General features: G+C 41.1%; 5 protein-coding genes across 8 annotated transcripts; 4 read left to right on the top strand and 1 right to left on the bottom strand.

The window, feature by feature from the left end:
- The first annotated feature begins 843 nt into the window (after positions 1 to 843).
- LOC114434416 (ubiquitin-conjugating enzyme E2 R2-like) lies at positions 844 to 13,182 on the top strand. 2 transcript variants are annotated; one of them, XM_028403658.1, is made up of 5 exons: positions 844 to 1,295; positions 9,709 to 9,795; positions 9,982 to 10,079; positions 10,833 to 10,967; positions 11,060 to 13,182. In XM_028403658.1, the coding sequence occupies exons 1-5, from the start codon at positions 1,113 to 1,115 to the stop codon at positions 11,286 to 11,288; spliced, it is 732 nt and encodes a 243-aa protein (XP_028259459.1). In that variant the 5' UTR covers positions 844 to 1,112; the 3' UTR covers positions 11,289 to 13,182. The 2 variants fall into 2 exon arrangements, with proteins under 2 accessions (XP_028259459.1, XP_028259460.1); XM_028403659.1 differs by lacking the exon at positions 844 to 1,295 and adding an exon at positions 9,135 to 9,208.
- Positions 13,183 to 18,921: 5,739 nt separating this feature from the next.
- LOC114435103 (C2 calcium-dependent domain-containing protein 4C-like) lies at positions 18,922 to 24,857 on the top strand. Its single transcript, XM_028404661.1, has 2 exons — positions 18,922 to 19,039; positions 19,737 to 24,857. The coding sequence occupies exon 2, from the start codon at positions 19,786 to 19,788 to the stop codon at positions 21,043 to 21,045; it is 1,260 nt and encodes a 419-aa protein (XP_028260462.1). The 5' UTR covers positions 18,922 to 19,039; positions 19,737 to 19,785; the 3' UTR covers positions 21,046 to 24,857.
- A 34,242-nt stretch (positions 24,858 to 59,099) lies between these two features.
- On the bottom strand, positions 59,100 to 71,266 carry LOC114434055 (guanine nucleotide-binding protein subunit alpha-11-like). Its single transcript, XM_028402916.1, has 8 exons — positions 71,026 to 71,266; positions 70,564 to 70,740; positions 67,029 to 67,213; positions 66,578 to 66,732; positions 65,441 to 65,569; positions 64,612 to 64,741; positions 63,549 to 63,702; positions 59,100 to 61,407 (listed from the first exon to the last, which is right to left on the bottom strand). Exons 2-8 carry the CDS (start codon positions 70,712 to 70,714, stop codon positions 61,202 to 61,204), a joined length of 1,110 nt encoding a protein of 369 aa, XP_028258717.1. The 5' UTR covers positions 70,715 to 70,740; positions 71,026 to 71,266; the 3' UTR covers positions 59,100 to 61,201.
- Positions 71,267 to 77,365: 6,099 nt separating this feature from the next.
- On the top strand, positions 77,366 to 98,792 carry LOC114435061 (guanine nucleotide-binding protein subunit alpha-11). Of its 2 annotated transcripts, none has more exons than XM_028404581.1 (7): positions 77,366 to 77,501; positions 89,474 to 89,658; positions 90,134 to 90,288; positions 91,341 to 91,469; positions 93,989 to 94,118; positions 95,474 to 95,627; positions 95,982 to 98,792. In XM_028404581.1, exons 1-7 carry the CDS (start codon positions 77,366 to 77,368, stop codon positions 96,170 to 96,172), a joined length of 1,080 nt encoding a protein of 359 aa, XP_028260382.1. In that variant the 3' UTR covers positions 96,173 to 98,792. The 2 variants fall into 2 exon arrangements, with proteins under 2 accessions (XP_028260382.1, XP_028260383.1); XM_028404582.1 differs by lacking the exon at positions 91,341 to 91,469 and adding an exon at positions 90,671 to 90,799 and having other exon boundaries at positions 95,982 to 96,172.
- Positions 98,793 to 101,822: 3,030 nt separating this feature from the next.
- LOC114435004 (amino-terminal enhancer of split-like) lies at positions 101,823 to 131,998 on the top strand. Of its 2 annotated transcripts, none has more exons than XM_028404499.1 (7): positions 101,823 to 102,736; positions 117,157 to 117,245; positions 120,791 to 120,854; positions 124,231 to 124,275; positions 129,756 to 129,818; positions 130,538 to 130,612; positions 131,510 to 131,998. In XM_028404499.1, exons 1-7 carry the CDS (start codon positions 102,710 to 102,712, stop codon positions 131,732 to 131,734), a joined length of 588 nt encoding a protein of 195 aa, XP_028260300.1. In that variant the 5' UTR covers positions 101,823 to 102,709; the 3' UTR covers positions 131,735 to 131,998. The 2 variants fall into 2 exon arrangements, with proteins under 2 accessions (XP_028260300.1, XP_028260299.1); XM_028404498.1 differs by having other exon boundaries at positions 101,826 to 102,736; positions 131,507 to 131,998.
- Positions 131,999 to 135,410: the final 3,412 nt, after the last annotated feature.

Raw genomic sequence — 135,410 nt, 5'->3', positions numbered from 1 at the left:
ATGACAGCACAGACTGTGTGGCACGCATGGATGCACGACAGCTGGTTGACAGGAGGCTGACAGGCTGCTGTCGCTTTCTTGTAGGTTTCTGGTCATATATAGTGCTGAATGTGTCTTTTTAAGACTTTCTCGTAATGTTAGCACTTTACTATCGTAAAATTATTACCTCATTCCAACAATTTAACATGTTTTTATTGTTATGCCTCAAATCCTTCTCGCTCATACTCACTGATGCAAAATCAGCATTTGAAGAAAATGAAAAGAATGAGTTAATATGTGTTGATGTCAAACTTTCAAACTCTAATAGCGCACACTCTTCCTAACAGTAATTCAATATGTGACCATCATGCAGCGTGTGGATGTAATCGAGAAGCAATCGAGACCACTATTGACTGACAGCGAGCAGCTGTTTTCAGAGACTGTTTAGCGAACTAAGCTGCAGTTTTGGTTTAATTGTTTTATGTGTAACTTGTTTGTCTGAACGCACATTCGCCCCCTCGTCCTCCTTTTATGTTTGACAGAACCCAAACCAGAGACGAGGCTGGCTAGCTTTCCTTAGCATCACATCCAAGCTACCTGGGAGGAAAAGGAGTTTCCTGTGTAGCCTTTCAAAATAAGACTTCCACCACGGGCGTTAGCTTTTTATTTTATGTAAATTATGTAACTTATTCAAAACAAAACAGACAAAAATAAACACACAGCTCAATAATAATGTAAGGGATGAATTTGAAAGTTTAATGTTTATGAATACAGTGTTAGGTTGCGTGTTTTAAACACATGAAGCGAGGTAAATATTTGATTTTAAAAGGTTTGACCGGAATTCCTAGAGAGAAAAGTGTCTGACTTGACAGCAGTAGGTTTAGATGGTCGTTAGTAGCTGGGGCTCCCCGGGATTGTTCACAATAACAGAGGAAGGCGCACCAGCTCTGACCAAATAAGACCCAGTCGTGGTTTAAGATCCTGTTTCGGAACCGTACAAACGGAAACCACCGTTAACGCGTTCCTGTGCGAAGGGCTTCTACTCAGCTATTGTTTGTACCAAGCTAGCTTTGTCCTTCGCAGTCACAGCCGTGGTGGGTTGCTGATATATTTATACAAATCGGTTGTGGAATATGGCTCAGCATGGACATCATGTAGCCAGTTCCCAAAAAGCACTAATGCTGGAGATGAAAAGTCTTCAAGATGAGCCAGTGGAAGGTTTCAAGATAACTTTAGTGGACGAGTCGGACATGTACAACTGGGAAGTAGCAATATTCGGACCCCCAAATACACACTACGAGGGTGGTTATTTTAAGGTGAGTAGCTAATGTTAGCTAGCAGACGATCTATTGTTCTTTAGCTGGTGAGTTTAGCCTACATTCAAGTAATGTAGTCATAAAGAACAGCCCAGTGATAATAACATCTGTCTTTTTGTAGCCGTTTTAACAACAGCAGGTAGTAGTTAATCACGTTAACTTGGCTAATGGGCAGTTTTCTGTCTGTGAATATGACAGCTCTTTGTTCAACTTTAAATCAACTCTACTCAATCACAGTTTAATTCAGTGGTACATGCTAGTGGACACGAAACTTTTAATGGCTTGTTTTTCCTCAAAATCTAAATTGACTGAGGCACCTTCCATGTGTCACTTTGCTTTCGACCACGTTTGAACACGATTACTTTTATGTTAACATTAAACAAAAGGTTGTTAGCAAATCCGCCTCCAGCTTTAACTCTGTGTGTGGGCAAACTCATCAATTAGCTAATTCAACCATTTTTCCTTTGCGCTTATCATCACAAATTTAGCATCCACATGTTCGAGCAAGTTTTCTGTTTGTTCAAATGTACCAATCAATAATGTGCTGTAGGCAGCCTCGCTTCTGAAATGTAATCAGTGGTTGAATTTGTTCAAGCGAGTTACTTCCTCTCCTGAGAGTAAAGATGTGTTGTTCCTGTTTATGCGGATTGGTTCTTCAAAAAAAAAAAAAAAAAAAAAAGTCTGCCATTTGACACAGACTCCACCAGCTTATCTTACTTACACAGTGTCCTGTGGCTCGGACCCTCGACGTGTAATGGCTTATTTCTTTTAATCCAAAAAGTTCACAACAGTGACCAACACAGTAGCTTTGTATTTGTTGCATAGCATGCATCCTTCTGTTGTTTTCTCACAAACCAGTATGAGAAAATCTGCTTCAGATGTTGCCTAACAGTGTGAGTATTGTTCCAAGTGCTGTACTAATGTGGTTATTCAGCCTGTAGAGCACTATGATTAATTTACTTTGTCCAGCAAAGTCTAATAAACTCCTAGTGGCTCTGCCTCAGACTTGGCCTAGATGCTTATTTTATTGTGCATCAAATAACAGATAATGGGCCTTTTATTGAAGGGGACACAATAGTCCTGTTTTACTGTGGAAAAACAGAAATGGTATAGGTTAGGAGGAAGGAACTTTAATTCATAGCAATCACAGCAAATCAAATTCTAGCCTTTCACAGCGGCTCAGCTGAAACATATCTGTACCTGTGATTGGATTGTTCCACATGTTGTGGCCGCTCCATGTTTCTAACCCCTCTCTTCAGTTGTTGCTTTGTAAATTCCAGTTCTTGAGGGGCATGTTTTTTTCCCCTAGCCTGTGAACACAAGCACAGGGCACCGGCCCCAGCCACCGTACTGTGTGTCTGTGTGGGTGCTGTGCACAGGATTCCTTTGTCGGGCCAGGAATGCACAGCCTGACTGTGAAATCCACCACATGGTCGTGACTCATTGTTCTTGTACCGTGTTTCCATCCAACCGGTTTGCCAAAATCTAGCAAAAAGGGAAAAAAAGTAAACACCTGTTTTGAACATGCTACCTAAAACAAACTGGTGGTTATGACGTGCTGCGGACGCCCATTCAACTGAAACTGACGTCACGAGAAACCTAGCTGAGTCAGGTGTTTGTTTCACGCGGGTGTAGCTCTCATGACAAATACATTATCCCTGCAGGCACAAAGGGGACGGAGACATGTTGAAATGTTATTCAGGCAGGAATAGATAACTGTCCTGGTTCCACAGTGTAGAAGTAAACAAACATATACAGTATCCTGATAAATTAACCTTTGACCCACAGGTTTCACATGTTGACATTTCATTCACTGGCCAGGGAGAGATTTTCAGGCTGCCTGTCTACTGCTTTGTCATGTGAAGTACCCCCCAGGCTAAGAGCAGCTGATGATTATTATTTGTCAGATTGTCCAATAGGGGGACTTCTGTTAGACTTTATGGGATGCTTGCACAGTGTTTTGGCATTTTCAATTTCTGCATAACATCTACTTTATATAGTCATGTATGTTAATAAAAATATATGTTAATATTCAAGATGTTAGTATCTCATCACAAAGTTTTATTCTAATCAGTTTTACTTGTTGAGCAAAGGCTGAAAAAAAGACTGCTCCTAACAACTTCAACATGCTGTGATAACCCATTTCTAGATTAAGTGACTCAAAAGTAATTGCTGTACTTTCTGACAAGGACTGGTAGCTTCCACCTCTATGCAGACGCAACCAATAGGCTTTACCTTACATGGTGTTAAGTACAGACATGTATTTCCATTAGTGTGTTTGAAGCTGATGGTTAGTTTATTGCTTACTGGGTCAGAATTCAACTTCATGTCTGTTGCTGAAACTAAATGAATGACTTTCCACTTTGTTAGAGGTACCGTTTTTATGTATGGTGTAAGTAGGAGTATGAGTATCAAACACCCACTATGTTTGTTGTGGTTTTTATTCCTACATCCTGTACTTGTGCAGCTCCAAACTCAGCTTTTCAGAACTGTGTCTTTGCTTTGTCTGGGACTGAGACTGTCGGTTCACGTTTGACAACATCTGACCTCTTCCTGCTCTGCTTTGTGTCGAGCACAACCACAGATAATGACCTACTGTGCACTATACATCCATGGTTATGAGGTAATCTTGCTGTGTTCAGAGAGGATTCTCATGGTGACGTACAGATTGTGCTGTGTGTGTAACCGGGCTGCACTGCTGTGTAAAAACCTGGATCTTTAATGGATGGCTGTGTCATCTGTGTCCCATGCAGTTATTATGTATATCTATTGTGTAAACTGGATCTTTGCAGCTTATATTGCGAAAGAAAATACCTTTCATATCTCAGTCAAGTGGTTTTCTCGACTGAGCCGATATGAACAAAGGGTGTTGCCCTTTGGTTTTGGCCCGGGCCTGCCTGTCTTTTTTAGCTTTTGACAATCAGTTGACAGACACCAGTTCTGTAAAGCAGCTGACTCTGTATTTGTGCCTGCCTGTCTTCCTTCTATCTCGGGTGCATGCTACGTAATCTGCACAGGCTCCACGCTAGTGTTGCAGCAATGGAGGGGAGGGTACAGGCAGAAGGACCCAACCCAGCTGCGGAGAGCTTGGCTGGGCAGGGCCTGTGTGAGCTGCCGGAGTCATGTTTCCCCCTCTGGCTGTGACACAGAGAAACAGGAGCGGAGCAGAGAGGGGAAAAGAAGAAGGAGCACGGGATCACAAGCAGGCACAGCTCTTCATAGAGTGGTCCCCCCCTTTGAAAGGGGAACCTGCTGTGAGCAGAAGTGAGTGTAGGGCCCCTTTAGATGGTTATAACCGACCGTGCCCTGAAGCCACAGCAGTGTGTTCCTTTCCTCCTCCTGTTTGTGTTAGGAAGACAAACAGGAAGTTGTTTTCCAGTGTATTAATCATACCTCCCAGACATGGTTCTGTTTGGAATGAGGTCAAATCACTTAATCAAGAATCGGTTTAAAACTCCAGTTTTTGGTTCTTTTCCCTCTGCTCTGTGCCCTTCTGCTGGTTGGAGAACCAAGCTAATGAGGCCTGTTGGGTATGAACAAGATAATCTCTGGGACCTGTGTGTGTGTGTAAGTGTTGTAGGTTAAGGAATTTGTTCCACACAAGGACCTTTTCCCCGTAATTCAGGCTGATTGTAGTGTGTGTGTGTGTGTGGGGCGGGGGGGTGTTAAGGTCTGTAGAGACGGTAAAGAGGTGCACAGGGAGAACGGAATGATTTGTTCTGTTCAGGGTCTTTGCATTGACCTGGTTTACTTTGCCTTGCTGTCATTTTCCACAGGGTGGGGTGCTGTTCTCTGTTCAAGGCAAGTTTTTTTAGGTCACAATTCAGGAAAGATTTTTTAATAGAAAGAGGAAACGAATCTTGCATTCTGCATTCTCGGTAACGAGAGAAATCTTTCAGACGTCTTTTTGTGCATGCTTTGGCAGGAAATTGGCTGCACTTTCATGTCTCCTGCTCAAATGAGTTCTTCAAAGTGGACCACCTTTTGACTGTGGATGCTGTTAATTCTGCGCTCAATCCAATTATGAGGCATGATCTGCAAAGCGGTAGTATGTTGCAACAAATGCACTGAGGTTAGCACTTTGTCATTGATCTTGTGTGTTAGCAGCTTTATGTGAGCAGACAAAGCGGAGAAGACATGGTTGCTGTTCTGACTAAATCTACATCACCACAGTTTTTCTTTACACAGGATTTTAAAATGAAACATTTTTGCACCATTTAAGCAATGAAGGGCCCTTCATAACATTTTGACTTTGACTTCAAAAGAGCTGCATGCAATGCAATTTCCCCATTGTGGGACTAATAAAGGTTTCTTAATGGATTAGGTCGCCTGTAATTGATTGTCCATATTCAATTAACCCTTGACGCTATAGTTGTGTGTGTCTTTAGGCCTTTATATGCAGCTTGTTCAAGGTAGGACTGGATCTTGCTTTGCACCTCTACCACTGCAGAACACACCGAACTAGATACTAACATAACAGCACCCCTCTGTTAACGGAACTCCACGAATTTGGTTTGTAGAGGCAGTAAAGCTGGGGCCATTTTTGTGGCTTTCTTTGCTGTTTGTTAGGAAAGGGAATACAGGTAATTTGAGGTTTATCTCCTTGTTTTCCACCTCACCTTTCTGTGTAAAAGGTATTTTGAGGGGTCACAGGACACAAAGGCGTAACTGTCTGAGCGGCAGCCATGCTACATCACTCCTCTGATTATGCAATGTCGAGAAAGATTCTGAAGGCTAATGTTGGTGTTGCATTACATCGACTGTGTTGGTTTGGTGTGAACGAGCAAAGGTGGCACTAAGACTTTAACATGTATGTCTTCTTTGCAAGGCATGATCTGTGTGTGTGTGCTTTGTTTTTCATCTAGTAACGGACTATGTGATAGGAGTGTTATGAATCATAGAAGGAAATGTGGTGACTGGTAAGACCTGTTAAGGAGGGGGTTGGGGTGTCTGCATCGCCATGTCCAAACACTCGGTTTCTTGTTAAGTCTAGAGACCTAAACATATTTCATAGTAAAAAGAGGCACATCGTTTCAAAAATCTGCCCTAATATTACAAGTAGTGTGAACACTAGGAGTAAATACAGAAAAAGTCATACATGTTAAAGTAAAAGCCTAAATATGTGGATAATTGACAGAGACTCACATAACAGTCTATTCAAATGAACACCTTACAACACGATCTCTGGAAACTCAAAGGAGAAAGGTGATATTTGCCTTTTGAGACCCTGCAGCATCGTCCTTGCTCTTCCTCCATGTGTTTCTTCTCCCCTGTCTGTTTAGTGTTGATGAGATGGGCTGCTCACTGGTGCAGAGCAAACAAGCTAACAATGCAGCCTGACAGTGTTTAGGCCAACTCCATCACACTTCTTTACTCCATGTATCTTCTTCTCCTTTTCCCCGGGTCGCTCCATCCATGGTTTGCTGATGCTGAGTGTGCAGGTCAAGGGCCTCAGTCCTGGTTTGAAATCTATAGTTGTAGGTGCTAAAGTGTAGAACTGTGTTACTACAGTTTAAAGCTTCATTGTGAAATCGTGGTCGTACCTTCTTACAAGGATCAATGCTCATGCGTAGCATATCCCCGCCGTCCTGCTTTGCTGTCTACTATCTTACAGACCCACAGGATGTGCTAAATAAGCAATTTTATGGACAGTGTTGAAGCTTAAACCTCCCAGCAACAGACAAAGTGTGATATATGTGGTTTTGTCTGTTTAATGAGACTGTGCCATTTTCCTGTCAGGGTTTTCTTCCATATCTGCTCATCTTGTTATGGATAGGTTTGGGTAAAGCTGGCTTAACGGCTCTTTGCCAAAACTGAAATTAAATTTAATGGGGCTTTGGGATTTTTGCCATTACTCTTTTCAGACATCCACAGCTTTGAAAAGCTCATTAAAAAGGTTTTTGATCCACACACTGTTTCATGGAAAAGACCTGGAAGAAAAACAAACTTAAAACCTGTTCACTCTCTGTTTTTGAGTTTAGTTAAGTTTTGGCATAACGGTACATTCTGTTGAGTGCCATCTTGCACTGAAATGTTTCCATCTTCCTGAATTGGACCAAATGTTTTTTTTGAATGCTAGTGAGAACTAGCGTGGCGGTCGTCGCTGGTCGTTGCCAGCTCAGTGATTAGGTTCCAAATTAAAACAGACATTTGAGTGTCTGTGGGCATGCTGTGGAATCAGAGGCAAATGAAGGGCCGTTTTACTCAAAAATGCACTCTAAGGTTTCATTTGCCCACTGCTCTGTCAGTGGGTTGATATCATCTTAATGCTTATATTGTTTTGTGAGAAAAACCAAGCACTGAGTACTGCTGCATGGCTTCCTCCACTCCCCCGCCCCCGGCTGGCTGCTATGAGCTGAGCTCCTGCCAGCCTGTAATGTGTACAATGTTGGCTTGAACCCTGCACTCTGATGGGCCACCAGCTTTCTGGCAGTGTCACTGTTCCCTCTCTGTTTCAGAGCAAGTTTGTTCTGTTTGTTGGAAATCAGGTTGAGTTTTCACAGTTTGACAAAGGCTGAATTTATCTGCAGGTCAGGATGTACTGACACACAGCACAGTGAATCATGAACAGATCACACTTTCAGTGTTCTTTTGCTGTATGCGCTCACCATGTTATACAGTCAACGAGGGCTGAAAGCTTATACTACATATTCAACCTCCTTTATTCTAAATTAAATTCCTCATTCCTCCTCCCACTCCTCCACCACCACCCCGCTCCCATGCAGCAGATACCCCCCCCCCCCCCACCTCGTTTTTTCACCGTGGCAAGGACCAGCTGACCATGCCGAATCAGCAACTGTGTGTGTGTGTGTGTATATATGACAAGAGGATCAGCAGAAGGTTTCCTGCTGTGAGCGGTGTGTGCGTGTGTGTAATCAGTTCAGTCGGTGTGCACTCCCCCTGTCCGTGGCTCTCTCATGGCACGCCTCATGGAAAAGGGAGGAGGGGTCCTCCACACACAGAATGTACACTGTGTGAGTGTTGAGGTGTGGTTTCAATGTGAGTGCATAGAATAGGAGAACTCGGGTGTGAGTAGTGGATTGTCTTGGGTTGCAGTGACAGCTGGAGAGGACAAACACAATGTCTTTATACAACCCCCCCCCCTTCAGTCACCGATGTTTCTCTGAGCTCCACACACTGTGCAGCTGAACGCACTCCCTTCCTCCAACACCATATTACATTACACTGTCATTAGCTTGTCTGAGCTCAGCCACCTCAGTACAGTTTGCAGTGACTCCACAGCTACTATTTATAGGTACCTCTCAATCATTGTAGAAGCTGATCAGCATGCTTGTATAGATCTTCATTCAGCAGCTGCTTGTTGACATCGGTGCAGGAAATATAGGTCTTTGTTAAGAAAAGCTTTGGCAGCTGTGTGTGTATGTGTGCGTTTGTACAGGTAAGACTAGCATTGTGAGGGCAAGTTTGAGGAGTGAGAACAGTTTTTGATTTATTCAGTTTTAGGGAGAAATCAAGGAAAATGTTCACACATTTATGCGTTGGATTCAGGTTAGGGTGTGTGACTAGTGAAAGGATTACAGTGAATGCCCTGTCAAAAATGGACAGACAGATGTTTGTTTGTTTTCTCTGCACCATTGTACGGACTTGCATTCTGGAATCTGAAGTGATTTTTAAAGTCAGGTAGCATCATGTATTTTTCCCAGCTGTTCCTCTCTCTAATCCCAATACTACAAGATTTTAAAATAACAGCACAACCCATGCGACAGGGTATTAAGATTATCCTGCCAGAGGAACCTTCAGGAAGAAATGCACAACATCACATGATCTAGTGTGTGAGTAGATGTAAACAACTTGAAACTTGGAGAGCAACAGCTTGTTGTTATGTTAGTTTGCAGAACACCACATGAGTCTGCATGATCAAATCACTGTTGTATCTTCAACAAGAGCTTGAGGTGAGATTTTAACTGTCACTTTCAATATGAATCAACTGTAGTTTCCTAGCCAGTATTAGCATCAAGTGCTAGAATATTTAATGTTGTTTGAACATTGCTCAAACCCCTCTTATAAAGGCAGTTTTGAAAGTGTTGACAAAGACAAAGACAGACTTCTGATTTTTAGCTCCTAAATAATTTAATGTTAACAGGACAGATGAGTCAGAGAGCACTTGAGGGGGTTTAAGACCCTTCACATTAACAGATTATCTGAACATGGGTATGGACAGATTTCTTTTCTGATTGTCAGGCAAGGTTATTCAAGGATAATCGGCCCAAGACACTGTGTGTGCTCTGTTTAAGCTGAAGGATTCATCCTCTCTGTGTTGGACTAATCGGTGGAAATGGTTCCCAAACAGTAACCATTTGGAATGAAGGAGTCATCGCTTGTCTGTTGGCATAGCAGAAGAGTAAATATGCTGCCTGCCATGTTGCTAACACGTGTCTTCTCTCACCGACAGGCTCGGATCAAATTTCCCGTGGACTACCCGTACTCCCCTCCTTCTTTCCGCTTCCTCACCAAGATGTGGCACCCCAACATCTATGAAGTAAGATTAGCCAAGTTTAAAAGCATGAACAAAACTGGGTGAAGAAAATGTCCCCAAGGGAAATGTTTGTGCCAGATATTAAAGAATGACTTATAATGTGCCTAGATAATGAAATCACAATAAGATAAATTAAAAGTTTTTTGTATCTGAATTGTTTTGTCTGAACATATTCTCTCATGTTCCTAGAATGGGGATGTGTGTATTTCAATCCTGCACCCACCAGTGGACGATCCACAGAGCGGAGAGCTGCCTTCAGAGAGGTGGAATCCCACACAGAATGTCAGGTACAACCTTTGCTTGTCTGAAACATTCATCCAACCCCCTGCAGCTTTACATTTTTTAAGATTTCCCTTTGATGCACGATGCTACCTGAATAAAAGAAATATACAATTATGAGCTGCCTGTAGCTGCCCAGAGCCCTGGCCTTGCATTGGGATAGAGAGGAACTGTTGAGAGAGCTGATGGGAGATCACTTATTATAAAAACAAGACAATTGTTTGGGGCTTTTTTCCTTTAACTGCCTACCAACATGCTGCAGTTTAGATTCCAAAAACAACCAAACATCATGTATAATTCATGCTCCCTTTATTTCAGATATTTATTTGACCCAGATTAAATTATTCAGCCCCTCCAGCTTTCCCTGTTTTCTCTCTCCTTGTTTGGACAGACTCTACCCTAACTGTCTTCAGTAATGGGGTCTCTGTAGCCCTCAAGCTGATAATGGCAACACCAACAAATATCAAAACAGCCTCGTATCATCAACTGTGGTTGAAAGCGCTTGTATAATGTAGTGAACAACCCAACCCCTTTTCTGCCAGGTTTAAAACAAGCCGGCTGCTTCACTTTCCCTCCTTCTCAGTCTCTTCCTGTCCACGTGTCTTTCCATCTCTGTACATCTCTTTGTCCTACACTCTCAATGTCTCTTGTCTCATCTTACCTCCATCTTTGCTTCACTACCCCTCCCATCTCTGTTTTCCTTCCTTCTCCTCATCTTGTATTGCTCCTCTCTATTTTAATCTTTCTCCACTCTCCCTCAGGACCATCCTGCTCAGCGTGATCTCTCTGCTGAACGAACCCAACACATTCTCTCCAGCCAATGTGGACGCATCCGTCATGTACCGCAAGTGGAGGGACAGCAAGGGCAAGGACAGAGAGTACATTGAGATCATCAGGTACCAAGAACCACACAACCCACACTCTTGACATTTCAAATGGAAGATCCAGCCCTGTGCCCTCACCTCCTTTGTCTCTCTTTTTTTAACAGGAAGCAGGTGCTGGCTACCAAAGCTGAAGCGGAACGGGATGGTGTGAAGGTTCCCGTCACGTTGGACGAGTACTGTGTCCGCACACAGGTCCCACCCACAGACGACGGCTCCAACCTCCTATATGACGACTACTACGATGACGAAGAGCTGGAGGATGAAGACGACGACGAGGACAACAACGAGGACTGTTTCTATGACGAGGACGACTCGGGCACAGAGGACTCCTGACCTTCCCTCCCTGTGACGTTGCCCACCACCCCCCACACCTTGTTCTCACCCATACACAGACGTACACAGGCCTCCCCTTGTCTGTCATGGACTGAACTTTAAATCCACCTCCCTTCCTTTACTTAGCACAGCCCCCCCCCCCCCCCCCGTTTACCCTGAGTCACATGTGCAGTCACAGTATGCACACTAAAACCTGATGCATTGAAGAAAGCTACAGAGTTGCTTTTGTTTGCGTCGTACAAGTTCTCTTTTATTTCTTCAGTGGTTGTCTAAGGTGAGGTTACACACATGATACACACACATAGCAGGACAACTTAAAGGTGTAATTTGTGCTGCCTTTGTTTGGAAACTGGGCTCCCTCTTCTTCGCCCCCTTTCCCTTCCCCCACCACACACACACACAGCAAGCAGAGAGCATGTAGAAATGTATGTGTACAATTTATACCTTTAAAGTTCTGCCGTTTTCACTGCATTTGCTGATAGTTGGTTTAAATTTTCTCAAAAGCCTTTGGCAACCACACAGTCATTGTTACACTTAATCTTTTAAAACTTGCCCAAAGGTTGGGCATGCCTTTTCTTTCTGTCGTCAGTAGGCAGAAAAGTAATGCCATAGGTTAGATCAGAACATAGTAAAAAAAAAAAGAGGAGAGAGTGTTTGCAAAGGAAGCTAATATTAGGGACATACTGGCATACTGTGTGTGTTTCAGAAAGTCATTTCTGCCTCTGAGCCATGCGTTTGACCTCTGGTTAGCAGGCCGCCATGTTTCACCTCTGACCTTTTAAGCCCCAGGGCTTGTGCTGCTCCACACAGGGAAGTTATCCATTTAAAAAAAAAATAAAATCGACACTCCCTTGTGCCTTCCCTCACTCTGATATTTCAGATTAGATGACTCATCCTAAGATGGTAGAAGGGAAATATTTCAGGCTCACCTTCACGCCTCAGGTGGGGCTACTGTGCAGATAGCAGCCTCCTGATGGAACAAGTTTCAGCTTATTTTACAGCACCACCTCTTTTCAGATGTGTCTGGGGTGTATAGATGACAAAAGCGAGATCCAGCAGCTGAACTAAAGAATGGAATGTAGATCAGAACCCCACAGACATCCTCTCCTGACTGCCACGCAGCCTTCATCGTACAGGCACATGCTACTAGTGGCCTGGATGCATTAAGAAACAGCTAGCTGAGCCTCCTGCTGCTCGTGAAACTAAATGCAATGTACTGTAGTTAACAAAAACCTATGCAGTCAGTGCTTGAACTTAATATGCAGTGCTTTAAAACGTGGCAGTGAAACTGGGCTTTGCAAAGGTCTGACCTAAACTCCACACCAGCTGTTTATCTGCGAGGGCTCCTCGGTTAGAGATGGACATGTGTAGTCTTATCAGTCTTTGTGTTTCTCTCAGAGTAGCACAAGTTTCCTGGGCAGAAGAGAGATCGCCCCCTGCTGGCGTGTTGTCAGCATAGCCTGCAGCCATCTTGACTCGCCTGAATCATCGAACCCTGTTACCTCAGAGCAGATCCTGTAGCAGTGTGAGTGATTCAGAAGATTGAAAATGGCCTGATGAATTTGTAGACTGACTGGGCGTCTGCTGTCAGGGCCCCTCTCCTAACTGCCAGGAGTGCTCTGCTGCACACTCACAGGACACATTGCCACCATCCAGCAGTATTTCCGGTTAAATCCTTCATATCGCTGTAACCATGTTTCTGTTTGTGAATATCCGTTTATGAGATGTGCTGAAAAGTGTGGAGAAACGCAACACGGGGAAGGTACTGGGTTTGTCTTTGAGCATGAACAGGAGAATGTGGTTCTTCATTAGCATGCTGTTATGACGTGTTTGTGGTTTTAGATCTGCTATAAGGGTCTGGATTAAAGAGGAAGGTCCTCAATTTTATCTAAAACTGTTGCATTGTGACCTGGCTGAGGGTTGTTTTTTTCATTTTGGTGTAATGTTTTTATTTCCAAATTGTGGTGTGAGCTGCAATATTTTCTGTCCTATATGTATTGAGATTATTAAGAATGTTGATTGTTTAAAAAAAAAACCCAGGGGTCTTCATGGATTACACGTACCAACAGAAAAAGAAAATTGACACCACACAGAAACATTTACATAGCTGTGAATGCTCTGCACCTGACTGATGTTCAACTACATCACATGTGAAACGGTCCTCCGCTTTCCTTTTGATGTTTGGAAGAATGGAATTCCCTTCTTTCTTTCTTTTTTCCCCCGATCTACTGTTTTATCATCTCTCCTCCCCGTTCGATTGGTGGGCTCTCTGAGGAGAAAATAATCCAGCCGTTAAGAAAACAACAAGAACCTCAGGAAAACACCAACCACCACCAACAAACAAACAATTAAACACATCCTGTTCCACACTGAATGAAGGTGACCTGGGGGAGTCTCACTTTTTGGCTTCGAAGGACTGGTTACAATCTCGAGCTTGATATGCACATGTGCGATCACTTGATTTTTTTTTTTTCTTGTTTATATTTTCTTTTTTTCTTATGGTTTGTAAATCTATTTAAAATCTGAAATAAAGCTCTTTATTAGATACTGGTGGATTCATTATAATTTTATTTTAGTGCTGTAGAGTTGATGCACTGCTGTGGGTCTCACTAGTTTTCTGTGTTTCTTACAGACACCGACCCCAGTGAGTGAGTGAGTGAAACTCAGAGTTAGATCTGAGAGGTAAGGTGTGTGCCTTATTGCATGAGGAAAGCACCTGATGAGATGTGTACACAGTAGTCACTCCACTGAGGGTGGTGGAGACTTTTTTGGATTTTCTGATGGGGGGGGGGGGGGGGCTTACAAAAGCTAGGAGCTGCCAAACAAATATCAATAACCTGAAAGAGAAATGCCAGGAAAGTAACTGATGTTCAATTCAATTCAATTCAGTTTTATTTATATAGCGCATATTACAATCAGACATTGTCTCAAAGCGCTTCACAGGAACCCCCCTAAGAGCACTGTGGCAAGGAAAAACTCCCTTTAAGAGGAAGAAACCTTGAACAGGACCCGTCAGCTTAAGGGGGAACCAGTCCTGCTGCTAGTCAGAGAGGATGAGGGAGAGAGAGAGAGAGAGAGAGAGAGAGGATGAAGGAGAAAGAGAGAGAGAGAGAGAGAGAGAGAGGATGAAGGAGAAAGAGAGAGAGAGAGAGAGAGAGAGAGGAGCAAACATGATACAAACATGATACAGTACAGAGCAAACATGACAGCAAGATGAAACAGTGATTATATTGTAATGATATCTATATATATCGTCGGTCCATAAGTAGGAATAGTAATTTGATAGTAAAGATGAGCAGCAGGGGCTAGTGAAGTCGATGAGCACAGGAGAGACTGCAGGTCAGTATGCAGGTCTTGAGACCTGCAAAGAGAGAGAGCGAGAGCGAGGCACAGAACTACAAGGAAGACAGTTAACACAGATTATGAGACGATATTACCCAGTATGATCCAGACTAAGGAGAGTGGAGGAGAGGTCAGAGGGTGTTCAGAGGATCGTGTTTGTGCCCCCCGACAACGTAGAGCAAGAGAGACTTCACGGGCCGGACTGCAGGTCATCATCCAGGTCTTGAGACCAGTGTGAGCCAGACTAAGGAGAGAAAAGGAGAGGTTAGAGGGTGAGAGGGAAACTGCTCAGTGGATCATGTTTGTGCCCCCCGACAACGTAGGCCTAGAGCAGCATAGCTGTGCTACACACTAGGTCTAAGGCTAACTGTACGCCTTACTAAACAGAAAAGTTTTAAGTCTAGTCTTAAAGGTGGAGGCAGTGTCTGCCTCTCGGACCCAGATTGGTAACTGGTTCCATAATAGCGGTGCCTGATAGCTGAAAGCTCGTCCTCCCATTCTACTTCTATGAATCCTAGGAACTACTAGTAAACCTGCACTCAGAGATCTGAGTGTCCTATTAGGAACATATGGTACAATCAGGTCCTGCAGATACAATGGAGCAAGTCCATGAAGAGCCTTGTAGGTTAGAAGAAGGATCTTGAAGTGTATTCTTGAGTCCACTGGGAGCCAGTGAAGAGACGCTAGGACAGGAGAGATATGATCCCTTTGGCTGCTTCCTGTCAGAACTGTTCCGTATAATTACCCAGACTGAAACTGTGTGAGTCACTTCCTTCTACATCAACACCTACATTAAAAAGGATTTTCAGTGTCCTATCTCTCGCTCTCTCTCTGAGTGTTAAAAACATAGTTTGATATTTTGAAAATAAGTGTTCTATACATAATTTACCAATGATTAAAGTGTGTTAAATCAGAGTGGGGGTGTGTGATGAGATCAGAAAAGGATTTCCTGATGCTCTCCTCCAGTTCAATTACTGCTTAGTTCCTCTAGAGGGCAGCAGCAGTTTGTTCTATTTTGGCTCTTTGTCAGCAGCCTGAGTATTCACAGATTTATGTGTCATTAATATATATTATAATTAGATATATTTTATACTTTGAATTTCCAACACCAAAAAGTGTCTTTGTGCTTCCTCAGCTCACACCCCGTGTGATTCTTCAGTTTATATGAAGTTTTGTTGGTGGTGCTCTCAACCCTTGAAACAGAATATAGGTATAGACAACCTTGTTCCTGTAAGAGTTATATGTTAATATTCTATATGGCTGCCTGGCTAATGAAAATGATCAATCGCATACATGCCATGAAAAAAATTTCACCTTTCATACATTCAGATCCATATACAGCTTGCCTTTAGAGCACCTGTGAGGGCACTGTTATCCTTTTACAAGCCCCCTCCTTACTTCATACACATAAATATATACCATCTCTACTGCAGGGTCCATCAAATTTGTTTCCTGTGGCGACAGGTCTGACCTTTTGCCAATCCAAATGCCAGTTCAGTGGACCAGAAAAAGCAAGATGCTCAAACGGCCCTGGCATTTGCAGAATTGCCTCTCCCTCCAGGTTTCATTCCTACTTAGCACAGAAAGGATCTGTGCATGAAACTGGCTGCAGGATCGAAGCCAGATGTTACACACCCCCCATCCTCCCTCTCTCCCTCCTTCCCTCTCTCCCTCTCTCTCTCTTTTTGCTTTCACACTGTGACCGTGAAACAAGATGGCAACTGAGTCAGAGCTCTCTGTGACCTGCGGAAAGCTGGACAGCTGGAGGGGGAACAAGCAAGCTGGGCGAACTGTAACAGACCAGAGAGGTGAAAAAATGTGAGATGAGTGAGAGGAGAATACAGAGTTTGTTATTCGGGGGAGGGTGCGAGAAGGGGAATCCATATGTCAGTGTATGAGATGTCTCCAAGGCAACACAACTTGTGTGGAGGAAGGAAGAAAGATGGATGACGACAATAAAAGGGAGAGGGTTAAAAATGGACCTTATGACGTTTTCTCTTTGTGTCTCCATAACCAATGACCGTACACGCTAAGTGAAAATACACACACATGCAAACACAGACAGGTGGACCCGGAGGTGCCTCTTGCTGAGCTTTTGTGCAGCCTTGTTTCTCTGTATCAAGCCCAAGTTCTCTTCTCTTTCCAGGAAGCCACTCAGCAGGGAGGACGCACAGTCTGCATGTTAGTGCGTCCGTCTGTCCTCAGACAGAACAAGCGTGCATTGACTAGGGGTCTGTATCGGTCAATGAGGAAGTGTGTGTGTGTGTGTTTTTTTGTATAGTCAGCTTCAGCGTTCTTCACATTTTCACACGCACACACACAGAGAGTTGTAGTGTCCGGCCTTTTAATGAGAGCAGAACAGACACATTAACCTTTCCTCAGAAGATTCTCAGAAGGCACTCGTGTATTGATCTCATTGCTTTGTGAGGAAGCTGTTAACAGTGTCAACATGGAGTGATGTGACATTCAGATTTTCACCAGCAGACAGTTTCCTTTTGGATAAACTTTTCACGATTAATGTTTGTGCCTTTTTATTCTCTGATAAACTACAGGGATCACAGTCATTCATACCTCTGATATCACACACTTTATGTTCTTTGCTGCATTTTTGTTTAGTGTAAGCTCTATAAAAAAATATGTATTTTTTTCACATCTTCTGAGCATTTATCATTAATTTCTGTCAATTTGTGGAAAGAATCGTCTGTCTCAGTAAAGTGACCATCTGGACAGTCGTGCTCTTTAAAAACCTGTTTTTCTTAAAGAGCGTCACAGTTTGCAATCCTGCTTGAGAGCTCTGCTGGCTCCAGATGACGGGCAGCAGTGGGTAAGGGTTCAAATGTGCCTCTGCAATCTATATGGTAAGTGGCTCGTTTCACAGGTTGATTACATCAGACAGTGACCTCTGGAAAGAACTCTGAAGGCAAGACGTGTAATTATCTCTGTTCGGCTCAGATGGGCGACATGGTTGATGTGCCATGCCGTCCTGATGTGTGTCCATGTCCAGCCATATAGGCTGAACAATAACATCCGGGGTCACGTGGCAGCTCCATCCTCCTCATGCGCATCATGTGACGAGGATGTGTTTGCATGTGGATGGGTAAATATTAGTTGTAGTGCCTCAGGCAGTAGAATGTGATGAATTATACTTCATGGTTTCACAAAATTACCAAAACGAAGAAGCAAATAAAGGAGCAGTCTGTAAGATCTACAGGTATAGATTGTGTAAGATACCAGATTGTCATTTCTGAGCTACTGAAGAAAAAAAACATGTGAGAAGACCAACGTCAATAGAAAGATGAAAAAAAAATGGAACCAGCTTATTTACTGTAAAAGCTCTGCCTGACGTAATCTGCAAGCTCCCAATTAGCCGTGACAAGGGGGGCAACACGATCCAGAGTGAGCCAGAGACAGGCAGCCCTGACACATCCAGGTCTGTTAATATCTCAGCTAACCACTTGTGGTAAAGCCGTCACCAGACACTGTCAGCAGCTAAAATCTGCACCTTCCCTGCAGGTCATGTCAGTGCTGTTACATCTCTGTGAACCTAATATCTGATAAAGCAGTGGTCCTACAGCCATCACCCTGCTGGTTACACAGCACTTGACTTAAAACCAGGCAATCTGGATAAATAAAGTGCTTTTTGTCCTGCAGATCAATGAAGTCAGTGGGGCCTGTCCTATTTTGGACAAATATATTTGTTGCCATAGCAAAGTTTCCAGGGAAACAGATTAGTTGGTTTAAACCTGAAAACAGACAGACACAAAAAAGAAGAGGGATAAATTAAAAAAAAAAAACCTGTAAATTGAATTTGACCACACAACATGCAGGTGCTTATGCTCCACATGTCATTGTCTGCTCTGCAGTGTGTGTTTTTCCTGGTCAAATACGCTCAGCCTAATATATAATGATTTACTGGCACACAAACGCTCAGAGCTGTGCTGCAAAACTTGGCCCTTTAAAAGAGGTTTGAGCTGAGGAACAAAGTGTCATGTCTCTCCTGGATTTTAATGATGCTCTGTTCTACCAGAACAATTTCTTGCACTGAAGAACGAAAGCAAAACTTTGACTGACTCTTTGTTATGTTTTTCCTTCACAGCACTGTTTGTCTGTGTCAGTGTCTGCTCGGGAGCCAACCTGTAAGATTCCTGTGCCTCCTCCCAGATGTAACCAGTGCGCTTCTTCTAGCTGGTTCTTCTGGTAAACACGGAAACGCACAGTTTGATCTTATTGGTCAGCCGCAGCTCTGTGCCGTCTATAAAACGCACTGCAGGAGCCCCCGAAGCGGAGAGACCGTCTGAGGGCGCACAGCGACAGCGCGGAGCGCAACAGGCTTATCCGAGAGGAGAGCACCTGTTACTGACGGAACAAATGCAAAGGAGTGAAACAAGACGAGCTCTTTCCATAGTGCTGTGAGTATATGATTTGCGGGTTTGTGTGCATATTGCGTTAAAATTGAAAAGGTTTTGGAGACGGTGGATCGTGCGCAAAGGAGGGAACGTTTGCGCACCTGTTGAGCTGGATTTTCATTTGTAACTTTGTATAAAATCCAGTTTTTCAAGAAGCAGAAAGATAAGTAGTTGTTTAATAATTCATATGACAAATTAATTATATTTACATATTTATCTAAGCTGAGAGGCAGAATTAAGTCAGAGTTGTGTTAGTTTAAACACTAAAGGAGCTTGGCACATTATGTGTTTATTTATAAATAATATTACTGGAAATGTAAATGTAAAGGAGGAGAAAAGACAAGCAGAGTCTTTGCCTTGTGAGTCTGTCTTTTACTCTGTAAAGGATGTAATTCTTTATTTCACATCATGTCAATGTAATATAGATGAATTCTAAGTGATTTAGTGTCATCTTTCAGTTTTCAGATGAACTGAAGCACATCTGTCCCAGTGATTTTCCTCTTTTACATCTTTAATAAAATACTAACAGTAAAGCAAAGATTCACTTTTCTGTAAATTCTGTAAGCACTTGTGGATTAATCAGATTGCATTTGAGTGCTCGCAAGACTCAGGTGATATTTTTATCCCTCTTGTCTCTGTGGAGTGTCTCTTCTCTGATCACTTACCCTCCTCCCCCACCCGTGTGTGTTATTAATTGCAGACGCACCTGACTGCACCTACTCTGCGCATCCCGCTGTCTGCTGGCTGCCATGTGGGTTCTGGATAAGATCCGTGGGTCGGTGGAAACCAGCATGCTGCGTCAGGGTGAGAATGGAGACAAGAAAGTTGTCGCCCCAGCATACAGCAATGTCCTCACCCCTGACAAGATCCCAGACTTCTTTATTCCTCCGAAGCTGGTCAGCTGTCCCCCAGAACCTGAGGTTCCCAATGTGAAGCCCAAAGAGGGGCTGCAGCCATCCACATCCGAGCAAATTATCGGCAGTGGGAAGAAGCTTAGCAGCCCGAGAAGCCCGCGTCTGGTGGCAAAGATTGCAGGAGACACAAAGAACCTGCTGAGAGCAGCAAACCGCCACATCATTCAGATAGAGAGTGCTGATGATGTTGTGGCAGGAGACACAAATGCAGACCCCCAGTCACAGACGGCGATGTCCTTGCCTTATGTTCCCAAGACTCAGACGTCTTATGGCTTTGCAACCTTAAAGGAAAGCCCGCACACTCGCCGCAAAGAGTCACTGTTCCACTGCGAGCTCACCAGTCCCATCACTTCCCCAAACACACAGAGGAAGGCTCCGGGCAAAAGCAGCGAAGCAGGAAACCATCTGAATCCAGCTGACTACAACACCTCTCACATGAACCCTTATCGATATTTTAGTGGAGGAGAGAGTGACACTTGCTCCTCAGCTGAGTCCTCACCCTTCTCTTCTCCTCTGCTCTCCCGCTCTGCATCTTTACTCAAGATCTTCACACATGAGACGCAGGCCAAAGTTGTGAAAGCCAAGCGGACGTTTGCCCGCCACAGCTCCCTGTCCACCGACGAGTGCAGCTCAGCTGAGCCCAGCCCCAACATCCAGCGACGCCTCAATGTCCCCTCTCTCCACAGCGGCGCCGGGGCCTCTGTCCAGGGTCTCCACCGGGAGCACACCATCAACCTGCACAAAGGTGGAACAGTGAGAATCAGCGCCAACTATGACTCCAGCACCTCCCGCCTGCTCATCCGAATTCTGGTAGCAGAAAGTCTTTATGACAAACACTTTGACATCAAGAGCATCAACTGCTGCGTGTCCGTCTACCTGAACCCAGGCAAGCTGCAGAAGCAAAGGAGCAACATCATCAAAAACAGCCGCAACCCGGTCTTTAACGAGGACTTCTTCTTTGACTCCATAAGCTCCATTCAGGTGAAGAACCTCTCACTTAAGTTCAAGGTGGTGAACAAAGGCACTAGTCTCAAGAGGGATACACTGCTGGGAGAGCGAGAGGTGCCTCTGACCAAGCTGCTCTCGGGGCTTTAAAGCCTGGAGCTGAAAACCAAGGATACTGATTGACACATAAATTAGATGTTTGCACTGGTTTCTATCAATTCATTTATTCCAATGACCAAAAACAGCGACCATAAACAAAACACAGAAGAAATCAAATGGAAAGAAGAGAGTTTTTAATGTGGGATCTGAAAAAGACGCAAACTCCTGAAAACCAATCTCCTAATATTCATAGACAGACGAAGGAGTCATGGTGGTGAAGGTTTGTCTGGCTCCTTCTCCCCATAACTGCTCATTAAACCAAGCCGGGCCTGACAGCAGCAGCTGAGCATGACAGATTAAAGGTTTTCTTTCTGGACACATCTCCTGGCTAACTTCCTCAGCCAGGTCTGGTTCAAAGGTTGGACGACACCTGTGCTTTCCGCCCGTTTCCACGTCCTCGCCTGCACACTTGGTTTTATCATTGTAATCTGACAGAAATTCACAGCAGCACGTGATGCAATTGTACATGGGCTAACACCATGTACCAAGCACAGAGATGCTTTTGTGAACCAGCAAAGGCTTTGAAGTGGCACTACATCCTGATGTGCAAATGACCCTTTGATCCCAGTTGCCATGGCCTGCATCCTACAGGGGAGGGCCAGGGACAAACAGAGCGCCCACATTAACATGCACATCAAAAATAGAATTATAATATGATTGATAATGGAGGTCATCTTCAATCAGATTGCAATAATATGATTAAAGATTACAGTTAACAGGTCATTAAAGAACATGTATGACCTGCAACGAAGGTTCCTGTCTGTAACATTGTTCTTCAAGGATTCGAGACCGAATGATCCCTTCTGTTGTTTCATTTTTCTTCACCAAACAAAAGCCACAAAGGTGGTTATCTCTGTTAGCAAGCTACTTACAAGCTCCAGTCCCAACCCTGGCGTTTGGGCTGCTGTATACTCAACATGACGCTTTCTTAGGATCACGCTGGGTTATCTTACCTCTTTTTCCTTCAGCAGTCCTGGCACACACTGCCACATTCTGTAACCCAGCAGAGATAAGCTCACCCTGCACACATTGAACATGCATGTTGGCAGTGTGTGTGTAATTACTCGCACTGCCAGAAGGGGGAGTCAATTGTCCTGCACTGTAGCTTTAAAAAAAATTGTTGAAAATCTTTGTTTGAGCCTTATTTTCAAGTAAAGTAGCAAAACTGTGGAGTTAAACTGAAAATAGTCTTAATGCATATGCAGAAAAAAAAAGCATTTTAAACATAAAGAGAAATGTCTTGCAATTTTTACAGAGTGCACAGTGGGGTTTGTATTTTAATATCTTCGGAAGCTCCCAGAGTTAATGACTGTGAAGCAACATGAGGAAACTTTCTTTTCTTTTTTTTGGTGTTTGCAGTGCAGATGAGAACATTCCCTCATATATTTAATTCACTGTGCAGGGATTCCAGCTGCAGCCTGTCACCAGGGCCCCTTCGGTGTGAGCACCTTGATTAAATCTTGTGCAGCTGAACAACAGACTCCCACCAAATAGGCACAGCGAAGTCTTCAGCCTACATTCATTCCACTCTGTTGACTTTCCTTCCTCGGAGGGAAACAGCTGAAGTATAAAAAAATGTAAAGAATCATTTTAACATTTTAATCCAGACAAACAAATCTACTTGTCACTTAATACTGTTAGCAGCATGACAAGAGACAAGAAGATTAAAAGTCACATTATTTCACATAAAAAAGTCAATTTATGCAACCAGGCTTTTTGCCTTATAGTCACAGTATTGTGAAGCTATTGTGTGCATGTGAATGTATTAACTGTCTCATATGAGGAGATTACAGTACCAGCTGCATGGCGTGAACATGGCACTGGTGTCTGCATGACGTGCTCGACGTTTAATGAAGCCCTAAAGCCTTACCGAGTGAGTGGAAGATAAAGAGCGTGTGTGTGTGTGAGCATGATTTGTTTCCCCAACTTGTTAATTTTCTATGTAGTATTTTGTAAAAAAAAAAGACTTTCAATAGTTTTTAAACATGTGTGAGATTTGTACGGTGGGTAGTAGTTTCCATACATTTGTCAGTGAAATGCTAATTATGCACCAGCGAGTGAGAAGAGCTCACGAAGGACGTTTCAACTTTAATGAAGCCCAAGGGGGAGAAAGAAAGCAGAAATGTCAAGGAAGAAAAATAGAAAACAAGCCGAAGACGAGGAAAACAATATTATGTGTTTTAACAGGCACAGCAGCTCTCTTCTTTTTGTTCTGTCTACTCTGCTGTCCTTCTGAGGAATTAGAAGAAATTGCATGTGATTGCAGCCTCGAGTGCTCGGTCAGACGAGAGAGACTTCAGACAGAGAGAAGGAAGTCAGAGACATCAGAGTGATGCAAATTACTGAGGTTTCTCACACACTGCCCCAAAGCTTCAGTTCAATTGTTGGAGGATTACATTCACCTGGTGTTTGTAGCTCACCTGTGGCAGCGCTGTTGATGTGCTCTCTATACTTTATATACAGTGATGCTGCTGGTTGGTTTGTCATGGCGTGGAAGTCAGTGATCTATTGTAATCCCTGCTATAGAGTGCCTGCTCGTATTGTATTTTTTATACTGGATCCAACCTGTTGTTACTGGATACTTTCTAGCATGGATAAATTACTGTATAACAGTGGTGTCAGATGATTGTGCAGTTGTGGTACTTCTTGTGCTCTAGATGAGGATTTGCTGCACACAAATGTTTATAATAATTCACCAGATGTCTCCTGCAGATTGAGTCTTATTTTTAATAACTCTTTGTTTTTATGTGGACGTCGTTTAATAGAACTGAGCTGCAAAGACTTCTTCTGCTCTGTCAAACTGTGGCCTTGTCTTAAGTTCATATTCTGTAAATGGTGAAACGTTTATTTTCCTTACTGATTAACAGCAGAAAAGGGCGACTGTTGGTGATTCAAAAAAACTAAACTACATAACTAAAGCTACAAGATGTATCTCACATGTTAATGATACAGGAGGCGGGTGCTAAACACATAAACACTGGTGGGTTGAGGAGGTCATGAGTGAAAATTTCCCTAGATCTTTAAAATGTTTAAAATGTAAGGAATAAATTAATCATTAATGTTCTTTAGCTGGGCTTTACCACACCCACAGAAATATAACAATTGTTAGCATTGTAGGAATCCTGTAAATCCACTTGGATTCAGTGGCTGAACAGTGGAGTTCAGCCATTTATCTTTTGACAATGTAAACACTGCAGTCATTTCTATCTTCCAAAAAAGTTCTGTGTGTTTCTTTAATCGTGCTCTGAAGTTGTGATTTAAATGTTGGCCATGAGAACCATGAGTTTGCACCAACGTGTGACCGCAGGCTAGTCTCCAGCTGCCAGGATATCCTGGAGTGAGTGCTAACTTGTGTTTGATCTACCGGGAAATTAAGCAGAATTAACTTACTATCATTAACGTTCCCATTATCGAGCCTGCTGTGTGGTGGAAATCAGTCTTTATATATCTGCACTCAATACCTGTTTAATTAGATACAGCCAGAGGAGCCTGAGAGATAACATTTAAAAGGAGGAAAGCATCAATACTTAAGTGTGTGTGTGTGTAAGAGAGAAAGATGTCAGCTGGACAGCTAGTTTTATTCTTAATTAATTTGGTTTTATATATATTGTACAATGAAAGCATACACAGACATGTTGTATATATATATACTGGTGTTTCTTAAGTCTTCCTGTCTTGACAGGTTCACAAAGTTAAACTGAAAGTGCCGGTCCATTACTTGACTCTGAATTCTTGGATTTCCTCTCCAGCCGTACATAAACTATGGAGCTGGGGTCCATGTGCAGTCGTGTTGTGTTTCTAGCCTGTGCAAGTTTTTATACTGTGATGCTTCAGCCACTGACAGCTGTTTACTGTGTTAATGAATGTGAAGACAACAATTAAAGGTATACATTTAGTGGAGTCTCTGGTTATTGGTTATTGATTTATTCATGCACTCTGAACGATAAATCATAAAAGCTGGAAATTTGCCCCACATGCGTTCTGCCTCTCACATAGGGGATTAGAATGGGTCGAGCATTCTAATTACTCGATTCACCGCAGTAATGTGACACTCTTGTTCCCGCAGACTAACTCCAAGTCATTGTCCATGACGTTAACCCACTTAAAATATCACATTTAACAGAGTTTTCAGGTCTGCTGTTCTTCTCACCCCCTGCCCCCTTTCCTGCCCTGAGTTAGCATTGACATCATACACCGATAAAAAAGTCACATGTCTCATCACTGCTGTGCTGTCTTTAATTGGCACGGCAAAAAATACTACTGCACCATCTCCATTAGTCTCAGGGAGGAGTCGGTGTTGGAGATGCCTGTTTGGAGAGGAAGTGCGTGGGAGGCGGGAGGAGACAAGAGCTGTTACACACACCGGTAATAACTGCTGCCAGTGTCACATTTCTGCTCCTCTGCCTGCTTAATTCTCACTTTTACAGTTACAATGTATGACTTCTCCTCCTTAAACACTTCTGTGAAATCAGCCTGTCCAGTTAGGAAGCAACACTGATTGTGAATCACTTTCAGCTCTGTTGTGCAAATGGAACAGACAACAGGTGGAAATGAGAGGCAGTTATCAAGACAGCCCCTATAAAGGAGAGGTTCTGCAGGTGCTGACCTCAGACCATTTCTCTGCTCTCATCCTTTCTGCCTGATGTTTGATCACTTTTGCATTTTGTCAGTGCTCTCACCCCTAGAGGTAGCATGAGGCGGTGTCTACAACCCACAGAAGCTGCTCAGGTGGTGCAGCTCATCATCAGGAGGAGCACTGCCCGAGCCCTGCAACATGACCTCCAGCAGGCCACTAATATGCCTCAAACTGTCAGAAACAGACTCCATGAGGGTGGTATGAGGGCCCGATGTCCACAAGTGGGACTTGTGCTCACAGCCTGCAGGGTAATTGGCATTTGCCAGAGAACATTTTTGTGTTATTTTTTTCTCAAAATATTCAACTATATAATGAATGAAGATTTTCAACTGGAATATTTCATTCATTGAGATCTGGGATGTGTTATTTTAGTGTTCCCTTTATTTTTTGAGCAGTGTGTATATATATATTTCATCGATAACCTGTCCAACCTGGCAACTCACCGTGACGCGCAATGCTCCCTGGGAAGAATAGCTAATAGCGTAGCTAGCTAATTTGTCGCTTAGCTTGGACAGTTAACGGTCAATTAATGAATAAATACTTCTAAAAAGACGTGATGATATTGATAACAAAAACAGAAACACGTCGCATTGCAGAAAGTCTCGACGTTGTGGACGTTGTGGACGTTACTGTTGTGATAGCAGAAAACTTCTAACTTTAACTTCTTATTAATGGTGAAATGTTCGGACAGCCGTGAAGTTCGTTTGGGAGTTTATTAACCAGCCAGCTTCATCTGATTCTTACTGGAATACAACTAAACTACAGCCCGGTAAGGCAGCTGTATACTTATATATTTTAATTCTTTTGGTTGCATTGTGTTACGTGATGGAATTCGCGTGTGTTTTATATTAAATGTGGACATATGGATGTTTTTCCTAATGCATGCTATGCTGGAAAATATGTTACAGACAAATTCACTGAACTAAAGCACTGAATGTGAAACGTTTGTGTAGCAGGTGTCATGTGATTAAGTCTGAATATTACAGGAGCGTGTGTTCTGTGTAGACTGGAGGCACAGCCTTTGCAGTTGCACCAGTGGTTGATGAATGGGACAGTGCAGTCTGTGGAAGACTTCCTGTTTATCACGCTCCTGTTGTTGTAATGTCTCTGTAGGTCAGTATTGGCAAACCTGGCTCTCCTCTTAGTGCACTAGTAGTTGGTATAAATAGTATTTCAATGTGCACACAATGCTTTTGTAAATGGCAGGTTTATGATGTAACAGGTTGAAAGGTTAGCAGCTCGTCTCTGTTGTCTAAACCTGTGAGATGAATACTTCCCTCTTTTTTTTCTGGTCAGAACAGGTGATAAGCCACCACAACACGCTCATTTATTAAGCTGGTGAAACAGCAGTGTAAGCACTTTTTTTGCACTCTCCTTCACCACCTCATTTAACAAATTGAGTTACCTCAAATTTCCACTGGTTATTATTCAGACTGCCACACAAGCAACTGACTCACACAACCTCTCATCCTCTTTCCTATCACCACTGTCTCTAATTTATCACAACAAACAAACAAGAAACACTATTTGGTTTCCTTTCCCAGCTGTGCATAAGATGCTGCATTCACCCAGTTACCATGACGGGAAGGAAAATGTTTTCCAATATCCTTTATCTGCCATTGTTCATTTCCATCCTCTGCCGAATGTCTCTCACAGCTTGAAAATTGATTTATAATGCTGTCTTCTCCTGAGTAGGGGAGGGGGTTTGGCAGAAACACAGTGTGCGTCTGGGAATAGGTGCATGGGGTGCTTGGTGTGAGATGGCAGCAGCTATGAAGACCTATACTCTCGGGGGCAAATTTGATTGGGGCAATTTTTATCCATGGCTTCCATGACTTGAAGGAGGAAAGGTTTAGGGCTGTTATTGGCTTCGGGATTACTATGGCAACCACAGAGGCGATTGCTCTCGGATTAAAGAAATGAGGCGAGAGTATGTGTGTGTCTCCTTGGAGGATGGTATTGTTGTTTAAATCTTTATCTGGTATAATTATTCCTCACTCTCTTTTCCAGTTCAGCAAAACACTTCAAACATAAATTTAGTGTGATCTTTAATTTGTGGTCTTAGTAATGTTTGTAATGTAATGCAACATGTGAACCATCATGTTTGTATCAGTGGTTTGGTAAAAGCATACAAATGTTATGAGAAAGAGACACAACCTCCAACCTCATAGCGTATGCAGAGGTGCTTTAACCTCGCAAACACTACCTTTATGTGTTGTTTGGGACAAACCAGGATTTTATCCTGGGGGAAAATAATTTTTTCACTACTGTTGATTAGAACTGAAGTTAACCCTCATGGACTGTTCGCAAACACTACCCTAATGTGTTGTTCGGGGACCAAAACGTCCCCTAACTTTAACGGTTTTAAAAATATATCAGATAAATATTTTTTTCGAAATTTTTTTGCATAGATCTTTTAATTAACTTCAGTTCTAATCAACAGTAGTGAAAAAAATATTTTCCCCCAGGATTTTAACCCTTTAATCACCAATTTTATAAGGGGTGGTGCCGAAAATTGAAAAAAAAAACACACAAAATGGCTCATTTTTAATAGAAAAGGTGAATGTGGACTGGATTCTTTTTAACCTTTATTACAGTCTTGGTCATGTCAAACATCAGTAAAAAAATGGACTTTATTGCATTATTAGTTTTTGCACAGCACTGGATTTTCTTTTTTTCCTCCCATTTTGTCCCATATACATTATAAACACACTTTTTTTGACTGCACAGCCATGGCACTACATAATCATGCATTCTTGATTGTTGGTGGTTTACCCTGTTGGTAGGAGGTAACATTTGTGATTTTTACAGTTAACAACTTAATTACCATATGGTCACAGTTAACAACTTAATGACCATATGGTCATTAAGTTGTTAACTGTAAAAATCACAAATCTGATATATTTTTAAAACCGTTAAAGTTAGGGGACGTTTTTGTCCCGAACAACACATAAGGGGGTAAAATTTGCCCACAGTGTACTGTTGACCTATGAAAAATTTTAAAATCATATTAACAAAATGTATGTAAAATTAAGCTTGTTGAGCAAAAATGTTTCAATTTGTTCACATATTGACAAAGTTATGGCCAAAATAAACAGAAAAATTTCTCTCAGAGGACAAAAATGTCCCGAACAGTGCATGAGGGTTAAAACAGCACTCACCTGTCCCACTGTGAGCATTTCCACCTGTCAGACATGGGAGTAGCTGCTAATAACATTAACAGTGGCAAACGGAACAAAGCCTCATTAGTGCAATTTGTTACATCTGTGTTCTTCCTGCTGTGAAGGTCAACATGCTTTTTATCAGAACAGCTGCTGGTGTTTGAGGAGCAGTGCTGGTGGAAAAAGCAGACCCTTGTTCTGTATGTGCCTTTTTTTTCTTTATCCCTTTATTTTTCTAGTTTGTGATTGCTGAAATAATGCTGTTTGTGTTTCCTCTGCCCTCCCCATGCCTCATCTCTTCTCACCTGCTCTTCCCTGACCTTTATCTTTCATCCCTTATCCATGTCCCCTTCTCCGTCTATGGAGGTAAACATATAATCAGTAAATGAACTAGTGTAGCGCCTGTTTGGAGAATCACTCATCCAGACAGCCAGCACCGGTACACACTAGTATGTGTAAAGTAGGAATTATCTGCAAAAACGTATCCAACTTATCCAAATATCTGTCCCTTTTCAATGGAGCGGTCCATTCATGTTATCATCCATCCAAGTGGCTGCAGCTGCTACAGCGATCGCCTGACTCACCTTTGGTCAGACTCCGTTAGTAAATAAGTAAATACCTTCTGAAGTCACAGGGGTATTTAAGATGATGAGGATGATGAAGTCCTGCTTTTCAAAGGACTTCGCATGCAACACTGCACTTGTGGGGAAACTTTCCTTGATTTTATTGGTAGAAGAAATCTATTTTGTTTTAATGATGCTTCCTCTTGCTTTCTTTGCTTCTGTGTATGTTACTCAGTCTTACTTAAATGCTTTGTGGTGCGAAGTGTGTTGCTCTCAGTGTGTGAGAAAGGTACCAGCTTGCTGTTACTTCAGTCGACTATAAAATGCACTTACTAAAAGGCTCTTACTGAAAAAGAATCGGTGTTCCTGGAGAGTCATGGATTGATTGTTTTTATTTATTTATTTTTCCTCAGGTTTTTATGATGGTGGAAACGATGTTGGTGTCGTTAGGAAGTGTTGCCAGTGGAAACACAGTTTTGTTATACGTCCTTTAAATCCATATGCATTTCTGTACCAGCTTTGTCATGTACTGCAGGGTTACAGCGGGCTGGAACCTATCACAGCTGTCAATGGGCTAGACACAGGGTACACCTTGGACAGGTCTCCAGTCTATTGCAGGGCTAACGCAGAGACAGACAGACAACCACTGACAGACGAACTCACACCTACAGCCAATTTAGAGTCCCCGGTTAACCTAACCTGCACATCTTTGGTGTGTGGGAGGAAGCTCGAGTACCCAAAGAAAACCCATGCAAGGAGAATATCTTCTGCTGAAACATAAGATATTAAAACATAAGATATTAGTTTGGTTTAAATGGTGTCAACAATTCTAGTAATCTATATATCATTTGGAGAAGAATGTTAATATTTAACACTTTTTACAGTCTGTTTTTACTTCACCTTTGGTGAAGGTTCATGAAGTATATTTTTTTTTCTCTCTGTGTCTTTTTGTGAAAAGGAAGCTCCGTGTTGCTGACTTGTTCATGCTAGGTTATGCTAAATCACACCGTAAATAAAAAAAACAGGCTGTTTAAAGTGTTACTGATTGTTGCACTGATTAACACATTGATTGGCCTGTAGCAGCTGTTGGCTACAGTAATGGTGGCAGGTTGGGAATTGCTGATGGCCTTTACATAACTGAAGGCCCCCCAGTGATCTTCGTCTTTAAACCTGTGTAAACCAAAGTCTACCTTGAGCTGGCTTGTTTTCATTAGCTGTATGTTTAGAAGTATGTGATCAATCTGTCCTCTTCATTGACCCTTTACTAAACCATTGATTGCCCAATTACAGCTTAGCAACTGTAACTAGACATGTTATGTCCGCGGTGATTGACGCACGTCCATTGGTCTAACAGTGCTGTGTTACAGTGATCAATGGTAAACCATATAAATACCTTGTATTCTGGCAGTCGGAATCAAGAAATAGGACCACAGACAAAGTCTGAAGAAAGGCGGCTTCAAAATAATGAATCTCCAGCTGGTTAAAATCAGCCGTGGCAGCCAGTTTTACCTGTTCGGTTTTCATTGTTACGATGGTATTAGGCTACATCTACACAGAGATTAAATTATTTTTGTTTCTAAAGTGTTTCAATAAATGTGCGTGTCCACTCATATAACCACTGAAAACGCTGTAGTATGTGCCAGGCCTGTTAGTGGCGCTGTAACATTACCACAGACACACCAATAAGAAGAATACATAGAGCCTGCGCACAAAACCTTTGCCACCATAGTTGTTGTTGTTGTGGTCAGACTGAGTGCATGCAGTTAAAATTGTGAAACTTGGCTGGTAGGTGAAAGTTGGAAAATGTAACTGGAGACTAAATTCACAGTCTATAAAAGACCAAGCCTAATCACATACAGTTTGTTTTCACGCTGTTACATTGCCTTATTGCTCACCTCTCTCAGATGTCCACTCACTTTGTTTTCTGACTGTTCTTAGAAAGGTTTTATCTCACAAAATCCTGTACATGTGTGCCTCAAAGCTTTTTCTTTCAAAAGAAACTGGCAACTACAGCACCATTGTCCTCACTAGCTGGTTGTGCATGACCTTCTCCATATGCAATATATCTTCTGTGCTGTTTTCTGCTCATCTATGTAGTCCCAGATACTCGATAGCATTTAAATATTAGAAAACAATATAAAACTGACTTAGTCTAAACAACTACCATTGAGCTAGCCTAAGTGACACATTTTTTTGCATTAAGGGGAAATGCTGTATAGACTTTCTGTAATATAGGAAGCTTGTTTAAAATGGATCACTTGAAGTCTTGACAGAAACAAAAAACTATAGGGTGCAGGCTTAGCTTAGGAGGGTGTGTGCCTTCTCGTCAGTCAGAAATAAATAAAAACCAGGATAAACTCACTGAGAAGTGTGTTATCTCTTTACTACATAAAAGTCAGGAGTATTTCTGCTGTATTTATTACACTACAGCCAGCACCAGTAATGATCTGTGGCTGTTCCTTTGTTGGCTCGACCTCCGGTGACCCTGTCAGCGTCTGCTCCTGGTGAACCCAACCTGTAAAATGGGAAAATCTGCACCAGCGTACCAGATCTACTGCTGTGATCACAAGAGACACTTTAGCTCTAAACTCTGTTAGGGTGAAAACTGCAGCCAGCCATGCTGTCAGACCAAAGTTAGTGTGTCAATGTTACCATGGCAACTGAGGGGATGTTTGTCACAGGTGAGGGGGAAATGAAGGTTGTTTTTTTTGAACATCAAGTGGTCAGTAGTGCGGAGTCAATTGAGGCACAGTCATTTCAGCAATGGAGCTCAGATGATGCAGAAAGAGATCTCTTCAAACTGAACCATAGTATAATACCTATAATTGCAAGTCTTAACTACTAGTGATTAATTGGCAGATCATATCTTTGATTAAAATATTGAATATGCCAAGTTCTCAAAACTCATGGTAAGTGAGATCAATCAATTTGTTTGATTTAGTGATTTTCAAGAATTGACTAAGCAAAACAGTCAATCTTCTATTGACTGAGAGAGTAAGCAGTGGGTAATGAATTTCTAAGATAAACATCAGCATTCGATGTGGCTCTCCTACACTTTCATCTACCGAAGCATCGTTGTAGTGATAAAAAGATGCTATGAAAATAATGCAGCACGTGTTCTTTATTTTTCACTTGGAAATAAAAGACAGGAAATGCCCTCCTCTCTGACACCCATGTTGATTTTTATTATGGAAATAAAATTGCCACATCTTCCCCTTTTGCAAAGAAAAAATAACAATAAACTGGATGAAAGGAAATGAAACTCATCATCAGCACTCTGTAGACAAAGTGACAGCTATTTTACTTCTCAATCCCTCCTATTAGGATGATAGTGAGGGAAATGCTGCACTGTTTGTTCTCTGCCAAAGCAGCAAATTATTCATCTCTCCCAACAGAGGGACAACATCCTGACAAGATGTCCTTATCAACAAAAACACATGACACAGTGTCATGTGTGAAACTCCTGTTCTCACCATCAACCTTTTACCATATGTCTCTCTTCAAACCCACACCTCTCCCTGTCACAGCTTCATAGGTAAAAACATCACATATGGCTGCGTGATTGACGCTTTGAGTCTTGACCATGAGCCGCCCACAAGCTGAGATGAAAGAGGCTCTTTGTTTGCATCTGATTGCACAGAATGTTCAAAGACAAAAGCTGCTGTACAGACCAAATTGTGCAATCAACTAATTTTTAAAATTTGTCTGACACAGTCAGCAGGAGATCATTGACGTCAGTGTTTTATGAAGTCCTTGCTGTCGGGCAGAAATGCACTCCAATAAATGAATGAATGTTTAAGATGATATCACACGATCAAAAAAACACTCAAATATTTAAAACCATACTTTAACAATCTCATGATGGTACAGTGAATTAATTAAAATCCAGCAAGGCTGATTATCTTTCAGGCTAACTGTAATAGCATACTAGCTCTCTGGAATTTCCTCTCCTTGAGTGTGAGTCTATAAATCTATAAGATTTTAGACTAATTGTTTGAATGTCAAACAGTGAAAGCTATACTTAACTGAATGTTCTGTGGTGTATGGAACAAAAGTGCAGTGATAGAAATGAGCAATGTGTTCCATTTGGCATCCTCATTGATTTCACATTAACATGTTTTTTAGCAATATATAGCTGCCTGTCCTGAGGTTGAGCATTGACGCTTACATTTGTGTTGATCTGCTGTTCATGGCCTGAGTAAACATCCAGGGGAGTCTGGCAGCTAAGAGGCTTTAGTGCTCTTTTATGAACAAACCTGTACGGTTTGTTTACTATCCAGAATGCACTTGAAGATCTGACTTTTAGCAGACAGCCTCAATTTCCTGTTCAGGAGAAGTCAGCAGCAGCAGCAGCTTGCTCGCTCCGCTGCGAGCGTTGTTTGTTGTCCAGATTAATCAGTCCTGATAAGAGGAGGAGAATAAAAAATTATGTGCGTGTGTGTGTTACGGATTAGACGGCATACCTTGAAGTTGCCATGGTGACTGGTAGGCAGCAGACACCTGTGAATTAACATTAGTGCTGCAGCTCCAGGATCTTAATTAGAGACGCAGGGAAAGAGCAGGGCGGCTGAGCAACTCAGCGCGTTATCCTGGCCCTTTATCCACACGCTGCTTCCATAAAATCAAAGAGAATTAGCTTTTTGAATGAACAGGTGTCAGACTCAACAAGAGAAGGATGTAGAGGGAGATGGAATGAATGATGGAAGGAAACCTGTTCCTTAGGACAAAAGTAGGTCCTGGCTGCTGTTTCCATATAGCAGAATTGTTTCTTTATTCTTTAAAATGCGAAACCTCCTTCTGGCTTTGAGAAAACTGCAAAAGGAATCATATGTAATATGAAGGATTCGGTGTAGATTAAAAAAATGGATTAAGAATAATCTATAGCTGTTGCAACAATCACACTGGTAGTGAAAACCAATGAATCCACAGATATAAATATTATATTCTTGCAAATGGAACATTTGTTCAAGTACTCTAAGAAATGAAAACACCTTAAATACCTTATTCTATGTAGTATTATATCTATATAAATATATATCAGATGAGGCTTTATTTATAGTACACTTTTCAGACATTCTGAAATGTCAAAATGGTCGCATCACAAACGGCTTCAAAACAATGGTACTGGAAAAACTAAATTATTAAACTAAAATATTTGTGTGTTCTGTCTTATGTCTGAATTGATCTCAGATTAAAATGATTCTGTGCAGATACTCTAATAATATGTGTTTATTGTATTTATCCTTTTAAAATGCTGCTACTACAACTCAATTTCCCTACAGGGATTAATAAAGTTAATCTTAATCTTAATATCTTTTTGGATGCTGAGAAATTCAACCTGGTTAAGGAAGGCAAGTCGTGAAATGTACCATTCATATTCTTTCCCTAAAGGTGAGCTTAATCCCTGCTGAGTGTGCAAAGCCCTTTTTTAAAATTACTTTAACTTAAATCTAATTTCACAAATTGCTCATTTATTCATTTACTTCACAGTCCTGCTGATCCCATTATTGATCCCAGGGCTTTACAATTTTTTCTCATTCACCTCTCAAAAGCTTTCAGTTGCTAGAAGAAAATACTGCGACTGTCACTGTTCTTCTCAGTGTTACTCATACTTAATGTCTGCTCTCCTTCTTCATGATGATCTTTGTGGGACTTTAAAGATCTTCCCGACCTTGGCCACATGTAGATAGCTATAGACAGGTCCACTTAAGCAACAGCTGAGTGGGTGATTATAGTGAGAGTAGAGAAGTACTTCATCTGGTGTAGACAGCAAGTCGAGTCATGAGGAGTGAGAACAATGTGACTTTATGGATTTACAAATGAGCAAACGACTAATTGTCTTTATTACATTTTTCTATTACTGTATTAATAATTACTTGTGTTGAGTGGCAGGAAAGTTAGACTGGTGCCTCTTAGTTTGCCTGTCAGCTCTTTTAATGAGCAAGCAGTGGAGAGTTTTTAAATTGACACGAAAGCTCCTGCAGAGAAGCTTTTTCCTGGAAACTCTGGAGGGTGCTTATTAAGACAGTTTATTCTCATAACAAAGTAGAGAGGCATGTTTTGCAAACAACAAAGTTAAGCTTTTTAAAATTTTTACAAATATTGCTTTTTAGATTTATGGTATGTAAATGTGCAGTACTTTCCTGATAAAATTCTGCATCACTAAATGTTGAGTACAGTAGTTGTTTTCCCACAACTGCAAAGTTTGAATGGTGTCTTGGGTTTATCCTGCATTGAGGAATTTGCCCTCCAAAAGAACCTTCTTCAAGAGCCAAAGGAAAATTATCAGTAACAAATAGACACGGCACTAATGTACTGATTACATTAACTGGGCCTTTAAAGCTGAGCGTTTGTAGTTAGCGGATCAGAAAATGTGAATGCCGCCTCCTCGTCCTGATGTAAAAGAGGTGCGTGTCTTATTTGATTTCTTACTTCATCTTCTTTGTACTAAAGAAAGAAGAACAGTTGTGAAAAACATTCACAGGTGAATGCATTTTAAGAAAGGTTTTTAAGGTGCCAGTTTTTTTCAGAACAATAAAGATGGAATGTCTACCAATAGATGATCCATGCACATTCCACCGCTTTAACTTGGAGTTAGACACTCATGCAATAAATACGTGCAAACAGCAGGTGTCCTGTTAGCAAATAGTTTCTTGGTTTTCAATCCCTCTTCATAGTAGAACCAACTACTGTATGCGGAAACTAAATGAAAAAAATACGAGCTGAATTAAATTAGTGTCTGTTAAAACCTGTCCTGATGCTGCCTTTGACAGTGTTTATGTTAAAAAGGCTTCACCTCAGTCCTCAGCGTTGGCAAGTGTTTGTACTGCTTGGCTGAAATGAGCCAAAAAAAGATGAGGTATTGTAACTAATTGAGGTCCAGTAATTATAATGCCAAGCCCAGATGTTGAGCGTGATTACCACAACAAAGACTATAATGGAGGCAACGTTAGTGAATAGATCCTTCAGAAAATCTGATATACCTTCATCATCTGCAATTGTCACACACAATGTATGACGTATTTATGTGAACAGACAGGGACACAGTCCATAGAAAACATTGTTTTTGCTGAGAAATACAATCTGAGGTGAAGCAAGAGGACAGAAATACAGTGTTAGACTGTGATGAGTGGATGCATTTGTTTGTCCCACCCAGTGCAAGGGTGGATAAACCAGTTTAAACTCAGTCCAGCCATTTCCTGGCTGCTTTGTACCTCCTGTTCCCTCCCTGGTTAAATGCCGTCTCTGACTTCTAAGAAGGATGCACCCGTCATCAGACTAACCGAACACCCACTCATCTGCTGACAGATGGGCAATCCCTACAGATTAAATGAACCACCGTACATTCACTTCAAAGTGACAGGTGCTTACTGACATATTTCCTTTTTTATTAATCACATAAACTCATAACAAATAACTCTCAACCAGTGGATTTCCATTTTACTGTGTACTCTGTAAAAATTCCTGAAAAGACATTTATTGTGATATTAAGGGAGTAACCTCTCCTTTCCTAAACTAATAGATACTGGAGTCTTAGCTCTTTCTGTTTCTCTTTTTAAGTGACAATACAGATTAAAATTAACTACTAACTGGCTTTCATTGTACCGGCAGCTTTAGCGTTAGTGGCATGTTCTAGTGCTGTCTACTACTTTTAGCCCATATACAGACTACACAAAAGTCAGACATTGTTTCTGCTCTGTGGACAGATATGTGATATAAAACTGTTTTTAAACGAAAGGTTGAAAATTATGCCCAGGTCAATCTGCAGTCCACAGCTTTTGTTTACACTGAGCATTCATTAATGTCGCTGCAGGACTGAAGCGTTCCCCTCCCCTGTGTTCTAACACACATTAAAGCAGTAAATGTGTGCTTGAAAATTGTAAAAAACCCTGATGTATGTAGGTGCGCTTTTTTCTCCTGGAAGTGCTCAGAGCTCAATTCTTCCAAGATTGCGTACTATTTTTTTCCTTCACATGATGTATTGTCCTATTAACGTCATGGTCACGGCAGTTTCTGTGCTCTAGCTGTTGAAACCCTGCCAACAACATGGGTGTCTGTGATGTCACCTATAGGTTTCTGAAGCTCAAGCTCCTTTCAAGTAGCACAATGGGTGCCTGTCAAGAGAATATAAAAGAAAGCTCTGCTCCATATTCATTGTCGTTTCAGTCAGCAGGAGTCAATTATGCTCACTTGTATGTGGGTGATGAGGTGTACAGTACATGTCACGGAAACTTTTTTCCTTAATGCATCACCGGATGAGCTTGTTACAGCTGACAAAAATCATGGGGCAAACAGAGATTATGGTGGACTGCACTTTATTGATCTGCCTGCTTACAAAATTACAGTGCATATGGCAGTATCAATGTGAGGTAAGGGCAATAAATAACTTAAAATAGCTTTAACATTTGTCTTTTTGACCAGTCAGATGTTTTATTTCGGTTAACTTCAGGCTAGCTCAGAATGCCCATCAGAAACTGGATTGTATAACAAACAGTTAGAGAACTCCACCTTTCCTCCAGCTATCAGGAAAATGAGCAGCCTTTTTGCTCTGAGTACATTCGCTCATTCACACTGGGCTGAAGGCAGAGGGGCTTAAACGTATTGATTGGTGACAGAGCTCTGAGAGGCACAGATGGGCACCAGACCTCCGGCTGCATTTGGGGATTGAATGTGATTGTGATGGTAGTGATAGTCTCAGCTCGCTGTGTCTAATTTCTTTTTTGATTACAAAAGCCTGAAATTGTGCTCCATCTTTTTTTTTTTAAATGATGGACTGGCGATCAAGGTCTTTGCCTGTCTTCTGTATAAGTAAATTATTGCACACAATAATTAATGTCTCTATTTGGGGTTTTGCATATTTATTGCCAGCATCAGTGGTTATTCTCAGATGGTCTAATTGCCTGTTGCCGTCTGTCGTGTGCCCTCATCATTTCAGGCAGCATGAAATTAACCTGAAGGAGAAAAAGGAGCGCAGAGACATGAGGAATAGTTAGAAACATGATTACTTTCTCGATAGCATGTGAAAGACGGTGCTGCTTGCTGTTAATGTACAAAAGCTGCAATTGCATTATAATGTCCACAAAAAAATGAACACATGCAGAAACAAATCGCATCACATTCTGGCAGCATGTTGGATCAGACAAGAATTCCATAAGTGATTTTGATCATCTTTGACTGTACACTGTTACTTTAAAGCAGAGTGCTAAAAAGAATGTGGTTTCATTGAAGTGCCATTGACTAAGGTACTTACCTATTTTTGTTACACAGTACTACTGTTGTTATGAAAACTGAGTCAAATTGCAGGAACAAAATCCTTGGCACGTGACTGGATAAACCACATGCCTGTCACCATCTGACAAGGGCGAGTTTCAAACTTCTTATCTCCTAAAACACTCCCCCAGCTGCCAGGATTTCCTTAAGATGTGAAGTTGTCTGCGACACTGATGCAGCAGGCCATTAGGGGTTATCAGCCTTTTGAACCTGTTAGCTGCTCGTTATCGTCTTGCATTTGTGTGTGTGTGCAAGAGTCTCTTTTGGAACTTGTCACCCTGGTAACTAGGGCTGTGCGATTTGACGATAAATGATCGTGAAGGATTTGAACGTATCGGCGATCTACCAGAATGGACAGATCGTTTTATCGTCCATAGAGCACGTTCTATTAATTGCAGTTCTATGTTCGCGCAGACGCATGTTTTTTTCACTCGTCGAACTCTCAGTGCGCTTAATGTGAACACGACCAACCAATGACAGCCTCCCTGTTAGGAAGCTACGGCTGAAAACGAAAAGAGAACGGAGGAACTGGTCCCTAAAACGAACTCCACCTTTATGTTCGGTGCTGTTTCTGCCGGCAGCAGCGGCGTGTCTTCTAAGCCTGTGTGCATGTGTGTCTGTGTGTGTGCGCGACGTGTGTCGCAGTGGAAGGGCCGCGTGTATTATAATGCTACGAACGCGTACGCGCCCACCTCTCTGAACATTACCAGCTCGTTATATTCAGGTTCGCTGCTGTTGTGCCGTCAGCACCTGTGTGTGTGTGTGTGCAGTGGGAGGGCTGCATGTGTACATCAGATGCAGAGGCAACAGCTAATGACGTCACCAAAACAATAACGCAGGCATTTGATGAAGAGGCTCCAACTTTATTTTGTTCTGTAATTGTTATTTACATTTTCATGTTTATTGAAAACTAACACTGAGTGCACGTTATCAGAGTTGTTGTTTGCCTTTAAAATCTACTGACAGTTTTTGAGAGGTGACAGAGTAGGCTACCTGACGTCATTTACACAGAAACATGCACATTAGTGTCAATGTAAAAACAAATCGTGATAAAATCAAGATCGTGATTTTATCATTAAAGAATCGTGATATAAAATTTTTGCCATATCGCCCACCCCTACTGGTAACCCAAGAAATGGAGATGTTTGCCTTGATGATTTTTTTCTACACTTCACCAAGTTAAAAACAAAGAGGGTACCAGAATTAAAGTAAACAGCATTTGCCTTGAATAAAAGCAAGCAGACCACTGTTAAGAACTTTTTTTGACTGTACACCCTAATTTGAAAAGCCTGGTTTGCTCTCTTACTGCTTTTTCTTGCTCTCCTCCTCTCCTTACCCTCTCTCTCCTCTAGCCTCATTTGGTCACAGGGCCCCTGGGTGCAGATTTAGCAGAGAGATGAGAGGATTAGCTTTAGATTTGGTTTGCCTTTTCTCTGCAGAGCTGAGGGCCATGCAATCCTATAAAGCAGACAGACAAGGGAGTATTGATTCCTTTTGCGACCTGGCTTAATAAATCTGTCATTTTACTCTGCTTTAGCTCTCAAACTATGCCACACAGCAGAAGCTTTTTCAAAGTTTAAAAGTGATGCATAATGCACCTAGTTAGTAATGTGCTGTGCCTTCCATAATTACAAGTGCCATTAATAAAAATGAGACAAAAAGACTGTGGCGGCTGAGTAACACAGATAATGAGCTCTACTTCATTTTGGTTTTTCATTTTTTGAATTTCTCTTTTTTCTCTGAAGCGGCTCCTCAAACATGTTTGCATGGGGTGTAATAAATGTTCTTAAAAGGTCATGCTTTGTGGTACCCTTGCAAAGCTAATTAAGCTCTACAATTTAGTTGAAGAGTATATTACCAAATTGTGTCTTAGCATTTTCAGATAAAAACCCTTGTTCAAGCCCACTGCATATTGCTGTCTTAAATATGAAACAGAATACATGTTTCTTATTGTTCTCTCATATAATTTCTAAAATGCCAAAAGAAGGAAGTATCAGTTGGTTTTAAAGCTTAAAGCATTATAAGTGCCATTAGATCATAATACGTCTTGTGTGGTTCCTTAGGCTTCTTTATTATTGATCTCTATTTGGAAAAAAGTGAGAACTCTGTTCTCAATATCACCTCTGTCTTTCAGTTGCTTGACATTTCAGAATATTTCATCTGATGCTCATGATGTTCACAAAGTCCTTACTTCACATTGATGTGCCATGACGACAGCACAATCCTGCTATTATTACTTTTGCTGGATCTGTTTGTTCTGACATTTTCTGCCAAGAGTAATTCACAAAGCCTTAAAAGTCTTCTTTTAAGTCTAGGAGATGATAAATTCTGTCCAGAAACTTTTTCCCCACTGAGACTGTCTCAATACCTGACAGTGCATGTGTTAAACATGTTGATTACATATATCAAGTCATTAACATCTTCTAACAACTTCTTCTTCTTACATCAATGTTTACTGCCTGTTAGAAGTACTGTGTGGTCTTCTGAAGACTTAAGGTCATACTCAATATATTTGTGACCTCCATTCTATGTTTGATGTACACTCTACAGCTAGAGCACCAAGGTAAAAAACCCTCAGGACTGAAGACAAATAATAGGAGCATGTGAGCTCACATATTGAACATGAAATATCAGAGGAGCTTGGGGCTGAGTTTTAATTACATTTACTAAAGGGAAACATGTATCCGCCTAATCCAGTCTAGATCTTTTAATCTCCAAAGAAAACATGGCAGCATTGTAAACAACTTTTTCTCACTGTGTTCATTTCTCCGTCTTTTATTTGTCTTTTTCTTTTTAACTCCAACTCCAACTTGGTTTGTTGTGAATGAGCCCTGGTGCAGTGAACCTCCCTGTCTGTTCCCAAATAATGTAAATATTCTGCGTTTCTTATACAGGAAATATGCTTTCATCATCTGCAAATATGTAAAGTCTGTCAAATGAAATGTTTTTTAGAGGGTAATTTGATCCTTCATGTGGATGTCCACATACCGACCAATTTGGAGATTTAAAACCGTATTATAACTTTTGCAACTTTTGTTGTTTTAAGTTTTGTAGGTGAGAATTTGGTCTATCAGCTTTATCCAGTCGGACCATAAAGGTGAAGACTAGCTTGAGCCTCCTTCTCGGTGAACTTGATGTTGGCCCATGTAGACATTAATTGAGAGTGAACCAGATCATGATCTCTGATGTAGCAGGGAATTGGGGTTTCAGTATTGCTTTGTAACAGTTGAATAGAGAATTGTTCAGCAACCTAAACTGACCCCAACCAAACCATTCAGGGGATGAGAAAGAGGAACTTTAGTTCAATTATCTAAACAATGTAGGTTGAGCACTCTTCCGAAGTTCACAAAATGCAAACGCCAAGTGACAAAGCTAAACATTCACAAAAATATAATATGGAACTGATTAACAAGACACACTATTAGCCACTGACTGAATAACTTGAACAGTAAAATGAACTGTCCTGTTACGATTCTTTTAACCATTGTTTTCCCAGTTCATTGAAATGCCAACAGTACTTGCTAAATGTTCACTTCTGGGCTGCTGTGAAGTTCCAGGTCTTTACTTATTACATGTATGTGTTTTAGTGTCGTTGGTGTGAACAACATGCCACAAAGAGCATCTCAAAAACAGCAGGTCTTGGAAAGTGTTGTGGGTTTGCAGTAGTATCTACCAAAAGGAAGGGCCTCCAAAGAACAAATGACGGGGTCATTTAAAAGCAAAAGGCTGGTCTATGTGGACCACTCCTACAGAAGAGCTACAGTGGCACAATTTGTCACAAACGTTGATGTTGGCAGGAAGTGGGTCAGAGGTGGTTAAAAGGTCAGAAATATATATTTAGGCCCCAACTTGATAAAAGTTCTTATTATTAGGTAGTTCATTTGTACATCACTGTACTCTTTGTTGCTCATGAAATGATATGCTTGTAGACACGATGAATGTCTGCTGGCAATTTTTCATTAGAATCTAACGCTCATCTCTCCCAGGTCCTAAGTTGCCCTACCTCTTTCCCTCATGCGGAGCTTTATCTCTCTGCTTTCTCAACCTTATCCTTCCTTTTTTGCTATATATCACTCCATCTCTTCTTCCAATCCCCTCTTTAATTTCACCTCTGGTCTACACACACACACACACACACACACACACACACACAGAGCTATCTCCAATGTGCTTGCTGGGTCATGGCTGGAGGGTATTGTGAATGGTGATGAAATGACATCATACCCTCATTTGCTGTTGATGGTTGCCACGGTGACATTGTGTTAAGATTATAGCTAAACATAATAACACCATTTGCCAGAGCTGAACCTGTTTTATAAAACATGAGCAAAAATGTCAAGAAATAACCCCCAGGTGGCTTTAAGTGTGTGTTGCCACACAGTACTTAAACAACTTTATTTATTATTATTATTGTTGTTATTATTATTTATTATTATTATTTTTGTGTATAACATTAACCAGCCTGCCATTTAGCTGTAGTTTCACTTTGCCATTATAAACACACAAAACAGAACTATGTACTTTACCAAAATTTTATTTTCACTTGCTGACTTGCACAGTTGATCTGTACATCCAGAAGTGTGATCATTCTAAGTGAAAATCAAATTTGCAGTTAATTCTGCAGAATTTGTTCAATGCGGAAAACACAAAATGCAGTCGTTGAACTGGCTTCTGAGATCTTACATGCTTCCTACACTACCTTGCAGTACAAAATGTTGTATTGGCTGCAGCTAGCATGCTAACTTCAACAGTTTTAATACACAAACTGTCTGATGCATAACTGTGTAGCTGTTACCTATTCACTTTTGAACATTTTAAACTTTTATTGTGCTGGAATTTTTATACACTTTTTTTATTGAGTGTAGTTGTTTTTGTAACTCTGGCCAGATATCTATAATGACAAAATGTGGTATTATTATTTATTCACCACATTAAACTCTTTGTCTTTACACACTGTCACCATCATAATGGACTATTTTCCATTCATACTGGCTTCATGATGTCTTTATCTTCTTCTACTGACAGCTTTGGAAGTTGAGGTTTAAACCCACTATGGTAAGAAGCAGCTTTACTGTCCTTCCTGAAGCAGCTTTCAATGTCCATCCTTGGAATTTAAGTCTAAATATTCCCCTTCATTACAGTCTGAAGCCCTTGATTCAGTCAGCCTCGGCTCTGTAGTCTCTTAAAGTCTTGTTTCCCAACATTTCACAACCTTGCGGTTCCCTGCTGTTGTCTTTGTGGCAGACAGTTTCCCCATGCTTCACTGCCTGTCTGATAAGAGGGAGAAAGAGTGAGACAGACAGAGACAGAGGAGAGGGAGGTCCAGAGAGGTACAAAAAGATGAAGGTAGAGGGGGAGACTGAGAAGAAGAGACAATGGACAGAGAAAGGCAGACAGGCGGTGTTATTTCATGGGAGTGAGAAGGAGTGGGTGGACAGGCTTTGAAGGAAGTGGGCGGAAGGTGGAGGGGGCAGGAATTCCAAAGCTTCATCATGCCCTATGTTTTATTACCTATTTTATTCATCCAGGGTGATAACTTTCCTCCTCCTATGAATTAGGAAGTGCATATCATCATCTGAATTCACTGGCTATGTCGGGCCCTGGTGTCTTTTTCCAACTTTAAAAGTTAGAATGATATCAGTCTTTTAGTCATCTGAGCCCAACAAAGGGTCAGTATTTGCATTGTTATGGCTCTTTTGATTAAGAGGGATGAGCCCGGAGCTGCTCTTCTCTCCATTACCTGTCTAATTATACCTCCAATGATGAAGGAGAGCAGGGCAAACCTTGTTATCTCTAAAAGCCTAATATCATTCTGGTTTGGAGCAGCAGCTGCTGACTGGGAGCAAACGGGCAGGGAAGGTAAGGAATGACAATACGTTTGTGGCAGAATACAAAAAACATAAATAATTCTTACATAAACATAAAAATATTTAATGTATTTGACTAATCTAGTATGCATACATATCTACATACACATATCTGCTGCACATAATTCATCACAATGTGGGAGCAGGCCAGTGGAAATATTCCTTAGTTTCAAATCCTTAAAGAGTCAAGGAGGTCTGAAGGGTCCACACATGACTGCATGTAGATTTATACAGTATACGGCTTGCTTGTTGTCTCCTTGGTACCTTGCAAATGAGGTGTCATTTGTGTTTCAACAACAGAGCTTGAATTTGCCAATAAATTTGCAACTTGATTTGATAAATATTGGCTACCTGTGGCACTACTGTAAGTTTTAATGCCAATCATTTATAAGAATGGTGCCTCACAAGTGTATTAGCTGCAGAAAAGGTATAAGCCTCCTTATCCTGGGGATTTTTCTCCCCGCTGACTTTTCAGACCCCAGCAGCTGCAGTAATTGCAGAGTCTTAAAGACAATAAAACTCTATGGTTGAATAAGCTGCTCTGTTAAAATTACACACTAATGGAATACTTTAATATTACAATCCCCTCTGGACGGATGTAATTGATTTTTGTGCAGTGCTTCAGAAAAAAAACATTGTGGAACCTAAAAAGTTTAAATCAAAAAAACACTTAAGCTTTACATTTGGTTCAGAGTTTTTGAAATGAATTAGATTATGGTACAGTGTTATGAAAAAAGAATCCGGTACAGTGTTACAGTAATACATTTATGCAAAATGTTTGTTACACATGAATGTGTTTTGACATGTTCTCGTTCTTGTCACATTAAAAGCCCACTGATCCAATCAAAGCTGTGATATCTGGCTTAATTGGCCCACAGAGGTTTGTTATAGTGCTCATATGGAGAGGGACAGAAAACAGAGGAGTCTATCTGATGCTCTGCTGCCAGGTAAACTCTCTAAGTCCTTTGCCTCTGGCAAAGTTAGCAGGAAAATGCTGGGTGGATGGTGAAAGACGGGTACCTTGGTGGTTGCTCATGGATTTTAGGGATTACATTTCACCCCAAGTATCTCTGCAGTTGTGCCTGTTTCTAATGTCCATCCCTACATGTACCTTGGCTCATTTTGCACTGTGCTGTAAGCTGGGATTTCTGTTTTTGCTGCAGAGAAGTAGTTTTGCAGATAAGCTGACAGCTGTATCCCAGAGCACTAGATAGTCATTGTCAGAAGAAACATGACCTGGAGCTCATTGTTCAACATTTGTAAAACAAAGACTGTCATAATTTATCAACCAACGACCCCAGTTACGCTCAGTTAATTAAAATGTTGGCTGGCAGCATAAAGGCATGAGTAGAGTCACAGGGAGAAAGTTGTGTTATGAATATGAATGAAATAATGTGCAGGTGCTTTTTAAAATGCACATCCACAGAAAACCTGTTTCCAAGATGAGGATGACAGAAAATTTGGCATTATATTTTGCTTTGCTGTAATACTGTGTACCTAGAATTCACATGAAATTACATACAAAAAACACAATGAGACAATGGGCACGTCCCTGCAGGTAACCCAGAGCTGCCTGGAAAATGTTATTATAGTGTTGTTTGGCATGGTAAGTGCTCCATAATGACTTGTTGTGAAAGGTCGATAGTGCATTTAAATGTCTACCCAGCCCCCTCTGCTCACCACTTATCAGAAATCTCAGTCTTCCTCCCCACATCACTCATTCTTTTCTCCATTTCAGCCTGTCTTTGTGTTGTGTCTTAATGCCTCACTTCTGCTGGTTTTAGCTGGAATTAGCATGTCCATCAAGTAGAGCGAGCTGGACTTACTTTTATTATATAAGGAATGCTACTCAAAGGAAAAGTTGAGTATTGCTATAGACTTATTCCGTTTGTTTCAGAGAGGTAGATGACAGGATTGTTACCACTTTTAAGTTTGCATCGAGTTAAGGTAGGAGGTTGATTAACAAGGTTAAAGGCCTGCTTCTCATTATTTACTTAAATGTCATCATTATCTAAACCAATGTCCCAGCTGTAAAAGTGGGATTTTTGACATACCTGATGTTTTTTAAACCTTAAACAAGTTGTTTATATAGGTAGAAGCACAAAACAGAAAACAAGAAGTAAACACTCTTGATCCTGCACCATTCCTACCTTTCTGTTTTCTAGTCTTTATTTATGAAATTGATAACTAAAATCTCTCTTTTAACCTTGTATGTCTCTGCCTTAGGTTTTACCTAGTAGAGTAAATTCGCATCTGCTTGTAACTTTTTGTTTGCATTGCATTAAACACAGGGCTGGACTGGGAACAAAACAGGGCCCTGGCTTTTTTGGCCATGGCGGTCCACCATGATTATGGGAACGTCTTTCTCCTCCTCTTCCTCCTCCTCCTCTGAATCAACCTGAATAGCTACTTCCCCCTCACTGTGTTACTACTCTGTTGTACATTAAAGCTGAGAGATTTCATTGGACTAACCCAATATCCTTCAAGAAGATCAACCATTGGGCCACGTTACGTGTCTCAAATACTGTCCCAGCTGATAAAAAATATTTATATTGTACTTTTTTGATTAAATTATGACAGCCCTGGCCAAGAAATGTGCGTCGGCCCACCGGGCATTGCCCGGTACGCCAGATGGCCTGTCCATGCCTGATTAAACATGTTCATTGTGTCTGAACACTTTCCCAACCTCACTAACATCAGCTTTATATCATTTCAGTTCATTTTAGAGGCAGTTTTATGAGAATTCATACACTGTGACAACAAAGCAGGGTGCATTGACTGCCTGGGGAGTCAAATTAAGTTTTTAACATTTGTTTCCAATAAACAAAATGAGATACATTATGCTAATCGTGAGCTTTAGAGGATATAATGTCTACAGACAAAAATTACAATTGTAGTCAAAGATGGAGAGTGACACTCATTCATGCATTGAGTAGCAATATAACATCATTAATTTTTCAAAAGTAATCCCCAACATGGAACACAGTTGACAGCTGAACAGCTGCAGTTAAATGTTGTGTTAACTTGTTCAGGGCTCCATCACAGGTGTTGCTATTTTATACTTTTAGCGATTTTTTTCTGTCATGTTTAATGTTAATATTAATAAGCAGCCAGAGTCTAATATATGGGAAACACTGTGGTCTGCTATAAAGGTCGGGTGCTGAACATATAGCCTGGCACAATTTTGTATTTTATAACTTCAGGAAGAGATTCGGTTTTTCCCCTGGGTCTTGTTTGTTTGCAAAGATACGAAAATCTGTCTCCTGGGCGTGAGTTTAAACACTTGATGTGACACAGGTAATCACCCCATCTGTCTCCCAACAGAAACCCTTTAATTAAAATAGTTATAACAGGTTTTGACTGTGTCTTTTATGTGAGGCTTAGATGTAAATGATTTGTATATATCTGGGTGTCTGAGTTCATTGATGGGTCGCAGCCTCTCCTCAGTGTGATAGCAACCTCATCACAGCTCTCATTCAAAAAGAAAAGGTCAGACAGATCCACCTCGTCTAATCAAACAGCCATTAGTATACAATATGTAAATCGGCCACACAGCTCTGCACGTACCTTGATGCATACAGGTTACAGCCTCTCTGTCACAACCCTTTAATTCAGCCACATATACACACACTTCTGTGGGGCTGAGTTGCAGTGAACTTTCTTCATAGGTAATTACACCCTTATATTCATCTATCTCTGTAATTATAGCAGCCACCCTGCAATGTACTGCTGAGCTTAGAACTATGAATCACCGAATCAAATGTTTTCACTTCCCCTGTGGAGCAGGGATCATGAATTTATTTAATATTTTTTAGATGGAGCAGGTAAAAATATCAGTGGTGGTAATAGATTATGACACGCAACCCTGAGGTCCTGAAAGGTGGCTTACTCTGATCTTATGTTAACCAAGATCATTTTTTTAAATTCTGAATTTTGTGCAGACAAACAATTGGAAAAAAACCCACTATGCCACACATTTATATTACAAACGTTATATCAGATCTCACAGTATACACTGTAGCTCTCTGCACCAGTGACACATATGACTGCAATTCGATACACATGCCTGTAACTAAGAAAAGAAAAATAAAGCCACCTAAAGCCAGCTGAGCCAACAAAGAATAAACAGGTGTACACTTACAGAAAATGCAGTTTAACTGCTCTGAGGGAGGCACATTTAGCAACAAATTACAGTGAGCATCTGTGGTGTTATGATATTCTCAGAGCAACAAAAGGACTCAAGACAGAAGCAGATGACATTTTTTAAGTGTTGTATTTGTATTACCCAAAGTTCCACACAACTAAATGTGAGTAAACTAAAAAAACTGACACGATTGGCAGTAAACAAGTTCAGCAGATGAGTTTATTTTACTCTTTCCTATTAAAAAAGACAGGACAACCAAGACTTGGTCAAAAATCCAGTGTATCAACACAAAGCACTGTATTTCTCAGAGTAATCAGAGGCATACAGTGTAGGCTTTAATCAGTATGTAGTCTCTCCTATGATTGACAGTTCATATAATTGCAAACAATACATCTGTTTTAACTTCTTTTGCGTGTACAAATACCATTAGATAAGAACAATATAACTGAATACAAATTTGATGTAATAATTGCTTCCTGGCACAGCATTATCACCCTTCCTTTAAAAGCTTTTTTATTTGTTTAAGCGAACTGACAAAGATATTAAGCACTTGTAAAAAGGTTTTTCCATTATTTAGCTAACAAATTTACTTTATGGTGCTTATCACAAAACTGACAAATTGAATGTGTCATCAGTGATTTTTACTGAATTTCAAATAATACAATCTTATTATAATTATTATATACTATCTATATGATATTTTCATCTCCACTGTTGTGGTTGAAGAAGTAGACAAAAGCTCGACTTGGCTTAGAGGCGTGAGTGTGTGGTGGCACTGCTTATTAGCTTTTGATTCACCTCGTGAGTAAGTCTGCATCACCCTGTGTAGGTGGCCAGCATGAATGAAGCTTTGTCATTGTGTTCATATTCTAATGTCCTACTCGTACTAATACTTTCTTACTGTGCAGAGTCTGTTGCAGAATCATTGTTGTTGATCCTTCCTTATTCAGACACTGACAAAAACTCATGACTGACAAAAGATGATAAGGAAAGATGTAAGCAGATAAACAGGTAAAGAAAGACTGGAAGTAAAAGCAGTAAAAATAGGGCAGGAAGAACAGAGTGCCAGAAAGAGAAATGATTGACATAAAATGCTGTTGCTGTGCCGCCTGGGCCCAATTAGAACGTCATTACGGAATCACTATAATGACGCATCATTTAGCGTGCTGCACTGCTGCTCTGACTGGTGAAGTCGTACCAGACCAGGGCACTATTATTCTCCTTCCTCCTGCAGCAGTGGACGCAGACAAAGAACAAGAACAAAGGCTGTGTGTGGGTGCAACTTATTATTCTGAAGGCCGACGTGCAGCTAAGATTAAGAGCCCACCCTCAGGTCCAGAAAAAAAGGTGATACAGGGCTGATAATTTCGGTTCTTTGATGTAGTGCTGTGCATGTAGGGGGATCTGAACAGCTCACATAATCTGTGCTCTATGGGGCTTTTTAAAACAAAAAAAACTGGTATTTGTACTGCATGGGCCAAACCTTACAGACACAGCTATTACATGAGTTTTGATTGATTTTGTGTTTTGCCATTTGCAGGTAAGAGGTAAAATGTAATGACCCCTAAACAGCAAGAAGTGTGAAGAATACACAATTCAAGTTTACCCTCGTGAAGGGAAGTCAACTGAGGTTTTTTAGGGTTGAAATGAGAAAAAAACTACTTAAAGAGATGATATGTTCCACAGCTGGTTCTCATTAAAAATGAAAGCCCTCAGCTATGCTTACATTAGGCTGGTAGTGTACATTTAGGAGGCGTTTTGAATCTGCTCCACGAGGAGCCAGGGCATTATGCCTTGGCTCAGTGCAATAATGTGATTCTTATAAAGATAGTTACCCGGGGATCCAAAGTTTGTTGCTCTCTGGCTCTTTCTGGCTCCCAGGTGGTAGAATATGCTGGTAGAAACATTGGACACTGCATACACACCATCTGTCTGTGTAATTCTCATTACACTCCTCAGACAGGAGCCGCAGAACTCCTGCAAACTCCCAGCAGCTTCAAGGCTAAACAAGCAGCCGCATGCTGTGGCTGGCTCGCAGAAATAACACAGAGTGGATGAGTAACTGACTTGCTAACAAATTCATGGGGTTTATACTTCCCCGCCTTTTGTCCATTTCGGCCTTTTGGTTTTAATCTGAGTTATCTGAGTTATATCATTTCTGTTTCAGGTCACTGCCTGGAGCTGAAATGTTCAAAATGTCATCCCACTATTATGCTCATGTGATGTCTTGCGGTAAGTGAAGGTGTACTCACACTTCATCCAGACCAATGGAGATCAACCAAAACAGACAAGCCTGAGGTCACAACATAATTGGACATCTCCCCTGTGATACATGTTTGAGAAGTCAACTTACAAAATGATGCCGTGGTTATACCGATTTACTAATCAAAGATTTTCTCTGTGAACTAGACATTGATAGACATGGAGATCTACAAAGTCGAATCTACAGAGGCCAGACTAATTCTTTGTATAGAATAGAAGAAGAAACGTTAGGATGGCTTGACAGGCTAGGATTTCTAGACAAAATTTTGAAAAGCTCCCTGATGCTCCGGGTTTGTTCTTATGCTGTTTTGTTGGCGTCCAGTGCTCTTCTGTCAAATTAAATGATTTTTTTTTATGATTGCATCTTGTCACACTTTTATGTAGTCACACTGAGAAGACCTCCAGAGTTTGATTTAATTAAATCAGACGTGCCAAGTGTGAACACACCTTTAAATGAAGTGATTGATCCTATTCCCAGCGCCTGTGCACTGAATGTTTAATCTGCCGGTTTAATCTTACAAATATTACATACGACCACATCTGACAATCAAATTAATTAATAACACACACAAAGTGAAGCGTGAAATGATGTGGTTTGCTGGGGCCTGGCAGCATCCTGGCTAAATAACTCTGCAGTAGTACACCGTCTTTACCAGCAGTTGTTTAAATATGACACTATACATTTTTGCCAACACTTTACCTTTACCAGACCTGTTTGTTCAAACCAGGTTCACACACATTTAGTCTACATTCAAGTAAAATATTGCCACTACATGGTTACTATCAGCTATGCTGCTCGCTGTTCAGTTCTGTTAGTGTGTGACAACACAACAGTTAACGGAAAAAAGCTCTTTAACTTATTTTGTTCAACAGTTTAGGGTATTAGCAAAAATGTAAAATACTTCAAGAAGTCACACAAATTCCAGGAAACAGTGCCACTGTCTAGCAACCCTTTAGTAAGGAGCTATAACAGAATGTTTAAACTTTTTTTCCACCCTTGGTCAGTCTATGCTATTTTCTAGCTGTAATCCAATAGAAAGCATCATCTTTCGCCAACATGGAAACAACATGGAAAAATGTTTCTTTCAATACCAGCACAGCTTTTTCAGATTCAGGCATAATTAGATTCCTGGTGAGAATGTTAACAAAAAAAGTCTGTTTGTTCACTTTTGATAAGCCTCCCAAATAAAATATAGATATAGATAAAAACTAGTTCGGGGGAGTCTGCACCATACAAACCTATCTGCAGCAGACAAAAAGAGCAGCCAGAATCTCCTTATCAGGCACTGCGTGATACCAGACAAACCCAAAACATAGAAACTGAGCGACTGCTCTGGGTCTGTTTGAGACTGACATTAGAAGAATGTAAGCCTAATCAACTTTAGGGAAAAGAACTTCAGCTAAAAAGCCCTGTGGAAGTGGCTTAATTGTGCTAATTACTACAAATAAGTATGATGTCGTGTATCTCCAAAGAGGAACAAACTGAGTGCAGAATTATGAGTTATTACAAATTTATTAAGGTTTAAGAAGTAATCAGGTCATGATCATATTTAAACTGAAAGGTAACAGTGAAAGGAAAATGTGAACAGGTCTAATTATTAGATTTACATTTCCCCTTAAAATGTTTTATCTTTTCTTTTTATGTTAATGAATTAAGCAACATACAGAATGCATCAGTGAAAGTTAGTTATTTATATATGTGAAAGTCTTCACTCGAGGGGTCAGCATCTCTCTCCTCCTCAGCCTGTAATTGTCCACCACAGACAGGCAAAATGAGAGAGCTGAGAGAGCCGGTGTTATCTGCATTTTCTACATGCACCGCTGAATGCCATAATTGCTTGTATCACATTTCAGGAGCTCTCATACACAGAGAGGTTTCACTTCTCTTTGACAGCTTTGCCATTCAGATACACATGTGTCTCACATGGGCAAAATTACACTAACATATTCGCATCGGACCATGTATACTGTACAAAAACACATGCATTCACACATCCTAAGACTACCTGCCAGCTGGGCTGCTGCATCTTTTTATCACTTCTCTCAGCGATACTCTCTGCACCACAGCTGAACGTGTTCAGGCAGCCAGGGGATTTACTTCCTAACAGTATGGTATGATAATTAATTAGCAGAGACTGCTTGAAATTGGTCATTTGTAACCTTTAGCAACTGAAACCTTAGTGTTCCACAGAGGAACACAAGCAATACCATTAATATTATTTAATCAATTGGCCATTTGAATTTCCCCTGAATAGCACATTTCTTATGATAGCTTAGCAACTGTAACTAGGTGTCGGATTTCAGGCATTTTACAAAGAATAGATCAACCACTGTTTATCTGCTTTAAAGGAATAGTGCTTGACATTTACATATAAATGAAGGTCTGTTATACATTCAAACCTTTGCAGGGTTTTCACAATGCTGATTAGGTCTATCAGTGCCCAGTGAATCTGCTGGAGTTTTTGATGTGCCTGCATTCACATTCCAATGATGGTGTGTTGGGTGATAAATAAAAAAATATGAATAAGAAAATGCAATTTCTTCGATGAAAAGAAGGTGATGATTAGATGCCCATAACACATGAGGAAAAAAAATATTCTTTGTAATTATATAAGGGTTGGTTAACATCAGCTCGTCTCGGCACATCACAGGATGCCCCTGGTGAAAGGAAATACCCTGCATGAAAGACTCACTGACAAAGGATTTTAAACCAAATACCTTGTTTTTCTTTATTAAGATTAAGATTAAGATTTACTTTGTTAATCCCTGTAGGGAAATTAATGGCTTTATTGCTAAATATGCAAATTAGACTTTAAATAAGGTAGAGCAGGCAACACCTACTAGAGAGTTTGTGATGGTCACAGCTTTGTGTTTACAAATAGTTGCAAAATTCAGTTTTCAAAATTCAGGAAGCAGTTTAAAGACAACAATCCAACCATTACATGGGTTACCAATGTATGTCCTCGATCACTCACAATGAGAAAAGCCACACCAATGGTAAGCTAGCTAGGTCATATGTTCAGAAAATAGGTGATGTGTCTCTGACATTTCTCCTGGTTGCTTTTTAAATTCCAAGCTGTCAGTGTGCTCTTTGCCCATAATTGTATGGTGTGAACTCATGTGTATGCATCTTCACTGTTATTAAGTGAACCTGGAAGAAGGTGGAGACAAAATTTCTTCACTGTGGCTTTAAGCTATGGTAAACAGCCCACTGCCTACAGTTTACTTCTAAGGTCCAGAAACACCATATTTACCAACTTTATTATTTTTAATGCTTATGTTATAAAGGTCTTACTCATGATCCAGTAAGGATTTAGTGAAGTTAACACAACAGCACATTGAGACAAACTTATCTATGACGCTGTTATGTTTCCAGAAACAGCTATTTGAGATGATTATTTAAGTTGATTCAAATCAACAAGTCATACCTCAGTGTAGACAACCTGACAGTCATTGTCTGTAAATAACACAACAAGGACTGAGTGATCAAAACATTACTGCAGTGTGAGGCAGCAAAAAGCTTGAAGCATGTAGGCAGGGACTGGACTGTACCACACATCTGTCCTTTACAGACATTGTAGTTACAAAGCCTTTGTTTATATCATCTCAAAATTAAAATGAATGTGCATCAAAAACACAAAACACAATTTCATATGCTTCCTTCTCTGCTCACCTCACACTCTCCTCCACCACAGTTCCAGACAAACCTAGTTACTCCTTCAGATTACTACAACTAGGAGCTTTTAAAGCATTTCAGAGACTGAACTGCTGCTCTAAACCAGACCAGACAATGAATGCCCTCGGGGACAGGAGTGGGCCACAGAGGCAAAAGCTCTCCATTTGGAAGCACCAAGCTGCTGACCTGATGTGGATCTCATATCTCGCCAGCATCTCCCCAGGCTACAAATATATGTGTGTGTACTTCTCCATTTGATTTGGTGTCAGCGGTCAGGGACAATAATGTAGTAAACAGTGCATCGCTCACGGAGAATCTGGCCAATGGTACAAAAAGAACTTTTTGTAACTTTACTGTTAAGTATTTTTGTGGAAGAAGAAGGCAGTGAGAGGGACTTTAGATGTGTTCTGTGTGTACATAATTAATAACTGTGTGTGTGTGTGTGTGTGTGTTTGATGCTGCTTTGCCCCAAGGGAGATAAGAGCAGATGATGAGCAGGCTCCCTGTTCTTTTTGACTTGTGTTCCATTAGATGAAGTGATCAGAGTGGCGCCATGCAGAGTAACAAAGAAAAGACACAAAAGGCTCTCATGATGCACAAAGATATCATAGCAGCAAAAACTCTGCTGTGTCTTATTTGAAAATACATTAGAAATTCCTCAGCTGTTAGAAACTGCTGAGTAACTACGCTCTAATTACTTAAATGATCACAAAGTTTTCAGTATGAACCAAATATCTAAAATACTTTCAGATGTGAGGGTTCAGGAGACAGTTACCAGGTTAGTTTGAGTCTTAAATGATTATTTGTCTAACCTGTCCTTCAGCTGCAAGCAAAACTTCAGCAAACTTCTAAACTTCAGTTTAGACTCAAAAGTATTACTCTGAATCAGCCTTCATTATCATTCACCACACTACATCACTGACTTTACTCTTGTCTATGACTCTTTTTATAAACTGGCCTTCCTGCATTAGATTGTGTCTGTGCTCTGTCTGTTTTTGACTGATTTGATTCAAATGTATTATCTTAATGGATAGAAATGCTTTTTGTTTGGATTGTCCAAATTATTTGCTTCTTATATTTTCATTTTCTCTGTGTGCACTTTGTACCTTTACTTTGAAAAGTGCTATGCAAATAAAGGTTATTATTATTATTTTATAGGTTGAGTTATATATTTTTGATGTGTTTAGGTCTCTTATGAAGCAACCTTTGTCACAATCCAGACTGGTGCTCTATAAATACATTTTTTTCTAAAAGACTGTGCTCTTATAAAAACATCTTACTGTTCTGTTTTCCACATGTTCATGTGAAATAATAATATAAAAACACATGATTCTCTATATTTTAAATACAATATACCGTAGTTGATCTGTGATCATAAAATTTTGCAACACAAGATGGAATAGAGTTAATGTAGCATCAGTCACATGAGAAAAAGGCGTAAACATAAACACGGCTGTTTTCTGTTAGCTAAAAGATTAATATTAAGAGAAGATCTGCAAAATGTAGTTTTTAACCTGCTGTATGAACCTCTTACCACGTTTGTGCTTCCACTTACTACTTACCTTGCCTTTAAAAAAAACATCCCTGTGTTGTCATAAAAAAACAGGACCTCATCTTTATCAATAGAGACCAAAACCAATATATACACGGCTGCAAACATTTCAACATGGAGGCTTTTGGTTAGGCTACAGCAACATTTATTTTCTTACAAATTGTACAGAATTAGAAAAAGTTACCTGACACCTGGTGGTTTGATGTTTTTTCACATGCTCCCCCTTGGTCATAAAAAAGTTTATAAAAAGGCAGTTCCTCATGTCTTTCGGTGCATGTTTTTAGGCTGCGACTTCAGTGGAGACCCCACTGCTGCAATTCATCTTCATCTTAATTGGGAACATTTTGTGTTGCTCACTCATCCACATTAATAAAACACAGCCCTATAGCAGCTGCTTTAAAACCCATTATATGAGCATGAAGGAGCTCGGTCCAGGTGTTCCTGAGCAGAAAACACTTTTACACATATTCATGGTTTGTTGTTTTCTGCTGCTGTGATGTCATCTGTTACTATCACTAACATACATGGGATAGACTTGTTTTAGCTTTTATTGCAGAGTGAAAGTCTTGGTTTTTAGTTCTGACTGAGTGTCCTTGCTAGGTCAGGTCAGGCTCTGGTAGGATTTATCGATGCAGAGTATTCAGACCGGCTCAGTGTGTGTGGAACAGCACACAGCAAGGGAGAAGCAGGCTACAAAGGACCAGCTGCTGTTGCAAATGCTGGGGCTGTTTTGGGAAAGCGAGTGGTGATTCATGCTGGCAAATTGATTCATTTCTTGTGCTGATAAGCACCTTTTTTTGGTATCCTTATGCTGCAATGCCTTTGTAAAGAGGCGCCGGAAAACACAGTGAGCTGGAAACAGGATGGGTACAGAATATAACAGCAACATCTTATAATATGCAGTGGTGGGATCCAGGTCAGCATCACAAACTGCAGCTTCAACAATCACCACACAGCCAGAGCTTTTAACCTTCACTCTCCTGCTTTGTGTTGAGTTGCATTATTTTTTACAGGTGTTTACAATATTGTGGCTGTTTTTACACCCTAATCTAGAAGGTGATTGTTGAGATTGGAGCGGTGTGAAAATCTGTATGTACAGCACATGTTTGATAAATGCAGCAGGTGTCGTTTCTTCTTTGAGGAAAGCTTTGGCCTGCTCTTATCAGAAAGAAGCAGTCCATAGCAACAAACCAGGTAGTAAAATGGGTTTTAAAAAGCCCACCAGCTAGCTGCACTGCTCTGCTTTGCTCACCTGTGCTTGAAGCTGCTGGACTTCTCACCCACTAGTCAGCGCGCAGGGGAGGCGAACACGTGTAAGGTTTGGATCAGTGCCGCAGCAGGGGTCTCCAGCGGAGTAGCTGAAAACAGATATGTCCTCTGAGATTTACATAAATAAATCTCCCATTATCAGCAAAGGGTACAGAGGCCTGGCCTCCCACCTGTCGTTAAATCCCTTCGCCCTCAGCAGAGCCAATTTTTTTTTTTAGTGACTCACACCACACTCCTGTGAAAATCAATAATTTTAAATGTCAGCCCAGCATTCATTGCAAAACAAATGTGAGCCTATGCAGAGGATTTAAATCAGTAATGTCAGCTTCCTCTCTGTAAAAACAAAACTTGTGTTTTTTTTTTCTTAAACTAAGTAAGGTGACGATAAAACAATAGATTACTCAGCATAAGAAACCTTTCGTAGGGAGGGACTGAGCGACATCATGATTGACAGCTTAGAACAGCTAAATAATTTAGGCCACACTGTAGAATTAACCCTTAACCTGAGTGAAGCAATACGTTTGTCACAAAGGACCGTCTGAGTCACTCATAGAGTGAATAGAGCAGGCAACTTTATAAAATACTTGACAGGTCATAGGTTGACCCATCTCGCCTATCACGTCTAGGGGGAGAAAAACCCATGCCTGTAGACTTCTGCAGGCATCATGCATTCTGTAGGCCATACCTGGTCCATTTATCTCGCAAGAAAAACAATGATTATAAATTAAATATATTACTCATATTGATAAGGTTGCTGTGCGTCCACACCTACATTCACATATAGGCTATGGCCAATTTAGAGACCTGACAGGCGTGTCTTTGCTGACCAAGGACCATTCATTCATTTACTTACCGTACTATGTATGATGTGACTTTTCTCAGTCGAGGTTTCAGACACACTTTTGTCTGCCTTGAACAAAGATGCACAGATACACACTAACATTCTTGTATGCATAGATACACTGGCAAGCTCTGCCTGCCTGCCTGTCTCTCTCATTCACACATACACACACTTGAGAATGTCAAGTAGTCACCAGGATCACAGTCTCTCTCTCCTGTAGTGTGCTGCTCAGACAGCCAGTTGCAGCCACTGTGTGTTCTTTAGTGTGTATAAATGTTTGTGTGTATTGGAGTGAAATTTTCTCAGTAAGGCATCTCATGGCACAACTTTCAGATTGTTATTTGTGATGGAAATACGTGTCAAACCTTCTGTACAATGTACTTTGTGTTGTCAGTCAAAGAAAAGTGTAACACTGTTACTAATGAAAAGCTACCGCTTCTGTCAGGTAGATGTAGTAATAAGACATTTATCTGTCTTTGTGAGGCTGTCAAACGGGTTAAAGTTTGGACCTTTGTGTCTGTGACACCTGTGCTCACTTAAGAATCTTTTCAGTCTGCTCTCAGACACACACTGTTTTATGGAAATGAGTGCAGCGTGTATGTCACTCCTATATCCAGCAGCGTTTTTTTTAATTTGCAAACTGCGGGTAACAGCAAGTGTGCGATTGCTGCCTGTGAGACCTTATTTGTCTTGGTGACAGAGCCTCACAGTGCAGCGGTGAGACAACACAACCCGCAGACAGACGAGGAGAGACTCTCTCTAATCATATCTGCCAAGTAGACAAACAAAGAGCAAGCCAAGGACTGGTGTGTTCAAAAGTTGTTTTAATATTAACTAGAAAAAAATATTTTCCCACTTCCCCCACCCAAGCACAAAGTCATTTACTGTCACCGTGTGAGAGGAGGCTTCCCAATGCCAAAAAGCAGCTCACTAGGAAACACACTCTCTAGTCACAGTTTATGTGCTGTTGGTCAACAATAATAAAAAGTACAGCAGTTACAAATCGATCAAAAGCAGTAGTCATCAGTAAAATGACAGTAATATTACACATTTATGTTCAAAGACATTGTAAAGTTTTAGTAATATAGCTACCATATTTGAATGCAAAGTGTTATGCTCTATGTTTTAATCAGAGCTCGGAACACATTTACAAAACAGCAGCCAAAACCACCACTACTAACTAATCTTAGCTTCACATCAAGGTCACTTCATTTAATGACTCTTGATGTTATACATTCAGCACACTCACACCACTGATCAATATCAAAATATTCCCAATAACAAAATTAGTGTTTTCATTTTTCTAAGATGAAACTTGCAGTATGAACTAGATGACTAACTCTGAGTTCAGTTACTCGTGATCTTTTAAAATTGTGATCGAACATATTCTGTCATCTGTATCGTTATATATTAACGGAAAAGTATAATAAATGTTAGTAGGATAGTTGTATGTTTGACACATTACAAAACCGACCTCTGTTACACTATGTTGTTGTAACTATGTGTAAGGCATGTTTTTCATCTCCAAATGTCTTGAGACTGCAAAGACCTCAGGAACAGCCCATTCAATGCCACTGTGCTGGAGCCCAGTCTAACTAGCTGTCACACTTTCTCTCAGAAACATCCACAGAAATCCCACTTGTTGTTCTGTGCTTTAGTAACGAGCACTGAGCCTCATAATAATTTATTAATGTCTTGTCTTCGCAGCATTTGTGGCCTGCAGCAGCCCCACCTCTGTTCTGAATGGTGAAGGACCGCTGGCCATCTCCAGTAGATTTATATCATAAAAAGTATATCTGCTGTTATTTTCTATGTATTTATAAAGGGGAGCTGAATTTGGCCTTTTGTTCAGTTAACTGAGGTTATTTTGTTTTTTATTTTTATAGTTGGGCATTCTGGCTTTGTTTCTTTTGACTCATTGCTCACATCGGCTGGCTGTTGCAGATACAAATTTACTGTTCCATGGTCTTTGTTGTTCTTTTAAACACAGCCTGTGTATTTCCACAAATAAAGTAGGAAGATCTATAATTAATAATTTAACACTGAGCCAGAGGACAGAACAGATCATTTAGTAAAACCTTCAGTGTCACTGGAGGCAAATGTAAGAATGTTACAGCACTGTGAGATGGCAGCTGCACAGACTTTCTGCCAGTTAATTGATTGAGAGGATGTGCTAAATGCAGATAATATGAAAGAAATATTGCCACTGTGAGATAATAGTAATCAATAGGGATTTTGGCACGCTGACAGGAGGGCAGCAACAATCTAGGACTTTGTGGTGGTGTCTAATAGTACAGACTGCAGCAGTACAGACTGTATACAGCTATATACATCTTTTAATAGAAACCTTCTGTGTTTACTGTTGGTGATTTTTTGTGTGAGCTTCCAATGCACCTGGTAGACACACCTAAAGCACTCAAAATGTGTGTGACAGGCTCACCCATGCGGGGCCCCATCTCCACTTGTAAAAGTCATTACTCTGTTTATGGCAGCATAGCACTTCATAGCATCTCTGCTCGTTCTTCAATTATGGATCAATTTAGTCACTGTATGACCCAAACACTTCTTCATCTTTAAAAAAAAACATCAAAACTGTGAAAAAAAGCCACTAGCTGAGAGAAATGAGGGTGATTACTGGGTGCTCGTTCTGTGGTCAACAATCACACAGTCTTCCACACTCCCTAAACAATCCTCTATATGAGAGGAAGAGGAGAGAATGAAATAGTCATAACGGCAGAGGTGAGAGAAAAGTATCTCTCTTCATCTGGTTCTTTATTACCACCTGATGAAGGAGAGGAGGAGGAGGGAAGGGCAGGCCTGGAATCACAGTTTGTCCTTCACTCGTACAGTAAATAATCCAATGAGACACAAGGTGCATTATCGTCCTCCTGGTTTTCAGGAATCGTTCAGATAACTCCATAGTCCCTGAGAGACTTGAGCAGCACTGTGTCCTTGACATCACTGAACACTGTGCGGATGTTGTTGGTGTCTGTGGCACAGGTGAAGTGTGGGTACAGAGTCTTCCGCTCCTCCCTCTTCTCATGGTTGATGGCCTGCTGCTCGTACAGCTTGCGAATGAAGTTCTTGGCTTCGACGGGATCTTGACTCTTGCCTGTTACAAAGGGGAGGTGAAGGATGGAAATGGACAAAGGAAAATATGAATGTGGGTCAATTAAAATGGCTGACAGAAGATAAATAAAGACAGATGGACAGAAGGAAGGAAATTTTATATGAGCATGACATAATGCTACCCGAAGAATCAGAGCAGTAAATGAAAGTAAATCTATTATAGTATACTGCATGTTGCCTTGTAAAATTAATGTCACAGTAGAATGACCAAAGAGGACTATACACAGTTTTAATCGAGTTTACATTTTCAGTGATAAACTTCCTCTTTTCAGGTCATCAGGGTGGTTTGGTGTTCCTGTCTGATTAAAACATAGAGCATCAGAGGCCTGAGAAGGAGTCCAACAATGAGGCGCAGCCAATAGTTGTTTTAATTTAATTATTATTCAGTGAAACAAAATGCTTAGAGAGGTTCTTGGTAAAAATAAAAATCTGTTTGGCTTGTTTTTAGGTGTTGTAGTTGTTTTGGGTTGTTTGTTATTTATTTACATACATAAAGCTCACTGGACTACATGTATTACATGAAACAGATATGGATGAAAACTACAATCGGACTTATTGCTAGAAGCTGTGGTTCTTTTTCAGACCTTCAGTAAAAAGGCCAAATATTTTCAGTGTACACTGAAATTAAATAGCATCTGCAACAACAGAAAATTAATCTGCAATTACCAAATGACTGTAGATTGATTATTAAATTGTTTAATCATTTGTCATTTTTATTTGCATTTTTTGTATTATTGATAGCAGCGAGTGACCTGGAAGAATAATTAATTAAAAGTAATAGTTTTATGGTAGCCCTAAGTTAAAAAGCTGCAAATAATATATTAAAAAAATTGTAAGCAATTATAAAGAATTGTTTGATTGTGATAAAATTGCTTTTAATCTTTACAGTCTAGTCTAGTCTTGAACAAGACAGCAGGTCTATTTAATAGCTACAGCCTTTAGATGTAGATGGAGTAAGACGTGTCTCCACGCAGGAACACTCGAGCATTACAAGCAAATAGCAGCCAGTGGTGGGAGCTGCTCACAGTTGTCATTAAGGTTAAATTGACATCAAGGAGATTGACCCTGTGTGAGTCATTATTTTACCCTGCTAATGCTAGTGGTAAAACACAGTGGGCACACTACAGATACACACGTGTGCAGATTATTCGCTTGCAGTTACTAATTCCCCCTCTGCATGCACACAGATACACACTCCACATGTTTACACCTGGGGGTATTGGGGTGGGGGTGCAAAGCTTGCGGGAAGCACAGTATCTGTCTGCAGTTGCCATGGGTAACGGAGTGAGAGAGGGTGGCAGTGGTGGGAGGTTTGGTGGGGTGGGGGATGATGCTCTACAGTCTTTCACACCAGCAGAGCTAAAGGCTGCAGTTTCATCATTAAGCACACTGAGTACCTGAAGTGACTCATTTGTAACTCAGGAAGGAAGGAAGGAAGGAAGGAAGGAATGAAGGAAGGAATGAAGGAAGGAATGAAGGTGTTGACAGCATTGGAGGGAAAGTTTTCAGGCAACACAATATTATATGTATTTTTTGAAAATGATACGTTTCTTTCTGGTGCAGTAGGATGTAATGAGATGACAGAAATTGGCTGGAGCTAAACAACATCACAACTCTCATATGTCGGCTATGATTGTGTCTACACTGTGATGAGAAAAAACTGCAGACAACTAGCTGCAATTGTGCTGGTTGATGGCAGACAAACACGTAGCTAAAGAAGATCAGTCTCCAGTTGTAATTTCTTGTTTGAATGTTAGAACCTCTACTAGCATGCACATACATGTCTGGACTCACAGCTACAAACCTGTTGAATTTGATCTAAAGTTTTCTGCAGGTTTGTAATCTTTAATCTATATTGTCACCTGTGGCTCTTTGAGGCTAAAATCAAAATGTGCTACACAGCAGGAGCTACCAGGCTGTTTGAAGGTGGTTGCCAACCTTGTTTCTAATGCTGGAATTTTCCTTCTAAGAGCTCTTTCAGAGGAGATAAAACCTAATACTTAGTAAAAGTTGAGTTATAGGCCCTGCAATCTAGAGCTTGTGCTGACTGGCTAAACATAACATTGTTTTTCCTTTCTGTTCAAAATCTCTACAAACAAAAACAAACATGCAGGGTCAGCTGACCTGTGAAACTAGGGAAGTGTCTCTGCAGGTCAGACGTTTTGATCTTGTCCTCTAGGATGTCCGTCTTGTTGAGGAAGAGGATGATGGAGGTGCTGTGAAACCAAGGAGAATGGATGGTGGTGTAGAACAGAGCCAGACTCTCCTGCATGCGGTTCTAAAGAAAAAAGTTCAGAGAGTCGGATATTGTGGAGGCAGCAAGCATAACACAGTGTGATGAGTTGATTTTACCCAAGAATGATGAGTTTAAAGTGACAACTGTGGATGAAGCAGTCTTTAATAGGAAAGAAGGGGAGTTTATGGGAGGTGGTAGTTGTACCACTGAGGAGGTTATACTGTTCTGGCTGATCAAAAAGTGGCTGATAGAGATAAATGGCTTAGTTACAGGATGAGAGGAAGGAAGAAGGCGATCGGATGCCAAGAAAGGCTTTCTTGTGCAAGAGTGAGACCTGCTGGTGGTATGAGGAAATGACAGTTACTGTGGCACTAGGAGGAAAGCCCCCTGTACTGTACCTCGAGCTGCTTTAATCAATTTAAATACATACTAAAATTTACTTCACCTATATTACAGCTTTATTTGTTTATTAAATAAACGATATGTAGCAGCAACACAGCAGTGAGTTGTCTTGACTTAGTCTTACTGACTTCATCTTCAAAAGTCAACTTTTGCTCAGATGCCCAAATAATTCTCTAAAAAGCATCTTGCTGATCCAAAATACAATGGCTCCTTTAAGTCTTGTTCCAGTAAAATACAGGATAGATTATAAAATTATTAATGATGTTATTGATATTCTTCATCTCAGTCCCATCTGTAAGACCTAATAATACCATTCACTTTGGGGTCACTTGCTATGTTGCAGACTCTGTGTATTATGATTAGTATTATATCTCCTCCCTTCTCTGTCTTTTTACTGAGCTAGCCATTAGCAGGCAGGCTAAAGCAATATGAACTCAAATATATGAGCAAACATATGAGCTCAAAGTTTTTTTTCTATAAAATAATGTTGTTTCTTTTGATTAATATATCACTTGGAGAGATTGATTATTAAGTCATGTGTGCTCTTACAATGGTCTCTTTCTCCTCCAGGACCTGGTCGTACTCGCTCAGGGAAGCCAAGAAGATGAGGGAGGTGACATTTTCAAAGCAGTGGATCCACTTCCGGCGCTCTGACTTCTGACCGCCAACATCCACAATTCTGAAAACAAGATGAAAGGTGAGTTAGAGGAATTTGTTGCACTCATTATGTTAAGGGTTTCTGGCTCAACCACCAGCATTAAGGCAGAACAATTACAGGCTTTACTAACAAGAATTACAAAAGTCCCTGAGTTACCTGGTCTGAAAAATGTATGCTGAGATTTTTATTCTAGTTCCATCTTTTATCATCTAATCTTAGCTGATTCAGTTGTCATCAAAACTCAGTGTGCTAAGGTCGAAAAATAACATTATCTATTGTCCTGTTGCTTACAGACGGCTCTGATAAGCTGGGTAAGAAGTGGAAATGTTCCCCACACTCAACAACATGCTTTTAAATCATATCTAGATATTCATTACTGGTTGATTCACAAATGATTTTTTTTGCCATTAAATGATGTAGATGACACTTTACTGTTTTAACAGCTATTATCTCATTTGAGAACACAGTGTTCCTCGTAAAGTGAACTTTGGATCTCTGTAGTCCGCTTAGCAGACAGAAAATAAAACACACAAAGCAACACCTCACTTCCTAGCAGGTGCTCTGTAGAGAGGCAATCAGAAATGTGATCCGGTTGCGTCCAAACAGGCGTGAGCAGACAAAGCCTCTCTGAGAGTCAATAGTATTTTTTTCACAGTGCAGTGAATACTGTGGGTATTGGATTTGTCCCTGTGAGAGGTTGGTAATGTGAGGATTGGCCACCTTAGCGTGATGGTCTTGATGGTGAAGGAATAGTCGTGGATACCCGTGGTGGGGAATCGAACTCGCAGCACATCCTGTTCTGTGGGGATATATTCCGGGGCGGAGATGCGGTCCAGATTCATCATGTAGCTGAAAGACAGAAAGAAGGAGAAAGTTTTACAGCAGTTTTTGACACTGCAAGAGACCTCTAGTAAAACATATTGCTTCTGTTTGCTTCTGTTGCATCCTTGACTGTGTAGAGCAAACTGAAGTGATACAAGATGTATGATGAATTAGTGATGATGAAGAAAAAAAAACTGATTAAAATTACAAGAAGGGAGCGCATTGAGTCCACATCAGCTTGTGTACAGACGACGGCTTTATGGCTTGTGTTGATACAAGCTGTCATTAGCAAACGTTGACTGGCCGTCCCTTATCGTGCCCAAACCCCCATGATCGAGCAGCCAGGTAAACACAGACCAGAGCAGAAATAGAAAAGAGAGAAAACAGAGGCCAGGCTTTGTTCCGTGACACTTGAGACATTCTCAGCACGAGGCTCGCACCTAGTGTGTTACTTTAAATCTCTTCATGTAGTTTTATAAGTATGGCAGCTAGTCTTGCAGAACAGGCTTCTTATTCAATATAGTTAGACAGTAATTACCAGTCTCTCTGTGGAGCTCTTTGTGAACAAAGTCATCACACAATCTGTTGATTACCTTCTAGATTAATACACACTGCCATGATATGTAAAAAACAACAATAAAAAAATCAAAAATGCTTATTATGTTTTCCCAGAACCAGGGAATAACCTAGGGATGTTCATGAAGTCATGGTGGCCACACCTAGGGAGGCTGCTCCTTCTGACAACTGCTGGACTAAGTGTGTAAATATTTAAGATTTTTCTAAATGAATGTATTTAACCAATCACCTATCAAATGTAGGTTTTTGTTATAGGTATTCAGATCTTTTGGAATAATGGAAAAAACATGGCATGAATGGTATATATACTATATAAATTTTAGTCTTCATCATTGACTCCTGTGTTGTGATATCATGCTTGGCAACCTGCTGTGACTTGTGTTTCATCATGTGATACCCTGTGTTTCCCAGCCCTGACAGAGGGTGTGGCACAGCTTCGACTTCCAGTACAACACTTACTATTCTGTGGAGTCAAGGAGCTGGTACTCGCTTCGACGGCTATAACAGACCCGCATTCCCGAGTCTGCCCAGAGGCGGCGGATTGCGTCAACATATCCACGTTCCAACTTGGTGATTTGCACCGTGTCTACGTCCTGCAGCCACTTGGCATACATCTGAAAAGACAGCCAGAGAAGATTAGTGTGTGGGGATAACACTGAATGTGACTATTACAGGCATTTGAAACCAGAGGAGTACATTCTGCTACACATTCTCTGTCTAATTAGGATCTAATGGTGATACCACCGGCTATTTATAGACTATAGGCTAGCTGCCTATAGTGTGTTTGATGAGTCTTCACCACAACTCCAGAGTGCCCTTGATCTGATGCCTGAACACCTGTTTTGACAGCTGTGTTTATGAACGAGTGTTCATGTGTAACTGGCCGTTCATGCTGGTTATGTTAGTCTACCTCATTATCTGGGTTGGAGTAAGGGATTCTGAGCGTGGTCATGGCTGTTGTCATGGCCTTGATGGCAGTAAAGATGTTCTGAAAGATACATTTGGAGAAGCCCCTCCTGTCCTCCTCTGAGAAGCCTCTCCCATGGATGATCCTCATCTGTCGAATGAAGGTGGTTTTTCCACTCTCACCCGTTCCTGAGGCAACAAACGGGAGATACAATGATTAACAAAATCCTTAAACACTAAACACTGTATATATTCATGATGTTCATGGGTTTGGGACTATATTCAGACCACAGTTCAGAGACAGTTGGATTGTTGTGGGATTGTTGTGGTAGGGGGTATTGCTGGTCTTAGAGTTGGAGCACACACTAATTACATACCTTGCCCATGGGGCCACACTAACGTATTTCTCTTCTGTGTCTAGGGATACAGGAGTGCTTAAAGTGCCAGCACTCCTGTTATTGTGTAATGAGTACATTCTGAATTCTGACAGCATAAATCACTCAACTCATCTAGGATTTCTAGCTGGTTCTTAGTTTCTTGAATTCCCAGCAAAATCCCTGGATACTTCTCTTCTGTCTACTTTTAGTGTGTGTCACACAAACAAAGCACCTTTGCATCACCAGGCTCTGTATCCAGGTGTCCCTCGGGCTTTCTATGCTTTGGTGTGGGCAGCACGGAAGGTTGAGTAGGGCTTGACTTTCAAAGCTCTGTTGTGCCATCATCTGACTCTGTCCTTGTTCTCTTTGTGCCCTTTTGGAGCCAGGCTAACATTACTGTAAGGTTAGTGTAACATTTAGACTGAACACAAATGAAGATGTGTACTACTGAAGGAACTGACAGCAGTTTAAAACTGAAGAAATCAAAAATCCAGTGATAGATTTCTATCACTGATGGTCATTTCAAACAGAAAATCATTACAGTGGCAACCCATAACAAAGCCATAATTCTTTCTTAAACTACGTAGTTTAGTTGGTTAAATCTTTGGACAAAAAAGACTTAAGATTCAGATGTTTTCCTAAAACTGGACATTGTAAATACAAGTATATAACTAATATTTAAAACTTCTTTCTATTAGTCAACACATTCACTGTAAGAGCTTTAAAAATAGATTATATGCCAGTGATGTTTTTGTCATAAAGTGGGCATAACAACCTACACATTCAGCTTAAAGGAGCAGATAAACATTTGTGTTAAAAAGAAATTAAAATCTCAGCTGTTTTTCTCAATACAAAACCTGCATAATGCAGAAGAAAATAATAAATAGACGTTGAGTCATCAAATAGCTTTTTTTTTTAGCTTCAAAACTAAAAACACAAAAATGTGGTTTTACCGTAAAGAGGGTCAGGAAGCTGCTGCAATTGTTTCTCAGCTATGTCTGTGGTTACACAATGAAAAGCTAAGAGTGCTTAAAGGAAATCTAGTTAACCACAACAAAAGAGCAAAGTGTCTGACAGGTGCTACTGAAGTGGATGCTCTTCATGCAGATATTTTAGTCAATGGGGAGGAAAGTACCTCTTAAAATCTTGATTTATGTTCTTAGTTTATTGTCAATATTCTTGCCATGTTATACTCTCCTTTATTTTATTATACTATATTTATAGCACTGTAATCTGTGCTGTATCTCATGACATGTTCCTGTTTGTGTATTGTTACAGTACAGACAGGAGGACAGGCTGCAGTTTAACACCACTTCAGATTTTTGATCCTTTGATGTGTTTCATTCTTTCTGCAGGAGGAAATCTAAACTCTTTACTCTGCCAAACACTTTCCTGTCATTTCACAAGCGCTGTTCCGGTACAACAACATTTGTTTTCTGTAACTCTACACAGTAATACAGGAAGACTTGGAAATAATATTATTGTTTATGTGTCCCTTACATCACTGTAGGGATTCCCCACGTCCTAACACATCCTGTGTTTTTATCAGTTTAGTTTGCCGTTATCGGAAGGACAGCAAACGTCTAGTTGTAAATATACGTTATCACTCCAGGAAACCAGCAGCACAGATATTATTCCAAGATGTTGTTGTTTATTACTTTTACTTATTAAACACAAACGGCTTAATTAAGTGGTCACTGGAGATTATGGAGCACAGCTTTTCCTAAATGATTAAAATGCATTTATGTAAAATGCAGTTTATGTAGTAAAGATACTAAATATTCCATCTATTCAATATAACAATCATCCTCCTATGTAACTGTATTATATTATAATTAGTATGATAGAGATATTACCTTGAAATTCTGCCTTTCTGAATCACTCTCCTGAATTTCAGGCTTGGTAGGGTGTGTCTAGGCCGCAACTATCATTTATTACTTAAGTGATTCATTTGCCTATTGGACATTGAGATCCATCGACATGATATCAGTGGCTGGTATATCTGTGTCAGCCAACACAGATATACCAGCACTGCTAATGTATGTTGTACGGTTACATGATATAATAAAATAGATGTATCAGGACTGTGGGAATCCCTGCAGATGTATGCGGGCCTACATCAGTATAGATGATGTCATAACATCTTTATTACTGAAGGAGCTCTCAGCACTGCCCGCAAGGCATGTAGCAAAGTAAGGCAGGGGTTGTTGTTATTCATGTTTGTCAAGAGTTCACATTCTGTACATGCAGTGGATAGACACCCACAGGATGTTATATTCTGTGTTTATGCGTACTTCCTTCATCTCAGGCTGGATTTACCTTTGAATTTAACTTTCTTATTATTTTATATTATAAAAATATGCAGGTAGCAACAGCTCTTTTTACACAACCTCTGCAGTTGTTGTGGTTTTCTGGTGCATATGATACATGGGTGCTCTGATATCCATGCTGAAGCTTGCATTCAACTCTCATGATTATATTTGTCTACACGTAGGCATGTGGAAAGTATGACAGTACCACAAATGGGCAGACTATAGCACAGATTATAGTCTTCATTTAGTTACCAAATGGGAAATATGTTGCTGGGAAGTTGATAAATGACTAAAAATTATGTTAATTTAGTGTAATTTAGTAGGACAGATAAAAGTTTGCAATTTTTCAACTAGATCGCCTTATTTTGTTTGGTCAACTGAAATATTAGCTATTAAATCCAGCTCAAGTATCCACCGTTAGAGCTCATTAATATCCTGTTCCTGGAATCTCTCCATGTGTGTCTGCATGAAAGCATTCAAGTAAACACACTGCTGCTCCCCGTCAGGTCCTGAGCTGACAAACCAGCAGCTATATAGGCCTGTAGGTTTCTGGGCTACTCCTCTGGCCGTGCAGTTTTCAGGTTTAACCAATGTGGATCATTCTTCACATACTCACATGGTGACACATGCCTTACATAGTTGTGTCACTGTGCTGTAGGCCACCAAACAGGCCTGGCTGTTTATTTGTATGAAGGGTGTTTCTTATAGTGTCTTATCAGATTCCACTGTCATGTATTGGCTGTATCTGCTTTAGAATTGAATCGACTTTATGGATTTCTTTGTGTTTGTGTCATTAAAATGGAGCAGTGTGTGGTGCTCTGGGTGTGTGCACTGTGCAGCTACTACTGACCCAGTAGGAGGATTTTAATCTCTCTTCTCTCCGTCTTTTTCTGCTTCTTGAGGATCCTCTTTATTTCTTTGTCCACAGCAATGGTCTTTTTCTCCTCCTCGGACAGGCAGCACACACAGCTGCGGCGGCACCACCTCCAACAGCCCGCCATGGCTAAAAACCACACAAATCTGTAAACTGTTCAGAGATAATCAGCTTTAATGAGACGATAAGGGACTTGACAGTCAACTCAAGCAGACCAGTGTCCATTTCAGGGCTATTTATTTAACTTCCTAAGTGACACATCTGAGATTTCATTATGTGGTCAGGTTTTAAATATACTAATAGTAATAGGCAGACTTTATTTATATTACTCATATAATCATTATACACTTTGGCTGCTGTGTCAATACATGTTTGTTCAAAAGGAGTTTGGACATTACACACAGACAGAACGTACAGTAAATAGGTGTATCTGCTTACCTCCAATCAGTGTGTCACACTCCCAGCAGGTACGGACTCAGGCTCTCACGGTCCATGTTTCCACAGTGTCCACTCTCACTCCAACTTGCGGCTAACAGCTAACACCTACTCCTGCCGAGGCGTCATTCATCCAGCTCGGGTACGCAGTTTGAACACAGTTATTTCCCCAGCTGATACAGAACAACCTGCCGCCCGTGAGAGTCCGCCGCGCCTACACAGGAATGTGCTGCCGCCGTTCAAAACACTGTCTAACTGGAATGCGCTCACGGCGACGCTGCGGCAAGACAGCGGAAAGGCACCGCGGCCGCGCCGGAAGTGTGGCTGCAGTGCCCAAAAAAGTAAAAGCTCCGAGTTTGTCGTGTGCAAAATACTCACTGCTTGTGTTAGTAATGCTTTTTCATTTTGAAGTGACGTGTGCTTTTTGGCATTTGTGCTTTTTGGCATGAGGTAACGTACAGTACTGCTTCACTGAGTCATGTCTGGCACTAACTACAAATCTCTCACTGTTAAAGAAAAGGAAACAATTCTAAGATTAAATCTGTGTAACAATGGATTGTATTATAGTGTTTAAAGTATGTTATTTTATTTGTTAGGATTAGTATCTAATACTCATTTTATATATGTATGTGTGTGTGTGTGTATATATATCATATGTGTTTTTCCACATATTTGAAACTTACTAAGTGTAGCCTACTTTTTTTTAAACAAAAATAGTAACCAATTTTGCAAAAAAAGTCAAAAATAATATCATTATTTTGATTTACTTATTTTTTCCAATGAGATGATCAACAGTCGTTTCATTTAATCATCAAGTTTACAGTATTTATTTGTATTTTTACTGTTGTGTAAGTTGCCAACAACTCCTGTCTCGGTTGTGACGTGACTGATTACACTGTGACTAAAGGTGCAACAGGCTTAAGTCCACAGTGTGCACAGCAGCAACACCTTCCTGCCCAGACAGTATATGGTTTATTGTTGATACTGACCACACCTTGGGTATATTGTTCCAAAGTAAACAAGCAGGTCACAAGTCTCGCAGCTGGGTTGGTGCCATGACACACATACAACGTGAGTACATTATACTGTGTAACTGTGTGAGATATGTAAAAAACCAGGATGTGTTGGCCACATTTTAAATAAGCTACAATGGCATCATGTGGCCATTTCACCACCTGAAGCCTTGGTCATTGTCAGTATAAGGTACAGTATGTCAGCAGGATTAAACTAAAGTAAACCTAAATTTTATTATATATTTTTTTTTTAAATTAAACTCATATAAATCTACAAAGGCTTCTAAGGCCTTATCATGGGATAGTCTTACTTTGAAAAGATTGCACCGGAAGTTAACTATATTTCCATGTGTCTGGCTTGACAGTGTTAATGGGTGCGCTGCGCCCGCAGATAAAGTTTCGGCTGCTTCAGAGTCTCTCCTTGCTTCATTTAGAGGAGCATGAATAAAATCCTAGACTTACAAATTAGAATGTAACTTCCCTTCCTTGTTGTCTACTTTTTATCAGATGAAGTTTATTTCCTCAGTATACATTTTAAACTTATTTGCATTTTAAAAAGTATAATAAAAATACAATGCTACTAAATTATATACTCATCATCAGTACACGTAATAGGCCACTACACACACACATATCCAAAACCCCCGCAGGAACTACATGTAATATCAGAATGATTTCTCACAGTGCAGCAAGTTTTCCAAGCACACCTGAAGTGTACAGCGGGTATTTTGTCACACCTCCTTGGCTGCTATTTGGATGTCAATCTTTTGTCTCAGCTGGTTGGACCGGTTTGTCCAGGCTTTCATGGTTTCAGATATTGAGATCACCTGAGCTCTGCATTGCCATGGGAACAAGTTGAGGTGAAAGAGCAAGAGAGGTGTATATGAAAGGAGCGTATCAGTGATGTACAGTACAGTGTGGGGAACAATGGCTTAACATAATACAGGCTAGTTATTTTTGCAGTCAGTTGAACTTCTACAGACACACCATCTCCCCTGAGATTCATGTAATATTTTCTTTTATGGATGACATTTGAGTAGAGCTGCTAAAACAACAGGACATAGAAGGTGTGCTTACTGTGCTAAAAATATAATGTGTTTTGTTGAGGACATGTAATTGTATTCCTTTATTACAATAAAAACTTCCATTAACACTTTTTTAAATTAATATAAATACAGTATATGTAATTATAGCCATATATTTATATATTTTACAGCTTGGGAAGATTGAGTTAGCCTACCTATGTTTTGTTTTTCAAGATAATACATGAGCAGAAAAAATAAACAAAGCAAGAAATTGGGGGGGTGGGGGGCACGCGTAACGCAGATTTCTGGTTACTGTCAGTCCACCCCGACTGACAGTAACCAGAAATCTGCGTCATGCTTCCAGGTACAAGGAAGTCAGACATCTGTAGTGATCACCTGCTGGGACAGGTGAATCCAGTTCTCTTAATGATACAGCATGTTGTACAGTTAGGTGTTAGTTGTTTGATGAACACATGCGGCAGCAGTAACAGAGACTTTGTCCCCCCTGTCACTGGCTGCTGTGGGAAAACAGAAGACAATCAATGATTAATCTGACAACAGCCATCAGACGCTGTGACACATTGGAGACGATGGAGCACCGCATGCAACTTCCTTTCATGTTCACATCACTCCTAGCTGCTGGTTCGTGCAAACAGCAGGGGTGATCATTTAAATACAAGTGTTCAAACATGGAGAAGGAACATTTAAGATCTAGATGCTGATTTCTCTGCAACCCTCTCATATTTTCAACCGGCCTCTGATTGTGTACAAATTAAGACAGGGACCCACACAAAGCAACAAAATCTTTCTGTGTGCATTTATGCAACACTAAAAGAAGCATTTTATCAGTAATACATTTGACAGGTGATGTAATAAAATGACAGTGAATGAACAAAGCTGCCTTCATGTCATAGGTGGAGGCTTTGGCTGCTGCTGCAGTGAGATATGAGGAGGCAGGTCAAGCTGTAATGTCATGAGTCACGTCGGAAGATTTTCCTGATCATACTGAGCATACCAGGTCCGTTACACATTCCATTCCATTCCATTCTCTGGCAGCTGAATGTTACAAGATCAAATATTAGAAATACAGAAACTCAAATATTTAGTCTAACTACACTTTAGTAAGTGTTCATAAAGGATTCAAACTTTTAGGGGGTGTTTAAGTGGCATCAGCCGCACCATGCTCTTCCTCTGCTTAAATGTGATCAAGTTATTCATGTGAATTTATGCACTATTTTAGAATAATTGTATTGCTAATACGGGTAGAAAACACTGTTTTTCACAAATGGTTCCTTATTGTTATGATTTTAACGTTTCTCTTGCAACTACACACGTGTCCACAAGGTGTCACTAGGTTCAGTGTTATCCAGCTCACTCACACTGAAGCCTTGAGGAAGCTTGGACGTGGTTCCACTTGTAAAATACAGTTTGCGGTATAACTGAGTGGATTCATTTATCTTAGCATCAGCAGCAGGAGCTCCAGGATGTTTATGATATGGAGTGGTCAGCAGATGGATGAGGATTTGGTGACAGCACACAGTGGTGGAGGAAGCACTCAATTCTTTAACTTACGACAATTCGAAAACACTCAGTAACAAGTAAAACACAGTACCACCAAACTCAGTCTGTGTGCTGCTGATAATTGCTATACAATGGATTATTACTTCTGACACCTTCACGTGCCAGCAGGGTGTAAATAGTGAACAGAGGTAGAGCTTGTTCTACTGATTATTGTGTCATGTGGTTAAATAAATATAGTGTCACTGTATATGTTTTTAAGCTGTTAAGCACACACAGCGCAGTATTCCCCTTTGAAAGTGGGAATGTCGATACTTGGTAACTTGACACCGCCCATGGCAACAACAGACTTTTTGTCCATGCACAAGTTTTATTATCTTGTCCCAGCATTGAAATATTTATACTTGATCTCTGCAGGAAGATGAGAAGCTGTAGCAGCTAAGAGTTAAAAATTCTGGCACTGACACCAGTTTACCTGTTGTATCATATGAGCAGTTTTGATAGAGTTATTGTGTACTTTATGGAAGTGAGTGTTTTTCCACCACCTCAAAGAAGAACAATCAGCCGCACTCTAATGGTTGAAAGTAAGGGTGTATTGGTAACAGGAATAGAGAAATTAACAGTGAGAGTCATAGTACTGAAGGCCATCCATGTCTTTCTACACAGCTATTGTATTAACTGATAATGCTATATGAACTTATTCATATAGCATGTTTTATACAAGTTACCAATGACGATAAGGAGACTGATTGTACAGTGTGTGTTTTTCTTTTGCCAGCTCTACAACATTTATGAATTATTGTATTATTTAAACAATGAGCTCAATCCTAATCATCTTTTTACATCATTCACCACATAGGATTCAAGTTTGTAGTATAACCCTCCAAAAAGGCACATGATTAGTAATGATTACACCACCTTGTCTGACAATGATGAGTGCGACTCAAGTCTCATGTATATTTTTTTATGGATTGTTTATATAAAAAAGAATTAATTATCCAGTTTACTTATTCTGTGTCCTATATGTCACATGATCCGTGTTTGAAATCATGAGACGCTGACTTTTCTTAAGAAGAGACGAACAGGACCACTTCAAATAGTGACAGTGACTCTGCTTCTTTTGGTGGTAAAGTGTTCTTTTTGGAGATCTGAAAGTCAAAACACTTACGAGCATATAAAAAAAAAGAAGGTTTTACAAAAACAAAACAAACAAAGTGAAGTTTTTGTGTAAAATGTAATTAAGGTATAAAACCTGTGCACATTGCATGGAATGTAATGTCAGATGGTTAGTAGCCTATAATGCACACTGTTACAACTTATTATCTCATACAATAAAAACACAGGAGATAGGCAAAAAGACTTTTCAGAACTGTGTCCTATTCGAGTACACTTCTTGAGTAAATATACTTAAGCTGTTTCCACTGCTTGCCGGCAGGTGTTTGCATATTTTCCTGAATGAACCTGTGGAGCAGGGATGAGCCGGTGCAGACAGCTCTGTGGGTGTGCTGCTGCTCTCTGACAGCAGATGGGCGTTGCCCGGCCAGTCAAATGTCAGTTGCCTTCACTGACACGCCTCCAAAAGGATGACTTCCACTCAAGCAAACTTGGGACGTTAACCGTCCAGGAAAGACCCGCCCTAACCGCCCACACGCTCTATTTTGACTCGTTCTGCCGCTTGGCAATCAACCTGTATCCCATGTGACGTCAGAAGCAGCGCCACACCGGGGCTGAGGAGTGGGTGACGAGGAGCGATCAACACCACCAGGAAAAATACCAGGAGCGATAAAATGCACGGACGACAGCGGTCCGCATTTGACTGTCAGTGAGGCGTTTCAGCACTTGGAGGGCTCGATGTTAGCGCGGGGTTTTGGAGAGCAGTAGGTTCATGGAGTGAAGGTCCTCTGTCAATTGGAGCTGTCTGGTTTTTAGCCAGTTGGCTGCAATTCCAGGGATGGCTCGCTGAGCTAACCTAGCTAGCTAACCGTTAGCCTACCCATTTAGCTATTCTGGTCAGTGTGTGCCTTCGTCTGCAAGGGATACCTGCTCTCAGCGCGTACTTAAATCGGATTTCTTGTCGTTTATCGAGGACCTGAAGCAGTAAGCCAGCCTATGTGGATGGACAGTTTTGACTGCGGCTTATTGTCACTGCGCGGGCGTAACTTACACAGTGTTGGTTTCGGGGCGGCTAGGCTTGTACTCGGCCGGGCAACCAGCAGAGGGATTGTACCAATGTGGCCGTGGCAGCCAGCTGTGTCCCACTGTCTCCGGGACCGAAGTCATTAACGTGGTATCATTTTTTTTGACAAGGCTGAGCGACAAAGAACCTTTAAAGTGTTGACACACCGAAAGTCCATTAACTTGTCACGGTAGCTTGGTTACAACGTTAGCAGCATTTAGCCTACAAGCTAGTGAGTGGTTAACGTATCCAAACTAATTTGGAAAGTGCATCACATAAAATGGTTTTTAGCATATTTGGTGATCACCTAAGTTCCTTGCAGACATTGCAAAATGTGTGTGATCAGCTCACAGTCCCTGTAGCCTGAGGATTTACTTAATATTTTGACTAACGATAAGCTGTCAAATATTTAACACCTGACAGCAGCTTTGCCATAAAAAGGGAGGCCAGGCTCTGCACCAGGCAGCAAGACTATCAAGCTCGATTTTCAGGGTCTGGATATAACTTGCTGAAAACGGACTGCTTCACTGAAGGTGTTTTATTTATTTGATACTTTGTGTGAGGTGTAGCCCGGCGCCCCCTGTCAGACGGGCTTTTCAGCTCATGCAGTGATGACTTTAGACTCCATGATGGCTTGTTGCCTGAGTGAGGAGGCGAAGGAGTCCAAACGAATCAACGCCGAGATCGAGAAGCAACTCCGGCGAGACAAGAGAGATGCAAGAAGGGAGCTGAAGCTACTTCTGCTGGGTAAGCCTGCCTGATCTAACAGTGGCAGGGCTTTTTTTCACTATGCTCAAACCGCGCCACAAAAAAAAACGATTAGTGCACAAGTAGTTGTGATTTTATTGCACAGGTTTTGCATGCAAAATACAGCACCCACAATTGTCCATGCCACATTACCCAGGTCACCACAGGATTTACCTGTGATGTGATATGCAAACCGACATTCCGATCTGTTCCAGTCTAACAGTGTGGTGGCTAACTGCAGCAGCTGAGCCAGGAATTTAAACAATTTAGTATTTATTAGGTGAACAGTTCATTTCATCATAACCTTAAACCAAGATTTGTGGGTGACAACTCTTCTTTGTCTGCAGGGGCTAAGGTAAAAGTCCTTTGACATTGACTGTGGGATTGATGAAAAGTTTGTAAACCAGTAACACAACCACTCACATAACAGAGGAAAGGGATTACCTCCAGAACCTGATGATGTTCATCTACTAGCATGTACCTGCTTTGATTGTTGAGGGTATTTGTCTTCATTGCAGCCAATTTAGACTTGATTTAGGCTTTTTGGTAACGTCACAAATTCACAAAATAACATCCATATAGACAAGAGAAGTGTGTGTATTAAAGTTAAAGAAATTTGAATTATATAGATTATGCAGCTCCCTCTTGTTGATGCCATTGCTTTTAGTCAGCTTCCACATTACCATAGTTCCTTTAAATATGGTTTACATATGAAAGAGAGCTGGTTTTTAATTAAGTCTGCTAGAAAGATGGCACTCTCTCTGGGTGTCTGGGTTGGGAAGAGACCTTCACAGAGGTGGCCTGCACTGGGATATAACTTTTCTCCGGAGAGTTAGTAGGGCCATGTACAGACTAAATTTAATGTTTAAAGCAGAGTAGCACAGCCATTGTTCCTTGTTGATCTTGCTTGCAACATGAAAGTGACAGTATAGTTTTGGTTACACAACAGCATCATAATACCTGTCGGGGATTTAGCGTCACACTAGCTGATACTTTAGAAACCCTGTGGTTTGTCATCATAGTTGGCTGAATACACACTTCCTGGTTTTAAGGATGCTGCCACTTAGCTGCATCAACATCCAACACCGAAAGGCATAACAGCTTAAAAGAAATGATTTAAAAAAAAATGTAGTGTTACTGTCAGAACTCGAGCAAAGTTTCTTGTAAAGTATTATGTGTTTGGTGAATGGGTAGCAAGATCCATTGTAACCTAGTAACCTTGGTCTACAAAAATATGTCTGAAGAATAGCTCTGAACCCTAACTCCTTATTTTTTTTTCTCTCATTTGACATATGAAAGGTAAATAGGAGCTCATGTAGTGTTAATTGTGTTTGCACACTGACTTTGAACGTTTGTCCTCTTCTCATGAGCTAATTGACTTCAATTCAGTTTTACTTATATAGCGCATTTTACAATCAGAAATTGTCTCAAAGTGCTTCACAGAAACCCAGAGCGTGAGACCCAAAGCCTGAACCCCCTTAAGAGCACTGTGGCAAGGAAAAACTCCCTTCAACTATAACTTCATAGATGTGCTGTATATCCTTATGAAGTACACAGAAGGCTACTGTCAGAAGGTTAAATGATTAAAATTGAGGTGGATAATGTGAAGGAGGAATAACACATCACACAGACAGAGAGGGGAAGTTACAAGAAAACAGCAGTTTTTCAGGTAATGGGAGTTCGAAATGTAAGATGTAGGGCAGTAATGAAATCCAAGGCAGGAACCACCAGTGGAGTCAGCCATGGGGTAGGAGAGAGTGAAGGGGCAAGTGACAGTGGGGAAGACCATACTGAAACTGCAGGTTTAGTAAACACACAAATGACATTGGTTATTTGACAGACATGTTGCCAAACAATGATTATAAATACAAAAAGAGTTGCTGGCAGAGAGACGTGTGGATATTGTCCAGCTTTTCCTGCTAACAGATTAGATGGTAGGACGGTGACTCATTAAAAGATATTGATTTGGAAGACATGCTCTTTCCATTGCTGCAAACCCAAGTTTCTCACTTGTTTTTTTTTTGTTTTGTCTGAGCTTATGGTGGGAGTCTGTTGTGATATTACGTAAGCCTGAGTAAAGGAAGCTAAGCTATCAAGCTACAGTGCCAGGTTTGTGTGCACTCTGGTTGTCTCGCTTCATTTGGAAGCCTTTTATGGTTCTTTCATCCTTATATAGACCCCGACAGTAACTTTTTATTATGTTTTGGCTGCATGTGTATTAAGCCTTGAATCTTTCTCTCTAATGGTATGTGCCTTTTTTGAATTATTGTAGAATTTTAAATGTTGTGATGAATAACAAAAGCTTAAACACATTTTTGCAAACAAGTGCTTCTGGTAGAACAGAAACAAAAACTGACACACATTTGTTAATTACTCTAATGTTAAATTGCATAGAAAACTTTTCCTTTGAACTTGAAATTTGGGTTAATACAGCATGAAATGCTTATTTGTTACCTAAAAAGAGTATTTTGTCTGATGTTTTATAGGAAGGCAATTATCCAAGCTGTTTATCAGCTACAGGCCGTCTTTCCTCTGTGGTGTGGTTATCTAGTACATGGTGGAAAAGCCTGGGTCAGAGGAGTGCTCTGCCGCCTGCTCTGTTGCTAATGAAAGTCACAAGTAATTAAATGTGTACAGCCGGAGCTCAGGGAGCTGCTGTAACAACACCAGTTTGTGAGCCTTCTTCAGTAAATAGGAGCTTTTTTTTAATGTCGGATCGACTGTTGTAGATCATTTTTACATATAATTACAATGTCGGATAGGTGCACATGTTTCCTGGGCTCCTTCAGTGATTGGGTTGGACTATTAACAGGGTTGTTCATTTCTTCATCGGTTTTCATAAAAAACACATCTTTTCTGGTTATTGTAAAGTTTTGTGTTCTTATGATATGCTTTTGTCAGAATCACAGCTGTGCCTTGTAAAAGGTAAAGCTATGGGGTGTGGGTGTGTGTGTGTGTGTTGATGTCTAACAGCTCGATTATGTTCACCAGTTAGTCACCAACACTGTCCGTCTGCCATTTGGTGCTCATGAGGTTATGTTCACTGGTGCTCAAATCCAACATTCAACATTCTGTACACCTGATAAGCTAAGGCACGAGGCAGTGCAGGATATTTACCTGAATTCATAATTGAAATGGGAGTCAGGATACTGTGTATGTGTGTGTATATATGTGTACATATATAGACATATATGTGTGTGTATTGTATATGATACACTCACTGAGCACACACTTCATCTGTCAATGCACGCACCGCTCAAACAGGTCGGTAGTACCTGGGTTAATACGTATTTGTTTTTTGGCAACACCCAAGGATGTCTCATGCATACAGCCTACCTTCGCCTATTATGGTTCTCTTAGTGTGTCTTACAGTAAGCCAAGCAGATAAGTTCTACGTTAGCCGTATTTATTTGTATCCCTGTTAGCTGCTGCCAAGGTAACAACAGGCATGGCGGGATTTTTAGAAATAACGAAATTGCAGACAGTACAGATGAGCACCCACATACAGATGATAAAATGGCTTGAAAGAGAGTGTGTGTTTGTACACACACACACACACACACGTGGTAGAGTTGTGGGCCATTGCAGGGATGCCCTCTGGCATCCCTGTTATTCTCATAGACACAATAGCACTGCTGAAGGCAGAGTTGGCAGATGCTTTCCTGGATCCTCACTCCCACAACTGTATGTCTAACAGCACTGACTGACAGTCAGCCAAGGTTGATAATGCTAATCATCACCCACGTGAGCTTATTCCCAGCCTGACCTGGCACACTGGTGTGATGGTGCCAACAAACTCATTGTTATTGTAGCCATATTCATACTGAAGTGGTATTCTACCCCATGTGGAAGTCACATGTACCTATAGTTCCATTACACCTAGATGTAAATTGTGTTTTAACAGCTCACAGCTTTCAACCTGGCTGTACATCACAACTTTAAGTGGGATACTGACTCTTACCTAGAATAAGAATGATTTAATGTTACATTAATTGTGACTGCATTGTAACATCATTTTAATAACTGATCATTTTACCTTCTCTCTTGATTAATTGGTTGGTCTATGAATTGTTAATGTCACATAGTTTCTTCAGGCCCATTGTGAGATCTTTCACATGCCCTTTTTTATTAGAACAGCTGCCCAAAACATTAAAGTCTGATAAGGTTTCTTTTACTACGTAAAAGCAGCATAAGTACATTTTCGCAAACAACCTGTTGCTTACTGTTTACATTTGCACTGTAGTGTATTTCTAAAACTGGGTCTGGATGTAGATTGTTTTTTTTTAATTAAGAAGATTGCAGCAGATTGCAGTTTGCAGCTTATTATTAAGACTTGATGTATCCTTCCACCCAGGAAAATGTGTCCATAGAAAAGGACACAAAGATAATTCATCAATCCCTGTCTTCTCATCTTTGAAAAGATGTGTTTGTCCCCATGTTACATTATTGCTTTATTACACTAAGCAGTGCATGGGACAGATTAGCATCTGGCTGCCAGAAGAAGGTAATGCATTAACTGCTACTTAAAATGAAGTCATCAAATGTAAAGGGTCATTTAGGTTGTATCATCCACTTTTTAACCATTTTTGTTTTTTTGTTAATTTATTTTAAGTGTTTCAATAGTCATAATTGTGTCTGTATGGAATAGAACCACTGCTCCTTACGTCCCGATTTTCAAAAGCAAACAAAAACAAGACTGTTCGGTCCTTTTTGTGCTTGTACCGACCCAAATGTTTTTTTTTCGCCAGAGGTGTATGTATTCAATCTTAAGCACTTGCACAGGCTGGATGAAAAATTGAGTTTCACAGTGTGGTATGAAGGCAAGACAGGTAGGTGTTTGTAGTTCTGCACTGTTTGTCTGGTTGGCTCTGTTGGTTAAGCAAACTGATGTTGACACACCCAGAGTTTCGGCAGTTATGTGGCAGTCAGGCCTGTGAATGACTGCCCAGTGTTTCTTATGTCACCGCCTGTCTGTCATCTCATGCTGATGATGGATTAAAACCTTCTAACATGACCTTCTATTTCTTAATTTTTAGATGTATAGTTTCAGTATACATACATACATAGATGACTGGCTGTTTGAGTTAAGACAGAGAAACAAACTAAGCAGCTGTGTTGTGGCACCTGCACAAAGAGTCAGTTTCAGTTTGTCGACTGACTGTGACAAACTAATAACTTGATGTTAATAGGATTTGAATGACATATAAGAAGCCCTTTGTTTCATTAATTGTATGACTTGGTGGATGTGTGCGTGCATACATTCACGTTATAACAATCAGACTGGACAAAGGCAAAAGTTCTTTTGCATGATTACATAGCAACACATCAGTGGTGGGCAGGTTTCCAACAAAGTCTTGGACTAGGAAGAAGGAAGTGAAGTTGAAGACTGATCACAGTTACTTGAGGGATCGCAAACTACAAAACCCTGTCCAGTGGGAAACACTGCTGTTCTAACACAACGAGCATTTTGATTAAATGGGAACCAAAATAGGCAGAATGATTAAATTGACATCTAAGTCCTTTAGAAGGAAAAGTATGCTGGGAATTTTCTCAAAACTCCAATCGAAATCCTGTGCCTGCTGCTCCCCCCCTCTCTGTCTCATTCTTTCTTTCAGCCAAGTTCTAGATGTGCACTTACAGTCTTCTTGTTCCATGCAGACACATTTCAAACATCCAGATTCAGCACAGGAGCTACATGGGTCCCCATACTCCCACCCATTCCTTTCAGTAACTCTCGTATTAAGAAGGCATGTAAAAAATGACGGTGATCTGAAGTGAGCACATGAAGATGAACTGTGGCGTAACATTGGATGGTAGAGGAAAGGGCTGGCAGGTGTAAAATATGTGTCTCCCATAAGTTTCTTTGCTGTAGAGATTTTAGATTATCTAACTTTCTAAGGATTATATATAAAATATAATAATAAAACCAGAATTGAGCAGATAGAGTAATGATATCCTTTTAAGAAACTACCATATTTTCGCGACTATAAGGTGCACCTAAAAGCCTAAAATTTTCTCAAAAATCAGCCGTGCGCCTAATAATCCTGTGTGCCTTATGTATGGGTTGAGTACCTGAATACGTAGACTATGTACGCTGGCAGCACGGTATTGATATGCACCACGGTGCATGAGAAGTCGGCTTTCACTGTTGTTCTCAGTTGCCATGGTAATGGACAGAAACTTCTGCCTATAATCATTTTTAAGAGAAAGACGCTGCCAAAAGAAAAGTTTCCAACAAGAGTCATCGTGAAAGCCAATCTAAAGGGCTGGATGGACAAGGAGAAAATGAGAGTGCCTCAGGGAGGTTTATGTAAAGAGACCGGATGGTTTTTTTCTCGCATCACCGTCCCTGCTGATCTGAGACTCCATGCGCACACTCGTCTCACCGCCAGTGTAAAAAAACAGGTGAAGCAGATGAATTCAGAGCTTGCTGTAATCCCGGGAGGGTTAACAAAAGAACTCCGCTGGACATTGGCATCAACAGGGCGTTAAAAGTAACGTTGCGAGCGGCGTGGGAGTGATGGATGGCAGCCGGCAAGCTTTCTAAACAGCCAGCCGGCAACGACAGTGACAATGACTCTGACAGTGAGAGGGAAGCTGTTTATTGTACATTGTTGTAATAAAGTTCGACTAAACTCGCTGTTTTGCTTCCGTTACCCTATTTGGGTAGAATGTATGTTTTAGCGTAGCATGCGCCTTCTAATACAGTGCGTCTTATGTATGTGTTGAGTACATAAATAGACCCTGTAATTGAGACTGCGCCTTATCATGCGGTGTGCCTCATGGTCGTGAAAATACAGTAATTAAATTAAACAGATTTTATCCCAATTTTTTTTTCTTTCAATTGATAGTATCTGTTTATTACTCCACACTTATTGCAGCTGTTCAGGTAACCAATGGCAAAAAGGAGTTGACATGTGGAGGGATTTCCTCCACACACACACACACCTTCCTGCAGAGGGTGTGTGAAAAGGAGCCGCTAAGGATACAGTAACTCTTAGCAGCTGCACGCAGTGTCTGCGATCTACTATAGAAAACCACTGTTGAATGAAGTAGACTGCACTGAAAGCAAACTCATGCAACATTTCAATTAAATAATCAAGTACCCCCAGGATGTGTGTTTAAGTACATTTGTACATTTCCAACTTGGAACCACTAAAGCAAGTTAGACGGTGGATTCTTGGTTTCAAACGGTGTTAACTCTTCACTTGCATATTGTGCACGTATGATGAATAAAGATATGCAGCTGTAGAAAATTCTCTTTAAAATCTCAATACAAGACACATATTCACCTAGAAAAAATAACCTAACTGCATTTAATAAAAATAAATAAAAGTTGATTGCTGACTGAAAAAATATAAATGCGGATGCTGGGATATACAGTGCTGTGCTGTGTTTACATTTAATTGATAAAGCCACTTCAATGCGACAGTAGAGTAGCTCAGTTGCTTTTCTGCGGTAAGTCTTTTTTAAAGCAATCAGTTGACTTGAATTGAATTCATGTTGTGCCTCCATGGAAGGCCAGTTTAAACCTGCAAAATTAGAGGTCTAGCTCTTATAAATCTCAGGAGAGTTTTAGATAAGTAGAAATCTTTTGTGAGAAGGGTATCCATAACTGTGTAAATGTAAAACAACTTTTAAAAAAACCCATCTTCTACAAACTACCTTTGACCCAGGAAATAAAATTCAAATCTTTGGTAGAAGTACAGGTAATGCTTGGGCAAACGACAGTTGTTCAGTTTATGCAGTCAGTCCTTCTTCACTAAGCTGAAGCTTCCTGTTTGATCTGCATGGAGAAGTTTTAAGGAATCATTTACTCAAAGTTATTATCTCCACCACTTTGTCACACTTTGCTTGTTCTTCCTTTGTCTCTTGTCTTTTTGACTCTCTTTTCTTTTCAATGTGGATGCCAAACTCCGCATTAAGGTATTAGACTTGGCCTTCACCTGCCTGACCCAGTGAAATGTATCTGGTTCTGTATTTTCCAGTTCTTTTAGAGTTAATGGTTATTCACCTGAATGACTAATACCCCGATGCAGGTGAAATAAAGTGATTTCTGCTACAGTTAATGGTCGCAGTAGTGTTGTGTCTTGGCTTGTCCTCACCTCAGCCCCTTTGACTTCTCTGTTGGGGGTTTTAACAACTGCTGAAACCCCTAGAGTAGGTGCTTCTACTTAGTCAGAAATCAGCTCTCTTTTCATCAGCACACATCTTCTCCTGCATGTTCACCTGTGAACAGTTGCCAGTTGACTACTTTGCTGTTTAGCTACTGCACATTAAACAGCATCCAAACAGGCTAAACAGTCTGGCCCTTACTCATCAATACCACTAATAAAATCCCTATAGGAAAGTCTCACCACACAGCAGCCATCCTGGCAATGCCCCCAGGCAGTTATTTCAGCTTAACAAGACCATGCCCCTGTTTACACGAAGGGGAAGGAGCCCTAATTACAGGACCAGGGCATAAAACTGCATATATAAAACCACCAGGCAAAGCTGGATAAAAAAGGCACTTAAAGTTGTTTAAATGTTAAGGCACAATAAGATTTGAAAACCCTTTTTCCATCGACTAAGTGTGTCCATGTGTACATTATTTTAAAATAAAGCTACTTTTATCATTTATTGTTATTATATAATCACACATATTGGTATTTGCTTACTTGTATGGTCAATAAAACACTGTAGCAGCAAGGAAAAGATATGCAAGTCTCTTAGCTGTATTTCCGTCAGTGCAAAATAAGCTGAGCTGACATAGCCGATAGCCGAAATGTTTCAGTAAAAAAAGATGCAAAGTATAGTTCAATTTAATTCACTGAGGAAACATTAAAATAAAAGATGGACTGGGGCTTATTTTTAGCTTTTAGCAGAGTACCACAGACAGCCTGCAGTGAGTAAGAGTCTCACTGTGCCTGCCTGCTTGCCTCTCTTGCTATGTCTAGTCTTGTGCAGACAAACGCCTTAATTTATTAATTTTCCCGAGACAAACTTATTAATATATATGCTCAAGGTGTGTAGTTTTGATGCCGTTAAAGTCAGCTCTGGAGCAGACTCACTTGTTTATCTGGCATCGCACACTGTTCCTCTGGCCTCCTGACATCAGTCACTGTAGAGTAATGGAGTCAAGTAGACCCCACAGCGAGCAGAGACCATGTAGCTCATCTAACAGATCATCATACAGTTGTTGTTATATTTATATATATATATATATATATCTTTTTGAAATTATACCTAAACATCATCTCTGCCTGAGGGCAGACTATGTGACAATGGCTCAGGTAGGCTGTCACATAGAACCTTGTGGTACAAAGTGGGATTACACAAGGCTGCAAATGGTAGTTAACGGGGTTAACGTAAAGCTTATTGACTAATGTGTTATTTCTGGTTCAATTCTGACTGGGGCCTCTCTGTTGGGAGTTTGCACGGGTACTCTAGCTTTCTCCTACATTCTAAAGACGTGCTTGTTCGGTCAGTTGGAGAATCTATATTGCCCATGAGTGTGAATGGTTTGTCTGTGTATGTTGCCCTGTGATGGACTGGTGACCTGTCCAGGGTGTACACAGGTTCTCATCTTTAGATAGTTGGGATAGGCTCCAGCCTGGTATGGCCATTATTTTTATATGTGTTTTGGCTGAAAGAAAGGATGTTGTGGGATTTAAAAACCTTGTTGTAAAAAGTTGCATGTTTGTCTGATCTCGACAGTTACACACTGAAGCCTATCAGCTGGTGCGGTCTGCCATGTATTTAGAAGTCCAGGGCAGGAGTTGCCATGGGAACTAGCATTGCCCCCTCAGGAGTAGCTCCAGCAAGTGTACAGTTGTTGTTTTTTTTTCTGTCCGTGAGAAATGCTTCTGCTGGGTTTTCCAGTTAGGCAGGAGAACAGTGCTATCTGTTGAATTAAGCTGATCATGCCTGCAGGACATGCCCCTCTCATCTGGATGTCTGTGTTTGGAGAATTCAAATTCACATGAATACACACATGCTTAAAAAGCCAACACAGCTCATGTATGCCTTCCCTTTTCACAGCCTTTGTTTTTCAGCTTGTCTTTATTAAAGTTTATTAAAGTCACTTCAGGAGCACCGAGTATGGAAAAGGAGAGCAGGGAACATGTACACTCAGGATTTTTCTTTCTCTGTCCCTCCCCACTACCCTGTAACGTCCCTCTCTTCTGTTCAGCTCTTTAGTCAAAGAGAAAGTGAACTCTCCACTGCTGTGTCTTGACAATTGCTATTTATGTCCGTCTGTCAAAGACATACTCTGTCTGAAGGGGAAACTCCAATGTTGCCTGACCTGCCTTCCACAGTGAAAGATCCCGTCTGGTTAGAGGGCAGGCAGTGCTCAGGGCACTCTTTCACTGTACACTCAACTATACTCTTCAGTCAGCAAGAGTCAAACTTGTGTCTTGTCACCTTTGGGCGACATTTTGTTTCACTCTGCCTGAGGAATACCAGCTGTACTTCAAAATCTGTCACTACAGTTATTTTTTGGTAGTGGAGCTGTAAAGATTATGAGCATTTGTATTTTTTTTTTTTACAACCACCTAATAGTACCAACTCCCTCTTAAAGCACTGTAAGAGATTTAGCAGAACCTATAGACTACTGAATGGCTGCTATCATGGCTTTCTAAATGGCAGTGTTTGTCATTACACCATTTTTGTCTGTTGCTTTGGCCCTAATTTATAGTTCAGCAGGAATAAGTCCTTAACATGGTTTCCATTTTTGCACTTGTGATTCCCCTTTCCAGGAGGTTCTTGTATTTGAAATCATATTTATTTAAGAAAAACATCGAAATCTTTGGCAAGTATGAAACAAGACATTCAAAGAAAACTGTCAGTTGGAGCCCTAGTTGAGTTAAGTACAACAAAAACGAGTGAAAAGTACAGACCAGAGAGAGTATGTGTAGCTAAAACTGCAATGACTCAGCCCAGAGTGTTGGGAAAAGTGAGATTGAGAGATGAGTGGTGAAGAGCGCAAGCATGGTTGTAGAGGAAGAAAATAGGTTGTGGAATGGGGGTGGAAGAGAGAGTATTGCTCTGGTTATGGTGAACATAGATGTTGATTTTCGCTTAGTCTGCTGCCTGCCTTGTCGTTTTAAATATTCCTCTTTGGTTGATGACCACAGTGTACATAGTTCTGATGGTTTCATCTTGACTCTGTTGTCTGCCAGGCCTGGAGTGGTAGTTTGCTCACAAAATATGTCCAAAAGATGCAGAACCTGCTGGGGACAGTCCAGTGGAGAACTTTTGTGTGAGAGCATGAGAGTACTGTGGGTACAATTTGTGTAGTTATGTATGTGAGTTTGCATGATGACTGATGCAAAGTTGGGGAATTGAACTCAATGTACCCAGGATTTGCTTAGCTGAGGTGAGCCATGCAGCCCTCATGTGGTGACCACTGCCAAAACAATCATGATATTGCAAGATTACATTGCACATCCAAAGACACTAGAACCAAGATAACAAGACAATGGTTAGACCACAATTATACCAAAAAAAACATCTGTCTTTTTTTTGTTTTTGTCTTACCTAGTGTCTCTTAAACTCACAATTCTTGATCACCAGAGTGACATAGAGTACGGCCTGCATTGGTTTAACAGAGCATGGTTTGGCATTGAGGTCTGGATTATCGCCTGGGGTCATGACAATGTAGATTTCCACTCGGTGTTATGTTTTAGTACCAGAGTGTAGGTGGACAGACGAGGTCAGCCTGTTGCAAACACAGACCAGTTTATTACCACAAAAATATGAATTATGTAAAAAAAAAAAAAAAAAAGCTTGCCTCTTTGGCTAACTGTGAATAGCTTAGCACCCAAAGGTCTTTTTATTCTACTGCTCATTTACAACAGACATTTTTTTATTAAGTACATTGTGATTTTCTTTTCTTTTCGTGGGCCACAGCAAGTATAGTGAGGGAGACCTCATGTATGCATTTTTTCAGTGGTTGGCTAACCACCATTGCCCTGTCTTGCTTTCAGGCACTGGAGAGAGTGGCAAGAGCACTTTCATCAAGCAGATGAGAATAATTCACGGATCAGGCTACACAGATGAGGATAAGAAGGGCTTCACCAAACTGGTCTACCAGAATATTTTCACCTCAATGCAGGCCATGATCCGTGCAACAGAGACCCTCAAGATCCCCTTCAAGTACGAACAGAACAAGGTGTGTACCGTCGAGAGTGAAAATGTTGTTCACTGTTAATGGATTCAGTCTTCACCAACACAGCCCAGATAAAACAGGTTTTAGTCAGCATAACTCTTTAATAAAATGCCTACAGATGTTTGTCTTAAGTTGTTGATTTATTCATAAATGTGTTTTAATGAATGATGTCTCATGAGTCAGCATTGAACGGAGCTTTGAAAGTTTAAATTGTCACATATTCTACTTTGAAATGCCAGACCACTAACTGCACTTGATTACTCACTTCCATACTTGTGTGTCTGTTATTTTTATGCAAACTGCACATTTATATACGCTGTTAGAGGTGGAGCTGCAGTATAAAATGTTTTTGATAATACCATGGCCTTTCTAAACTCACCTCAGTATCATTCACTTACTTTAAAGAAATTTAAAATTTTATTTATTTCAGACAGTGACACGCCGTTAATAGTGTCCCTTTCTGCTTTCTTCTTTTAAGAACAATGCCCTGCTGGTGCGTGACGTGGACGTGGAGAAGGTTACTTCATTTGATCAGCCATACATTAGTGCGATAAAGATGCTGTGGGCCGACCCTGGCATCCAGGAGGCGTATGATCGCAGGAGAGAGTATCAGCTCTCAGACTCAACCAAATAGTACGTCTTTCATTTGTTATTCTACTTGAATGGCCGAGTATGTTTGTGTATAATTGTTTAGGCAGTCTTGGTGCTTAAATACACCTGACTGGAGGAGGAGCAGATGAGGTCAAACAAGGAAAAAAACATGTTTACAGTTTTATAAGTTATTGCTAATGTTATCAATTGTGTCAATTGAGTTAACACTTGGGGAAAAATAGAAAGTAATGCATAATGTATTTAGATCTTTTTTTCTTTTCTGTCGATGCTTGTTCTGTTTTTTTGTGTTTTACAGAAAACAGTAGCTTATTTGTTTTTTGTGTGCACCACTGGCCTTGTACTCTTGAGACAGTTGGTTTGCCTTCATATATTCTGTCACATATTCCCTCCTCCTCCTTCACAGTTACCTTAGTGATTTAGAACGAATAGCATCACCAGTGTACGTGCCCACTCAGCAGGATGTGCTGCGGGTTCGAGTGCCTACCACCGGCATCATTGAGTACCCGTTTGACCTGGAGAATATTATCTTCAGGTACTGGTGTCAAGAGCTGCCAACGATGTCACTGGTTGGCTAGCTGGACAACAGTTGGTCAGCCAGTTGGAAACTGTCGATGCTGCTATTTCCATCTACCCTGTGCTGCACACCGGGGGCTCGGCACTTTTAACATGTCCCTGATGGTATGCTCTCAAAGGACCCTCTTCAAAAACAGGCCCCAGCTTTCCTGTCAAGATTGAGCCATTTTTATTTACTTTTAGGCTATCTTCTCTGGAGTGCTAAATCATCCATGTGGAGTCAAGTAAAATGTCCACAGTGACCACTTTGACAGGGGCAGAAGTTAAATCTGTGGGCTATTTTGTCTTTGGGAGCTGCCATCAAGGATGAAGCTGAATTTCTAAGAGAACATTTGGGGAGTAGTGCTATGAAATGTCACGTAATCCCCTCATAACTCTTGGGAATGGTCTTCTTTGGTCGTTACATCTGGACTGATGCACTTGCTTTTGGAGGGGGTGTGCTTTATCTGCTGTTATGCTTCACTTTCCTTTCTGTCTTTTGTTGTGCGTCCTGTCTCTAGCTATCTAAGTGATCTGGATCGTATCGCTGAGCAGTCCTATCTACCAACTCAACAGGATGTGCTTAGGGTTCGAATCCCAACCACTGGGATCATAGAATACCCTTTCGACTTGCAAAGCATCATTTTCAGGTAGAAGACCTACACTGCTTTGACTAACTGCAATTTTGCTCTCCATTCCCCTGAAATCTGTGTCAAATGCTTAACATGTTTTTTTGTCCCCATTTGTCCATATAAACCCATCGTTACAGATTACAGTGTACATTAACTTTTACCGTTAGATTCTAAGATGATTCGCACAAAATTCATCCCCTTTCATTTATATTTCATTTGACAGCACACTGGTTATGACAGAATAGCCACTCAATTGTATTTGTGTAGGGCAGCCAAACAAACTTACATTGTACTCTTGATTTGGGTGTGGCCAGTATCTTATTTCATGCTGCATACGGCACAGCTCATCTGCCTCTATTCAAGCAGTGCTCAAACATTGTTTTTTCTGCATTGACTAAAGGAAAAGATTTCAACCAGTACTGTAATATGCCATGGAGGCTCCATACTACTCTACCATAGATTTTTAAACTTGATACCCCAGGGGAAAAAAACAACTTATGTTAGTGAGAGAATATTAATCTGTTGCCTTTTTCAGTGGAATTACCCACGTAAAAGAAAAAAACCTGCATATGCATGTGGGAGATATTATTTTGATCATTCAGTCCGAATAAACAGGAAATGGGATGCAAAAGAGCAGGGGAATGACACAGAATAACTGGTAATCGATATACATCTGTGTTATAACTGCAGTCTAATTTGGTGTAATGAAAGGCAGTCTAGATGAGTCATTGTAACATAATAAAAACAGTGTTATACTGTAGAGTCTTACCTATTTTATCTGTTAAGCTCAGAGATGCAGCCTTCAGGACACTACACACTCACTGGCTTTGGACCAGCCACAATTGTGTAGAGCAGCTTCCCTTCCTTCTCTTGCAAAAGATGAGGAGATAGAGATGGACCCAGGGAACAAGAGTGATTACAGAAGAGTGCAAATCGATAGGAAGCCATCATGTCAGCCCCCTCCTACGCTTGGCAAGGCTAGAAATAACTCTGCTTGCAATGAGGCTGTGTTGAAGTGGTTCCCAGCAGCCCTGCTGCAGCTAGCCAATAGGCTCTGCTCTGCATGGCTGTGCAGCTGATGGTGAATCACTGCATGCTCTCAGTGACATCAGTATTGTGCGATGAGACTCAAAAGCTTAATATGAAATGGCAATGAATGTGAGGTGTCCAGTTTTAATGAGAGAAGAGTGCGATAATTGAGCTGTACGAGAAAGTGTTGTCACGTTCCTGTAATTAAACATGGAGTACACTCGATGCCGGATGAGAAGTTTGCCTAGCTAAGTATGTGGATAGTAACAATCACATGTGAGATTATACTGCTGCTGCTTGCAGTTGGCAAGCTTGAAGCTGCAACAAGGAAGCCTTTCATAGACAAGCATCTCCATTAGGCTTGCTTCCTTCTCTTTTAATTGGCTTTTGAAGTCACAGAAAATGTCATTTCACTTGGTTTATCCAGCATAGGAGAGCTTATGGAACTAAGTAGGTCACTCATCCTTGCTAGAGGAAAGAAAAGGAGGTCGTCTGATGTGAAGGAGTTTTATTTTAAGTTGTCTTCTGGAGGACTCCATTTATCAATGCTGTCTCTACTGATGGCAGACGCACCAAGTTCACCTTTGTCTGATCAATGTTTCACCGTGTGGATGTCAAATGATATAGAATATAACTTGAAATCTTCTACACAACTGCAACTCAGAAGTTTAAAACAGTCACCCTCATTTTGTCATTTCTGCCCCGTTCAGTTTTCTTCTAAAATTAATCAAAGTTACACATTAAAACGGAAGAAATGGAAAACCAGTTTATCCTTCATGCAGGTCTAAGAATTAATAACCACGTAAAATGTCTATCTAATCTTCTTTTTTCATCTTCCTACATTGTTTCCTCTTGGTTCCCCTCCTTAACTGCTGCTGCTCACATTTTGCATCTTGCTTCACTTGGAAATATTTTAAGTCTACATCTGAATGTTCACATTGGAATGGCATTGTTTGTATGCTCATACATGCATTCTGTTTTTTTTTTTTGTTTGTTTGTTTCATTTTTAAAAAAAAAAAAAAGCTTCGCTCTGTCCTCCTTGCTTCTCATTGATTCTCATTTCACAATTCATCTGTCTATAGTCACAGTGCAAACGGGCTGTTTGGCTTAAACTACACTAGACTCATTGGATATTATTTTTGAGGCAAACTTCTGTAGTAAACACATGATTTAAAATACACCGTAATCTCGATGTGACATAAAAAAATTCAAATTTGGTGACATTTTCAAGCTGGAGGCCCCTTTGCACTGCTAAATGTTCTTGGAAAAATCATTCCTAACCTAAAGTGACCCAGATTGTAGTCTGAAGCACTTCTTGGTTCCCTCTATACTCTGTTATGAAATAATTAATAATTGAAAATAAATGTGATTAAATTTAACTAAAGTGAAATTTTGAGCTAGTGATTAAAGTGCATGCCCCCCTCTTGTCAGTGAGTGACTGATTTTAAGCTAATTGTCTTTTTTATGTAACACTTCTGCCCTTCATCTCTTCCCATCATGCTCCTCAGAATGGTGGATGTAGGGGGTCAGAGGTCAGAAAGGAGGAAGTGGATCCACTGCTTTGAGAACGTCACCTCCATCATGTTCCTGGTGGCACTCAGTGAGTACGATCAGGTCCTGGTGGAGTCGGACAATGAGGTAAGACACCAATGGTTCAGATGATGAATTTTTAACTAACATTTTCAAACTGTATTTATATTGAATGTCTAAATTATGTTATATATATACTTGAAATCAATAACATGTTCACACTGAACAAGATGGTTCTGTTTACTTGGGTTGACTTCTTGCATTCACTCTGGCTTTTTTTAATGTGTAGATAGAACTTGGTTTGAGTTCTATCTAAAGGGAGAACTTTTTTCTTTTTTCTTCTTTTTTTAAGATAAGAGGAAATGGAGCATTCAGACAGGCATCATTTGGGCTAGCTCTATATGTACACAATTATTATTGGTTATTGGCAAATCTCACATGAAACTGAATAACAGTCTTGTGTCTGTTTACTTCTGAGATATTTTGACCATGTTGCTGGCTTTGGCTCCTCTGACCGTTTAGATAGAATTATCCCTAATAAAGCTAATGTGATCAGCCACTGCATGCCCTCTGCTCCTCTCCGACAACAAACCCTTTCTCTGACCTGGTCATATGATGACTGGGCTTCAATACACCAGACCCAGCTGCCAGCTTGACTCATTACATCTTCTGTACATCCAGTACAGTTTCATGGTCAAGAGTTTATCAGGGTGGGTGTGGTGCCTCAATGAACAGACGACAACATATGTTCATTTTTGCCATCTGACACATTTCCTGCTTTTAATATGTGTTTGGTAAGAAGTAGTAGGCCACAGCAGACTATTCAAATGTCATTTCTTAACCAAGACAACCCTCAGCAGAATTTAAGCTTTACAGTGTGCAGAGATTATCCTGTTGTGATGACAGACTCCAGTCTGAGACTTTGACCCTTCAGTGCAGTCAGAGCCTGACGGGATTGTTTTCAAACATCTTTGATTTCATCGGATCAAGTCTGGCCAAGACTAAACTGTAGGAGTGGTGCTGGCAAGCAGATGTTAGATAGCAGCGTTCATTCTTAAGTAGTTTAGGTGAGTCTTGCCACACACTCATATGTTGTATATGTGGAACTTGTCTGGATTAATGAACACAACAGTGCGGTTAATGTCAACTTTGAAGCTGATGGAGAAACTCTATTGGTTCTCATCAGTTCTCAGTACCTCTTAACACCATCCAGCTGCAGGCTATTAGAGACAAGATAAAAGTTATGCATCAGGGAAAAAGTCAGATCACAGCTAAGCTTCTCTATGAAGGTAAGCAACAACATAAGAAAAGAAAATTATAAAAAAAAGATTGACTAAATTAATGCTAATTACTTCTTTATGAGGCTAGAATTAATGAACCTTGGGTAATATTACTTGAGTGAATGTTTGTACGTTTATGTATATGTGATTATTTTTCCATTTGTCCTCCTTTGTTTCTGTTAGAATCGTATGGAGGAGAGTAAAGCTCTGTTCAGGACCATTATTACATATCCCTGGTTCCAAAACTCCTCTGTCATCCTGTTCCTCAACAAGAAGGACTTGTTGGAGGAGAAGATCATGTACTCTCACCTGGTGGACTACTTCCCAGAGTTTGATGGTAATTTTTCTCCACTTAATATTTTGTAGGATTTTTTATTACCCCTTTTACCTTAGAAGCAAGTAAATCATCATCTAAATCATTTATAAATGAAACGGTTTTTCTAAACTATAAACTCACAGTCAGTGTAATATTTTAGGATAGAGTGACACCTTGTGGTTAAAGGCTGTACTGCAATAGATACCTATATCATGACCATTCATAACAAAGTCCAATCACACCTTCCACAACAGTCATAAGTCAAATACATCACCTACACCTAAAGTTTTTATTGTGATTAACTGATAGAATTGACTAAACTAGAATTAACTGTAAGTTCAGACATTAACATGTCATGGCCTGTCCCTGTCCCAGGTCCCCAGCGGGACGCCCAGGCAGGCCGGGAGTTCATCTTGAAGATGTTTGTGGACTTGAACCCAGACAGTGACAAGATAATCTACTCCCATTTCACCTGCGCCACCGACACGGAGAACATCCGCTTCGTCTTTGCAGCCGTCAAAGATACCATTTTGCAGCTCAACCTCAAAGAATACAACTTGGTGTGAAGGAAAACGAGGGAGAGGGAGAGAGCAAGCAAGACACCTGCAGCCCCCCCACACACAGACACAAATTGCAGAATTCACTTCTAGATATGCATGAAACATAACACTGCTCAAGGAGATGAGTATTAGATGCTTCATACAAACCGTACAAACAGTATCCATGTTTGGTCCCTTTTTTCCCACTCTGTTGGTTTTGAAGGAGTGGCTGTCTTTATTGCAGTTCTTTAAATTGCTCCCCTTGCATAATTACACTTATAACACACTAAAAGATAACACTCCCTCCATTGGTCCCCCTCTGCAGGGGTTTTGGTCTGCTCCTTTTGCACCTCTTGGCATGACTCACATTTTTCTTTCTTTACACTACATTATCACTTGTGCTTGTGTGTTGGAGGTGGGTAGAGGGCCTTCTCTTTGTAGACTACACTTGGACAAAGGGCTCTCTCCCGTACTTATTTAACCTGTGCATGCTACACACTACAGCATGAGGGCGCAAGGCCAGGCTGCAGTGCCTGGACTCTGCTTGTCTGCAGAGGGGATACCTAACTTGCAGTGATAGGAATATATAAACAGGCAGTGTGGGGGTGCAGTTAGGTACTTTGTTCTCCTGCGTCTTGAATTGTGTATTTGATGATTTTGTTTAGCCGGCCCCAAATCGGAGCGCAGAAGCTCTGTTGAATGTAAATAAAGTTTTCATGCTGCTCACACAGAGTGAGGGCTGCACAGAGACAAAGACACGCTCTCTGTTGAAGTTGGATGCTTTTTCTTGGTTATATTATTACTGCTGTGGTTCTCAACTTAAAATTGACTACACAAACCTTTACAGAAGACGCCACTTTTCCCTCTACACTGCCCCTCCTTTTAAAATGTTCACGACAGCACTACCAGTATTTACATACAGTACATCAGCTCCTCTGTAATTTTGAATCACATTGCCAAATTCAAACCACCCATGTTTTTACTGTAAATATAATTTTACGTAGCCAGTATCCTCTTCAGAAACTACAGAGAAAAAAAAAACAATCGGAAACGTTCATTGCCAAAATCAGATTTCTCTTGTCGGTTTATTCAGATGTCAACAACATAACTCACTGTGTGACATTTCTTTGTCTAATCACACATGTAATAACAGTACTGTGATTTCTTTTTTTCTTTGATGGTGAGAGTAATTTTCCTGTGCACAAAGTGTGAATGATGACACCAGATTAGTACAGTGCAATAGTCAGTTGTTGATGACAAAGCTTTTTGCGCTGCCGGTTCGCTTCAGTTGGTCCATCCAAACGGCTTCTCTCTGTAATCACCTTTATTCTCCAGCCAACATTTGATAAGTGGTCACAGATAGTGAAGACAGTAAATAGTTCTTTTTTTTGTATGTCTAATTTATCAATCGGATCTACATGTTGTTGATACAGTAAACGTCCTCCCTAGTTCCAGCTCAAATTTTTTCCAACCTTGTGGATGGGAGGAGATTTTATACTGCTGTAAAATATCAAAACTATTTTATGGACAAGTGTTCTATCTTTCTAATGATACTTCATATATTTAGTTGTCGCAGTTCTGTTTTGAAATGCCTGACAAAGGAAAACTGTTTCCGGTTCAGGTTTGTGCTTTATGCAAATAGGAAAATGACAAAAAATACTTAATTGTTAAATATTTACTGTTCAAGGATGCTTGCTTTTTTTTTTTTTTGGAAGTTTTTACAGATATGCGTTGGCTCTTGGTACCAATCCCATATCGTGCGTCTTGCCTGATAGTTGTGTAAATATTCCATTAAGCTGAGAGTTGACAGATGGCTATTTTTGTCTTCACAATGTAATTCAGGTAAGTTTTCATAACTTTTTCATCACAAGGGCTACTCCTAGCAGCTTTGGTAGAAATGAAAGGACTCTATGGATGGCATAGAGAAAAAAGGTGCAATTAATTAACTTCGGGGAAGGGAGTGGGGCGGGGAGGGGGGTCTGAATGAAGTGTGTGTTGACATCCTGTTGAGAGTGATGGCCGCAGGTTCAGTGAAGGGTGGGGTGGGGATGCAGCAGTCCAGAGAGGCCTACACAACATTCCTGAAGGACGTCTGGTGGCTGTTTGGCTCTTATTCAGCTTTTTTGCCTTTTAGAGGAGAACGGCCAAGTGGTGTTTCCTGAGGTGCAGAAGCACTTTTTATTTTTAGTGTCCAAGCTGTTGCACCTTACCGCACTGTTGCTCCTCCTATGACCTGACCTTTTTGGCTTCATTATAGTTTCCACTGTGTGCTTATGCATATTTGCCTCTTCATTGGTAGTGATCCCATGTTTGACTTTGACAGTGTTGTGAGTCAGAAATAAAAGGGAGTGCTGGGACAGTTTGACCTTTATGTGCACATTGAATGAGCTGGAATTGTCAGATTAAACATCAAAGAAATTTTCTGTACACTCTGATATGCTTCCACTGTACTGGGGGATAGTTTGGTAGAAGGTGTGTGTCAGATTTCCTACGCTTTAGGGGGAATCTGTACACTGCGATGCAAAGTGCCATTTGTTATGATGGTGTTAAAGAGCTCAGACATAGTTTTACTTTGGTTGCAGTTTTGTTTTCGGTAAAATTTTGGTGCTTCAGCAAACATTTAAAGGCCTTTTTTGTCCCATGTGACCCCAATACAATTTCAAAGATGGCACAAATATATATATTTTGATGTGAGGAAGAATAAGCTAAGAGCTTAGAGAGGAATTTTGTGTTCTGCTGCACTGCTGGGATACCTCGGTGATGTCCGTTTTAACATTCTCAGCATGGCTTTCAGGGCGTCTGCTCGGCTCTGCCTGAACTGTGGCTCACTACCTGAACAGCAGGCATGTGCTCTTTTACACATTTCCTTATAGATGAGTTACTGTCCTGCAGACTGACTTGATTCAGCTTCTATTGCTTGGTCTTTGTTCAGAGTCAAATGGCCACGCTGAGCTATCAGAAGAGCTTGGTGTTTAGAAGTTTTTGTTTCATTCCACACAGAATGCATTTTTTTAAAATCCAGTACAAAATACTGTGCCAGGCAAAAGACAGGAAAGATGATTTTAAAAAATATTGTTAGAACCGGACCCAGATCTCTGAGGTAAAACTTTTGATTCATGTTTATTTCTTTTCCAGATGAAGCTTTAGCCTCAGTATTAATGTATTTATTGAAACTTTTGCCAAGTGAAGGTACTGAATTTGTGTTTCGGTGGTAATGATGGCGAGCGAGCGAATGTGCTGTGAGTTTACGTACGCCATTCTCCACGCTCTCTCTCTTCTTCTTTATTTGACCGGACTGTGTATTCTCTCTCTCTGGGTCGAAGGCACTGAAACTGCACCACTGCAATGGGCTTGCATTCATGCAACTTTAGATGTCCATTCAAGCGCGCTCGTTGGTACTCTGAGGTCGCTGTGTGTGTGTATGTGTGTGTGTACATGTCGATGGCTATCGCTTATGCTTGAGCTCCATTGTGGTTAGAGGGATGGACATACAGTGATATTAAAAGCTATCTTTGCATTGTGTTTTCTCTTTGGAAGGTTGACACACCTTAAGACATGTATTTAGGACCACTTAAGATGACAGATGTTTTTTTTTTTTTTTTTTTTAAAGAGTTAACTTTGTGTAGTGGTGTACAAATTGAAAGTAATGTATTTTTTTGTTTGATTTTTTTTCTTTTTTTCTTTTTTAAGTATACCAAATGTAAATTCTGTACAATGAGTGTGCCAATCCCCTTTCTTTGTAAAGCCAGATTCTTAACAAGTGCCAATGTTGTGAAAAATCAGAGGGCCTGTGAATTTCATGGTCCAGTTTTTAAAACAAACACTAAGTATGATTAATTAACAAAAAAGGACAATTTTATTCTATATTTAAGATTAATGATGAACTGCTGTTTTTAAGATAAGTGTCATTTTAAGTGCATGTGTTTGTCAGGTAGGGGAGGGAGTGGGCGGGTGAGATATTCTATTCATGCAATGCCCTTGAGAAAAGGGTCCTAATGGTTATTGATTTACAGTATTTTAGCCATATTTCTCTTTTTGTATGTTTCATTTCAACCACTGTTGCCTGAACCTCATTCAAACATGAAAATGATTTTTACATAGCCTTCTCCTTTAAATGTTTTAAATTGGAATAAAATATGTTCCTATACTCTCTTATTGCATCCTTGTACAGTCCTTGTATAATTTCTGAATGCATTCACCACATTATTGAACTGTTGGTTTTATACATCACATACACTATACATGTGCAGTAAATATTAAATGAACTCAAATGTGGCTGGTTTAATAATGTGCTTTAAGTGGAACTAATTTTACAGGATAACAGGAGCTGCACCAACAAAGAAGAGCTCATGGAGCACACCAGCTATCAGGAAGGTGAGTTTATGTTCTGCAGCTACATACACATGTGATGTGATTCATCTTACTGTTTACAATAGTCGTTCTAAAAACAAGGTCAGCACTCCTCAGCAACACATTTTTAGGTATTTACCTGAGAATATTTCAGTGTAATGTCTTTAAAACGTGCATTAGATCATTCTAATATAATGATACTGTCACTGATGCACAACCCATACATGACTGTGTGCTCACAGATGTGCCCTGTCCTCCCGCATGCATCCATGATTTTCAGATGAATTTCACACGTGGATTAATCGGCTCACAGCACAGTTGTGCTTCACTTGAATCAATCTTCTCTGAACTCAGACCCTTCCAGCATCTATACAGTGCTGCTTGCCTGTTTGTGAGCACTTCAGAATATTCTGTACTAATCAAAATGAAATGTAATGTTACTGTTATTGCAGCACAAGGGTTCACACAGCAGACTGTGACGGTTCACATACTGTTAATATAATAACATTGGATCATTATCCTGACTGAATACATGACAACGTGAAACGTTTCATTTGTTTGAGTAGGTTCTCTTTTTCCACTGTCAGTAGATGTTTTGGGTCATACTTATGCAGAAATATAAAAATTAAATATAAAAAGGCTTCACAAACTTCTGAGCAGCTCTGTGATGTTTTTATTTAATGTTTATGTCACTGATCTGGTGCCAATTAACCTCATTAGCTGTTAGCTGTTTCAACCGGTCTGTGTGTGTGTTTTAGCATTACACAACAATCCAACAGTTAGACAGTTACAAAGGTGTTGCTGACATCTAATTTAAAATTAACATGGCATATACAGAAATGTATGTTTTTCAATGTGACAACAGGAAGTTCTTTAGTTCAACATTTGTGATTGGTTGCTTATTGTTATTATTATTATTATTATTATTATTGTTGTTGTTGTTATTATGCTAAATGACGCACACACACCAACCAGCCCCACCATGAGCACTGAGCCACATGCTGTGGGTGGATATACTAGGCAGGAAGTGGACCAGAGTATTATCCACAGAGTTGATGTGTGAGGAGTGAATTTGGACCAGATGGACGGAGAACTGGGTCAGAGGATTTCCGGAAGACTCCAGCCCAACTTGTGGAAAGAGTCCACAGGTCGTGATTTTTCGTGGGACCTCCCCACGCACCTCCTCCTGCCGCGCGGGCGCTCGCGTGCTGCTGACCTGTCCACGTGAGGCGCTCGCTGCTCAGACATCAGCTGCTGCTGCTGCTGTGGTGTAGATCCGCGCCGTGTAGAGCGGCTCCCCCCGGCTCTTCTACACGCCGTGTTTCTGTGTGGGGCGTTCAGCTCGGCAGCGTCTCGCCTCTCCACCACCAGCTCCTGGAATGGACTGACTTTCTGGCTTCACTTACCGCAAACAAATCCACTCTCATTTCACAGCCTCAGGTTCAGACAGGAGAAACGTTCACAGCTTCAACTCGGAAAAAGATTTCAGTTTCGAGTCCAGTTGTATCCTGTCAGGTTTTTGTCCTTACACCAATTTGTTGCCGTTGGACTAAAAGCGGAGATTCAACTTAAGCGAACCCGCAGACATTTTGTTATTTCTGGGTGTTACACCGGAGGTTTTTCTTCACTTTTTCATCAGCGTGCTCGCAGCTGGCTGAAGGAACTGGAAGCTTTGAAGACGACAGAAGGAGACATTACGCTAGCTACATCCAAACACCTCAGTGTGTGTGTGTGTGTGTGTGCGCGCTAGTGTGTGTGTGAGATCTTGTGTGTATGTGTATGTGTGTGTGTGCATAACGTTATTAATTTACATGCGTTGAGCTCGCACCGCTGCCGCTTGTGCGTTGAGGCGGAAAGCTTTGCAACAGCGATGAATCATTTTGACTGACAGCTTTTGAAGAATTAGCTAGCTTAGCCCGAGAGGAGCCAGGCACTGATGGTGGTTTCCTGTTCACACACACAGTAAATACGGGGTCGGGACAGGTACCGCTGAATGCGGATATCACGGCGACTCTTTACCTCGCGTTTATTCGGCTTCATTTTTAGATTTTTGAGGGGGGGAGATCCCGCTAGCTACTGTTAGCTAGTCATCCTGCTAACGCTGGACAGCTCCTGTGTTAGGCTGGGCAAGCTGTGGACAAAGGACCAGAGGAAAACATAAACACCGGCCACACTGTTAATTTGGAAAAGGAAGGCAACAAACAAGGAACTGACATGATGTTTCCACAATCAAGACACTCAGTAAGTGATTCTTTTTCTTTTCTTTTTCTTTTTTATATAATGTGACATTTGTGCAGCAAATTAGGTACCGAGTGTTTTTTTTTCTTGGCAGGTTTAGTTTAGGAGGAGAAATGATTTATGCAACTTGTTTTTAGTGTAATGTTTTCTCACAGACAGGACATTTATGGGACAGAGGGAAAGTGCTGTAAAGTTCTAGTAAGTTCTGCAGAAGATGTGCGGTTGGAAATATTAGAAAATATTCTGAATTTGCACTGGAAGCTGTTAAACTTTGTTCCAGGTGATGTCAATGAAGTCATCTTCAAATGCATGGTGTGTCGATTAAGTCTCATTTATTTTACAAACGATATTTAAAAAAAAAATAAAAAATAGAAAAAAATGGTGTCCATACAAAATGCACCTGGCAGGCTGACAGGAAAATGCGCACATCTCCTCTGTTCCCCCTAAATCTCAGGTTTCCATGGTAACAGAAACTCAGACCAGGCCATGCATTCATCAGTGATGAGGTCTCCCAGCCCATTGGTCATACATGCATGTTTAGTAACTAGCAGAACTGTGTCACTTGGTGCAGTAGAAGTGCCCAGCAGTAATTCTATTAGTTGTGGGTTTCTGATTAAATTGTTGTTGTTTTTGGTTGGTGTCTAGTCTGAAATTAATATTATTAAGAAACCTGCCTGCTCTGAGATATGGTGTTTCCCCCCTCCTAGTTTTGGTTGATCATTTTGGGTATCTAGTGCAAGTATCAATCAGGCAGACCAGCAGGTAGACTGTTTTGTTATTGGGGACTGTGCCCTTTGTGTCTCTCTGGAAATGTGTTGTTTCCACCACTAGTTCTTTGAGCAGCAGAAAGGGTAAGTGTTGTTTGCTGGAGCTGGAACCTGAATGTCTTGTGACATGAATGCTTTGCCCTTTGGCACTCAGTCTGTGGTTGACTGATTGTGCTGCTGCTGCTTCTGCTGCTGATGAAGATGATGGTGATGATTATGTGAGTCCCCAGACCTGAAAACAGGATGTAAGGATTTGGGAACCTCTGGAAGCAGCCTAGCTTGTCAGATCAATAAAATCCCATAAAGGTGTTAAAGACCAGTAAGTTAAAATGCAGATGTTTGTGTCTGAAAATCCAGTTTGGAAAAAACTTCATTATCATTGATCATAAATAGTTTTACAGGTATCATTCATTTTACTCTGAGTTTTATCTCAGTGGCTGCAGTTGTTTAGTACTTGTTTAGATCTGACGCCTTGTTATCTACGTTAGAGTAGTTTTAGCATGAGGTTGGACCAATTATTCAGATTGTAAAATACGCCCTATTTGTGGATTTGTGGAGTGTAGAACAGCAGGTGAAAATGATCGGTGAGAAGTTAGATCAGTTTTACTTAATGAAAATGAAGGGGAATGATGATTCGTCAAATAAACAATGCAGTGATTGAAAACGAAGCAACCGGGTGTGAATAATATCTGTGGAAAAGGTTGTGTCGGTGCTTGTTTCTTTGTCTTCAAAAGCAGGTTACAAACAAAAACCCATGTCATGGTTGGTGCAGCTCCATGCAAATGATGACAGAGACTCGTAGACTGCTCACTCTTTGAGCGAGAAGCTGTGATCTTTTGTTTTCTCCTGCGTGTCTTCACTTTTATTCTTCACAACAGGAACCCCTTTGTGGTTGCAGTGTATGGATTATGGATTATCAGAGTTTATTAATTGTGATGTTAGAGTATATTAGTTACTTGAACTCTACATTCCAAGGATTTGTCCCTTTCAACATTTAAGCAACGTTTCTTAGAATATTTTCTGTCATCTCTAAAAATGCATATCACATAACCATTCTCTGCGAATCACAGGAACAATAGTGTCCCACAGACATGCTGTGTTGTCACAACATTGTGCCTTGAACTTTGTCCCTCTTTGTCCCTCTTGCTCTCATCCATCACAGTCCCTTTGATTATATGTTTGAACATAAATCTAAGATGGGGGCATCTTTTTTAAATGTCTCTTTTTTTAAGATGTCCTAAAAGATTTGAGTCATATGGATGCAAGGCATGGACGTAGCAAATGTTTTAAGATGTAGTGGTGGTGGACATCTTACAGCCCTTCTTTCAAACAGTCACCTCCTGATGGGGTGAGAACTCAGTCACCTTTTTCCAAGGTGAGAGCAGCTGGGCCACTCCACTCCTGCCCGTCTGCCTGTCTGCGAAGTTATTTTTTCTAATCCAATTGAGTGCCCTTATGCTGCTTGATTGGAGTATTAAGACCCAGCGCACAGGATTAAAAATGGGTTTTGGGAATTTAACATGTCTCTTCACAGGAGCTGCAGCTGGTCCAGTCTTAACTGACTACAGCCATTCATTTCCAACTGCCTCCACTGTGGCTTTCCTCGTTCTGTTCATACATACATGTCCTCCCCTCCTTGAAATCTTGGCTCTTTTCAGCAGCTGCTGCTGCTGTCACAGGGTCCAAGGATGGGGAGAATGTGTGACACCCATATAGATATGAGTGTCACAGATAAGGAGCTGGAGGATGAGAGAGTAACAGCACAGCTGCATAACGACAGATGATGGGTCTCTCAAACGTACTTACCCTCCTCTAGATCTGCTTTCTCATTTATTCTCCTTTTCTCACATATGTAGAAATGTTAGCTTTAAAGTTCCTTCTTGGCGTATGATGTGAACAAAAGCTTTACAATTCCACAGTGGATGTACACAATCAAGGATCATCTTTTGTCAGCTTTGCCCCTTTGATAGCAGCAGAGAACCCACAGAGGAAACTATGTACATGATGGTGGTGATGTGCGGTTACATTGCATTAAAATAATGATACGGCGTTTCCTGTTGCCTTTACTGAGATGCTTTAAGCAGTTTATTTTGTTAATGTGAATGTGAAAGGCCTAATGGCAGAGGACAATCTGCTTTTAGATTTTATATATACACAAGAGATGGATTTTCTTTCTCATCCTGGGAAGTTTTTTACTGTTTGTCCACTGCTCTTAGTGCTCTAGATGGGTTTAAATTACACTGGATTGTTTTGGTCGTATAGATGCATATTATCTTTAGAACTGATCAGATGTGGCCTTATACCGTATTTACACAGGAGTTGGCATACATGCTTGGAAGCCTTGGTGTAGATGGCAGTCAATTCCTTTCCTATCTTTCTATTACATAGAGCCTGAAATGTTCCTATTGGACACAAAAGCCAGATAGTAGTGGGTCTTTCTATCCAGTGTAAAAGAGAGGTTTCCAAGTATTAACAGGGATCCCTGTATGTTTTTTATTTATTATTATTATTATTATTATTATTTAAACAGGCACATTTTTAATCCCCTGTTGCAGGTTACGGGCACAGTTCATTGGTTTAAGAGGGAAAAAGCCCTCATTTGATCGTGGCACTGTGCCTGACCCAGTTGACAGCATTTGCCATATTGTTTGGGTGTTGATTAATCCTAATGCAGCTTCAACAAAGCTGGCTGTGGTGTGAAAGTGGAGCAACAGAAAGGCCTGGTGCCAAAGCCAGAGAGTACTGCAAGTAATATGGAGGTGAAATCTCTCAAGTCTCCCCTGAGCCCATGCTCAACTGTAGAAATGGCCACAGGTTGCAGACACACACACACACACACACACACACACTACCACCACCTCCTCCTCCTCCTCCTTGTCTCCCTTTATCATGCGTTTCCTCCCAGATCTGATGTAGTGGTGGGAGGGTCAGGGGCAGAGGGTGCACAGGCATTATTAAGCCCACTTGAATTAACAGAACAGCCCCCAGCCTTTTCTCTAAAGCCTCCAGCTGGGGGGAGCTTAATCCCCACGGTCCCCTGTCTTGCCCATTAAACAAACTCCCCCCACCCCTGCTCCATCGCTCTGCTGCACACACACACATTTCTCACTAACACACACACAGGGAAGTGTGTGTGTCTGTGAGTGAGTGAGAGAGAAAGAGCTACAAGCCTGGCTGTGTGTGTCTTTTGATGGGGGAGTACTGGACACTGCTGGTAATTATTGCTCTAGTACATGCATAGGAATAAAAGGATTTTTCCCTTACAACATCAACAACAAGAACACACATACACACAGACATTCTTACCAGCCTCAAGAGTCTTATCTGCTTTTTGTATGTGGGGAACAAATTGAATGTGGGGCTTGACACACGCAGGCCAGCAGATGTCTGGGTCGCTAAGGTTAGGCCAGCTGATTAGCATGACAAACACGGACCTGCATACCCCCCCACCCCTCCCAAACACCACCACCCTGCAGGAGGCCCTACTTTTGAGTGGCCGAGTTGAGGCCACGGGTCACAGGTGATGTTGATTTTTGTGAAGGGCCACAGTGGATGATTGTCAAAATGCTTTTGGGTTGGTTTAAAGGGGAGGGGTGTAGACTGGTGCAGCCTTTCTCTTGTTGAACACACAGACACACTGACTTAACTTTAAGTAGGCAGAAAAGGTGCATGTGAATGCCCATTCAAATGCTCACTTGTACTTCTATCAGCTGGCTACATGTAGCAAGCTTGTATGCCCATAAAACTGTCCACAATGGTGACCTACGCAACTTTTCTACTTCATTCCTAAAAACAGATAACACAAAAGCAATAAGAAGAAGCCAGCAGCTTTCCTGTGTGCTTTGTATTCATTTGTTGTAAACAGTGCACACACACACACACACCTTATATGGAAGAATAATTTTGTGTGCATGTACACAACACCAGGACATGTCTTTTAAACACATGGGATTCACTGCACTGGGTTGTTGTAGGATTGCAGTATTCAAGCTTAAAGCAAACATGGGAGTATAATCATGTCTGATTTTTTTTGGTTTAGTATAAACATGCAAGGGCATCATGTGGGGATCACCTGAGCTGGATTATAGCTCAACCTAGCGCTTTTCTTTGTAAAATATCAGCCAACACTTAGGACAGAAGTATTGACCAAATACATGAATTTGTATATTGTCTTGGTCTCAATATTCACTACTGATTCCTGCCAAAGCTCAAAAAATGGTAACTAGGGCTGCTCTAAAATTATTTGTAGGACATAAAATTTTCTAGGCTGCATAGCAATTAGGGAAGCTAAAGGAAGTGACCCCTAAAATGCTGCAACCCAATTCTTAAGTATGATTGCTAAGAGAATAAACTGCTTCCCTTTGGAGTTCACAGTGTACACCAGAGCAGCATCTGACTTGATACTGACAGACAATGTCATTATTTTGAACTTGCCTAAAATTGATTTTCTCTTGTAATTATAAAGATTTATTTTAACACTGCATTGCCTGAAATATTATTGAAAACAAGTCAGACTGTATCTGATCTTCTTTGTCAGCTCGGCCCGCTTTGCTTTACACAAAGAGCTGCAGCAAACCAGAAAGAACATGAATATAAATAAAAACAGATGTCGGCTGAGTGGTACCAAATCTGCAGAGCCGTGTGTGTGTGTATGTGCCTCTGCTGCATTTATGGAAGCAGCATGCATGCTGTCATTTTACAAATTCATGAGTAATTGACAGCTTAGTTTGTGTGGGATGGCCTTTTGTTGTATACATTTAAGATTGTGTATGTGTGCATTTGTGTGTGCGTGCATGCCTGAAAGATGTTCTGTGTGAATACAAAAAAATTTAATTGGCAGTTAGTTGGCATGTCATGTTCAGATAGAGTCAAAGGGCTCATCAGGTAGTGTGCATGTGCATATGCATTTTGTGGGGATGAAGTTGGATTTGGAGTGAAGAACAGCGTCAGTATTCAGCAGTGCCCTTCTACAAAGAGAATGTAGGAGGTGGGAAGAGAGAAGGTGGTTGGTGGAGTAGCCCTTCCCCAGAGCAGACGGAGCGATGGGCTGGAACAAAGCGGCTCGATGGGAGGCGGCATGATTGGCTCGGCTTGGCCACGGCCCATAGAATTGCCATCATACACGACAATGCACCAGTCCAGACAAGAGAATTAGCTGCTCAGTTCATAGGCCAAAGAGCATTAAAGGCCACAATTGAAACAATATAATGCTTCATCCCTACTAAGATCCCCTTTTAGTCACCATGAAAATTCCCAGCAAACCTCAATTGCTGGAGGGGAAATTGAGGACAGACCACAATCAAACTATACTGGTTGCTGGTGTGTTGTATTCAGAATACAGGTTGGCAGGTGTTATCCCTGTCCTGCTGTGACAGAGCTGGCATCCTGCTGTTCCTGAGTAAACACCAGTACCTGTCAGTTACGTCGTTGGTATTTGCGACAGGACGTCCTGTCAGTGTTACACAAGCTAAGGACATTTACACATAGAAGATAGAGCTTTGTTTTAAATAGTGCTAGGGTTTACCTTAAGCTGGATCCATACTCCACAAGAACAGAGAACTCCCTTCCCCCTGCCGACGTTACACCCACAAAATGACATCATTTTTCTCTTGGACCGCCCGTTGTGCAGTGCTCTCGGACACATTCCCTGGGCAGAACTTTTTCTCTCAAGGCTGTGCGTCAACCATGTTGTGATTGGTCGGAATTTATTTTGGGCGTGATGAATGTGGAGAAGCGCAAGAGCTTCTTCAGGTACAGAACACACAGACAGGAGGAGGAAGTACAACGGAGAAACACAGCGCACAGAGGACAGTGTCTGTCCAAAAGGTGGCGATAAAAACTAATCCCAGTATTGAACCTCACATTCACAGAATTAAACTCACACAGACCAGAGGTCTGCTACAGTCAGCTACACTGATCTTCTATCTATTGTCATGCTGTACGCCATCTTCCCTGAGCATTATCAGCTCGTTAGGCCAGGTAACCACGACTGTGCGCACAACCTTTGTCAACCTTTTGTGTGTGACGTGCGCTGCATAGGAGGGCCATATGAGGGAGTTCTGCACACACATGTCTTGCGGAGTATGGTACCTCCGTGCCGAGACAAACTTTTTTTTTACTCTTACCACCCGTGGAGCGAGTTCTCTGTTCTCTGTTCTCGTGGAGTATGGAACAGCCTTTAGTATTGAAATGCTTTCTTGGGACTTTCATAACAATGTCTCACAACAGATGGCTCCTGATGGATGTGTTCTTATAAAATCTGTGTATTGGAGTGGTCAGATAAGATAAGGATGAAAAATGAGACAAAACTTCTGTATGCCCTCCTGATTCTTGTTTCTCTTCTCATGCAGTCCGACAGATCTGTTTCACTGAAAGACTCTGCTGCATATTGCTGCCACAGGGTGCACAGCAGTATGGTAACGACATTCAATAGCAGAAGATGTCAATGACTGATCATCAGCTTGATGTGTCATGGCTCTTACAGGTGAAGGTGAAGCATCTTTAAATGCTTTAACCAACCTTTTTTTGGACACAAAGATACTGTCAGTCTAAACATGGCATCATGATTCAACACTCAAAATGAATGGATCGAAATTTGAGCAGCTGTTCATATAAAAGAACAAAGTGCAGGCCCCTCAGAAAAGAATATAAAATAGAAGTTCCCTAGTGTCCCCACCATGCTTTTATTGTCCACTTACTTGTTGCAAACAGTGGGACTAATCTTTCTTTCCTCCCTCCCCGTCTTTCCTCTTTCGCTGACGGTTGTAAGTAATAACCTTGGTTTTTACAAGCAGGCATCAATCATCTGCACAACCGTACTGGGTGTAATCTTAAAGCCCCCCTTCTGCGCGCCTGGCTTTAATCTCAGCCATGGTCTCCAAACCCACAGTCATGTCGGCCTTACCACTTTCCCCACTCTTGACAAATTGCCCACTTCCCTTGGCTTTGCAATCTCTTTACTCTTTTACTGTGTGTGTGTGTGTGTCTGTGTTTGTGCGGCATCAGTGTTTGCAGGGCAGTGTGCCTCAACTGTCATGTTTGTGTGTTTGTGTGTACTGTGCGCTTGGCTGGCCTTGCTCATGGGGTCAAGATAGTTCTGCAGAGGGTGGGAAGCCAAGCCATGCCAAGCCTATGTTTGCAAGGGCACTTCACTCGAAGTGATAAAAGTAGAATAATCCCCTTTAAAGCATCTTAACGAGGTCAAATCTGTTGGGCAGCAAGAGGGAGGTGTGTGTGTGTGTGTGTGTTGTGGGGATAACGGTGCAGAAATGGGGGTAAGCCTCCGCTTGGTTTGTGAGAGATAATAATCAAAATCAAATTCCTGGCCGAAACAGGATTAGGCTCTCCCCGCGCTCTAAAGCCCCTGTCCAGAGCGGCTGAAGACACAATCCTATTCCTCTGCCTCTCCTCTCGCACACATAGCTAACATAGCAAGGCTTTCCTTTTGGCCCAGACTGAGCTGGCTGTGGTGAGCTTGGATGCAGGCCAGTTAGCCCTGTCCCTCTTTCAGATCACTGGGCTCATATGCTTTAGACCGAACACTAATCCGGGATATTTAGATGGAATTGTTTGGTTGGAGCTATTCTTAGATGGAGGATGCGATCTTGTTTGGGGCTGGTGTATTAGCAAAAGGCTTAAGCCCTCAGTGTCTGGCTCGGTGAATCATGTCATGATGGATATTTGCTGAAAGGTTTGCCCAAATGTTAGACACAGACTCCATGTGTTTTGTACACCAGTGCACAGATCAGATTTGACTGGGGAACCCTCTCTGTAGAACGTTTCACGCAGAAAAAAATGGGCTTTGGACACCTCCTATTGTTATGTTGTGGTAAAGTCATTATTTTAGCCCTGTTTTGGTGTCTTATGTCTTTGTGCCGCTTAAGGCATGTAAGGATGCCCCTGTTCTTTAGTGTTGTTCTCTAAAGGTGGTCATTGGTGCTATTAATGTACCCCTTCTGTAAGAGTGTGTGAAATATTTAGCTTGAGGACATTAGCCTGTATTTCTGTAGCATCTTAATGTTTCACACAGCTAGCTATCTATTCAAGGTGCAAATGCCTCTGCCCAGGGATATGGATAAGTTGTCATAGTCATAACATGAGCAGACTAGTTTGGCAGTTTTGTCAAGTTCAACCTACTAATGGGGGTGTCAGACTTTCTCAGTTAGGGACAATATGTGCCATACAAATCAAAAACCATCAGATGGTGATGCTGACCACATGTCCTAAGAATCTGACCTCTTTTTGAGAAGACAGTGTGAGTCAATGCTGATTGTACAGTCCTGTAGAACAGACTCTTCAGGGAGGTTTTAAAATAGTATAACAGGAACACCTATGCAGTCACATTCACAGCCAGGCACACATAAAACACAACACTGACATTTAGCCCAGCAGTGCACTCTTCACTGTGCAGTGGACTGGTCCTTTCTCAAAGCTTGAGCACATATTGTCTTCAGAAGGGACTTTTGTGGTAATTGTAACTTTTATGGTAAAAATTATCCATTATTATTAGGCACTGTTGATATCTGCAAGTATCCAAATGTAAGTGTACCCACGCCTGAAAGTAAGTGGTATTGTGCACCCCTTGTATTTATGTGAAACCACACACATACTGTGCTCAAACCTGGTCTTTAATTTACCCCTACAATTTGTAATCTTTCCAACAAAGTCAGCTGAAAAAAGGCTAATGATTGTTTTGCTTTCAACAGGAACACTTTTCTTTTCAGTCATTTAGGAAAAGCGTTATCCTTGAATAATAATGTGTTTGCGTCTCTCCTCTTCACTCAAACTGAACAGTGGGAAACTGTGATGGACGAAGCGGATGGCTCAAATGGCATCCTTGAGACTGTTGCCATGGAGCAAACAGACAACCTGGCATTGAGAAATAGGCCAACTGTTCGTCAGTGTGGATCTTCTGCTTTCATTTAGAAGTGGGAGTGAGATAACATCCAGTCATTAGTGAGTGATTACAATGCCAAGGCTCCATCCCTGCCCCCAACACACACGCACACACCACACACAAACACACTCCAACTGAGATGTAAACAGTCAGGCAGTGCTCCAGGAAATACAATCCCCACACTGCCGCTACCCTCAGGCAGGATTTATACTGAGGAGGATGTTTTCCAATGTATCCTGCTGGTATTGTGTGTGTGTGTGTGTGTGTGTGTGTGTGTGTGTGTGTGTGTGTGCGCACATGCACACACGCTCTTTTTTTTTTCTTTCTGTGTGCTTGTGTATGTACCCTGCTTGTTGCTTGTGTGTCTAAATGCTCTACTGTATTCATGTATTGTTGGTGTGTCTAATCACTGTAGTGTGATCTGTGTGTTAAGCTGAGCCCCCCTCCGTAATCTCCATCCCTTCACATCGCTTTTGTTGAATGATCTACGGAGCAGAAACAGCCTAAGTCTGATTCTTATTTAAAATAGACATTATGGTTCACAGTAGATTTCACATGGATTGGACCAGATGATGAGGCCAGGAACATGTGGGTGTGTGTGTGTGTGTGTGGGGAGTGACGATGAGTGGGCTGTGGGTTGGCGGGAGGGGAATGGGGGTGGGGCAGCAATTTCCTGAAACGATGAATCCCATTTATTCGCTGAAGACTGTCTCAATTGCCACACCAGCGCACAAAGCTTTTTAATGCTTTAATTACGTCTCAAAGGAGCAGGGCAGAATCAAATTAGAGATTGTCCTACATTTAGGTACTCTGTGTGTGTGTGCACTATGCAAATTTTACATCCAAGGGAGTGTGTGTGTGTGGGCTGTTGTGTATCCCTGTGTATGATTCATGGCAGTGAATATTTGTTCCTCTGGCAGCCAAGCATCATACATAGAGTCTTATCACACCCCACACACAGATGTGCACACACAAAACTCTCTCCCTCGCGCACACACACACACACACACACACACACTGTTAAAGCTTTCTTACACACTCTTGCTCATCTTTCTCTTTCACAGCAGTCTAGGCTTTTCGTCTGTAGCATAAACAAAAGCATACGCACACACACACATTAGCCTTGCCTTTCTACTGCACAAACATATTCGCTCACGCAGCATGCAGGCACCTTTTTTTTTGTCACAGCAGATGGCATGTGTCACAATATTACGGCAGTATTTCATTAACATTATGGGCATCCATCTGTTGTGGGCTCTCAGGCCCCTGTGGAGCACCTTGTTTTGGTCACTGACAGAGAAATAGATAATAAACATTGTTAGCAGTGTATATTGCAGAGGATTTGGAGGGGCCCACATACTCTGGCTGTGTAGCAGCAAAAGAATTGGGGACTGTGAGAATTTACTTTGCTGGATGTTTAATCCAGTTTTTAGGCCATTTGGATGATTTTGATACAAAACATACTGGAACCTGTTCTCTAAATGTGTTCCAAACTACTTTAATGACTTTGTCCCAGCTCTCTTCCAAACCGGTTGGCAGCATTTTGTGCTATAATGTGCATTGACTTTGCCTACAATTTTTCTTACCAGCCAAAACTCCTTTTTTGCTTTTCTGATTTGTCATAGAAATCTGTGAAACATTTTCAAGTACAAAGTAAAGTGTGACATTTATCTTCTTCCAGATGTTGACCACTGCTTAGAGCTAACTACTACTTTTGCCCTCTTTGGCAAGCACTAATCCCTTATTAAAATTCCCCTGTTTCTTCCTTTGAGTTGAATGTTGCTGTCAGTGATTTATTCCTAACTGTAAGTGCAGAGTAAATGTAATTTGTAAAAAGTACCAATGACAGCTGATAAATACAAAGACAGGTTGAACAACCAATCATAAATAAGAACAAGAAGCACCCTTTGGAAGTCATGGAAGATTTAGAGCCAAAGAAGGGCTGATAAGCAGCAGGCGCACTGTTTTTTTTTTTTTGTTAAAAAAGTAATTCACTTTCCTAAAGGCTACAGAAGTTAATTATGCCACCAAGTGTAATTTAGCCTGTTAACAAATTACTTGTTAAATGCAAGGCTAAATGAAGATGCAAGTCAGTCACAGTTGTTTTGTGTAATTTGCTCAACCAAGCCACTATAATGTGGCCTGTTGTGTGTCTCAGTTAGTAACAAATTTGCATTATCATGTTTCACAGGTTCATCATCACACAATTATACATGATTAAAATTAAAAGCTGATGGCTGGTAGCCACTTGGAAAACGCATTGTTTTGTCAAATTATAATATGCTTAATTAAAAATGTTTTTGTGACACATCCAGCATTGTTGAATAAGGCTTGAACTACTCTGTTTTGGGAAAGACAGAAAATCTTTTTTAATGGAAGTCTTAATCTGCTCCTTATGGCCTTGTTTTTTGCTCCCTTTCTTGCTTCCTATTGCTTTTTGATGTCTTTGTCTTGTTTGGTTTCCTCTGCCTCAACTACCTGGGGCAATTGACTCAGAGAAACTTTGGTATTTTAAACGTTTGCATGCTGCACTTCATGCAGAGGAAATCAGATCTTGAGCAACAACTCTGCCCTCTGGCACAGAGGGCAACCTGTACATAGACACATATTCACATACACAAAAGCAAACACACATAGTGCAATGTGAGTTGCATGGCTGCTTGTAGCCTTGTGTTGACACAGGCTTTGTGTGGCACAGACCCATATAGCTGAGCTGTTGTTTGCTGAGTTTGGTCAATGCCATACTGGCTGGAGAGATAATAGAAAAGGTTATTCTGCTTTACAATTGCAGCCTCTGTCTCCAAGCGGCGTTCTGGGTTGTGTGGATTGGGGGTTTGTGTGTGTGGTGGTGGCATGATAATGTTAGCACTTTGCATGATATTTTGAAAGTCTAATGTGGACGCCGTAGTTGTCACTGTTTTATGGCACTCTTTTTTTTGCTGTAGCTGTTTGTACTTTCTCCAACTTAACACATTCTGAGTTTTCTATATGTGCCATGATATAAACTTGATTTCTACTGGTCTTTAAGTGTCAATGGTATAACCCTGGGAAGCTATTAGTAAGAATTAATCCCCAACCCATAACCATGTTAGCCAGGTACTGCCTACTGAGCCGCAAAGCAAAAAAAAGATTTCAGCCTTTGAAGTAAGCAGGTCTGTTTCTCCAGCCTGAAGCAATCCTGTTGCTTAGCATATTCTGTAGCCACGGTTCTGTGAATGTAAAGCAGCCTATTTGTAGTTTAAAATGAGGCAGAGCGACTTGTCGTGGGGTGCAGGTTACAAAGCGACAGGTCATTCCTAACAGCAGTGGGCTAGCTTCCCGTAAGTGCTGCAATCAGATTTCTGATGTTTTTTTTATGCCTGCTCAGTCGTAGTGGGAAAATGTCGATTTTTTTTTCTTCCCCCACCTGACCCATTATACAGCATGCTGAGAAATAATGAGATTTTGTTCCTATTTGGGTTTGATGCTTGCTGTGCTCTAACACACAACCAGTCCATGCACTGCTGCCTGGGGAATGTAGTGTGGGCAGAATCACAAAAAGGGCTAATAGCAACACCCAGGCTAGGTGAAGAACGATGGTGTAGCTTGCTTTGTACAACCCTGACAATGTCTATTTTACATGGCGTAGGTGGCATTTGCACAGTTTTATCCGAAGTTCTTTTTATTTTCATTTACAGCATTGCAGGCTAGAATATAGAATTAACTGCTCGACTAATACTACTACATAGAACCAAAATAGGTCATAGTAATGCTGTCAGTTTAGACGATTCGCTCTCTTGTAGGTCTACTGTTTACCTTAGATTTTCCATTACATAGGCTTTTATGAAGCTATTGTATTTCTACAAACTATGTTGTTTATGTAATATGCAATTAAGAGTACAGCAACAGAATACACAAAGAGAACGGTTTAAAGGTGAAAACCAATATTGTATAGTTTTGTCTGTAATCTGTATGTCAGACAAAATAATTATGATTTATTATATTGATGTGTTGAAGAATACAGCAGCTGTAAAAACAGTCCTAGCCAAGTTCTCTGTAATAATATTTATAAAAGTGTATTGCTGTCATTATTCATACAAGAAAGATTTATTCTAGCAGCCTGATAGGTTTGCATGTTGTCACCCAAACTGATGTTGGACTAACAATAAGGAATCCTGAAATAATAGCGCACACTGAATTATAAGTTTGACTCACTCATGTGTCATAAATCAATAGGCTGTTATTGCTCACGGCATGTGCTATTGTTCGTAATAGCTCTGGGTAATAACTCTTAAGGTTGCCTCAGCACTGTAAAGATGCTCCTGGTGCCAGAACAAGGATAGATTGAGTCTGGGTTATGTCTATAGAAGGTTAAATAGGGGTGTGTTGAAATCTATTTATGGCTAATTATGGCTGTGTGTGCGTTAGACTTTGTGTGCAGGCGTATAATTTCACAGTGATAGAGTATATAACAGAGCGCTGCATGTGCAGGGATTTGAAATTTTGGCAGTGACAATGTGTGTGCATGTTACTCTGTACACTTTAAGCTTTGATTCTACACAGCCTTTCGTACATTTGGCCCCTCATATGTGGAAACATAGTTGGCAACAAATTCTTTAGTAATGCTGTACTCGTTGGACTGTGGCAAATTGAAAACCGCTTGATTTCATGTTCATGTTTTTAATTATTTCTCCCACTCTGCTCTCTTTCACCCCACCTCATCTTTGCTGCGTTTTCTCTTTCCACTTGGTTCTGACTGTAATTTTTTTTCTCTTTGGCAGGCCTCATCGCAGCAGCTGAAATTCACAACCTCTGACTCCTGTGACAGGATCAAGGATGAGTTCCAGTTTCTTCAAGCACAGTACCACAGGTGCAAACACTAATACACATTCAAAATCACACAAACGACAAAGAGAACCAGCTACAAACGACAGCCTGATAAGTATAGTGTTGTAAGAGTTATATCCCTAGGCTGTGTTTGTATTACCTGTATATACTATGTTAAACAACTAAATGGAGTGAGGCTGCAATAACACACCATTCCCAGGAATGGGTTTTAATGTAGATGTATGTTTTTTCCAGCACTGTTTTACATCACATTGTCACAGCTTGTTAATAAACACCAACACTGAACCTAGACAGTAAAATAACACTGCTACAAATCTATACTCACTTCACTAAACTAAGCACTACCTAGTTTGCTGGAATCCTTCAACAAATTATTTAGGAATAAATGTTTGCAGAAAAACACAGTGAACGTGCAGTAGCTGTGGGTAGTGTGATCAGATTGAGACGTCTGTCTGAATCTCTTACCACACTGAACACTAAAGAAACATTCTTCATTGACTCATACCTAAATCAATCTCGTTTACCCTCGGCTATTGATCTTCCTTTAGTGCTTAAATACAGCAACTGTTCTAGAAGTCTGAGGTACTTTCAACGTCCAACCTTCACAGATCTGTTTGGTAGCCGTAATAAAAAGGGGGGCAGGGGGGATGCCACAGGGCCTGCATCTCAGCAAGAAATCCTCTCTTTGTGAGAGTGGAGTCTTTGAAGCCTGCCTTCCTTCCTGAGGAGGTTGGTTTGTTCCTCTGTACCTGTACTCCCAGAACCTTCCAGAGGCTTGCCTCTGCCGGTTACAGAGACAGGCAAAGGCAGATGAAAGCCCGACATATCGTGCAAAATCCCCGCTCTGGTCTGTTCGCTCTTGTTTGCAGAGGATTCTGATGCTGCAATAACACCCCCTGTGTCTTCTTCCTTGTCTTTGGTTTTTGTAATTCCCACAACGGTGAGCAGCACCATTTAACCCCCTTCAGAGAGTCAGGGCGCCGTTGAAAGAATACCTTTTTTGTCTGAGCATACAGAACATGCATACCGTTCCTATTGACTCAGGAGGGAGGCTGGGATGTGGTGGGGGGCTTGGGGAGACACAGACAAGGCTTTGTAGCAATCTACTGATGCGCTGCGCTTGTCTGTTGCTGAAGACTTTAAAAGGCAAATGTACTGCAGGCATTCCCCAGGGTATAGTACCAAGTATTGTAGCTGTCGTTGTCTTCCTTTACGCACCCCTCTACGCCACCCTCATTCCCCCACCTCTTCTCCCCCTCCCCTCGCTCACATGCATAAATAGATCAGGGAATACATAAATCAAAATAAAGATGACAGCAGGAGCGATTTAGAGACGGAAGAATCGGCAATAAAACTCCATCAAAGTGTCGTTTGAGAACAGCGGTGCAGGCCCGGGGGCTGCTGAGCACCAATCATTTCAGGCACAGAGCCAATCCCAGGTAGGATGGCAGTGGGGACGCCTGTTGTCATGGCAACCCACCACATAGCCTACGCATGTACACAGGGATAGCAGGAAGGGTTTTGAGTAGGTGGGAAGGGGGGGGGGGTGTTTTGGATAAGTGGAGGCTGCTGTTATGTACATAGGAACAGGCAACAGCATAAAATTGCCCATCAGCTCCCATCAATAGAATACACCCCATCCTCCATGTGCCTTCTAACCTATGTAGTTTACAGACGTGTGTCTACACCAGGACACTACACACCTCAGTGATGTATTTGAGCTTTATCCACACTGCAACAAGTGCTAGCCAGTTTCACATCTTCTACTAGGGGCTGAGACTACCTGTGGGTAATCTCCTTTCAGTGGTTCACTTTTCCTTTACACGCTGTATGCACATTAGATTTTTTGTATGCAACAATATGACATGGGGGAGTGTTTTAGCAGCCAGTCATTATATTGGTTACATCCAAGTGTTTTTTTTAAAAGCACCTTGTGTATTAGGCTCAGCATGATTTAAAATCTCATTTTTAATTTTAATTTACCATGATTGAGGATAATTTCAAAACAGAATAATTGCACATGTGGTCATAGTTAGGTCAGTCTCTGAGGTAGTAAGAGCCTCTCCTAGGACATCTGTGATGGTAATTGATCACAGTGCATGCGTCAGAACAAACTGGAATGCTGCTATGAAGCTGTTAACTTTATTTGCATTTGGGTAGAGGTTCTGTGTAGTGACTGTGGTTGGGAGCACTACAAAAGACTCGATGAGACATGAGGGATGTTTACGTGTTACACAAAACAAAGATATTATATTTCAGAGTGCTTTGTGCAGCGTTTTTATGTTGTAGTTTATAAATTAGGTGACAAGATGGTCCTTCTCTTACTGCAGATGAGCCACGTTAAACTCCTTGTCTTCACTTTGAGGAATTCTTCTTGATTCTTGATTCATTGGTTCTTGATTCTTTGTTTTCCGCTCTTGTAAGAATTGATTGACAGGCGAACTCAATGATGTTTCCTACCTTAAAATAGTGAATCATGTCTCCAGTTGTTCTGTGGTGAGATAAAATAGATAAAGTGAACATAGGCCCAAGCTGGGCTCACTGTGGAACTGCTGTTTAAATATCCATAATGTTCAATATTACTGAATCTTAAAGTTAGAGCAAAGATGAACACTCAACCAAAAACTGAATCTTCCAGCACTGCAGCTGCTGCAATAATTATAGAAGAAGCACGACACTGCGTATGAGTAAGCTCACATTATTGGCTGGGTGTAACACTGTGTTCAGTCTGCCAGTTAAGACAGCGATGAAGAGTCAGCCAGCGCTCGCTATAATCGAGCTGTCATTCCTGCAGACAGCTGAGAAGAACATCCCAGCATAAATGTACACACACCATCAAACAGGTTACAGATTTATCCTGAATCTGAACCCACTCACCGTGTGTCTGTGCCTATTTTTATGAGTCGTGCTCAGTCCTCACATCAGATCATGCCTTCTGAGACTGGCACGTTGAAACTGGCTGCTTCAATCAAAATCAAAAAGGGCTTCTTCTTTTTTTTTTACCTCTGCCATTTTTATTTGACAATGAGGTTGACTTGTTGACACATCCTCCTTTGTCCTGTCGCCTCGCGTGACATCAGTGCTGACATGATTACAGCTAATGGCTGTCACAGCCACTGGGTCACAGGCAACACGATAACACTATTTTTAGACTTTTTACTTGGCTGTCTCTTCTCAGATTTAGAAAGCAGCCATTTTGGGGCTCGCCTCTGGAGTTCAGAACAACTTTGACCTCTTCCTGTCGAAGAGGCAGCTAGTAGAAGTGAGGATGATGATGGTGGTAATGATGATGATAAAGGTGGAGGAGGAGGCGATAATGATATAGATGATCATGGTGGCACAAATAATGAGAACGGAGGTGGTGCTGATGATGATGAAGGTGGAGGTTGGAGTGATGATGAAAGTGATGACAGAGCCGCTGGTGAAACTGGAGGTAATGATGATGAAGGAGGCAGAAGTCACCTGGTGTCAGCACTTTAGAAGGAAGACTGTCGAGCTGAATAACAAGTTCTGACTCTGTGCTTCCTTCCTTTGGCTCTCTTTCTCTCTCTCTCTCTCTCTCTCCAGTTTGAAGCTCGAGTGTGACAAGTTGGCCAGCGAGAAGTCAGAAATGCAGCGTCATTATATCATGGTGAGTCAAGCTGTGTGTGTGTGTCTGACAAAATGTCCTCAGCTACTTTTGTTACTATTGTTCTTTTTTTACAGATTATGTTCGGTGGTCTTTAGTTTTCACACCCTTTTTTGTTAGCCTTTTTTCACTGTGCCTCCCTCCCTCATGTTGTTTTAATGGCTGTTCTTAAAAGGATGATTCTGGTTTATAACATCTTGGCCCACAGTTTTAAAGGTTTGGCAGTCTGTTCTATGCACTCACAAACACAGTACTCACTGAGATAAATGCTGAGATCATGCAGTAACAAACATTCAGCAAAAATAATAGGGGCGGGTGTAATGTTGATTTTGAATTGATGACCCCTTCAAAAAATGATCAACCCTGATCAAAGGTTGATCTGTCATCTGGCTGTTTTAATGTTCACTCATCAGAACCATTTCAGAATGGACAGAGAAAGAGGTATCGGATACTAAGAAGTGTTCATTCACATGTGTTTGTCAATCTTTGTTTTTTGAAATTATTATGACACTGGGATGTCTGACCATAAATTTCTTATTGTGAACCTGACTTTAATGCTAAGATTTTCTATTTTCTTTTGACAAATGTTCTAGTCCAGATGGTATGTATAAGAGTTTTTGCACAAACAAAGAATCGCATCCTCCTGATGCAGACATCTGTTCAGAAAAGGCTAAATCTATCGTGGTTAGTTCAATGGCATCACAGTGCCTTAAATGTAAGGCCATAGTTGAAACAGATCTGGAATTATTCCTCCATTGTTCACTTCCTTTTTGTTTCTGGAGTTACTGTATGTGCGACTGCTCTTTCCCAACCCCCATTCGTTTCCTTGGTTTCCCCCTTCTCCCTCTGCCTCTGCCTCTCTTCACACATACACATATACACACATCAAACCCGCACACACATGCCTGCTCTCTGCTCCACCTCGGGACTAATCTCATTGTTGCTGGCCGTAGCCGTGTAGCCGTCTGATGTTTTGCCTCTAATTGATCCTCTGACTGGCTTTAATCTCATCTAATCTGCGCCGCCGCACTGCTCTCTCCACCTCTCTCCTCCACACACATACTTCTTGTGTGTGTCTTTCAGGCAGGCATGAGTACACACAGTTTCAGTCAGGCACTGTCAGCCTTACAGCAGCTGTATATATTACACACATTTTTCAACACAAAAATGCAATCATGCAAAAGCTAATAAAAAAATCCATGAAGTCATATTTACTGTATTTTGCACTATGCACATGTGGAGGTTATTGTTAATTGTGCAGATTACAGATAATAGTGGACTTTTCCATGGTTTTCAGAAACCCAGCCTCCCTAATGACCTAAGTCTGCCTGATTTCGTTGATAATCAGGAAGGTTTCATAGCCTCGAGCCTTGATGTTATCAACACAAGCAATCAAAGGAATATGGAAGGTTTTATTGTTAACAGTATATGAAGTGAAATACAGCTTGCAGCTGTTTTTTCTAGCACTATTAGACACATTTGTCTATTTTCTTTCTAAAAACAATGCTGTCCCTCCCCTTGACTCCTTTGTGGTACCAAATCAAAGCACTGAAAGAAACCAGATAAAGCTGCATATATGCAAACAGCAATCAAAAGTCTGATGTAAGGACGTTTATCTCGGTTTGTCTGTTTAAATGTTTTGCACTAGATTATACACATAAAAGGCACCAAACACTGTTGTGTAATGCAGGGAAAAAAGAAAGCAAGACAATCGCACAGTCTCTTGTGTAATGGAGGACAGAGATTGTCAGAGCTATGAAAACCCCTCGTAACATGTCTTTAGTTAATGTCACATGCACAGCCAGGGACACAACAGTGTCAGTGTCTACAGTTAAAAGTCCACATACTGTCACAGTGACATCTCACCAATTAATACAGGTCTGACATCGGCTTGGTACAGAATTGCTGGCTCTGCTACTAATGTGTGCAGTGCTGATGAGCTGCCATTTTTGTTGACCTTTTTAGATGCACTCTATTACTACGCATAAACAGACCCAAAACTTGCAATAATATGACAGGATCCGACCTGGACCTGGATGACTGTGTAAAACTTGGATCTGTATAGATCAGGTAGTAACCATAAAGACCTTCAAATTAGGTTTTAATTAAACTGTTTAAGGACAGACAAACGTGTGAATTATCTTCATTTATTTCCATCTCCCAGCTTACCTCAAAATGTTGCCATAAAATTGAACTATGAAAGCAATATTGCTGAAACCATATACACCTTCACTCTGTCTTAAATGCACACACAACCAGCCATGCACATGCACACACACAGCATGCACATACACGCGCCCACGTTCAATCGCACTTCCACTCCATCAGTGGCAGGCCCAGTCTTGTATCCCCACAATGACCTCCCCCCCTCCTCCTCTAATAGCATATCAGGTTGCCCCACTCCCCCAGCCAGCGGCAGCACCTCCATTTCCCCAGCGCCGTAATTACTTTAGGGAGCTTCCGCGTGGGCACACAGCTACAGAGAAAAATACTGCGCACATGCACGTGCGTTCACATACAAGATACTGTTAGTGTGAGGTTGAACAGAAAGCAACAGTGTGTGTGTGCGCGCGCATGAGAGCAAACGAGTGACATAAATGTGTGTGTGTGTGTGTGTGTGAGAGAGAGAGAGAGATCTGTGTGTTGTTTGTTTTCCAGTGACAGAGCCAGTCCCCCTGCAGACAGAGTGGGTGATTAACAGGGTTGACGCCTAGAAGGTGGCCCTCTCATTAACACTGAATACACACACACACAACAGAGGCTCTTTCTTGCCTCTCTCTTTTCTGTCTCAGTATCTGTTTGCAGAAAGGTGCCTCCTCTTTACTTTGTGTGTGTGTGCGTGTTTGTCAAAGAGAATACGTTTGTTGAATCCAAATCCGGGATCTTGAGAGGCATTAATATGTCAAACATGTGTGATTATTAGAAGGTAGAGCGTGTTGAAGGACAGCTTTGTTTCTTTTGATTCTTTGATTTGATTTTCTGTATTTTAACTTCATTATTGTTCCCCACATTTACAGTTTGTAGCAAGCACTGCTATAAAAAGCCTTTTAAATAAATAGAATGTAATGTAAAATACATGAAAAATATTTCACTTTACAAACAACATGTATAAAACTTGTTTGCGTGTGTTTCACTTTCTGCATCTGTACACAGCTTGTATGATGTATGGTCATTCTAGCTTAAGAAGCTTTTGGAAAACAAGCTAAAGATTGAAAAAATACCATTTCCCTTTAGAGTGTAATCTAAATGCACATTAACTTCGAACATGATTTGTCACACAGTTAGTCAGGGTAATAAATTGATGTCCTGTGCAGAAGATTTTTGGAACAGTTTGATACCTGTGTTGTTATAGCTTGTTTTTTTCTCTGTCTCATTTCAGTACTATGAGATGTCCTACGGGCTCAATATTGAGATGCACAAACAGGTACGTCTACACTGTTGAAGCATCGCTCTTCTATTCCTATCACATAGTATTTTAAACTGTTGTATGGCCATAGGACATTGCTTGTGCAAAGAAAATTGAACACAGGGGGACGCCTTTTCTGCTTGCCGGGCAGGATGGACTCTGAAACTGAGGGGCAGCGTGTTTATGAAGCTAGGGAAGAAAAATAAACACTTCAATCCACCATCTGTGCGTTAGAGGTGTTGATGTAGCAGTTACTGCAAACAGGACTTTTGTCTGTATCCTTTTGTGCGCTAGTGCAGAGATTCTATAAAACAAATTATATATAAAAATTACATTTTCCACATTTCTATGCCCAAAAACATGCTGACCTGTCTGCAGTTGTGTCAGGAAACGGTCTCTTTGTCATAAAGTCATCATCTGTCATTAATCTAGAAAACAGAGTTGTTTCTTTTTGCCTCACATCAGCAGTGAAGACGGCTTCATTTTATCCTCATTGATTGGACAAAGTTTCAAGGACAAGTTTATTGTATTGTAGTCGTCTTGTCGCCTTTGTCACAGCCATTAAAACCTTGAAGGTGCCAGTTTGAATTCAAATTAAAATTCGATTTTCCTCTCAAAACCTCCAAGGGGAGGGAAAAAAACAGAAGAAACCACCTTATATCTTGCTGCTGTCTTCATGCAGACACAACTCCTGTGCACCTGCTACCACAAAAATCACTAAAGTATCTCGTCAGAGACCTTTGAATTGTTGTCTGATTTCAGCCTGTAAATGACATTTCTGAGGAGTAACATTATTGCCTTTTATTGTGGTTTATTGTTTATTGATTGATTAGTCCTCTCCCTTCTTAATAGTACAGATTCAGTGAAGACGATGCAGTTAGAGCCAGGAAGGTGTTAGGAAACAGAAATAAAAAGAAGGCAGGGAGGGGTGAGAGGCTGATGTTCATATATCAGTTTGTGTGGCTGAAGCTGGAGGAGTAATTTATGCTCAGTCTGTAGGAGGGAGAGAGCGATGGGCCTCCAAAGGGCCAGCCCTTATCAGTGACCTTGTCTGGCGCTGCCCGTCCGCACACGCACATGCACACAGACGGGCAACCTGTCTTATGATTGACGGCGTGCTCTGACAACCATATTGGAAAGAGGAGTGTGTGTGCTTTGACAAATGGACACACGCACAGAGAAGTCGAAGCTTCCATGATTTAAAGACTCACATATATGCACCCACACAAACTCTGAGGTTAGAGGCAGAAGAAGGGCACCATGATGCATCATCCCCACACACACGCACACACTGTGTGAAGTTTATCACATCTTTTTTGTTTTATCACACAGGGATGAATTCACAGGCACAAGTGGTGGTGTGTGTTTGTGTCCTTTCTTTGTGTGTATATACATTTACTCATGTCATTTAGTATTTGCTGTATGCATCTTTTTTTAAATGTCAGTGTGTGGGTTGAGCCTGTCAGCACAAGCTTTATTGTGTGTGTGTGTGTGTGTGTACTTAGCCTCCTCAATCAGTGTATATGGCCGTATTTTCTCCTTTGTGTGTCTTACTGACACATGTTCATGAGCGTTATTTTTGTTCTCCTGTTATTCTGTGTGTGTGGGTATATGAGACTGTATGTGTGCATGCTTTCTTTGTGCACAACGTGAGTGGGTGCGGAAAGTCGCTAGTTCCATTAGAGAGTTGAAATTGAAGGGGATGTGTGGAAACGAGTGTCGAGGAGCATTCATGTCTAGGCTTATTGTGCAGAGCTCCCCTCTCTCCTGCTGCTCCTCCTCCGCTCCTCCCCCTCCTCCTCTCTCCACCTCTGTCTCCATTTCCCTCTCTTTCTTTCTCTCTTGCACTCTTACACATTCAATTGCTCCCTCTTGATCACTCTGTCCTACTCAATTCAAAAAATGCCTCTCCACTCTATCCGCACCCTCTCTCTCTCTCTCTCTCTCTCTCTCTCTCTTGCTCTCTCTCGGTGAGGAGAGAAGTGAGGTGGAGTTGTGGATTAAACATGTTGGGAATGAATGATGCTGTTGCTGGGTCTTTTGTTAGTCTGTAGTCTGTTGTTCTGTTCTCTTTGTATGTTTAGTGGGGACCTTTTCTGAAGCTGTGCTCTTGTGTGCATTTTGTAATTATACCGTGTAGACGCTTTGACACATTCGCTATAAAAAGCATGTTCATATTGAACAATATGAACAAAAAAAGCCATACCAAACACATGTTTAGGGACATGTGCCCCTAAAGTAACTCTTGTTTAGTGATTGATTTATAATTGATGTCTATTGAGACATGCTGAAACTCAGGGTTGTCACTGTTTTGGTGGCTCCTGATTCCACTGAACTCTGGGTTTAATCTAAATACTGGAAAAGTGGTGGAGTACATGTGGAGCTGTTATTACTGACACTTTTTTCTGATATGCGATTAAGTTGGAGTTGCTTCCACTACCTAATGTAGTGTTGAAGTAAGTACAGCACCATTCAGTCTGCTGTTTTAGAGCATAGAATGTGTTACTACTGGGAGAGTAGTCCCCAGTAGCAAAATGTCAACAATTGAAAACCCATTGTCTTTGAATGCTTCAACACTAAAAAAGTAAAGAAGAAAAAAAGAGGCAAACTATGGCAAAAAATGTCAGAAAGCAGTAAATGTTATTTCACAAAAGTTAGGGCTGTACTCTGACAGGTTTTTTGCATTATAAAGAACTCGATTAAATTCCCCTCCCCTGATGGTCAGATTTGTGATTCAGATTCAGCTGTGGAAACTCAGAAGGGCAGAGCTGGCTGCTACTTTGTGATTTAGATCTTTGAGAAAAATAAATCTAAGTCAGTGTATTCTGTCAGGAAGCAATTCTGCAACTCACGCAGTGACAAAACCAGGACACTGAGGAAGTCTGTGCAATGTCACGTTTGTTTAGGCTGTCTTTCACACTTCCTTGCAACACATTTTAAATCATCTTGCTTCCTCAGAGTTGATACAATTTAAAAATGCAATAGATTATAGTAATTGAAATCAAAATATATATCCATACATTCAGTCTATAGTAAATACTTAATGTTTTAGTCCAGCCTCCATTTCGGATTGTATGTAGGTTTTTTTTGTTAGAGAATAAGTGCTCCAATTGCACTCGAGAACTGCTAAAAAGAAGCAGAATAAAATGTAAAGTGAGGACACAAGAGAGAAAGCAGCATTCAGAGGAGAAGATGATAGAGAGCACTGATAAAAGGAGAGACAGAAGCTGGGTCGGGGAAAAAAAACGACAGACGGAATAAAGGGCACTGAAAAAGAGGAACAGTCATAGTTAGCATGGCGTGAGTCCCGCAGAGACATTTTAGAGAGACATTTTAGAGATGTCAGGGAGATTGTACGTGTAATGATGAGCGGATAGGAGTGAAGCGCTTGATGGGAAACTGTGCTCTGCATGCCTAATGACTGTTAGGAGGGCCCCTCTCTCCTCATCGCGCCACGAATTAGACTCTAACACAATTACTGCTGCTTTGCATATCTCAGACGGATTGGATGATTACCAACCAAATGTGATAATAGACCCGCATGTGAGAAAGATAGAGAATGTTCATGGCGTGAAAGAGAACAGTGTGTGTGTGTGTGTTTGTGTGCTTGCACCGGTAATTGTTACTTTTTGTGTGTGTCTCTGTAATTGCGTCCAAGATTTTTGAGAAGAGTATTAAGTACTAGCAACTTAATTAATGAAGTGAATAAAGGGATTCTGATATGTCTGATGTATGTGTGTGAGGTGAGATATAGCTGCCCCAGTTTGGGAAGGTCATAGCAGACGTTTCCCATACTGATGAGATGGTGGTTGGAATCGCTGAATGACAATCTACATTTAATGAGGGTTTAAAGGATGAGTGGTGATAGTCTGTTTTTCATGGTCAACAAAAAAATGCAGTCTGGAAGCTGCAACGGTAATCTGCTAGAATCATGTTCAGTATTTTGTTTTCCTGTATCATCATAAAAATCACTATTGCAGATTTCCTTGAAATATTGTATTTTTGATAGTCAACAAAACACGTAGTGTAGGGACACTGTGTGTGGTAGGGACCATTTCTCAAGGTCCAAGATGCCAACTTCTTCTAAGAAGGAATATGAATATATACGGCCACTTAATTTATACAATTTTAACTCCAAAGTTAGTCCACAAATGTTTGTTTGTGTCTTTTATGTTGTTTATTATTTATGTCCCATCTGACATCATGAATGCAGGTCAATGACTCTACGTGGCCAGCAGTGGCTCAGTGGTAGAGCAGGGTTGTCCAATAACCGGAACCCCAGCTCCTCCCTAGTCATTGTTGTGTGTCCTTGGGCAAGGCACTTTACTTTTGAATCGGCGGTGGTCGGAAAGGCCGTAGGCGCACCTTGGCAGCCACGTCTCCGTCAGTCTCCCCCAGGGGAGCTGTGGCTACATCTGTAGCTTACCACTGCCACTGTGTGAATGTGGTGTGAAAGAATAATGCATCTCAATGTAAGCGCTTTGAGTGCCTGCCCAACAGAGCAGAAAAGCGCAATATAAGACCAATGCATTATTAGTATTAATATTATTATTACTGTGTTTTGCTATTATTTTTTTAACAGTCAACAAAGAATGCTAAAATGACCATTTCAACACTGTTACATTACTGCCAATTCCGATCTGAAGTACCTGACTCCCGCAGAGTCATTTTACCCATGAGTGAGTCAATGCCAGTGGCACCCTTTTCTGCTGAAGTAAAAAAAAAAAAACAGGTGTTAGTGGGATAATATAGTTTTTTTTTTGTCCAGAATAAAACAATATCCAGTATATAATACTGTATCAGTCACAACCTTGTTTTAATACTTAAGAACTAGTATGTTGACATTACTGTGTTTAACTTTGTACTGGTTTTCTGCATCTAGCACCTGAGCTTGTCCTACTGTCGCATGCTCAAACTGCCACCTGTGGAAAAGGGTGTGGGGGGAGTTACATAGTTAGACAGGCTGTCATTCAGTCACTGCTTGCACACATCCACATAGTACAGAGAAGAGGTCTAATTATGCACCTTAAGTGAAACCACCTGTTTACATGCACTGATGACAGCCAGGCAGAACTTGGATTCACATTGGTTTCTGTGTGGTGACAGAGCAGACTGTGTGTGCGTGTGTGTGTTGGTGTAAGTAAGACACTAGTAACACTGCTGCACTGGATGACAGTGCGTCATTGTAATGAACCTTTGCACTGTATTTTTTGTGAATCACACACACTTACTGCTCACTACCAAATTGTGTGGTCACCTGCAGAGACCCGCACTGTTTACTCGTCGTTGTTTTTTTTTTAGGCTTTAGAACAAAAATTATGCATTTATGGTTCATTCTTAAAGGTTAAAGTTATTAAGGGATGATACAGACACATTAGGGAAGACACAAATATTGAGTGATCAGGTGACACGTTGATTTTCATAGGATTTGTTGACTGTAACCAAAACAAAGAACAATAGCAACATTATCCGTCATCTTATTCATTTTCCTTCTACAGGCTGAGATAGTGAAGAGACTGAATGGGATTTGTGCACAAGTCCTCCCCTACCTGTCTCAGGAGGTAAGCGCACACACACGAAATACAAAAACCTCACTAACCCTCTGACCCTCAGAACTATTCTTTACATCCTGGAATGAGATCACCCTCATTCCCGCCTCATTACCTCTCCACCTCTGTGACCCTGTGCTCGGCATCCCTCTTCCCTCTTTCCATCATTCTTCATCACTCACTTCCTGTCTTCCTTTCCACCTCACTTTCACCCTGCCCCCACCTTGATTTGCCACTGCCATATTCAGCCTGCCCCCCTCCCCCTCCTTCCTCCCTCCCTCTTTTCCATCCCGCTTCTCATTTCCTCTATACATGTGTCTGTTTGTGTGTGCTGTGTGTGTCAGTGTAATAAATGGTTGTGTGATTCAGATAAGCCATGCTCTTATCTGCCCACCAGGGGGTTGACCTCCACCCATTACGACACACCAGCCAACCATCCATTCACCACTGTCGCACAAAGGTTTTGTGTGTTTGTGTGTGTGTGCATATATGTGTGTGTGTGTGTGTGTATGACCAGATGAATGGCTAAATGGCCAGAGAGGGAGGGGGGGGGGTGCATCACCAGAGAGGGTTGTAGGGTCTCTGCTGGGACTATTGATATTGATCTAACCTCTCCACCTCTCTCCCCCCCAAACTCTCCACCCTCTTGTTTCTGTCCTGCTTTTATTGTCTTTCTCACTTTCCTCCTCTCGCCCCCCCCCTTCCTCCCTCACCCACCATCTCGTCTTCAGCACCAGCAGCAGGTCCTGGCGGCCATAGAGAGGGCCAAGCAGGTCACCCCTCCAGAGATGAACTCCATCATAAGGGTATGATGTTCCAGCCCCCAGCCCTGCCCAAGGGTCTGATGATGGCTAGAAAAGTGCACATATTGATCTGTATGATCAATTCTATTTTTTACTTAAATGACACCTTTTTATGGGTTTGTTGTTTGAGGGGAAAATAACTTTGGTGCCAGTTAAAAGACTGTGCTTTAGCCAGCTAACCCCAATCCTTTGTTTCAGCCACATTAGCCCGCTACTCTTTATCAAACTCCGCCCTCTGCTAGCTAGCTGAGCTACTCCATCATTTCACCAGAAGTTAAGTATAGCCTAGCCTAGCCGCTCCATCATGTTGCTATGAGTCTGGTCTTAGCTAGCCTAGCCCCTCAATCACCATGATGCATGATTCACAGAGATGCGCTGCTTTTATCTTTGTGTCTGCTGCTTGAGATACAGAGGATGCCGGGGTGCACAGGTTACCCTGCGTTAAGGGCCGGGGCCAGTTTCCTCACTACAGAGATTCATGTGAATCATAGTGAACATGAAATATATAGAGAGTGATGAAAGTTCAAACACTTGGATTAATTAATTCTCTTGAATAAAATAAAATGTATGTTGTTTGTTTCAGACCAGTCCTTCCTTCCTTTGTAAGACTGTGCTAAGTCTCCCCCTTGTTTTCTTGTGGTTATATATATTGAACATTATAAATAAGTTATGTGTGCAGCAGACTTTCCATCTGCAGCTGAGCGTGTGTTTTAGCTATGATATGTGTGTTCCATCAATCCTATTGTTCCTAAACTATTAGCACCATGCCTCGGGGGTTATATATTAAACATAGCTTGCAGATTTATACTGCGTCTGTGTGTTACACTGTTTTGCAGTGATTTGTGTGCCATATCTGTCCTGCTGTGACTAAGTTGTGTCTGGTTGTCTTCCATGCAGCAGCAGCTTCAGGCTCACCAGCTGTCTCAGCTCCAGGGCCTGGCCCTACCCATGACCCCCCTGCCGCTGGGCCTGAGCCAGCCGACCCTCCCTGCTGTCACCACCTCTTCTGGTCTCTTCTCCCTCTCATCCCTGCTGGCCTCCCAAGCCCTGCTGGCCAAGGAGGAGAAAGCATCACGTGATGGCGTCGACAGCCACCGTGAGGAGGACGGAGACAAGTCTGATTAGACGGCGTCCCTATTCAGCTCTGACTATATCCAGAGACCTGAATCCCCAGATCCTAGCCTCCTTGGTCTTCAGCCTCTCTCCTGGTTTCCCTCTTGTTGACCTTACCTAACATGGGCTTCAGTCCCATCACCACAGCTCCAGCTTCAGACCACTAATAGTCCCTTTATTGGGAGCACTTTGGCACCTGCCACCTGATCTCATATTTACCACACTTCTATAGCCGCTTTTTTCTTTTCATGAGACGGTCTTGTTTGTATCTTGCTCCTCCTCCTCTGTCTCATTTTTAAGTGATATGTGATTTTCCAGTTTTTTTTTAATCTTTCTATTTCTGTTACTTCCTTCCTGCCTTCCTGTTGCTCTGTCTCTCACTTCTTATCCCTGTTTAGTTTCAGTTTTTTCTCTCCTCCTCCCACTCTCCCCCAGCCTCTCGCCTCTGTTCTGCGCACGTCCTTGTTGGGCAGGACTGATCTTTGAGACTGAATGCACCGTTCTGTAGGTGTTGAAACAGACGAACTGTTAAACACAGGGATTCTTTGGCAAGCTGTAACACTTGTCAGACATAACGCAGGATTCCTTCACACTTAAATCTCTCAAGATGAAGATCTCGCAGCAGATCAGCAGTGTTGATATTTCATGGCATTTCAGATTGCATGCAGGCTAGAAGTGGACTGACTTTAAACAGTGAATTGTTTCAGATTAGATGAATTTTTAAGTTGACAATGCCCCTAAAGCTTCACTCACATCTTGTCCAAAATACTCTGCCTCTAGAGCAGGATCATTGTAATAAGAAGACATCTCCAGATTTTGTGTGTAATCCTAAATCTATACAGAGAAAGTAAAAGCACCTTCTTAGAGCAATCTTCTCACTGAGAGCTGTCAGACTAGATAGCAAACCCCCTGACTGAACCACAGCCCTCTGGAGGGGGGAATTGGATAAATCCACCCGGCACCTTAACTGAAAGGCCTCGTTAAACTGAGCTGACGTAGCACAATGTGCAACACCCTACACCCTCCCTCCCACCTTTTCTCATCTTTAATGTGCACTAATATTAGAGCCAACATAGAGGAAAGTGTGTGCATGTTGTGTGTTTGACAGCAGAGGGCAGCGTGTGTCTTTGAAGAATCCTCCGCACCGGGTTCAGGCTTAAGCAGAAGAAAGGACAGGGCGATGATTACAGGCTGTGTGTCACACAAGGCAAATGGCTTATTTATCCTTTTTTGAGTGTACAAACTTAATATACAGACACTAGAATGGTGACATTAATGTCTGCATGCGGTCAGTTCCAGTCACTGTTGTGGTCCAGGTCTTCATAAACAGTCTGTTTTGGTCTATAAAGGCTCTGTTTCACACTTCGGTGTTTTACAGAGCTGCTCTCTCTCCTATAAAAACCAAGAACACACAAGCTCCCTGTAGATTTAAATAATGTACAGATGATGGTTCACCGTGCACATACAGGTTTGTCACATATCAGTCTAGAACTAACACTGGGAAAACTCCAAGACCAAACACAGAATGAGGTTTGCTGCCTGAAATCTTTTCACATGACTCATTTCTCTGTAATTTTTGAGCAAAATGGCTTCTCACATGTTAATATTTGAGGGTTTCTCAACCTTCATAGTGAGATGTCCGTGTTTGTTTGGGTACCTTGGATCCTTTTGCAGGTTACAGCCACATTAACTGGGATGCAGTTTAACAGATACAGTTTACAATTCCAGGATTTTTTTTTTTTTTACATATATCTGACTCCAGCGATAATCAGACATCTAACCTTAGCAGTGTAAGACCACAAACACTGATCAGCATGTTTGTGTGATTGTTTGATCTGAAGACAGTCTGTGTGTAAAGTTAGTTTTTATATTTCCTTTGCTTCCCTTAGTGTAGCAACACTCTCATTTATTTGGTCTCTGGCATGATGATAAAGCACATTTTACTGTGAAAGTCACCTTATGACATATGCTCATAAAATGGAGGGTTCACGTTTTACACATAAAAATACATGAGGAACCTTCACAATTAAAACCTCCCGCAGATGATAAACAGCTGACAGCAGTGGCTGTATGACTCCATCACTGATGCCCATTGTTGTGTATGTATGTGAATACAAATACATCGGTGTGTATAAACAGTTGTACAGATCCAGTTGATGAACCAGATAAAATGCTGTTGTAACTACACCTGAAGCTAACATGCTAATCTGCTTGTGAATTAAGCTCGCAGCACGTCGTCCTCCCATCTAGCCTCAAACCGTATGTATCTAGTTACATACTGTACTTGTCGTAGTGAAATGCAGAGCGTGAAGACACACACACACACACACACACATATCAATGCATGTCTGTGGGGGGACTGAGATTGATTTCTTTCTAGTGGAGACAGTTTTTTGTAAAAGATGGATGTTTGATCCGAACTTTCTGTGATCAATGCACTTGTTTTCTTTAAATATTAATCAATATGAGCTAGAAGGAGAATCATAAAACTGACGTTACAAACAAACAAATAAAATTCTATGTATTTGTTTCAGTAGTTGGAGGCGCTGGCCTCTGTATACAGTTATACATAGAAAGCTTTATATGTGTATATGGCTGCATCTTCTCTTGTCTGTCCTGGATTATTCTTGTGCTGTTGTTACAAAACTGATGTGACACCAGGGGGGAAACTGCAGTACATTGACCTTTGACCTCTTTTATCACCCCCCCCCCCCCACTCCCCACCCCTGCCCTTTACACCTACTTCCCCTCTATGTCATCTCGCATCCCAAACTTTCTGCCCTCATAGCGTGAAGCATTGTAAGCGTTTTGAGCTTTGTAAAGTTCTTTTTTTTTAAATACTTATTTGTGTATAATATAAAACCTAAAAAAAAGTGTGTACTTTGACAAAAAATGTTTTGTGTCTGAAATCATAGCTTCATTTAAACAAACAAACAAAAAAAACTATAAAAAAACATTTACTATAAATAATATGAAATGTTCTGCAGTAAGGAAGGACTTCTGGTGCCTTACAAATAAAGTCAATCAAACCATAACAAACTTCACTGTTTCTTTTTTTTAGTTATCTGACAAACTACCTTCTGTGTCTTGTAACAGCATTTTTGGGGTGGTTTCTAAGAGACACACCTGCGCTCTTGAAGAAATTTATTGGGGTAATTGTCCAAGCAGGAGGCGTTAGATTATAGGGTGAGCAGCGCTGCTTTTGCATGTTTTAACTCAGTTAGGTTTTTACTTGTTAACTTTAGTTTAATATCTTACACCTGTGCCTCTCAGGCTTTGTTTCCTGTTTATCTGGAGACATGAGTGTCAACTTACACAACCTGCAGGTGGGAAAATATGCTGAGGTTGGTGGTTGGTTACAGTGAAAGTTCTTAGACAACGCACGCTATGAAATAATATAAGCTTTTTATTTTATGATATGATAACTGCTGGACCGACCTTCACTGCTGTCCTGAGAGATATTGGCATCAGCCCGTAAGGAGCATTGACAGACATGTGAGCTGACACTGTCTTAGTGCCAAATAATGACTTCATCACGTCAGTGTGGTGTAGTGGAAATCTTAAAGTATACTGTATATATCTAAAACTGACAAAATCAGCAAATAATTAATGGAAAAATGATGAAGGATTGTAGTAAGAATTAAAACTAAACCACAAGTCTTGATTTGAGCCGGCGTCACAGTTTACA

The sequence above is a fragment of the Parambassis ranga genome, chromosome 4 (assembly GCF_900634625.1).
Source record: "Parambassis ranga chromosome 4, fParRan2.1, whole genome shotgun sequence".
Lineage (NCBI taxonomy): Eukaryota > Metazoa > Chordata > Actinopteri > Ambassidae > Parambassis > Parambassis ranga.
The sequence above is the reverse complement of the archived record's forward strand: the minus strand, read 5'-3'. Positions and strand labels throughout refer to the sequence as shown.

What these genes read in the sequence shown, in the direction of transcription:
- LOC114434416 (XM_028403658.1), top strand. Translation starts at nt 1,113, where the DNA reads ATGGCTCAGCATGGACATCATGTAGCCAGTTCCCAAAAAGCACTAATG. An exon ending in ACGAGGGTGGTTATTTTAAG is followed by an intron (nt 1,296 to 9,708) that starts GTGAGTAGCTAA and finishes TCTCACCGACAG; the next exon opens with GCTCGGATCAAATTTCCCGT. An exon ending in GAGTACATTGAGATCATCAG is followed by an intron (nt 10,968 to 11,059) that starts GTACCAAGAACC and finishes TTTTTTTAACAG; the next exon opens with GAAGCAGGTGCTGGCTACCA.
- LOC114435004 (XM_028404498.1), top strand. Translation starts at nt 102,710, where the DNA reads ATGATGTTTCCACAATCAAGACACTCA. An exon ending in TGCAGCGTCATTATATCATG is followed by an intron (nt 120,855 to 124,230) that starts GTGAGTCAAGCT and finishes GTCTCATTTCAG; the next exon opens with TACTATGAGATGTCCTACGG. An exon ending in TCCCCTACCTGTCTCAGGAG is followed by an intron (nt 129,819 to 130,537) that starts GTAAGCGCACAC and finishes TCTCGTCTTCAG; the next exon opens with CACCAGCAGCAGGTCCTGGC.
- LOC114435103 (XM_028404661.1), top strand. Translation starts at nt 19,786, where the DNA reads ATGTGGGTTCTGGATAAGATCCGTGGGTCGGTGGAAACCAGCATGCTG.
- LOC114434055 (XM_028402916.1), bottom strand. Translation starts at nt 70,714, where the DNA reads ATGGCGGGCTGTTGGAGGTGGTGCCGCCGCAGCTGTGTGTGCTGCCTG. An exon ending in GATTAAAATCCTCCTACTGG is followed by an intron (nt 67,214 to 70,563) that starts GTCAGTAGTAGC and finishes TTGTTGCCTCAG; the next exon opens with GAACGGGTGAGAGTGGAAAA. An exon ending in ACACTTCCCTAGTTTCACAG is followed by an intron (nt 61,408 to 63,548) that starts GTCAGCTGACCC and finishes CCTTTGTAACAG; the next exon opens with GCAAGAGTCAAGATCCCGTC.
- LOC114435061 (XM_028404581.1), top strand. Translation starts at nt 77,366, where the DNA reads ATGACTTTAGACTCCATGATGGCTTGTTGCCTGAGTGAGGAGGCGAAG. An exon ending in TGGTGGAGTCGGACAATGAG is followed by an intron (nt 94,119 to 95,473) that starts GTAAGACACCAA and finishes TGTTTCTGTTAG; the next exon opens with AATCGTATGGAGGAGAGTAA. An exon ending in CTACTTCCCAGAGTTTGATG is followed by an intron (nt 95,628 to 95,981) that starts GTAATTTTTCTC and finishes TCCCTGTCCCAG; the next exon opens with GTCCCCAGCGGGACGCCCAG.